Source organism: Heterodontus francisci, chromosome 20 (assembly GCF_036365525.1).
Source record: "Heterodontus francisci isolate sHetFra1 chromosome 20, sHetFra1.hap1, whole genome shotgun sequence".
NCBI classification, from domain to species: Eukaryota; Metazoa; Chordata; class Chondrichthyes; order Heterodontiformes; family Heterodontidae; genus Heterodontus; species Heterodontus francisci.
Window position 1 is genome coordinate 83817018 of NC_090390.1, and position 144179 is coordinate 83961196.

The 144179-nt window shown below is 46.3% G+C and overlaps 3 protein-coding genes across 6 annotated transcripts in view; 2 read left to right on the forward strand and 1 right to left on the reverse strand.

The window, feature by feature from the left end:
- Positions 1-8433: 8433 nt before the first annotated feature.
- On the reverse strand, positions 8434-58349 carry LOC137380792 (phosphatidylinositol 4-kinase type 2-alpha-like). Its single transcript, XM_068053148.1, has 9 exons — positions 57874-58349; positions 40384-40584; positions 38871-39002; positions 35342-35495; positions 32437-32498; positions 29706-29805; positions 28814-28947; positions 25969-26028; positions 8434-20878 (listed from the first exon to the last, which is right to left on the reverse strand). The coding sequence occupies exons 1-9, from the start codon at positions 58261-58263 to the stop codon at positions 20720-20722; spliced, it is 1392 nt and encodes a 463-aa protein (XP_067909249.1). The 5' UTR covers positions 58264-58349; the 3' UTR covers positions 8434-20719.
- Positions 57936-102523, forward strand: cdc25d (cell division cycle 25 homolog d). Of its 4 annotated transcripts, none has more exons than XM_068053149.1 (13): positions 57936-58363; positions 77360-77542; positions 79796-79890; positions 81675-81726; positions 83197-83230; positions 84850-84915; positions 85860-86012; positions 90432-90527; positions 96935-96997; positions 98213-98311; positions 99310-99443; positions 100866-100977; positions 101874-102523. In XM_068053149.1, exons 2-13 carry the CDS (start codon positions 77445-77447, stop codon positions 102012-102014), a joined length of 1143 nt encoding a protein of 380 aa, XP_067909250.1. In that variant the 5' UTR covers positions 57936-58363; positions 77360-77444; the 3' UTR covers positions 102015-102523. The 4 variants fall into 4 exon arrangements, with proteins under 4 accessions (XP_067909250.1, XP_067909251.1, XP_067909253.1 ...); XM_068053150.1 differs by lacking the exon at positions 57936-58363 and adding an exon at positions 76590-76635; XM_068053152.1 differs by lacking the exons at positions 57936-58363; positions 85860-86012; positions 90432-90527 and having other exon boundaries at positions 77226-77542.
- Positions 102524-144134: 41611 nt separating this feature from the next.
- The window catches only part of LOC137380977 (phosphoglycerate mutase 1), a 9853-nt gene continuing 9808 nt past the window's right edge, over positions 144135-144179 (forward strand). The window contains exon 1 of the mRNA XM_068053392.1: positions 144135-144179. This exon is cut by the window's right edge and continues 624 nt beyond it. The gene's annotated coding sequence lies outside the window, so the exon portion shown is untranslated.

The following is a 144179-nucleotide window of genomic DNA, read 5'->3' on the forward strand; positions in this document are numbered from 1 at the left end:
GCAGAGTTGACCCCTTCCACCCCCATACCCAGAGTGCAGAGTTCACCCCTTCCACCCCCATACCCAGAGTGCAGAGTTCACCCCTTCCACTCCCATACCCAACAGAGTGCAGAGATCACCCCTTCCCCGCCATACCCATAGAGTGCAGAGTTCACCCCTTCCACCCCCAGACCCAGAGTGCAGAGTTAACCCCTTCCAGCCCCATACCCAGAGTGCAGAGTTCACCAATTCCACCCCCATACCCAGAGTGCAGAGTTCACCCCTTCCCCGCCATACCCATCAGAGTGCAGAGTTCACCCCTTCCACTCCCATACCCAACAGAGTGCAGAGATCACCCCTTCCACCCCCAGACCCATCAGAGTGCAGAGTTCACCCCTTCCACCCCCAGACCCATCAGAGTGCAGAGTTCACCCCTTCCACCCCCAGACCCATCAGAGTGCAGAGTTGACCCCTTCCACCCCCATACTCATCAGAGTGCAGAGTTGACCCCTTCCACCCCCATACCCATCAGAGTGCAGAGTTTACCCCTTCCACCCCCATTCCCAGAGTGCAGAGTTCACCCCTTCCACCCCCATACCCAGAGTGTAGAGTTCACCCCTTCCACCCCCATACCCAGAGTGCAGAGTTCACCCCTTCCACCCCCATACCCAGAGTGCAGAGTTCACCCCTTCCACCCCCATACACAACTAAGTGCAGAATTAACCCCTTCCACCCCCATACCCAGAGTGCAGAGTTAACCCTTTCCACCCCCATACCCGGAGTGCAGAATTCACCCCTTCTACCCCCATACCCATCAGAGTGCAGAGTTCACCCCTTCCACCCCCAGACCCATCAGAGTGCAGAGTTCACCCCTTCCACCCCCATACCAATCAGAGTGCAGAGTTGACCCCTTACACCCCCATACCCATCAGAGTGCAGAGTTCAACCCTTCCACCCCCATACCCATAGAGTGCAGAGTTCACCCCTTCCACCCCCAGACCCAGAGTGCAGAGTTAACCCCTTCCAGCCCCATACCCAGAGTGCAGAGTTCACCAATTCCACCCCCATACCCAGAGTGCAGAGTTGACCCCTTCCACCCCCTTACTCATCAGAGTGCAGAGTTGACCCCTTCCACCCCCATACCCATCAGAGTGCAGAGTTTACCCCTTCCACCCGCATACCCAGAGTGCAGAGTTCACCCCTTCCACCCCCATACCCAGAGTGCAGAGTTCACCCCTTCCACCCCCATACACAACTAAGTGCAGAATTAACCCCTTCCACCCCCATACCCAGAGTGCAGAGTTAACCCCTTCCACCCCCATACCCAGAGTGCAGAGTTCACCCCTTCTACCCCCATACCCATCAGAGTGCAGAGTTCACCCCTTCCACCCCCAGACCCATCAGAGTGCAGAGTTCACCCCTTCCACCCCCATACCAATCAGAGTGCAGAGTTGACCCCTTACACCCCCATACCCATCAGAGTGCAGAGTTCAACCCTTCCACCCCCATACCCAGAGTGCAGAGTTCACCCCTTCCATCCCCATACCCAGAGTGCAGAGTTCACCCCTTCCACCCCCAACCCATCAGAGTGCAGAGTTCATCCCTTCCAACCCCATACCCATCAGAGTGCAGAGTTCACCCCTTCCACCCCCATACCCAGAGTGCAGAGTTCACCCCTTCCACCCCCATACCCAACTAAGTGCAGAATTAACCCCTTCCACCCCATACCCAGAGTGCAGAATTAACCCCTTCCACCCCATTCCCAGAGTGCAGAGTTCACCCCTTCCACCCCCATACACAACTAAGTGCAGAATTAACCCCTTCCACCCCCATACCCAGAGTGCAGAGTTAACCCCTTCCACCCCCATACCCAGAGTGCAGAGTTCACCCCTTCTACCCCCATACCCATCAGAGTGCAGAGTTCACCCCTTCCACCCCCAGACCCATCAGAGTGCAGAGTTCACCCCTTCCACCCCCATACCAATCAGAGTGCAGAGTTGACCCCTTACACCCCCATACCCATCAGAGTGCAGAGTTCAACCCTTCCACCCCCATACCCAGAGTGCAGAGTTCACCCCTTCCATCCCCATACCCAGAGTGCAGAGTTCACCCCTTCCACCCCCAACCCATCAGAGTGCAGAGTTCATCCCTTCCAACCCCATACCCATCAGAGTGCAGAGTTCACCCCTTCCACCCCCATACCCATCAGAGTGCAGAGTTCACCCCTTCCACCCCCATACCCAGAGTGCAGAGTTCACCCCTTCCACCCCCATACCCAACTAAGTGCAGAATTAACCCCTTCCACCCCATACCCAGAGTGCAGAATTAACCCCTTCCACCCCATTCCCAGAGTGCAGAATTATCCCCTTACACACCATCCCAGAGTGCAGAGTTCACCCCTTCCACTCCCATACCCAACAGAGTGCAGAGATCACCCCTTCCCCGCCATACCCATAGAGTGCAGAGTTCACCCCTTCCACCCCCAGACCCATCAGAGTGCAGAGTTGACCCCTTCCACCCCCATACCCATCAGAGTGCAGAGTTCACCCCTTCCACCCGCATACCCATCAGAGTGCAGAGTTTACCCCTTCCACCCCCATTCCCAGAGTGGAGTTCACCCCTTCCACCCCCATACCCAACTAAGTGCAGAATTAACCCCTTCCACCCCATACCCAGTGTGCAGAATTAACCCCTTCCACCCCATTCCCAGAGTGCAGAATTAACCCCTTCCACACCATCCCAGAGTGCAGAGTTGACTCCATCCCCACCCCGGTGGCGGCAGTTTTCTCTGGATGGGAAAGTGAAGACACCCGAGTGCCGCACGTGTTGAAGATCGGGAAACTGGAGGCAAGATTGGTGCGGATTACATTTCAATTAATGCAAAGATGTACTTTAAATATGCAAACTTGAATCCCATCTCAGAGTGGTGGAGGGGCTGCCAAGGAGCTTCCCCGCCGACGGGAAGTTCGGGGCCGGAAACCCCAGCATCGGATTTCAGATTTCATGGCAGCTGCTGCTGCTCCGATTCTCCAGTCCCCCACCACCCCACACCCCCTTTGGACTGGGAACAAAATCCAGCCCAAGATAATGTGCAGGAGGACTGATCTGAGATTCTTAGAAATTAAATAGAATAGAGACATACAGTGAGGGAGAGGGGGGAAAACAGAAAGGACAACTGCAACAGAGAGAAAGGTTGATAGAGACAGAGGCAGAAAAAGAGCAGAATCAAAGAAAAAATTGACGAGAGAGAAAAAGAGAGAAACCAAGAGACGAAAAGAAGCTGAGAAGCAGAACAAGTGATAGAGACAAACACAAAACAAAGAGAGAGAGACAGCAAGACAGAGAAAGAAAAACACAGAATGGGAGACTACAACAGAGAGAGAAAGGTGAAAAGAAAGTCAGAACAGAGAACAGAAATTGAGAGGAGAGGGGGACAGAGAGGGAGAGACAGGAAAAGCATGAGGGGGATAGAGATCTCACACACGATAAGCCCCAATCCCACAAATAGCAATGTGATAATGACCAGATAACCTGCAATTTTCTTTTAGCAATGTTGGTTGAGGGATAAATATTTGGCAGGACACCAGGGATAACTCTCCTACTTTTCTGCCATGGATCTTCACGTCTGACTGAGAGGACAGACAGAACTTCAGTCTAATACCCAAAAGATGGCACCTCTGACAGTGCAGCACTCCCTCAGAACTGCTAAGTGGGGGGGGGGGGGGGGGGGGGGGGGGGCGGGGTGTGGTGGATGTCAGCCTGGATTTTGTGCTTGAGCCTCTGGAGTGAGACTACAACCTTCGGACTTAGAAGTAAGCGTGCTAGTTTCTGAGTCATGGTTGGCACAAGGCTTTCAATGGAATTTCTTTCAAACGAGGCCAGCAGTGGAGGCTTGTCAGGCTGCTGGAAGTTAGAGTGTGGGAGCTTTGTGGGTGCGTCCCATACTGGCTCAGCTGCTGCAAGCAGAGTGTGACTAATCCAACGAAAGCTCCAGACCCCAGGTGGAGTAAACAGCAGGGGCAGTAATGCTACAACAACTTACATTTATATAGAGTCCTGAGGGACTGAAGACATATAAGGAACAAAACTCTCGCTGAGCCACTAAGGAGGAAATATTAGAAAGGGTGTCGGAAAATTTTGACAGAGATGGTTTTTAAAGAGATGGTCTAAAAGGAGGATAGTGGGAATTCCCAAGTGGGGCGCAGCTGGCTGGAGGCACAGCCACCAATGGTGGAGTAAAGGGAAGAGGGAGGATGTGCAAGAGGCCTGGGGAAGAGGGAGAGAGAGAGTGCTTGAGGTGGGAAGGTCAGTTATTGTATTGAAGGAGGCTTTCAAGGTAGGGAGAGGGGAAACCATGAAGTAATTTAATCATGAGAATTAGAATTTTAAAATCAAGGTGTTGCCGGACAGGGAGTCAGTGTGGGTCAGTGAGCAAAACCATGAAAGGTCACAGACCTGAAACGTGAACTCTGCTTCTCTCTCCACAGATGGTGCCTGTCCCGCTGAGTATTTCCAGCACTTTGTTTTTCTTTCTGATTTCCAGCATCTGCAGTATTTTGCTTTTATTTTAGGTCAGTGAGCTCAGGGGTGAATGGAGAAAATCAGTCAGGATTTGCTGCAGAGTGACTCCAATGGAAAGTTGCATGCATCAGTCTCCGATATGATCCCTCCCCTACAGCACTGGCACCTACCATCTGGGCTTAAACATCAGGATTGACCACGCAATGGCACCATCACTTTTGGAACATGCCCCAAACCGAGAGGCAGCTTCACTTTATCAAATATAAAAGACCTGTATTTCTATAGCGCCTTTCACTCCAATGTCCCAAAGCGCTTTACAAACAATTGTTTTTACTCTTTCATGGGGTGTTGACGTCACAGGCAAGGCCAGCATTTACTGCCCATCCCTGTGGCCCTTGACAGCTGAGTGTCTTGCTAGGCCATTTCAGAGGGCAGTTAAGAGTCAACCACATTGCTGTGGGTCTGGAGTCACATGTAAGCCAGACCAGGTAAGGACAGCAGATTTCCTTCTCTAAAGGACATCAGTGAACCAGGTGGGTTTTTATGACAATGATACTTTCATAGCACCATTACTGAGACTAGCTTCCAATTCCAAATTTTTATTGATTAATTGAATTTAAACTCCACCAGCTGCCATGGTGCGATTTGAACTCATGAATATTAGCCTGGGCCTCTGGATTACTAATTCAGTGAGATTAGCACAACACCATCTCCCCTGAAATACTTTTAAATGAAGTCACTGTTGTAACGTAGCAGCCAATTTGCGCACAGCAAGCTCCCATAAACATCAATGTGATAATACCCGGGTAATTTTTTTTAAATTCATGGACATTGATCTGGTCAGGTACCTGGTTAATTCTCTTCCCACCTCCCACCACACTCCCTCCAGCCCAGAGTCTGCCAACACTCAATATAGGTTCATAGATAGAAGCTGGGTAAGGTGTTAGCAAGGCTACCACAATCTGCCCATACTCAAGGATCCAACATCATATCACCTACATATACCAAGAGAAAAAGTGGATTCAGCACTGACTCACAAGGTACCCCACGTCCAAACCTTAAGTCTCAGCAATATCTATTTACTATTTGTTTTCTTGACCCCCTCAACCAACTTCCTATCCACACTGCTGTGCTAGCTATGGCTCAGTAGCATTCTCACCTCGAGTCTGTCAGTTGTAGGTTCAAGCCCCACTCCAGCGACTTAAGCACAAAATCTAGGCTGTCACTCCAATACAGTGCTGAGGGAGTGCTGCACTGTCAGAGGTGTCATTTTTCAGATGAGACATTAAACGGAGGATCTCACTAATTTGACTGAGTTTTTTGAGGAAGTGACGAAGATGATCGATAAAGGAAGGGCAGTGGATGTTATCTATATGGACTTCAGTAAAGCCTTTGACAAGGTCCCTCATGGCAGACTGATACAAAAGGTGAAGTCACATAGGATCAGAGGGGAGCTGGCAAGACGGATACAGAACTGGCTCGGTCATAGAAGACAGAGGGTAGCAGTGGAAGGGTGTTTTTCTGAATGGAGGGATGTGACTAGTGGTGTTCCGCCGGGATCAGTGCTGGGACCTTTGCTGTTTGTAGTATATATAAATGATTTGGAGGAAAATGTAGCTGGTCTGATTAGTAAGTTTGCGGATGACACAAAGGTTGGTGGAGTTGCGGACAGTGATGAGGATTGTCAGAGGATACAGCAGGATATAGATCGGTTGGCGACTTGGGTGGAGAAATGGCAGATGGAGTTTAATCCGGACAAATGTGAGGTCATGCATTTTGGAAGGTCTAATGCAGGTGGGAAGTATACAGTAAATGGCAGAACCATTAGGAGTATTGACAGGCAGAGAGATCTGGGCGTACAGGTCCACAGGTCACTGAAAGTGGCAACGCAGGTGGATTAGGTAGTCAAGACGGCATACGGCATGCTTGCCTTCATCGGTCGGGGCATACAGTATAAAAATTGGCAAGTCATGCTGCAGCTGTACAGAACTTTAGTTAGGCCACACTTAGAATATTGCGTGCAATTCTGGTCGCCACACTACCAGAAGGACATGGAGGCTTTGGAGAGGGTACAGAAGAGGTTTACCAGGATGTTGCCTGGTCTGGAGGGCATTAGCTATGAGGAGAGGTTGGATAAACTCGGATTGTTTTCACTAGAACGACGGAGGTGGAGGGGCGACATGATAAAGGTTTACAAAGTTATGAGCGGCATGGACAGAGTGGATAGTCAGAAGCTTTTTCCCAGGGTGGAAGAGTCAGTTACTAGGGGACATAGGTTTAAGGTGAGAGGGGCAAAGTTTAGAGGGGATGTGTGAGGCAAGTTCTTTACACAGAGGGTGGTGAGTGCCTGGAACTTGCTGCCGGGGGAGGTGGTGGAAGCAGGTACCATAGAGACGTTTAAGAGGCATCTTGACAAATACATGAATAGGATGGGAATAGAGGGATATGGACCCCGGAAGTGGAGAAGGTTTTAGTTTAGGCAGGCATCAAGATCGGCGCAGGCTTGGAGGGCCGAATGGCCTGTTCCTGGGCTGTACTGTTCTTTGTCTGTTTGCCCTCTCAGGTGGCACTATTTCTAAGATCAGGTGAGTTTGCCCCTGTTCTGGGTCCATCTGTACACCCAACCAATATCACCTAAAAAGAAATCTGAAAAATATATGTTTTAGGATATCCTGAGACTGAGAAGTGCTATAGAAATGAAAGACTTTTTGTACTTTACACTTCCTTCTGTACCATGCTCGTGAATGTTTCGAACAAGCTATGTGAGACATTTTATTGAATGCCTTCTGAAGACCCCTATGCACTGTATCTACTGCATTCTCTTCATCTATCCAATCTGTCACTCCTTCCATTAAAGCACGTGTTTAACAAATGCATGTTGCTGTCCTCTCCAGCAAGTGCATTTCTAAATGCTCTCTAATTTTATCTCAAGCTCGATTCCACCTCACCTCATCTGCTGTTGAAACCCTCATGTATGCCTTTGTTGCCTCTAGACACAATTATAGTAGCACTCTCTCGGCTGGTCTCCCATTTTCCACCGTCCATAAACTTGACCTCATTCTAACATCTGCTGCCTGTGTCCTAACTTACACAAGGACCTGTTTATCTATCACCCCTGTGCTCGCTGGTCTACATTGGCTCCTGGTTAAGCAACGTCTTGTTTTCAAATCTCTCTATGGCCTCGCCCCTCCCTATCCCCCAATCTGCTCCAGACCCACAACCCTCCGAGATATCTGCACTCTAATTTTGGCCTTTTCAGCATCCCTGATTTTAATCACTCCACCATTGGTGGCTGTGCCTTCAACTGCCTGGGCCCCAAGCTGTGGCGTTCTCCCCCTACACCACTCAACCTCTGTCTTACTTTCCCCCTTTACGACACTTCCGCAAATCTCTGGCCAAGCTTTTGGTCATCTGCCCTAAGTGGTTCCGTGTCAAATTTCATTTTATAATGCTCCTGTGAAGCACCTTGGGACCATAAAGGTGCTATATAAATACAAGTTGTTCTTGTTGATCCGAAGGGCCCAATTCTAACTCACCCAAAACCCATTCATTGAGTTAAAATTGGGCCCTAACAAATGATAACTGAATTATAGTTACCCAATTCATCCTTTTTCTTGCAAAGTTCTTGCATTGGCTACTCTTCAGCCATACCCACAACGCAACGGAGGAATGAAAAACAGAGGACTTCCACTATCTATAGGCCCTATAGTTCTAGTAGAGAGCCATCACTACCACTATCAATGTTGGGATAGCTCCTCCTCCATAGCTATCAATAGCTTTCTCTTATTATTGATAGAAGGCTCAGTTTTGATGGGGCCTATGGAGTGACATTGGGCCAGCCATACAAAGAGCACAGCAGGATGGAGAAAACTTGTAAATCCCTTAGGCTAAGACAACTGAAGGAAGGAAGAGAAATAAAGACAAAGACAGATAGAAAAAACTTGCCTTTATAAAAAGACTGCCTTTACACACACAGGGCTTCCCAAACTGTTTCACAGCCAATAAATTACTTTCAAATTGTCAGTTTCTGGGAAATTATGGCAGCCAATTTGCATATAGCAAGGTTCAATAAACAGCAATGCAATAAATGACCGGTTAATCTGTTTTCATGCAGTTGGTTGAGGGAGGATTGTTGGGGAGGACACCAGAACTAACCTGCTCTTCAAGTAGTGTCACAGGACCTTTCATATCCAGCCAAGAAAGCTGATAGGGCCTCCGATTAACATCTCATCTGAAATACAGCACCGCTAACAACAGAGTGCACCTTCAGTACAGCATGAAGTATATAATCTAAAATGATGCTTCTGTCAGAGTGGGACTTGAACCCACAGTATTCTGACTGAGCCAATGACAGGAGAAAAACCGGAGTAATGAATATAATAATGTCCTTGTGGCTCATGCCAGACTAGGTGGACACCCAATGCAAGTGGAAACCAAAATGTATGTGGCTTGTGTCTGAAACCCTCATCCATGCTTTGGTCATCTCCAGTTGCAAGTACTCCAATATCAGCGTCCCACCTTCCACCTCCAGAAACATGAGCTCATCCAAAATTCTGCTGTCCATATGCACTAAAATGTCACTTATCCATTGCCCCTTCAGTCACTGACCCACATTAGCTCCCAGGCCAACTTCCTCCAAGAACTCTGTATTGTCCCAATTCTGGCCTCTGGCACATCCCCCATTTCCTTTGTCCCTTGGTGGCTATGCCTTCAGCCAACCAGGCCTTCAGCTCTGGAATTCACTTTCTGAACCTCTCCAACTCTCTCCCCACATCAAGACACTCCTTAAAATCTACCTCTTCCTATCATATCATCATCTGCCCTAGTTTAGTGGCAATTCTCGCCTGATTAAATTCCTGTGAAGTGCCTTGGGGTACTTTCCTGTGTTAACGGTGCTATACAAAAATGCAAGTTGTTGTTGAAAACATCAAGCTTAGGAGCCATTTGATAGTGACAGCATTTATGATGGAATACAGATATTCCATTTGTACAACTTCTAAAATTAAACCATACAAACTGAGTATCCTCAGTGAAGGGTCAAAGCCCATGGTGAATACAAACAAGGTACAAAGGGAAGATGATAAAGTGAACCAAGAGCAAGCAGCTGTTGACTCCAAACTGGTGTTGCAAAAGCCTTTCAATTGCAAGAAGGAAGTGAAGGCTGAGGTGAAAAGTTCCACAGTTTGGAGATCCCAGAGGAGGAGTTAAGAGTAGGACAGTTTAAGCAGGATTATAAAGACAGGGCTACTCAAAACAGGAAAAAGCTGCACGCCCTATCAGCAGTTACCAAACAGTAGAAATTTCAAAAGTCAGCAGCTGAAAAGAGCGTGTACGTGGACCCAATTTTTTTTTATAACAGAAAGAGGATCTTCAGTTTATTTCAACACACAATTGCTTCAGGTAGCTTTCACTTCCTTCTTGTGCAAGAAGTAACTGCATTGATTTAGCCCTACTTCAGCAACATCCCAAAAGACTTCATATATACATGGCACACTTATGTGGGTAAAGGGGGGCAGCCATTTTGCACCCAGCAAGATCCCACAAACAACAGCAATGAATAACCAGTTAGAACAGTTTCTGGTGATGTTGGTTGAGGGCAAGACTATTGGCTATTCATCGCATTAAGCCTGCTCCACCACTTTTGTTAAACAGGTCAGCTCTATCTTGTTAATCACAATTGTCCACACCCTTCAAAGCTCACTTATCAGGCATCCAAGTTGCCCTTAAATGCCTCCATTGGCTTTACACCTGTGTATGTCCCACCTCCCCACTATACTTCATATCAAGAGGTTTGCCTGGATGCATCACTCAAATTACAAGATTGCATTCCTCGAGAACGTCATGCTCTATAAACAGCACTGAGAAATCCTTTATAAACCACCTGACCAGGAAGGTGGGGCCTTGGCTCAACACCTCATCTAAAAGACAGCACCTCCAACAATGCAGCTGCTCTTAGTGCTGCATGACAGCGACGGCTGAGATTAGGCACTCAACACTCATTGTGATATCAGCATCTTTAAAGAAGTTGGATATCATATAAAATAGAAATATTTATGTAAACTATACAAATTCAGTGCTGTTGAATCATATTGGTTTCTCTCCTATCCTGAAGGTATGGCCTGTTGCCTGAATTTTTTTGAATAACTATCCAACCTCTGGTACTCCACTGTATGGTCCCCTCAGAGCATATCTTCATGCATTTTATTCGCTACCTCCCACATACACTGCTACCCCTTCCTCGCCACCCTTATTAGTTTCATAGCCCCCCCTCTGTTCTTTGCCCAGATTAGCAATATTTGTCCTATTGTTGTGGGTCCCAGAAACAACATCCATTCTGAATACAACAGCAAAATACTGCAGATGCCGGAAACCAAAAATAAAAACATGCTGGAAATATTCAGTAGGTCTGGCAGCATCTGTGGAGAGAGAAATAGTAACGTTTCAGGTTGATGACCTTACATCAGAACTGGAGAAAGTTAGAGAGGTAACAAGTTTTAACAAGCAGAAGAGCAGGGAAGGGACTGCCAGGGGGTGAAGAGTGGGGTGCGTATGGGGATGGGCAGAGGGAAGGTGGTGGTGGTGGTGAACAAAAGGTAATGTTTGAGAAAGGGTGGAAGGCAGGAGATATTAACAAACAAAAGGGATGATGGTGCAAAGCAAAAGAAGGTGGTAATGGGACAAGAAACAAGAGTCTAAAGGAAGTGTAAATGGAAATAGCAGACTAAACAGCTGTCATTCAAAAAAAATGGGGGCAGTGGTTATGATCTGAAAGTGTTTAACTCAAAGTGGAGCCTGGAAGGCTGTAAATTGCCTAAGTGAAAGATGAGGTCTGTTCCCCAAGCTTACGTTAAGCTTCATAGCCCTCAGGCACCTACTCTGTTGCAGAGAGGTCATGGTGGGAGTGGAATGGTGAATTAAAATGAAAGGAGACAGGAAGCTCAGGGTCACACTTGCAGACTGAACAGAAGTGCTCAGCAATGTGGTCACCGAATCTACATTTGATCTCCCCATTGTAGAGCAGATTGGTTCATGAGCAACATACTAAATTGAAAGTAGTAAATCATTTCACATGGAAGGAGTGCTTGGGAGCCCTGAACTGGGAGAAAGGAGGAGGGTAAAAGGTGTTGCATCTCCTACGCTTACATGGAAAGGTGCTGTGGGAAGGGGGTGATCGGAGTAGTGGACCAGTGTATTGCAGAGAATGGTCCTTTCATCCTAATGTTTGGGCCAACACAATCAAGTCTGTCATCACGCTATTATCTACAAAACCAAGCAGGGAGTTACTTGTGTCACTTATTGCACCTTCATGCCACAGAGACCAGTAATTGGAACCTGAGACTATCTAGCCTCTATCTGGCTAATATCACGATTCCTTTCAGGTTAGCTGCAACTTGCTCTAATAGGAACTGGACTATCTTAATATGTTCTGCAACTTTCAAGCTGCATTGTTTGAGTTCCCCAGAACCAGACCTTCCTCAACCAGTTAAATCAGTTTCTGGCAATGTTGGTTGAGGGGAAGAATGTTGGCTACACATCCCATCGAGCCTGTTCCACCATCTTTGTTAGGCAGGTCAGCTCTATTTTATTGATCACAATTTACCCACATCCCTAAAGACTCACTTACCAACTACCCATCTCCCCTTTAAACACCTCCATTGAATTTACACAAGTGTATGTGCCCCACATTCCCACCAACCTTCAGGTGAACATGTTTTCCTGGATTCACTTTTAATCGGTACAGCTCAAATTAAAGGTTACATTCAAGAACTCACTGCTCTTCCAAAAGCTCAATGCATTTACAAACATCACCATTGGCTGATCTGTGGCTACCAGAGGAAACCTTCCAGATGATAAAGGGTGCACTTGAACGACAGGATTACATCTTCCCTCAACCAGGTGCAACATAATATACCATCACTCAACAGACGCTTTATCTTCATAGCTTTGAATCAGCACTCTGCACTGGAATCCAAATACTCATTTTTAACGACATCCCCACCATCAAACCCCTCGTCCACTTAAAGTGAGAAATAATGTAAACAGAGGGCTGAAACAGGCCACGTTAGAAAATTTATCGAATGCTAAACAGTAGTTTGGTAGGTTTATATTTGCAGAAATAGCAATCATTTGATTTTTATATATATATATATATATAAATACATTCCAGAGTATACAGTGTTTTATCGGAACAGTACATTACAGATTCAGTGTCCAAGCAAAAAAAGTTTAAATTGGCAGAAACATTAACTGTTAACAGTTCCTCTGATGAGTTATGTAGATGGTCCAATAAAGCCTAGTAGTGTTACACTGAGGGCCCATGTTTGGCATATCCCTGCAGAATGTTTGTTAGTATGTACTTTTAAAGAATGCAGCAATATTGGGCTTAAATGAAAGTTTGTCCTTCCAGTCCCCTGGTACCAATAACAGGTTTTTAAATTGCTATGATGTAAGTCACAAGCAAGTCAGGTTCCTGGCCAGGAAACAAGAGGTTGATTGGAAGGAGGAGCCAACAGATGTAAGCATGATGGACTTGAACCAGTGAGGGATGGGGGAGGGAGGAGGAATTTGGGAGGTAGAACACCAATCAAGAATGTTGAGGACTCAATTAAGCTGAGAGCTTGTTTCCTGGACTCAGGACTTCCCAAGTAGTCGAGAAGAAATCATACACGCTCCATTGGATGGGTTGACCAAGGAGTAGGACTGATCTAGAGTTTCCTTGCACATCAGGCCATCCTTGAAGAGGAGACACCAGTACCTTATATTTTTTACTTTGCAGCTTAAATGGGAAAACACTGTCAGTCAAAGAAATCAATTCCACACACCAGGGCAAAACCAACACTATGACAGTAACCTATACCATGATTCCCCATATTGAGTAATTAACCTATCTAACACTGATGCTCAGTTACTTGCATGACTTGACTTTTGACCATTGTACAGCCACCACAAAGCTCTCGAATCCATTGACAATTGGAAATTGAATTGAGAGTTTACTGCAAGGACACTCTCTCACTACCCATTCCTTCGACAGAAAATAAAAATCAGAGCATGGGCACCTTCAAGCAGCTATCCTTACACTGGCCAACACATCTGAATGGGGGTTTCCACAACCGTCACTTTCCCAGTTAGCCAAGATAGAAAATCTCAATCCTACCAGGAGTAAATGCACGATCGAGAGTTTACAGAGAAGGCGCAATAACCGGGCATATTATAAAATGTTAGACTCCCCCGATGACAGACAAAGCCATGCTGTCCCAGGGCCCCACGTTAAAAAGGCACAAGAACCGATTTCAGCTGCTCCATGGTAGGAGAAAAGATGTCTGAATTTCCACTAAAGGGCTTGTACTGGAAAGGACACGTGTGGACATTGGGTGAGTATAGGATCAGGGTCACACTCAGCTAGGATTTCTTCTTTCTAGTCTGCCAATACTCACCATCAGGACCGACTATTGAGTCGGCCATTCTGGGGTGGGGGATAGTAGGGAAGAGAATTTTAGGATAGGATAAAAAGTTAGCACAAAAAACCTGAGAGCACAATACAGCTAGAACATACCCCTCAACAAGCAGCTTGTTTTGTTGGCATTAGGGCTATTAATTGAGGAGAACTAGCTTTGCATATGGATGAGATTTCTATGAGGACAAGAGTCCATTACAGGATTCCACATCTACTCCCTTCACCCCATGATGAGGTTTGAAGCTGCAACACACATCAGGGACGAGAACATAATGCCAGAAGTAATTACGACAAAACCTGTGGCAGAAAGGAAGCCGGAAATTTGAGACTTGCAACTCCCCACATGCAGAGGTGAGAATGGGATAGAAATAGCAAAGAGTGGGTCTCAAAACAATGTGGGTGCAGCTTTTATCAATCACACACCAAATCATACCCATGGGATAAAAACAATATGCTGACAGTACACAGTAGCTCCCTCAAGAGCTTCAAGTTTTAAGAAAAACTGGTTAATATTTTGGGATGAGCTCTTGGCAATGAGTTGGGTCTCCACCCGAAACTATTCTTTCCCCTCCATCCCCAAAATGCTGACAGACCTGTTATTGTACTTGTATTTAAAAAATAATTAGATGGTACTTTGCAACTTCCATCTTAGGAAGCTTGAGGCTCTTGCTGGGGGGAGCTGGGGGAAGAGAGTTCTGTAGAAGGCAAGAGGCAGAGGAAAAAAAAGACGGGAGTTAATAAAGGACTGATGGTGATAGGGATTTGAATTTTAATTAAAAGCATAAATCAAGTGATTTACCTAATGATGTTTTCACCTGCATCCAGAGTAAACCAAAATTTCACTGGGTCCCAGACATAATGTTATCTATTGCAAACAAAATCCTCTACCAGCAGCTCATGTTCCAGTGAATTGTCTTTTTAAAAGATAGCTCGAATATATTGCTCTGCAAACTCTTCTTGTAAATAGGTCACAGAATGGAAACAAAGCAACTGGACGCAATGCTTTATTGCTATGCATTTGTCAGTGTGTTGACGGTTAGTTAGGAGTGTGCAAAGTACAATACACCTCAAAGGGGATGACAAATCAAATAGGGAAAATGATTTAAAGCGATCCCAGCCTTCCGCATATCTCTAGAATCTTTGCACGCAGAAGAACTGTTCCACTCAGGCAGCAAGTCACTACTTGCGCAAATGCAAAGTGCATGGGATCTTTACAGGATGTCGCCCTTGTCAAAATTATCCCAGTGGAAATGGGGCCTGAGCAGAGAAAGATCCTAATCTATCCGATCTTTCAAAGTGAAATCCCCAATGCGTTCCAGCCTTGCACACAGACCTGCGACTTTAAACAAAAGTTGTCACTTTCTCTACCACTTCATCATAACCGTTTAGTCTTGCTGCATGCTATTCAGTTTGGAGATAGAGGGAGAAAGACAAGTCTGCAAAGGGACGCAGACAGGAATAGAGGTTTCTACTAAAAAATGACGCAAATTCAGACATAGGCTAGATGGGTATAATCTTTAAACAAACTGAAGGGGGGAAAAAGGAAGAGTACCTCCCTACCTATTAAGTTGCGATGGGCCAGATAATTCACATGCGATGCTCACAAGTGAGTTACACTCAGATCTGCAGGCAGAGATTTAAGACTATTATACTGAGAACAATCAGTATGCCACTTGTAAAATTTGCCACTTTAACATTTTTTCTGGTTGAGAAGCCGATGTGAACCGCTTGTTGTTCAAACAGCTGCTTTTAATTTTTTTTTTACACATTCGGTTGGGGGAGGTGAGGAGTGCTTAGGAAAGTAGCAGAAAACCCACGCGACAATGGCAGGACAATAGGCACGATCACTCAACACACTGAACCAGAAGGTGACATTGTTTCCAGCGAGGTTTGGTCGGGCAGACTCCTTGGACTACAGTTCACTGTGCTCCAATGCTAACAATAAAGGGTGGAGTGGTGGCAAAGAGACCACTGCAAGGAAAATCACACAAAAAAAGGGCAATATTGATGCGACTTCAGCAGAACCCACAGTTTTAATTATTGCCTTTACTCACTCTCCCCAGAAGGTACAGTTCATTGGTACTGCCCTCAAGTACCTTATCCAAGTGGCTATGTTGCATCTACAAGCACTGAGTGTTGGCAGGCTATTTGACCATAGAGGGCTTGACACACAATCTCAATGTCCATACACATACTTTCCAACAAGGGTTGCTGGACAGTGATTGGGAGCAGGAATTCACAGATTTTGTGCTAACACAAATCGGTTTTAAGCGCACCCTCCCCATTACCCCACCCTCAATTGTATGAAAACTATGTAAATGCTGCATTACAAAATTTTAAAAAAAATCACACAACTCATTTAAATTTTTCCTAACTTTATTGTTTCTACCCACCCAACCCAAAATGATTAAATAACGCTGTGACTTCAGCTATTACAAGAAAAAAAACCCATGGGGTAATCATTTTAAAATCAGTCCTAACTGGACCAAAATGCAGAATAGTTCAAGATATTTTACTGTATGCAGTCATCCCCAACACAACAGAGCAGCTTTTGACAAGCCTGCCTGGAACCAGAACCCCTTTTCTACACAAGTAGCAGCTACTTCAGGGGTGGGTGGGGGAGGGATTGATTTCCTGACATGTCCACAACAGCATGGTTGCATGTGCTAATCCTGGGCATCAAATGCAACGACTCATTCAGGATGCTTAGCCTTCCTGAGCTGCACACACACCAGAGGGAGGAGGACATCGGACAAAAAAATTCTATTTTATATTTTCTCTACTGTTCTCCTACAGAGAGATTAGTTGAAGTACAATTTACAAAAGAAAAAATAATTAGTGTGCTGACAGACTTTACGTTCAAACATCCAACCATGCTGCTCTATTAAAACCTTCTGTCCATTACTGCAGATGTGGCTAGAGATTCAAAATAGAATTTAAAATAGGGCACTTAGTTGCATGATGATTTAGTCCATACAAATGTCAAAAATCTTCCACCAGGAATAAACTGAGGGATTTGCACTGTGCATTCAACCTTTCCTTTCTTGTTGTCGTCCAATTCTTGTGGCCTACTTGACAAATAACCCTTTGCAGAATTTGGGTGGATGAAATCTACAATTGTACCTCTGGGCACTTGGCACACATCAGTGAGAGCAGGGCAAAGATTTTAGAGTCCTAGCATCTAGTGAGGTCTTGGTGACAACCACACCGTAGTTCAAAACACCATCACCTGGTGATTGAACGGGCGATGCAGAGGTCAGTGCACACGTCAGCTGGCCAGAAGCCCAAGCCAAGCAAGTCAGATTCATCTGCAAGATATTCTCTGCTTTTAAAACATATTAAAAAAAGGCAGAGAATGGACCTCTTGACATTCAAGGGAACACCATCACCCAGGTCACTTGACTAAATTGCCTCCCGACTGATACCCAGTTATCGGTAACCATGCAAGATTAAACAAGTTTGTCTCTCCTCACCCCCAGTAAACTAAGTTTCATAGGGAGTCCTACAATATATAGGGGCGTACCTGGACACTTACTAGTAGGAGGCACTATTTTTTCTCTCATTGCAGTTGTCCCAGCTTTTCTGCACAGCCTCCTGTGCTGAGAGCAGGCACCTCCCAAAATAGTGCCAACATTCCCCTTTGCAGGCAGCAACCCAGACAACATTCACCCCAACTCTCACTAAAAAGTGTCCCTATCTGGGCAGCTGGTAACTGGCTGCAACAAAAAGAAACCCAGACAAGTCACATTTATCACCGCTACATTTTTTTCTTTCTTAAAGTGACCACGTGCTCAAAGTGGAAGCTGATCACCTCTGGTTAAAACAGGTTCACTTTCCATTCACACATCCGCAAGTGAATAGTTTTCCTTATGCACACGGGCTGTTTGTGTTAAAAGTGCACCCACTTAATTAGTTTTAGGCTGAGCAAAGAGCAATACCCTACCCCCTGCTCCGTGACTGGGCGACACCCTACCCCCTGCTCCGTGACTGGGCGACACCCTACCCCCTGCTCCGTGACTGGGCGACACCCTACCCCCTGCTCCGTGACTGGGCGACACCCTACCCCCTGCTCCGTGACTGGGCGACACCCTACCCCCTGCTCCGTGACTGGGCGACACCCTACCCCCTGCTCCGTGACTGGGCGACACCCTACCCCCTGCTCCGTGACTGGGCGACACCCTACCCCCTGCTCCGTGACTGGGCGACACCCTACCCCCTGCTCCGTGACTGGGCGACACCCTACCCCCTGCTCCGTGACTGGGGGCTAAGCAGGGATTTGAACATACTCTGCTGCTACTGCACAGCACTGTAAATCACTGCAGCCCCACTGTGCTTTAAATTTTAAAGAGCCAGTGACAGACTTGGGATAACCTCAATTCAGTAGAATACTCCGTCAAACATGGCTCACAATTGCCACTTAAAAATTAATAGAGGTTCTGTCCTAACTTTCCAGCATTGGTCACCTACCTTCAGCCAGCAACCCGAATGAACCCTGAAGCAGGTTCACAAGACCACCCAGCCCCACCCATAAAATAATTAGGAAGCAGGTTCCATAAAGATGCAGGGTGACTGAAAAGGTGCAGTAATGTAAGAACCACCAGGTTTTATGGGAGGGTTTGCAAACCAGTCCAGGGTACAACACATGTACTGAAACAATCAAGTTTAGTGCAGGGATCATTTTAATACTCCAGGGCCTCAGTCTTGAACAGTGACTTGCAAGGGCATTTCATAGACACCATTTTTAATCCACTCTCCACATCCTCAAAATCACAGTTCTAGCCAAGAACTGAGAGGCTAGAGCCCACAGTATCTTGCAGGAAGGTTGGGTTCACACCCCTTCTGGTTCACTAAGTGCCATGCTTATAGTAGGGAGGGAGGGGCTGAGAGTAGGCACAATAACTTTGGCTACTATTCCAATTTCTTTTTCTCTCAAATGCAGTTTAGCCACATTTGTCAATCTAGCCAGGAATGAAATTGGTCAAAGATTCAATCTTGCTCTTTAAACAACACACTAAGGCAGGTTAGCTCTTACATTAACTACAGGTTTAAAAAAACTTAGAAGTTTTCATCTTCCCTCATGGCACATTGGTCACTGAAGGGGTTATAATTCCTTTGTGCACTATTTTAAACAGCGCAATTTTACACAAAGGCTTTGAACTAAATTAAACCCCGCACTGGGGGATAGGCAGACAGACAGCTGCCCATTTAAGAGGGGGCATAGGACCTAGGAGGGTTATGGTTGGGTTTTGAATGCTCAGTACAGTGGGACACAAGTTGCTCTTCCTCTTCCCCCACCCAGTTTCCCAGATGTCAGGCCTTCCCACAGCAGCCCGTTTCAAAGCAGCAAGGGCAGGGAAACCGAAGCAAAGTTACCGATCTGCAGAGTCTGGCGCTTGGGGACCAAAAAAGTGGACAGCTTTAAAAAATGAACCAGCTCCTCTCCCATTAAAATCCCACTCCCTTGCTTCTCCATCAGAAGCACAACTGGATGGGATTGGAAAAGTAAAACGAAAATCGTTGGGCCGAGGAGCAGGAACGTGCTAGCAGCCAGAATCTGAATCTACTGAGCAGACCCATGGGTCTCAGCGAAGTGCCATGGTTAATGCCAGGCAAATAGTGCCCTGGGTACTGGCAGCTACCGAGACCCTTGTACAAAGTTTTTTGCATTAACTATTATTTTGGCTTTTTTTAAAAACATGCTGTATTGGCTTCTGACAGTTACAGATTATTTCCTGTCTACAATTAGCTGGGCTATGTAGTTTGTACAGTCATTTCACATGCAGACCCTTTCCCCTAACCCCTGCCCCCTCTAAAACATGTGCAATGTAGAAAAGTGGAAGGTTGAGGAAGGGGGAAGAAGTGCTTCAGCACTAGTCACGACTGCGCTTTATATATATAATATACACAACTGTAAATTCATGCCGCAGATTCAAGGCAAAAGGCTCAACTCAGTAATTTGAGAAACATTTTGGTCCAGCTAGAGTTCACATTGTAACACTGACTGTGCTGAGGCGGGGTATATTTATCTTATTCATCTTCCTCTTCTCCATCCCCCACTTCCACAGCTGAAACTTGAGTCTAGTGATATCTTCTTCCAGAGATTTTTCTCAAATACAGCATAATCACTTTTGTAGTTGCATTTCTCTATTGTATATATTTTTCCTTTTAAAAACACACTGCAAAGCGGACTTGAAAGGACCATGATTGGATCAGATTATTCCAGGACCAGCATAACCATAGTTCACTGATGTGCATCTAGCTGCAATTTGAACTAAAACCATTTTAGTGCAAAGAAAAAACCTCATTCCAGTTTCAGGAGATGGGAGGTTAGGGCAGGGTTAAGACAGATGGAGGCAGCCTTTGCTGTACGTCAGCTCAGCCACAGCAGCCGTTACCAAGTCCAGTCGAAGAAGGGCAGCCAAGCATCTGTCTGTTGGAGCGAGTGCATGAAGATAGCTGTTGCAGGGAATTGAGGAAAGAAAAATAAAAATGTGGGATGAAGCGGAGGGAGTGCAAGAATTAAGTGCAAATCATCCAGAAGAATCCCCCTCGCACACTGTTTCTTACTGATGTAGTGACGTCTCGTGCAGTAATCAAACACACGGGATAAAACACGAAGCAGGCTTTTCTCTCTCTCCAGCTAAGACACTAGCCCAATGAATTCTCATCACTGAGAGGTAAAGAAGGCCCAGGATTATCAGGCTAGTCAACCAGCAAGCTGTTCATGGGGATGGTTTTCTTTTTCTCTCGCTGCATCCATTTATGCTACCACCATGTAAAAAATGGCTTTCTGCTCTGGAAGCTCTGCGTATACAAGTCGCTGCTGCGATGGTGGCTTCGAGTTGTTTCCACAATGACGGGTGGGATATGAATGAGCAACAGAGGCGACTTCCCATCCTTCAGAGCCTGTGTGAGATTTAGGATCTTGGGATTGAGGAGAGTGGTGGGGGGGTTGTGAGGAGGAAAGAGATGAGGAACAAAGGAAAAAACAAACATATTTTAACGATATCAGATTGGACACAAGACGAGAGATTAATTACATGGCTGGTTCAGTGTCTGGTACCTCCACACTCAGCTTAGGGAATGGGCGGGAGGCATGGCCTTTTCTCTGCTGTTCCACCTAAGAGCCTAACTTTTGCTGGGGTAGAGCTCCCAGGGTATCAGCAGCCCTTCAGTACCTTACCCATGTGGCTATTCTTCCTGTGCCAGGCCAGGCAGGTGAGCAGTGGAAGGCTATTCAGCTGCTCAAAGGGAGCAGGCATCAAAGCCAAACTAGATCCAGTTCCCACATGAAGCAAAACTATGCACAGCAAGTCAAGATAGTTCTTCTTGTGCTATTTCACTACGAAGTGCATCAGCCAAGCCTGACCCACCCCTCTCCCTACGATCTTCACCTCGTGTGTGTATTCCCACCAGAATCAGTGGCACCAAATTAGGAATGCTGAATGATTTTTATACTCCCTGGTTCAGAGGCACTTAAACCAAGTGTATATCCTCAATCCCCTACTCCAACTCCAGCATGGATAGTTCACTGTGCAGACCAGGAACACACCTGGCTGCTTGCTGATTGGTCTGTGTGGCAATGGCAACATTCTGAATCCAAAAATAATTTCAATTTCATCACAGAGGCCACAAGTTTAATCAGTTAGTAGCAAACATTTGATTCATCTTCCTACAAACACTGCTGGAAGAGTGTTATTCAGCAACTGAAGGGCTAATTCTTATTCGCTGTAAAGGGGAAGTCAAGGTTACATTAAAAAAGGATTGGGTACACAAAGTTGATGGTGGTGGGGGGGGGGGGGGGGGGAGGGTGCACGGTGGGCAGGAGAGAATCTCCAGTGAGCGCAAACACAGCTTAGTGTTGTGATCAGGGATGTCTCAGGTTTGACCCTTGTTCCAGGCAGAGAAAGCTGATCTCAGTTTATGTAATACTGCAGTTCAGCATCCCTGCATTAGATAGAGGGAAAAAAAAACGTTCTTGCTTCTGACTCACTGTTCATTGATGACTGTGTGGTAAAAAAAAAATCACTCTCAGGATGTTGGCATTGCTGACAAGGCCCACAGTTATTGCCCATTCCTAGTCCCCTAGAGAAGGTGGCTTGATGCAACTGAGGAGCTTGCTAGGCCACTTCAGAGGGCAGTTAAGGGTCAACATATCGGTGTGGGCCTGGAATCTCTCATAGGCTTAGACAAGGCAAGGATGAGAGGCTTCCTTCCCTAAAGAGCATGAGTGAACCAGTTGTGTCTTTCACGACAATCTGAATTTCATGGCCATTTTACTGATAACCACCTTTCACAGGATCACAGAAATTTATGGCAGACAGACAGGCCATTGAGCTATCATGTTCGTCACGACCCAAAGGGAGTTATTCAGCCCAATCCCACATTCCAACTCTCTGTCTTTAGCTTTGTTGGTTATGGCACTTCAAGTTGATGCTTTTTAAATGCGATGAAGGGTTTCTGCCTCTGCTACCATTTCAGGCAGTGGGTCTCAGACCCCCAACACCCTCAGTGGAAAAAATTTCTTCCCAACTCCCTTGACAAATTACTGTAAATCTATGCCCCCTGGTTACTGATGATCTCTCACGGGCAATAGGTCCTTCCAAAGCAATATTTAGGCCCCTCAATTTTATACACCTCAATTAAATCTCTCCTCATTCTCCTCTCCTCCAAAGAAAACCCCAGCCTATCCAATCTTTCGTCATAGCTAAAATTCTAGATTTCTGGCAACATCCTTGTAAATTTCCTCTGTACCTTCTCCAGTGTGATGGCATCCTTACTGCAATGCAGTGACTAGAACTGCACACACTACTCCAGCTGTGGCCTAACTAGTGTTATACACCATTCTAGCGCAACCTCCCTGCTTATATTCCATGCCTTGGTTAATAAAGGAAAGCAACCTTAATGCCTTAACCACCTTACCTACCTGTTCTGCTGCCTTCAGGGATCTGTGGACTTTTTTTTTAATTCGTTTGTGGGATGTGGGAGTTGCTGGCAAGGCCAGCGTTTATTGCCCATCCCCAATTGCCCTTGAGAAGGCGGTGGTGGGCTGCCTTCTTGAACCACTGCAGTCCTTGGGGTGTAGGCATACCAACAGTGCTGTTAGGTAGTGTGTTCCAGGATTTTGACCCAGCGACAATGAAGGAACTGCAATATAGTTCCAAGTCAGGATGGTGTGGGGCTTGGAGGGGAACTTGCAGGTGGTGGTATCCCCATGCATCTGCTGCTCTTATCCTTCTAGGTGGTAGAGATCATGGGTTTGAAAGGTGCTGTTGAAGAAGCCTTGCTGAGTTGTTGCAGTGCATCTTGTAGATGGTATACACTGCGGCCACTGTGTGTCAGTGGTGGAGGGAGTGGATGTTTGTGGATGGGATGCCAATCAAGCAGGCTGCTTTGTCCTGGATGGTGTCGAGCTTCTTGAGTGTTGTTGGAGCCTCACCCATTCAGGCAAGTGGAGAGTATTCCATCACACTCCTGACTTGTGCTTTGTAGATGGACAGGCTTTGGGGAGACAGGTGGTGACTTACTCATCGCAGAATTCCCAGCCTCTGACCTGTTCTTGTAGCCACAGCATTTATGTGGCTGGTCCAGTTCAGTTTCTAGTCAATGGTGACCCCCAGGAGGTTGATAGTGGGGAATTCAGTGATGGTAATGCCACTGAATGTCAACGGGAGATGGTTAGATTCTCTCTTGATTGAGATGGTCATTGCCCGGCACTTGTGTGGCATGAATTTTTTTTTTTTTTTAATTCGTTCATGGGATGTGGGTGTCGCTGGCTGAGCCAGCATATATTGCCCATCCCTAATTGCCCTCAAGAAGGTGGTGGTGAGCTGCCTTCTTAAACCACTGCAGTCCAATGAATGTTACTTGCCACTTATCAGCCTAAGCCTGGATGTTGTTTGGGTTTTGCTGCATTTCGACTGGGCTGCTTCAGTATCTGAGGAATCATGAATGGTGCTGAACATTATGCAATCAGCGAACATCTCCACTTCTGACCTTATGATGGAGGGAAGGTCATTGATGAAGCAGCTGAAGATCAGTTGGGCCAAGTACACTACCCTGAGGAACTCCCGCAGTGATGTCCTGGAACTGAGATGATTGACCTCCAACAACCACAACCATCTTCCTTTGCGTTAGGTATGACTCCAACCAGTGGAGAGTTTTCCCCGATTCCCATTGACTCCAGTTTTGCGAGGGCTCCTTGAAGCCATACTCGATCAAATGCTGCCTTGATGTCAAGGGCAGTCACTGTCACCTCAACTCGAGTTCAGCTCTTTTGTCCATGTTTGAACCAAAGCTGTAATAAGGGCAAGAGCTGAGTAGCCCTGGCGAAACCCAAACTGAGTGTCACTGAGCGGGTTATTGCTGAGCAAGTGCCGCTTGATAGCACTGTCAATGACACCTTCCATCACTTTACTGATCGGGAGTAGATTGATAGGGTGGTAATTGGCTGGGTTGGATTTGTCCTGCTTTTTGTACACAGGACATATCTGGGCAATTTTCCACATTGCCGGGTAGATGCCAATGTTGTAGCTGTACTGGAACAGCTAGGGGCTTGGCTAGTTCTGGAGCACAGGTCTTCAGTACTATTGCTGGAATATTCTCAGGGCCCATAGTGTTTGCAGATCCAGTGCCTTCAGCTATTTCTTGATATCACGTGGAGTGAATTGGACTGGTTGAAGACTGGCATCTGTGATGCTGGGGACTTCGGGAGGAGGCCGAGATGGATCATCAACTCGGCACTTCTGGCTGAAGATGGATGCAAATGCTTCAGCTTATCTTTCGCACTGATGTGCTGCGCTTCCCCATCATTGAGGATGGGGATATTTGTGGAGAATCCTTCGCCTGTTAGTTGTTTAATTGTCCACCACCATTCATGAGTGGATGCCACAAGACTGAAGAGCTTAGGTCTGATCTGTTGGTTGTGGGATTGCTTAGCCCTATCTATTGCATGCTGCTTCCGCCGTTTGGCACACAAGTAGTCCTGGGTTGTAGCTTCACCAGGCTGACACTTCATTTTTAGGTATGCTTGGTGCTGCTCCTGGCATACCCTCCTGCATTCTTCATTGAACCAGGGTTGGATCCCCCGGCTGGGTAGTAACGGTAGAGTGCGGTATATGCTGGGCCATGAGGTTGCAGGTTGTGGTTGAATACAATTCTGCTGCTGCTGATGGCCCACGACGTCCCTTGGAAGTCCAGTTTTGAGTTGTTTTAGATCGGTTTGAAATCTATCCCATTTTGCACAGTGGGAGCGCCACACAACACAATGGTGGGTACCCTCAGTGTGAAGACGGGACTTCGCCTCCACAATTGGTCACTCCTACCAATACTGTCATGGACAGATGCATCTGCGACAGGCGGACTGGTGAGGACGAGGTCAAGTAGGTTTTTTTCCTTGTTGGGTCCCTCACCACCTGCCGCAGACCCAGTCTAGCAACTATGTTCTTTAGGACTTGGCTAGCTTGGTCAGTAGTGGTGCTACCGAACCTCTCGGTGATGGACATTGAAGTCCTCCACCCAAAGTATATTTTGTGCCCGTGCCACCCTCAGTGCTTCTTCCAATTGATGTTCAACATGGGGGCGGTTGGTGGTAATCAGCAGGAGGTTTCCTTGCCCACGTTTGACATGATAATTTTTTTTTTTTATTTAGTGATACAGCACTGAAACAGGCCCTTCAGCCCACCGAGTCTGTGCCGACCAAGAACCACCCATTTATACTAACCCTACAGTAATCCCATATTCCCTACCACCTAACTACACTAGGGGCAATTTACAATGGCCAATTTGTAGGGAGGGCTTAAAAAAAAGTCAAATCCACACATGGCCCCAAACTCAAACTGGACTGACAAGAAGTGATCAGAATAGGAAAAGGCAGTTCAACCCCAACCTTTGCCTTCGCACCATTCTCCCCAACCTCCCTCTCTCCTGAAACACTGGCTTTTTATGGCTAGTCTGTCATGGTAGACAATCTTCACAAATAGCCTAAAGGATACAAGCAACTCCCAGTCGCTCACCTGTCCTCTCATGACGGAAATCTGCTTGTAAAACTGTCCCCGGTCAAATCCTGGATCTTTCTGCAAAGTAAATAAATAACATTTTAACGAAGAACAAAACCCTGATACCCTGAGCACAAGTGCTAGTTCAACAAAAATTCACTGCCAAAGACATTCCCCAGTTCTCCATTTGAAGTCTACAGTCAATTCACTGAACAGCAGCAATTAAAACTATCCAATGCACATGTAGACCAGATACAGGTAGAATTGGACTCTGCTATGAAGCCTCCACAGTTTATCAGCTGTCAAGACACTATGTAGGAAAAGGCTGTAGAGAGGAACCTGCATCCAGGGAACTGCACTACAGCAAAGGGTATGGGGTGGAAAACAAGTTAATACAGCACAGACTAGATGGGGAATAAAGCTCAGCCACTCCAGCTAATATCTTTCATGTTTTGAGACTACAGGCAAAAGGCAGGCAGGGAGCAGTTAATGCAGACCCTCTCCTTCGATGCTGCTGTGATGAGATTCTATTCCAGTGACGTAGTGAATAGGGGGCAGTAGTTTGTGGCCAACTCTACTCACTGAAGCTACTCTTCAAGTGAAGTTATGTCAATGGGGACAGTGAAGGAATATCTTTGCTACTCAAAATGTGTGCCACCAGTCTGCCTCAGGATACAAGGGGCAAACATTCCAAACTTGGGATGATCTTCACCTGTGCGTTTAGGCAATGCAGTACCCTCTCTTCTCTTTCTCCAACCTTTAAGCCAAGATAAGAGTTGCCAAAGACTTGCAGGTTGATAGGTAAATTGGCCATCGTAAATTGCCCCGATGTGGTAGGAGAATTGTGGGGATGTGGTAGGAGAATTGTGGGGATGTGGTAGGAGAATTGTGGGGATGTGGTAGGAGAATTGTGGGGATGTGGTAGGAGAATTGTGGGGATGTGGTAGGAGAATTGTGGGGATGTGGTAGGAGAATTGTGGGGATGTGGTAGGAGAATTGTGGGGATGTGGTAGGAGAATTGTGGGGATGTGGTAGGAGAATTGTGGGGATGTGGTAGGAGAATTGTGGGGATGTGGTAGGAGAATTGTGGGGATGTGGTAGGAGAATTGTGGGGATGTGGTAGGAGAATTGTGGGGATGTGGTAGGAGAATTGTGGGGATGTGGTAGGAGAATTGTGGGGATGTGGTAGGAGAATTGTGGGGATGTGGTAGGAGAATTGTGGGGATGTGGTAGGAGAATTGTGGGGATGTGGTAGGAGAATTGTGGGGATGTGGTAGGAGAATTGTGGGGATGTGGTAGGAGAATTGTGGGGATGTGGTAGGAGAATTGTGGGGATGTGGTAGGAGAATTGTGGGGATGTGGTAGGAGAATTGTGGGGATGTGGTAGGAGAATTGTGGGGATGTGGTAGGAGAATTGTGGGGATGTGGTAGGAGAATTGTGGGGATGTGGTAGGAGAATTGTGGGGATGTGGTAGGAGAATTGTGGGGATGTGGTAGGAGAATTGTGGGGATGTGGTAGGAGAATTGTGGGGATGTGGTAGGAGAATTGTGGGGATGTGGTAGGAGAATTGTGGGGATGTGGTAGGAGAATTGTGGGGATGTGGTAGGAGAATTGTGGGGATGTGGTAGGAGAATTGTGGGGATGTGGTAGGAGAATTGTGGGGATGTGGTAGGAGAATTGTGGGGATGTGGTAGGAGAATTGTGGGGATGTGGTAGGAGAATTGTGGGGATGTGGTAGGAGAATTGTGGGGATGTGGTAGGAGAATTGTGGGGATGTGGTAGGAGAATTGTGGGGATGTGGTAGGAGAATTGTGGGGATGTGGTAGGAGAATTGTGGGGATGTGGTAGGAGAATTGTGGGGATGTGGTAGGAGAATTGTGGGGATGTGGTAGGAGAATTGTGGGGATGTGGTAGGAGAATTGTGGGGATGTGGTAGGAGAATTGTGGGGATGTGGTAGGAGAATTGTGGGGATGTGGTAGGAGAATTGTGGGGATGTGGTAGGAGAATTGTGGGGATGTGGTAGGAGAATTGTGGGGATGTGGTAGGAGAATTGTGGGGATGTGGTAGGAGAATTGTGGGGATGTGGTAGGAGAATTGTGGGGATGTGGTAGGAGAATATGGGATTAATGTAGGATTAGTATAAATGGGTGGTTGATGGTCAGCACAGCCTCGGTGGGCTGAAGGGCCTGTTTCAGTGCTGTATCTCTCTATGACTCTATACCCAAAGAAATGTGATACTACTGCAGGTGGCAGACAAGGCTACACTGTAAGGGTTGTCAATATAGTGCCAAAACACTGGGAGGCTAGGGAAGGAGAAGACATGCAAACCAATACAAATTGTGCAACACTTCATTCATCACCATAAACCTCTCAATGCCAAGTGACAGATCTACCACCATACCTCACTCTGGTATTATGCAACTCAAAATGCACTCTTCACTAATCTCACTTTGGCACAGCAGAATCGATTATATTGCAAGATTTCTTCTATCTCAGTTCAAATGGGCACTGAAAATTTCATTTTCACACTTTACATTGAATTTTAAAAAATGACTACGATTTCATTCATGGGACATGGGTGTCGCAGGCTAGGCCAGCATTTACTGCCCATCCCTAATTGCCCGTTAGGTAGTGGTGAGCCACTGCAGTCAGGTGTAGGTACATCCACAGCATTCAGGTAGGCACTGTTCCCCTCTTTCTCTGCACCTTCCCCAGAGTGAGCAGGTGTTGCTGAGCTCCTGCACCTTGACTACTCAGCCACATACACAATATCGGGATGCTCCTTAACAACCAGTGCCCACCCCCACCCCAATCACAGTTACTATAAATAACAAAACACAGGTCACTAGCTGCTGACTGACCTTGAAGAGCTCGTAAAGATCCTCTTCTAAATCTTTCACGAAGTTTGGGTCAGAAATCTTCGGAAGAACAAGATCCTTAATTTCCTGGGAAAATGGTATTTTTGCTTGAGGCAGCCAGGCCCAGTAAAAAGGATCTGTGAAAAATAAAAACGTTGCATGTAAGAACTGCCCCTGCCCCATTAAATACAAGCAAAAGCTTGCAAACAATGAGCAGGAGGTCATTTGACAATGGGAGTGCATCACTCACCAGAGTCCCATTCTCAGCAGATATCCACTAGTTAGCATTAAGCACAGAAACTGTAGCCACCTGTTGTCCCTGCCCCAACCTAGGAGCACTGGGGCCAACATCTTTGGAGATTCTGGTTACTACTTCGGCTATTTTCTTACCTCCCCTCAGTATTTTGGAACACGCACGATCTGGACCTACTTTTAGTCCCATTAACTCACCCTCTCAATTCTCCTTCAAGACTCTCCTTAAAACCTACCAAATCTTTGGTCACACCTGCCCAAGTGCCTCCTCCTTTAGTTTGGAGTTAATTTTAATCTAATTACACTCCTTTGGGACAGCTATATAATTTTTTTTTTAATTCATTCAATGGAGCGTCATTGATAAGACCAGCATTTATTGTTCATCCCTAATTGCCCTTCAGGAGGTGGTGGTGAACTGCCTTCTTGAACACAACTGAGCGGTTTCACTGCAAATTGATCCAATATCGCGACTGATGTCCCAAAGCCACATCTTTCACTTTCCAACCTCCCATGTGTCTGATCAGTTTTTATGTGTCATGTTCAGACTTGAAGCGAAATCACAAATCAAATACAAATCTCCCAACGATTTTAAGAGCTCCAGAAAATTCTGTTTCATTTTATGTCTGAATTTTGAGTTACTCACACGCCCGCCACGAGTCTGGGTGTTTCAGAGGGAACGCCAATCCATTGTCTATCGCCGCGATCTTTATAACAGGCTCTTTTACTACAACCCAGTCAGCATCCTACAAGGAAACACAACCGAGGCTTGTAAACTCCAAATGGCTGCTCATCTCCAGTGGCCCCTTTTAAGTGTGTTACATGATTATAGGTGCAGTATTTTAAATATAAAAACTGGTTAAACCTATTCTGATTAGCGTTCCAAGGAGTCAACCACAATAAGCCACGAGTATTTGCAATACACAGAGCAGCAAGAGGTTCCAGGTTGGACTTCTAGTGTATGTTGAGCTGACTGATCTCAGGCAAAGCAATGGTAGAGCAGTACAACATGCACCAGCCCCCTAGTTATGGAGGACAAAAAGAAGTCTGCTTGGTTTCCCACTCCTGATGGCTATCCAGTGACCACCTCCCACCACACTGAATGCACAACCATTAGGACATTAGGCAGACGGGATCAGTCCCTTGCAATGCCCCCAACTAAATGGCCCGCTGACACTCACCACCTAAGCCCGCACAAGTATGGCCACTTTTGCATGGCAGTGGCGGGCAGGAAATCTGTAAGGCTTTAACTGTCGCCATATAAAACAGCCTTGGACAGTGGTAATCGTCTCATGGATTCATCTATATTTTTATTCTTTTCTGCACATGTAAACAGATAAAGCTGTTTTTGGTACGTCCGGAGATTGTGCTGTGGGGCCTTTGCGAGTCTTCGGTATGTTGAGCTAATGATACCTAACGTAAAACCAAAAGCTAAAGTCATGGAGGTGGTGATGCAAATGCCTGTTAGCTAAGCTTAAAAGTGAGGTTTGAAGAAATCAGAAGGAGGGAGAGAGACAGTTGAGATCAACTAACTGCAAGCTGGCATTCTTCTATGGCAGCATCTTACGTCCCAGTGTTAGCTGAGTGTTAAGGCTGCATTTGCTGACAACGCAACCACCAGGTGGCACAGTACTTGCACATGCGCAAACGCAGCCTCTTCAACTGGAATGTCAGTGTCTACAACGTTCAGGTAGCTGCCAGGATTAAAGATGGCGCTGCTCAATATATCACAGGAAATGCTTATGGCTAGATCGTTCTAGCAAAGTTGGATGGAAGCCCAGGAATATGCTATAGGATACTAACTGTAATCCTCAGATCCATTTAATATCCCAGTAATCCTATTAAATACAAAAGGAATTTTACGACTGAATTTCCATTGGAAGATAGTGAATTGGCACCCGAACAATGGAAAAGGAAATCAGGCAGAGTATAAAATGTCTTGCCAATCGTTATTGTGATTCGTTTATATAACTAACCAGGACTGACTTCACCTGAACGCAGCTACTAGCTCCCACCCCACTGGTTGCTCTTCCCCGCCTCCCTACCGTCTGCTCCCCCCACCACCCCCCCAACCTGTTCGCTCCAGACCTTGCTGCTCCCCTCCGACTTCCCTGGCCGATTGTTCCACGCTCACGCCACCCCACTCTCCGGTCACTCGCTCCCCGACCACACCCCACCCCCCCCCCACCCACCCCCAACAATCCAACAGCTAGCTCTGGGCCGCGCCACTTCCTTCTTCTCAGCCACTCCTCCCACGTTTCATCAGTCGCCATGCACTGCCCGAAGAAGCAAGGGGGGCTGCAAGGGGTGACAGGGCGACAGGGCGACGTAGGAGCGATTGGCTGAGAGGAGGGAAACTGCGCCAGCTAGAGCCGGGGTGGCGTGAAGCGGGGAACAATCAGCTGGCGGAGCAGCGAGGTCTGGAGCGAGTGGCTGAGGAGAGGAAGCATCGAGGCCTGGAGCAAGTTGCCCAGGAGGGAGAACTCCAACCTCAAAGTCTCCCGTTCAGCCGCTTCCTCCAGTCGAGTAGGGGGCTGGATACCCGATGACGCTTTATTGGACACGCACAAAGAAGGACCTAGTGCAGATACTCGATGAGCCACTAAGTCCTGGCAAGATGTAGCTGCGCATGTGCACAGCTTGGTGCACTCTGATGATGTCAGCAGGCCGGTGAGTTGTCAGGAATCACTTTGGAGTATTTAACCCTTACTAAACCTTCAGGTGTTTGATTCATGTTTCAAGCTTCTTATTGATACTTTTACACAGGACTACAGGCTTCTCTCTATAATACAAAAGCACATTCCCAACAATGCCAGTCAGAAGGAGACCTCTTCACCGGCCTACAATATCTTTACGTATTATAATGAATAAGGAAGAAGCTCAAGAGAGAGTAAGAAAGAATAAGAATAATGCATTTAAAGCTCTAGGGAAGAGACTGAGGCAGGTATCTCCCAAGGAAGGCAGCTGAAGGTCCCCATCTACTGTACAAAAATCTCCCTCAAGGGTAGGACAGATTCCCATCTTGTAGCTTTTAGCCAGACAATCTTTGCTGATGGCACGTTTATTTATTTTTTTAAATAAGCCACAGTATTTCTCCATTACCTCCCCATGCATCTATTTTCCCTTATACACTATATTGCCTGGTTTGTCCTAACTCACGAGATGCAAGTTTCCCTTAGTGCTGTTGCCTTATTCGTGGATAATTCCTAAGACAAGACACCAAAATCTATTGGCAACAATTGAGATAGCCACTTATTAAAGGAAATGTGGATTTAAAGGTGCATGTTCTGCACAGTTCCATTGTATGCAGCTGCATTGCCCACAAAAGACAAAAAAACTGGTTCTAAATCTTTTAGACTAAAAGCAGCTCTACTCACCCTTGAACTGGCACTATCCATAGGACAGTCGTATTTGATCAACCAATTATCATTACCTCGATCTATGGAAAGAATGAATTTGTGATGAAACATTTGTTTATTAGCCCCTCCATCCCCCAAAATTTCCCCTTTGCTCTCTTCTGCTGCTGAAAGGTACCGACTCAAACTGGAAATGCTGTACATAGGCACCGAGGTCAACTGAACCAACTCACTCCAAATGGAGATCAATTAGCTCAGCATAAAAAACTTGCACAGTTTGACTAGCTTGGTACCATGCTGGGCTCTGAAATTTACCCACTGAGCTATCTGGGAGAAGATCTTTGCTTTTTAGGGATGGTTGGGGAGATGGGGGGAAAAAGAGGGGTGGTTGGGGGCGTGTTGGAGGCTGGCAGTGTGGAGAAAGCTTCTAAATACTTTCTTCATCGTCGATATCATGCTTTTTCATTCTCGAGTCCAACACATTTACATAAAGGGTCTCAGTGCTGATCCTTGAGACTGATACTACTACCCATAGTCCTACAATCTGACAAGCATCAATTTACTCTGTGACCCTTCTGTTTCCAAACCATCTCTCTATCCATCAAAGTACATTCTTCAACGCCATCTGCCTCAGTCTTTACCAAGGAGGAGTCAGGTAACATATTTGATCTGTAAAGAGAACTAGAGGATGTTGCAGAGTAAGGTATAGCACTGTTCACATTAGTGCCAGCACAGCTGTACAGCCTTAAGGTGAATAAATCTCAGGGGTCGGATAAGATGCATCTAAGAATTCTTAAGGAGACAAGGGAGGAAGTTGCATGACCTCTGACACAAATCACTGAATACTGAAGAGGTGCCTGGGAATTGAAGACAATGCTACTCATAATTTTTTTTTTTTTTTTAAAGTACCAAAAGGGCCCACGAAATTACCGACCAGCGAATTAAATGTCCATTGTTGGTAATGTTATGGAAAGCCTTATTAAAGAAAAGATCATGGCAGTTTGCTGGGCCACATCTTATGCCTGAACAGAGTAGGTCCGATGTCTGCAGAGGATCCCAATTTCTCAGAAGAATCCTAGAACAGGTATTAGGCCCTTCACTGCAAGGAGTAATGGTTGTATTAAGCAGCCATCATGGATGTCCTGAGGTCAGCATGGAAGATGTTTTAAAGGCATCCGTGGGGCACAGGGAACAGCTCTCTCGAAATGACCAATCCCGCTCCCCAACAATTAGAACACACGAATTAGGAGTAGGCCGCTCAGCCCCTGGAGCCTGCTCCGCCATTCAACAAGATCATGGCTGATCTGATTGTACCTCAACTCCACATTCCCACCTCCCCTCAATAACCTATCACGCCCTTGTTGATCAAGAATCTATCTAACTCTGCCCTAAAAATATTCAATGACTCTCTTCCTCAAAAGGCAGTGGAAGCAGAGTTCCAAAGATACTCACTTGATGAACACCAATGAATTTCACGTGTGATTGCTAGTGCAGGACACATGGCTATAAACACAGATTACATATTCGGTCTCATCATCTGAAGATGATTTAAAGTGGCAAACTCCAAGAATGACTTGTTACTGTAATCCCTGTAAAACCATTAAGTGCAACTTACATTTCTAATCTAACTTCTCATTTCTATCTTAAATGGGCGACCCCTTATTTTTAAAACAGTGACCCCTAGTTCTAGATTCTCCCACAAGAGGAAACATCCTTTCCACATCCACCCCGTCAAGACCCCTCAGGATGTTTCAATCAAGTCGCCTCCTACTCTTTTAAACTCCAACGGATACAAGTCTAGCCTGTCCAACCTTTCCTCATAAGACAACCTACCCATTCCAGATATGAGTCTAGTAACCTACTGAACTGCTTCCAACACATTTACATCCTTCCTTAAATAAGGAAACCAGTACTGTACCCAGGCTCACCAATCCCCCGTATAACTGAAGCATAACCTCCCTACTTTTGTATTCAATTCCCCTCGCAATAAATGATAACATTCTATTAGCTTTCCTAATTACATGTTGTACCTGCAAATTTTTTTGCAATTCATGCACTAGGACACCCAGATCCCGCTGCATCTCAGAGCTCTGCAATCTCTCACCATTTAGATAATGTGCATCTTTTTAATTCTTCCTGCCAAAATGGATAATTACATATTTTCCCACATTATACTCCATTTGCCAGATCTCTGCCCACTCACTTAACCTATCTATATCCCTTTGTAGCCTCATGTCCTTGTCACAACTTACTTTCCAACCCATCTTTGTGTCATCAGCAAATTTAGCAACCATACCTTCGATCCCTTCATCAAAGTCAATTATATAAATTGTAAAATGTTGAGATCCCAGCACAGATCCCTGTGGCACACCACCTCGTTACAGCTTGCCAACCAGAAAATTATGCCTCCTCTCTGTTTCCTGTTAGCTAGCCAATCTTCTATCCATGTCAAAATGTTACTCCCAGCTTTCCATCTGGAAAACATTAATCTATCTCTTGCAGATGCTGGCCAACCTGTGAGCATTTCCAGCTTTCTGTTTCAAGCTGAAACTTTCTTCCATCAATCCCACTAATCCTCCTGTCTGATCTACAAGACCTATTAAAATTTCAGGATGGGTTGCATGTGGGGATGTGGACCAAAATGTCTAGGATCAGTGTGTCCAATCCAGCCCAGACCAGCAGATGAAAGTTCCCTCTGTCTATAGCTGCAAAGGAGGGGAAGCCTCAAAGTTCCTAATGGGCAAGGAAAGAACAAAACTACCAATCATACTCAGAGGGTGCAGATACTGCCTAGGTGCACACAAAGAATGGCATTTGACAAGGTACTAGAAGCGAGGCAGTCAGTGCCCTTGTTGGTTTATCCCCAGCAAGGAGCAAACACCTTCAGAAGAGGACAGGAAATTGGCAAAAGGTGCACAATACTGACCTGTGTTCCTGATGATGTAATCCAGGACCACAAGCCGCTCGAATTGGAGTTGCAGCTGCCGATTGGTCTTATCAGGTAAAGGCTCTGCCTCAAACCTCCGCAACCAATAATCTGCATCTTTATATCCTTCTACAAACAACTGGAAGGAACCAACCTGGAATGGAGTGGGAAAACAAAATTTTATCCCATTTATAAGCTGGGCAATTTCTTTCAGTGATCACACCAGCAGCCTGCTGTGGTTATCCATTAGAAACTACACGTTCTACACAGGCTCTGGGGAAGATGAAAAAAGATTTACTAGAATGATAACGGAAATGAGAGGTCATACCCATCAGGAAAGATTGAACAACATCGAGGTCTTATCTCTCGAAAACCGAAGGCTGACCTGTTAAGTGTCTAAGATTATGAAAGGGTTTGATAAGACAGATGTAGAAATGTTTCCACTTGTGTACAAGATCAGAACTGGAGGCTGTAAATATATAATAAATACTATAGGGAATGCAGGAGAAACTTCTTTACCCAGAGAGTGGTGAGAATGTGGAATTTGCTACCACAAGGAGTTGAGGAGATTTAAGGGGAATCTAGATAAACGGATGAGGGAGAAAGAAATACCATATGTTGACAGGGTAAGATGAAGAAGGGTGGGAGGAGGTTGTCGGGAGCATAAATTGTGGCAGTGATCTGTTGGACTGAAGGGCCTGCTACTATGCTGTTAATACTAAGTATCATGAGTAGATGCTCATCTTCATTAGGGGGTGACATTGAATCACCCAGTAACATCCAACAAGAATCAGCACAAGTGCCCCTTTAAGTTAATATAAGTGAGTAGTATGTTTAAACTAATGCACTTAAAATAAAGCAATAAAAGACCAAGAGTAATCATTCACCATTAAATTAGATTGTGTCTTATGAACACTAGTAATGGCAATGTCCTGCAGTGCCCAGTCACAGAATGCCCTGAGCATACTGCTGGACACTGCCTGCTCTCCCTTCAAGGCTACCCCAGGGCACTGAGAAGACCGCAGAAAAGAGGCAGGCAGCCAGTGACCCTCTGCAGATGGACTGTGGGCCCTATTGATGTTGCGGAATTCCTGCACCAACTGGTTGCCTCCCCCCACCATCCCACCCCCAAGTGGTTTCTAAGTCGCTGTGGAGGACAGAGGTATCGAAAGATGTCACATTCGCACAGGCAAGAATAGATATTTAGAATTTTAGCGATGTGTAACAATTTAGTACAATGCAGAATTCCCTTTTATAGAACTCAACAGGAGCAGGAGCATCCCTCTATCATGCAGAGTCGCAGTGATTAGCTGAGCATATATAAACCAGGAAAGCCCCAGTTTCCACCCCTGGCCTATGTTATATGTCTATGTATATATTAATGATTTGGGCTTAAATGTGGGAGGCATGATTGGGAAATTTGCTGATGACATGAAAATTGGCCATGTGGTTGATAGTGAAGAAGATAGCTGTAGACCCCAGAAAGAGATCAATGGTTTGGTTGAGTGGGCAGAAAAATGGAAGGAGTGAGGTAATGCATTTGGAAAGGGCAAATAAAGCAAGGAAATACACAATAAATAGGAGCATATTGAGAGGGGTAGAAGTGAGAGACCTTGGAGTGCATGTCCACAGATCCCTGAAGATGGCAGGACAGGTAGATAGAGTGAAGAAGGCATATGGAATGCTTTCCTTTATTGGCCGAGGTATAGAATACAATAGCAGGGGTGTAATGCTGGACTGTATAAAATGCTGGTTAGGCCACAGCTGCAGTATTGCACACAAGTTCTGGTCACCTCATTACAGGAAGGACATAATTGCTCCGGAGAGAGTATAGAGGAGATTTACAAGAATGCTGCCGGGGCTCGAAAGTTGCAGCTATGAGGAAAGATTGGATAGGCTAGGGCTGTTTTCCTTAGAACAGAGGAGGCTGAGGGGTGACTTAATTGAGGTGTACAAAATTATGAGAGGCCTAGATAGAGTAGAAGGACCCGTTTCCCCTAGCAGAGAGGTCAATTACCAGAAGGCACAGATTTAAGGTGATTTAAGGTAAAAGGATCAGAAGGACATGAGGAAAAACTTTTTCACCCAGAGGTGAGTGTCTGGAATTCACTGCCAGGAACAGTGGTGGAGGCAGAAACATTCAATTCTTTTAAAAGGTACCTGGACATGCACCTGAAGTGCTGTAACTGTCAAGGCTATGGACCAGGTGCTGGAAGGTGGGATTAGATTGGGCAGCTAGTTTTTTTGGCTGGCATGGACACGACGGGCTGAATGGCCTCCTTCTGTGCCATAATTTTTCTGTGGTTCTATGTTAAGTTATGGCAGCTGGGGCAGCCATAGAGCTGTTACTGCGCCCCTCCATTAGGGAATTTTGAATAAATGAATGGATGTGGAGGGAGATGGAAGAGAGTAAAGCCAGATTTCCAATTTATGGTTGCAACCCTCGACCCCTGCTGAAATCTACATATACAATCAGGTGAGGACAGAGATGAGCTGGAAGGTCATGCTCCACACAATGGGATGGCCTGTGAAAAGTCACTAGACTCACATGAACAACTATTTGGGCAATACACCAATCAACTTGTATTTATATAGCACCTTTAATGCAGTAAATCATCCCAAGCCACTTAACATGAGCCATTAAACAAAATTTGGCACTAAGCCATATAAGGAGATATTAGGGCAGTTGGTCAAAAGCATGGACTAAGACCTAGGTTTTAAGGAGTGTCTTAGAGGAGAGAGGTGTCGAGAGGTGGAGATTTTTAGGGAAGGAATTCCAGAGCTTAAGGCTAAGGCAGCTGACGACAAAACAACTTGCGAAGTGTCACAGACCTGAAACGTCAACTCTGTTTTGCTCTACACAGATGCTGCCAGACCTGCTGAGTATTTCTGGCACTTTCTGTTCTTATTGCATTTATATTGTACCTTTAACGTAGCAAAATGTTTCAAAGGGCTTAACAAGCGCATCATCAATAAAAACACTGACACTGAGCCACAGGAGGAGACATCAGGACAGGAGACTAAAAACTTGGTTAAAGTGGGAGGCTTTAAGCGGCATCTTAAAGGAGGAGAGAAAGGCACTGAGAGGGGGAGAGGTTTAGGGAGGGAATTTCAGAGCTTGGGGCCCAGGCAACAGCCACCAATGGTGGAGGGATTAAAATCGGAGACGCTCAAGACGTCAGAATTGGCGGAGCGCAGATAGCTTGGAAGTTTGTAGGGCTGGAGGAGATTAGAGATAGGGAGGGGGCGAGGCCATAGAGGGATTTGAAAACAAGCAAGCGAATTTTAAAAATTGAGGCATTGCCAGACCGGGAGCCAATGTAGGTCAGCGAGCACACTGGCGATGGGTGAACGAGGCAGTGTACTGAGGACATCTAGCACCATTCCAACTGCCCTCCCAGCAGAAGCCATGCTTTCAGGAGAGATGGGGAGAAAAATGTACTAAAAAAAAACACACCCTCACTTAGTGCAGGAAAAAAAATTATCTAAACGTCAGGACACAAAAAAAATATGAAGCAGAACTTGGTACCTTAGGAGGTAGACCTATCCGGTTAAACCGCTGTCCAACTTTTGGCACTTTCTCAAGAGCCAGTTTCTTCCCCCGGGATTTCACTCGATCGATTGCACTGTAATTAAAAGTTTCGCTTGCTAAATACACCACCTGGAGAAAGGAAGAATCACAGAGTTAAGATAGAGGACAGCCTGGACTCGTGCAGTACAGCTCAAATGGTTTTAGCACAGTTCTCAGTTTAGTTTTGGGAATGCTCTACCATGAACACAAACTCTGTGTTTGGAATATGCTGATGCCAATTTGCTGAGTAGCAAGTCGCATACTACCTGTGACAAGTACAAAAAGTTGCACATTTGGAAAGTTTCAGAGGTGGTGGGGGGAGGGGTTGAAGGAAAAGTAACTGGTGATGGTACTGTATACAAGCAATAGCATATTATTTGTGTTCCTGAGCAAACTTGCTGCTTCATATCCCCCTGGGCCTTTACCTGCAACCTGCCCAGCCATCACACTCACCAGGTTGGGATTCTACATTAATCAACCTCCTTTCCTTCCTCTTAAGTAAAAACAAAAGGGCAAGGGACAATATCTGGAACCAAAATTGCCATGCAATCACAACTTTATAGTAGAAAATGACCCAACGCACGTACACCAAGCCAAAGGAAGAGAATCAAAAGTACTGATTAAGAGATGGGATTTAACAGTGACCTTGAAGCAGGGAAGGAAGGGCAAGGGAATTTGGGGAATCAATTGCAGAGAATGGAACCTATGTGACTGAAGTGGTGAGGTAAATGGAGAGAAGAACATCCACAAGGCCAGAATCAGAGGAAGAGAGTTTGAGCAGGTTACATTGTTGGTCAGGGTTAAAGCCACTTAGGATCAAGTTAAGGCACCCTATTAAAACACAAGTATCTGCGCAATAGTTTCTCTTCCTGTCAGAAAGGTTGAGGCTGTATTTGGCAATAGTGGCAGGATTGCAACTAGCTCATCACGTGGGACTGATGGGCACATACTCACATTGCTAATAGTCGGTGCTGCAGCACTGTGATCATGGTCATTTACCAAGACACTAGTTAGAATTAGGCCTTTTGACAAATTCTCAATAATACGCGGTGAAAGGACAACCAACTTCAGCCCCAGGTACTTGTCCTCTACAAAGTAGCACTCAGCCCACCTGCTTGATCTACTCGGTAGCTCTTCCTGATGGCTCAGCGGATAAAAACCCCATCAAGTGTGGTGTCCAGCCACAGAGACCAGCAATGCTCAAGATTTCATAACTGTGTTGCTCTCAAACAGCTCAGCAGTGGGAAGGGGGGTGGGGGAGGAGAAGGGGAAAGGAGAAAGTGAAGTCCATTAAGAGTGACCATCTTGATTCTGCCCTATCTATGCAGTCAAACAGCCTGCAGACACACCGCCACCAGAGCGCTGCCATCACTATGCTTCAGGCACAGGTCTATGGTTTAGAAAGCAAAGAAAAAGAAAAAAGGGAGAGAGAGAGAGAGAGAGAGAAAAAGCACAGAGTCCAGTGCCCTACCTTAGTCCTTGGTACTATGTTAAGCCCCAGTTTCTGGTCCACCAGGCTGGCCCCAGCCTCCGAGAGATAACCCTGATTGAGAACGAGACAGTCTCGGCCAAAGCAGCAAGGACAACATAGCTTCTGCAGCCACTTGGTCCATTTAGGGTTCAGGTGACCGTATGGTTCCTCATTTTTAGGTTTAAAAACACCTATAATTTTCTGGGAAGGTGAAGAGAAAGAATTAGTCCTGTTAAGTCTCATCAATATTCGAACAGCTTTACACAGGGCAAAAAAGCAAATCTTTAGATCAAAATGGTTTTGAAGGAGTTGATGTTGATATACCCAAGTTAAATATAGCAAGGGCAGCAGCAGACTAAAACTCGCTCTACATTGCCCCAACATGCTCTGGTCCCATCAGCAGCGCACCCTCTACATCTCCTGTGAGAAAACATTCTGAACTAGTCATCCTTCGGCCTCAAGACTGCCAATTTAGCACCAGGTTCGCAGTGGACCCACTCCTATATGGAAAGGAGACCCTTACAGTCACAAGATTAAGCGAGCGTGAGGCTTTGATTCCAGTCAGGGCTAGATTTATACATTGAAGTAAGGGCCTCGTCCACTGCACCACCCATTTCCCCCCATATGTGGCTTTGCAAAAAGCACCACATTCTGGAATCCAATGACGCAGACAAAAGTGCTCCATCACCAATGTGCTGAAGACAAGTCTCAGTCCAGCAATCTAGTGTAAAACCAAACCCAGTTTTCATCCATTAAACCAAATATGTAAATATCACAAGATATACAGACAAGGCAGCCCATTCCAAGCTCATCCATTCAAATGAACTCAGCCATTTCTTAAATGATCCCAGAGGATTTATTTTCCTCCAGTACCCTATCTTAATTTCAGGTGTGGATCACCAATATCAGTACTAAGTCCACCACGGGCAGTTTGAACCTATGCTCCTTGTCCAGTCATGGTTCCACTAGAAGTGGCACACTGGTTATAATTTAGTACACCATTAAAGTGCTTTCTCAGTTGGATTCAAGGCCAAAGTAGCAACCTCTACTCTCCCATCTTGGGGAAAAATGGGGAAAGAGAAAAGTTTTGCATGAATCTACTCTTTTCACATTCACTCTGGTCCATTCATCACTGCATCTTCTTATTGCATCTATACCTACTCCTGTTTGTTAAAGCCGATATATATAAACTGATATGTCCTACGGTTTGGTTACAGCGAATATATTACTGAACTAATTCAGTGCATTGATAACAATACAATTCAGGACAATCAGACAAGTCGATAGCCTTTAATGTCACACGATACGCTCCTTGTGGGTCAGCCTTTAATTCAACACCTTGGACTGCTCAAACCACAGCCATCCGGTTGCTGAATGTCTGCCCAAGTTCCAAACTATACTTGCTGGGCCATGATTCCCTACTGACCAATGTCCACCTATGAGCTTGGAGTACAGCAAATATTTGAGCTATTTGAGTGTGCGGGGAATCACACCGAAACCCAATCCTATCCACAACCAATGCCAGGAATTTTTGGATAGCTGACTGCCTCAGTACCCCGGAGTAAAGGAGGAGAAAAGTCAATCTCCAGCAACTGTGCAAAGACAGACTTAGATTTCTATAATGTCTTTCATAACCTCAGGATGCCCCAAAGCTCTTCGGAGGCAGTTAAGTCGTTCTTGAGGCGCAGTCATTGTTGCAACGTAGGAAACATGGCAGCTAATTTGCACACAGCTAGATCCTGCAAACAGCAACAAGATATTGACCAGATAATGTGTTTTAATGCTGTCGGTTGAGGGATAAATATCGGCCAGGGCACCAGGGAGAACTCCCCTGCTCTTATTCAAATGTTTACATCTACCGGAGAGGGCAGGTTTAACGTCTCATCCAAAAGATGGCACCTTCAGTAATTCAGTGTTCCCTCAGTACTGGACTGGAGTGTCAGCCTGGATTATGTGAAGTCTGAAGAGTGAGACCTGATCCCACGATCTTCTGATCTCGAGATAAGAGCACTACCCAGAGCAAAGTCAGGGATCAAATCACAAGATCTTCCTGGACTATATAATTAAGCTATGCAAACTCATTGCATGGACATACAAAAAACATTAAGCTAATTTGCATCTGAGGACAGGATCAGGCTTGGCTTTGATGTCTCAGTTGGCCAAATAGCCTGCTGAGTACTTACTTTCTCATCTCGTCCAGTGAGGGGAGGTACCAGAAGGAAGAAAGTGTGCATTCATATCATCTAAAAGGAGACTTTCACAATCAGTGGCTAGTTACATTTTGTTAAACGGAAGCTCAAAATAATTCATTTGCTCATCCTCGCTGTAAATATTCTCACAAGCATGCAAGGTCATTCGACAGCAGCTTTGTACACAGGCTGAGCACATGCAAAGCAACTTCTCGAAAATAGGGCACCTCAGACAAGTCTCAGCAACTTCCCAGGTAATGAAGCTGAAACCCTGCTACTGTTGACCAGGACATTCAGACTGAACCCGTTAAATCAACTTTCTTTTCTGTCACAATGTCTTCAAGAGCAACCCTTGCTGGGCTATGGCTCCACATACAGTCTTTCAGATGAGACATTAAAGCAAAGCCCTGCCTGCCCTCTTGGACATAAAAGATAGCACGGCCATTATTGTGAAGGACAGAGGAATTTTTCCCAGTGTCCAAGCCAATATTTATTGCTCAACCAACATTACTGAAACAGATGAGCTGGCCATCACATTGCTGTTTGTGGGAGCATGCTGTGCACAAATTGGCTGCTACGTTTCCTACAGTAAAACAGTAACAAATACTTTTTTTAAAAAAAGTACTTCATTGGTTGTAAAGTGCGTGGATCATCCTGAAGTAGTGAAAAGTTCCATACACGTGCAAGCGTTTTTATCCTTGGTGCACAAAAATGGCCACGTAAAAACTTCCCCAACCGCAATAGAAACCATAGAACCATTGAAAAGTTACGGCACAGAAAGAGGCCATTCAGCCCATCGTGGCCGCTAGCTGAAAAAAAACTAGATGCCTAATCTAATCCCACCTTCCAGCACCTGGTCCGTAGCCTTGCAGGTTATAGCACTTCAAACCATCGCACATTAGGAAGAGGAAGCTTCCCACAGCACCAGGAGCCTCCAGCCTTGGTGAAACACTTCTGCCAGTGGCTCTGCTACTTCAAACCAAACTGGTCTTTTGTTATCAGAACAAGTGGTGAAAGGCCACAGTCCTAAGTGCACAGGGGACAGCTGCACAAGAGGCCAGAGTTAGAATTCTGGCATGGGGGGGTAAAAGGAGGTAACAGATATGGAGTGGCAATACCATAAGAGATTTAAACACAAGGACAAGAATTTGAAATGCTGAGTGATCAGGAGCCCATGAAGGCCAGCACTGACAAGGACGTGCAGGATATGGTGTGCAATCAGATAAGTGCCTCTCAAGAAGTGCTGCAGTCAAATGTATTGGCCCAATTCCTGTCGCAGTTGACAGCAGCCAACTGGACAATACATTTACCAACTGATGCATCAGATGAACACTTAAATTCCTTTAGTACAAATTTAATTTCCATGTGATTTTTATTTTGGGAGCTGGAAAAGTCCATTAGGGACAAGACCATTGAGAGACTTTAATCCCACCATACCATCTTAGGCAGTTCCTTGGATTCAAACAACCTATTTCAGAGCCCTCCACTGGTGCTTTATTCCACCGTTCCATTACTCTGGATCTGTCTGATTTTACACCTTGTTCTTAATTTGCCTCCCCTGGTCTTTGCTTATAGCCAGCTCTTGCAAAGTTCAAGCACGTTGCATAAACTGAACTCACTGAGAAGCACTGGTTTAGAGAAAACAAATCATGCGCACAGGGGCCGAGACCTTGAGTTTATTTCCAGTAAAACACCAATCACCATTTTCTGATTTAGGCATTTCACTTTACAACTTCCTGTTGGGAAGTGAGGTGTTAAATTAGAATTCTGCTTCTCTCCAAAAATCGCTTAGCAACTGAGCGAGGGATTACTGGGCACAATGGGTCAGCTACAACAAGATAATTCTACTACATTACACAGCAGCCTGATGTTCCAAGAGGACAGAGAATTTAAACACTTCATGGTCTGATGACCCCAGATTCCAATCCCAGAGCTGCCAGCCACTAGTTTATTAGAGAACAGACTATAAGGCACTGTCAGGCTACAAAGGGATTCAGGGTTTCTACCAAAGATTCCTTTGGCAGTATCACATGTTCATAAGTATGTGATTGTTGCCTTGGAAGGACATTGGAGGGATACAATAACTTGTATTTACATAGCATCTTTAACATTATGAATCATTCCAATGCACTTCGCAGGAATGTTATCGAACAATATTTGACACCGAGTCACATAAGGATACATTAGGACAGGTGACCAAAAGCTTGGTCAGAGAGGGAGGTTTTAAGGAGCACCTTAAAGAGAGACACAAAGAGAGTGGAGAAGTTTAGGGATGGAATTCCAGGGCTTAGGGCCTTGGCAGCTGAAGGTACATCCACCAATGATAGAGCAATTATAATCAGGGATGTGCCAGAGGTCAAAATTGGAACAGCACAGATATCTTGGAGAGGTGTATCGCTGGAGGACATTATAAAAGATAAGAGTGGCAAGGCCATGGAGGAATTTGTAAACAAGGATCAGTATTTCAAAATCAAAGCGCTAACTGGGAGCCAATGTAGGTCAGTGCGCGCATAGGGGTCATGGGTGAATAGGATTTGGTACAAGTTAGGACAAAAGGCAGCAAAGTTTTAAGTACAAATTTAGAGGGTGGAACCTGGGCGGTCAGCCAGGACAATGTTGGCATAGTCAAGTCTTGAAGTAACAAATGCAGGGATAAGGGTTTCAGCAGCAGATAAGCTGAAACAAGGCAATGTAACAGAGGTGAAAATAGGTGTTTAGTGATGTGTGGTCAGAAATACATCTCAGGGTCAAATATGACACCAAGGTTACGAACATTCCAGTTCAGCCTCAGCACATGGTCAGGAAAAGGGGTGGAGTAGGTGGCTAGGGAATGGAGTTTACATTGGGGGAAATTTCTGCTCATCCAGTACTGAAGAGACAGTGGAGGGGATGAGAGGTGGTGGTGAAGTAGAGCTGGGTGTCAGTGTATATGTGGAAAATGTCACTGTTTTCGGATAATGCCTCCGAGGGGCAGCATGCAGATGAGAAATAGGTGGGGGGCAAGGATAGATCTTTGGGTGACACCAGAGGTAATGGCATGGGAGCAGGAAGAGAAGCCATTGCAGGGAATTGCCTGGCTGCAACTGGATATATAGGAATGGAACCAAGCAAGTGCAGTCCCACCCAGTGGAGGCGTTCGGAAAAGATGATGTGGTCAACTATGACAAAGGCTGCAGACAGTGTTACGGCCTAAAGCCTGCCTCTGGTATAAAATTAAAACCCAACCACTGCCAATCTAAACCCGACCCGAGCCCTTTAATTTTTTTTCACACCCGACCTGAATATCCTTCATCCGTTCCAGCAGCAGGCTATTCCTGCAGCTGGAGTTGTGGGAAATCATGAGTAAGCCTGATCCCGTGACTTCCCGGAAGCAGCACCGTCCAGCCCGACCCGACTCCAAATGCTGGGACTTGGATTTCGACTTGACCTGAACCCGACATGCAGTCGGGTCTAGTCCGGTTCGGGTAGCCAGGTTTTATTATGGCCAAGGTGCAAGGAGTGCGCTGTCTTTTCTAATTCCACTTCTCCACAGGTCACAACACATTTAAATGTTTACCCGGTTACTGATACAGCCAATCATATACTCTGCTTTTTAATCCCAGAATAAAATACACCAACCAGGTTTCTTTAATAAACAACAAAGTTATCAGTTTATTATAAAAAGATGTAACCAGTAACAAAGCAAAGCATTAACACAGATTGAAATATGAAAGTTCCCTTTTTAAAATTCCCCAATTACACTCACACTGGGAAAACAAAACAGAAGTTCTCTCTACAGAGGTCTGCTACAAAAAAGACAAAAAAAGAATACTTTGGCCAAAAACTTGCTAATTCTTGACAAAAGAGAGAAGATATGGAAGGAGGTCAGTTGTCCTTTTTTTCTCGTCTGGCATTTGGACATACGGAGACGGGTCACTGGGATCGTTTCAGAAGCAATCCATTCTAGAGATGTCGAGAATTATTCTAGTAGGCTTTCCAGGAAAAATGTGGCATCAGGGTTTTTCCACCAGCACATACTTGAATCTCAGGAATTTTTTCAGCTTCTCAGGAGCTATGCAGCACCAGGGATTTTAGCTCTCCCACACTGGATCTTTGCAGGATTTCTTCAAAGAGGTACAGAAGGAGGTCATAGAGTCATACAGCACAGAAACAGGCCCTTCAGCCCATCGTGTCTGCGCCGGCCATCAAGCACCTAACTTTTCTAATCCCATTTTCCAGCACTTCACCTGTAGCCTTGTATGCTATGGCGTTTCAAATGCTCATCTAAATACTTCTTATATGTTGTGTGAGTTCCTGCCTCTACCAACTCTTCAGGCAGTGCGTTCCAGATTCCAACCACCCTCTGGGTGAAAACATTTTTCCTCAAATCCCCTCTAAACCTCCTGCCTTAAATCTATACCCCCTAGTTATTGACCCCTTTGCTAAGGGTAAAAGTTTCTTCCTATCTAGCCTATCAATGCCCCTCATAATTTTGTATACCTCAATCAGGTCCCCCCTCAGTCGTCTTTGCTCTAAGGAAAACAACCCTAGCCTTTTCAGTCTCTCTTCATAGCTGAAATGCTCCAGCCCAGGCAACATCCTGGTGAATCTCCTCTGCAACCTCTCCAGTGCAATCACATCCTTCCTATAATGTGGTGCCCAGAACTGTACACAGTACTCCAGCTATGGCCTAACTAGCATTTTATACAGCTCCATCATAAACTCCCTGCTCTTATATTCTATGCCTCGCTGATAAAGGCAAGTATCCCATATGCCTTCCGAACCACCTTATCTACCTGTGCTGCTGCCTTCAGTGATCTATGGACAAGTACACCAAGGTCCCTCTGTACTTCCTAGGGTCCTACCATCCATTGTATATTCCCTTGCATTGCTAGTCCTCCCAAAATGCATGACCTCACTCTTCTCAGGATTAAATTCCATTTGCCACTGCTCTGCCCATCTTACCAGCCCATCTATAGCTTCCTGTAATCTAAGGTTTTCCTCCTCACTATTTAAGACACCACCAATTTTCGTGTCATTTGCTAACTTACTTATCATACCTTCTATATTCACGTCTAAATCATTAATGTACACTACAAACAGCAAGGGTCCCAGCACCGATCCCTGTGGTATACCACTGGCCACAGGTTTCCACTCGCAAAAACAACCCTCGACCATTACCCTCTGCCTCCTGCCACTAAGCCAATTTTGGATCCAATTTGCCAAATTGCCCTGGATCCCATGGGCTCTTACCTTCTTAACCAATGTCCAATGCAGGACTTTGTCCAAGGCCTTACTGAAGTCCATGTAGACTACATCAACTGCTTTATCCTCATTTACACATCTAGTCACCACCTCAATAAATTCAATCAAGTTAGTTAAACACAATTTCCCCCGACAAAGCCATGCTGACTATCCCTGATTAATTCCTGCATCTCCAAAGGGAGATTAATCCTGTCACTCAGAATTTTTTCCAATAGTTTCCCAACCACTGATGTTAGATTCACCGGCCTAAGACTTGCAGGTTGATAGGTTAATTGGCCATTATAAATTGCCCCTAGTATAGGTAGGTGGTAGGGAAATATAGGGACAGGTGGGGATGTGGTAGGAATATGGAATTAGTGTAGGATTAGTATAAATGGGTGGTTGATGGTCGGCACAGACACGGTGGGCCGAAGGGCCTGTTTCAGTGCAGTATCTCTAAACTAAACTAAACTATAATTACCTGGTTTATCCCTGCTACCTTTCTTGAATAATGGTGCCACATTCGCTGTCCTCCAATCCTCTGGTACCTCTCCTGTGGCCAGAGGGGATTTGAAAATTTGTGTCAGAGCCCCTGCCACCTCCTCCCTTGCCTCACATAACAGCCTGGGATACATCTCATCTGGGCCTGGGGATTTATCCACTTTTAAGCCCGCTAAAACAGCTAATACTTCCTCTCTTTCAAAGCTAATATGTTCAAATATATCACAATCCCCCTCTCTGATCTCTACACCTACATCGTCCTTCCCCATGGAGAACACAGATGAAAAGTAATCATTTAAAACCTCACCTATGTCCTCCGGCTCCACACACAAATTTGTCACTTTGGTCCCTAAAGGGCCCCACTCTTTCCCTGGTTATCCTCTTGCCCTTAATATACTTATAAAACACCTTGGGCAAGATAAAGGAAAATCCTGCCTGCCAGTGTTTTTTCATGTCCGTTCTTTGCTCTCCTAATTACTTTTTTTTTTATAAGTACCGCCCCCCCCCCCCCCTCACACTTTCTATACTCCTCTAGTGCCTCCGCTGTTTTCAGCTCTCCGAATCTGCCACAAGCCTCCTTTTTTTCCCCTGATCCAATCCTCGATATCCCATGACATCCAGGGTTCCTTAGACTTGTTGATCCTACCCAGCACCTTAACGGGTACATGTTGGCTCTGAACCCTCACTATTTCCTCTTTGAATGACTCCCACTGGTCTGATGTAGACTTTCTTACAAGTAGCTGCTCCCAATCCACTTTGGCCAGATCCTGTATTATATTTAAACCAGCCTTCCCCCAATTCAATACCTTTACTTCCGGCCCGTCTCTGTCTTTTTCCATAACTACCTTAAACCTTACAGAGTTATGGTCACTATCCCCGAAATGCTCCACCACTAACACTTCTACCACTTGTCCAGCTTCATTCCCTACGATTAGGTCCCCTTCTCTTGTAGGACTTTCTACGTACTGGCTCCAAAAGCTCAAAATGCATTGAGAATTCCGCCCCCTTTAAGCTTTTTACACTAAGAATATCCCAGTTGATATTAGGTAAGTTGAAATCCCCTATTACCCTATTATTTTTACACCTCTGAGATTTGTCTACATATCTGCTCCTCTATCGCTCCCTAACTGTTTGGAGGCCTATAGTATACTCCCAGCCAAGTGACTCCCCCCTTTTCGTTTTTAAGTTCTACCCATATGGCCTCAATTGAAGAACCTTCTGAGATATTATCCCTCCTTACTGCAATAATTGACTCCTTGATCAACAGTGCAATGCCACCTTCTATTTTATCTCCTCCCCTGTCACACCTAAAGATTCTACACCCTGGAATATTGAGTTGCCAGTCCTGCCCCTCCCTCAACCATGTCTCTGTGATAGCAACAATATCATAATCCCACATGCTAATCAACGCCCTCAATTCAACTGTCTTACTAGCAAGACTCCTTGCATTAAAATAGATGCAATCCAGCATTGCATTTTTCACTTGTGCCTTAAGAGGTCTATATTTGCTCTGCCTTCCAGACTGACTCAGTTTCTCTTCTATATTTGACTGTGCATCACCCCTACTGTACCTCCACTCAGTAACCCATTCCCCTGCCAAGTTAGTTTAAACCCCCCCTCAACAGCACTAGCAAAACTCCCAGGTGAGGTGAGCTGGGTGTTTTTTTTTTCTCCCCGACAGGAAAACATCAAGTGTCTTCAAACAGGGGAGGCGGTGGTGTAGTGGCATTATCACTGGACTAGTAACCCAGAGACCCAGGGTATTGATCTGGGGACATGGGTTCAAATCCCACCACAGCAGAAGGTGGAATTTGAATTTAATTAATAAATCTAGAATTAAAAGCTAGTCTAATGATGGCCATGAAACCATTGTCTATTGTAAAAACCCATCTGGTTCACTAATGTCCTTTAGGGAAGGAAATCTGCTGTCCTTACCTGGTCTGGCCTACATGTGACTCCAGACCCACAGCAATGTGGTTAACTCTTACATGCCCTCTGAAATGGCCTAGCAAGCCACTCAGTTGTACCTAACCGCTACGAAGTCAATAAAAAGGAATGAAACCGGACGGACCACCCGGCATTGACTTAGGCACCGGAAACGACAATGGCAAACCCAGCCCTGTCGACCCTGCAAAGTCCTCCTTACTAACATCTGGGGGCTTGTGCCAAAGTTGGGAGAGCTGTCCCACAGACTAGTCAAGCAACAGCCTGACATAGTCATACTCATGGAATCATACCTTACAGACAATGTCCCAGACACTGCAATCACTGCCGGTGGGACAGGACATACCCAGCAGAGGTGATGCAGTGGTCTACAGTAGGGAGGGAGTTGCCCTGGGAGTCCTCAACATCGACTCCAGACCCCATGTAGTTTTCAAACATCTGAAGTGTCCTTTCGATGAACTTTGTAAAAAAAAACATACATGGAATATTTTCAGTTTTAACACAAGTCCTCAAAAAATTTTTTTTTAAATGGAAGCACTTTCGTAACAACAGGTTGATGATGAGGAGGGAAAGTTTACTTTTTTCACAGTCACATAGGATATCTTTATGACTTTGATAAGGGCCATTTAGGTATTGTTGACAGGGGGCAGAAACCTGATTGGAGGGATTCATACATGGAGTTCCAGGAAGATGGGCACGAATTTGGGAGGTGACAACACGCTCAAGGACTTGAGAGGAAAGGATGGTTGAATGTGGGACAGTAGTTTGCAAGGAGAGAGGGGGCAAAGGTTGTTTTTTGAGGAGTGAGTGATGACGGCAGATTTAAAGGAAAGCGTGGCAGTACTCGAGGAGAGAAAATAGTTAACAGCTAACACGGGAGCCAGAAAGGAAGTTGGTCGGTAGTTTAATGGGGAACAGTGTCAAGGGAGCAGGTGGTAGGTCTGACAAGATGAGCTCAGCGAGGACATGAGGGGAGACAGAAAACTAGAGAAAGATGCAAGTTTGGGTTAGGGCAAGGAAGAACCTCAGAGAAAGTTAGGCCCTGTGGGCTAGTGGGAGGGAGGGAGGGGGCAGCTGATCAGATGGTCTCAATCTTAGTGACAAAGAAGTCCATGAGCTCCTCGCATTAGTTGTTGGAAGCAAGAATGAAGTATACAGGGCAGAGGGGTTTAAGACGGTTTGCAGTGGAGAGAAGCTGCCGGGTGTTATCTTTGCATTTCCGAATGATCCAGGAATAGCGAGCAGTTTTGACAATGAGAGCAGGACCGATTGTGTTTTATGTGGTCTGGCAGTGAATAAAAAAGGTCTCTATCAACCCAGTTCATAAGGCAACACTACTCTACAATGCCCAGGGATCTGGAAGAGAGGCCCAAATCCCGGTAGGAGTAAAATAAAACTCAGAAGAATTAACCACAGGGGAAAAAGTAATTCAGTGCCATGAAATGCGCAGAAAAACATTCAGGCTGAAAGGAACACCAGTTACTGGAACCTGGGACATTTCTGGACTTGTCCTCTGCCTTTTATACCAGTCAGCAATACCATTCGCTAATGATCAATGGTGTCTGAGTTGATCAATAAACTTGTTACAAACACAAACCTTTAGCACTGTGGATCATCCAGAGAGTCAATACTGATCACACAAGAATCGCTCAGATACAACACACAAAAAGCCAACAGGGAACACTTTAAACCAGATACCAAGACTACAATCTCAATTAGCTGCAGAACAAGATGACAAACTACCTGCGCTCCCTCTTCAACACAGAAGGAAGTCATTTGTCCTATCATACTTCTACTGGAACTAGCTGCATATTCGAGCTCTTTGATCTAATCCCATTTCCTTCTCTTCTCCATATCCTTTAATAATTTTCTTCCGCGTTTTCCTAATTCTCTAAAACGTGGAGATCAACATCACTTCAACGCTCACTTGTGGCAAACAGTGTCTATTCTAAAAATGTTTTTGCATGAAAACATTTCTCTACCCATTGGATATGTCTAAAACCAACTTTAAAAGCCAAATGAGAAGGTGCTATGGTTCAATGCTGTATTAGCTGATTTCAGTGCAATTATGCTAAGAGGAGAGTGAGGGAGATAATGAGCCAGTGTTCACACTATCACGGTCCTATTAACCCTGCTTACACGACAGTTTAAGATTATCTATGCCACGATACCCACTGTTTCTTGGTCGACATATCGGAAAAAAAGTCAGTACCATTGTAAAATAATTTCATAAAAATTATGATCATGTAAAGATCAACATTGTACAGCCATAGTTTATATAATAACTGTGACTGATTTCATCCATTCCAAAGCCTAAAATAGATACTGGATCAGTTTCATTTAATGAGACATGAGATACTCATTAAAAAACTGCATCTCTCGTGTACTGTACAGTGCAATGCTGAGCCACAGGGAAAAGTTTCTTCCCATCTTCAATACTTGCTGTGTGCTAGATAACAGATTTCAACAGCATGGTTAATCCAATCAACTGAGCCAAGAAAGTAGGGGTGGGGGAGGATTGAGATAGAAAGCAGGTTGCTACAGCGAACCTGCTCTAACTTTGCTTCTATGGCCATCAGGCAAGTGCAGGATCTGGATCAGCTGTGATGCCTTCCACTGTCCAAGAGTCTCAATTCACACGAAGAATGGAAGGTATCTTTGAGCTTCTACCACCTGTGGAAAGCAGTCCCTTCCTTGCAACCAGAAAATTGACAAAAATACACGAGGGAGACATTTACAGTGCTGCTCTTTAGCAAGAGCTCAACTGTGCTTTGGGCTGCTCAATCACCCCCAGTGTGTATCAACACTACAAGTCCTGATAAACAATGATCAAGTAGTGATAACAGGACTGCAATCTAATCCACAGGCTCCTGAAATCAAAGTACAAAAGCAAAACTTGAAGAGTTTGCCAACAAAACTGCTGTTTTTGGGAGCTTTCATGTGCAAATTGCCAAGTTCCTACATTATAACAGTGACTTCACTTCAAAAAAAGTACTTAGACATCATGGGGTCATGGAAGGTGCTGTAAAAATGCAAGTCGTTCTTTCTTTAGCTCAGCTCCTTACCAAAGCCTCACCCAAAGTCCACATATGCACATTTCTAGCCCAAGTTTGCTGAATAGCAACTCAGAGCAGGAACCCAAGCCTATTTTCCTAACTCAAGCATTAATGCCATCTGCAATATCCCTATCCCTGCTGAGCTCAGCTGACAACAGCTCAGGAACAAACCTGGACCCTCCCTAGTCTGTGGGCCTCAGCTACTCAGTGGCTACACTTGCTCAGTCATCAAGGAGCATCTACAGTTCTGGGAAGAGATTATTACAGAATGAGATTCATCACAAAACAGTCACTCCTCAGCCCTCATCATCGCAGTCAAGCTTAGATACATGTTTAACCAATGCTTTCTCCCACTTTCAATGCAAGCAATGCCGAGCTTTTGGATTGAGTCACCATAAATGGGGAAGCTTGCTATGGTTACCGCATCCAGCAACTCATTTAAAATGGCTTTTGTTTCAACAGGAACAAGGACGAGACTGTTAACTGCTCGAGCTCGTCCGCCACTCAATTAGGTCATGGTTGATCTGTACCTCAAATCTATTTACCCACCTTCGGTCATATCCCTTGATACCCTTATTAAAAATCTTTCAATCTCAGTCTTGAAAATTTCAAATCACCTCCAACATCCAAAGCCTTTTTGGAGGGAATTCCATTACTCTTTGTGTGAAGAAGTGCTTCCTGATTGCACTCAACAGCATAGTTTTAATTTTAAGATATTCCCCCTTTTTCTGCATTTCCCCAGAGGAATTAGTGTTTTGAAAGGGTAGATAAGAGAACTATTTAAACTAACTCAAATCATATCAGCCCTCAACCTTCTAACCTTGAGGGAATACAAGCCACGTTTATGCCCTCAATTTAACCCTGTAAGCCCCAGTGTTGTTCTGGTAAATCTGTGCTGTACAACACCCACCCCTCCCTCAACCAGGACAATATATCCTTCCTGATAAAGCCTGGCTCAGGTATAAAATTAAAACCCTACCTGACCACAGCCGACCCGAACCCGACCCTTTTAATTTTTTCTCGTGCCCGCCTCGACTCTCCTTCATCTGTTCCGGCAGCAGGCTATTCCTGCAGCTGGAGTTGTGGGGAATCATGGGTAAGCCTGATCCCGTGACTTCCCAGAAGCAGCACCGTCCAGGCTGACCCGAGCAAGAATGCTGGACTCGGAATTTCGAACCGACCTGAACCGGACACATGTTGCCAGGCTTTACTTCCTGAGGTGCAGTGTCCAGAACTGAACAGTTACTCCAGATGGGGTTTGACTAAAGCTCTGTACAACTGAAGCATAACTCCATGTTCTTTATATTCCAACCCTCTTGAGATAAAGGCCAACATTCCATTAGCCTTTTTGATTACATTTTGTACACGTGCACCAGCTTTTAGTTGCGTGTCCATGGACACCCAAATTCCTTTGGCTCCTCCACAGCTCCTACTCTCTCACCATTAAGTTATTCCAATTTGTTTGTCTTGGGTCACAGTTCCCCACAATGACAGTTTTGCCCACTCAGTCTGTCTAAGCCCATTTGTCTGTTTCCTAATCCCAGCTTTGACATGCTTTTTAAAAAAAAGACTCCCTTTTCTGCACCTCTTATTAATTTCTTTGTATTTTTTTTATAGCACTCCCAGTGACCCTGAACATAGTTGCTTAACCGCACTAGAGAAGCTTTTGCCATTTAGGGTAATGTACAGGTTTTGCAATGAATCAAATACTTTGAATACTTCCCACTGTTCATCTGTGGGTTACAACAGTGACGATATTGCAAAAGTACTTAACTGGCTATAAAGTGCTTGGGATGACCGGAGGACATGCAAGGATCTATATCGATGCAATTTTGTTCATTTGTTCACCCATCAATAGCTGAACCCAGTTTACTGCAGGCAATTTATTTTTAACCCCTTTGACATCTTTGTGTCTTTAATGCATCGGTGTAGACTCGAAGGGCCAAAGGGCCTCTTATGCACTGTATTATTCTGTGATTCTGATTGTGACATTTGGGTAACGGATTAAAAATCTTGGTTTGTGACTATTTTTGCCCTCAAGGGCAGGGTGCATAAACTTGGTTCATATTCTCTCAAGGTTGGAAGGTTGAGGTCTGATCTGATTAAGGTATATAAAATGATAGTGTTTCATAAGGGTAAATAAACAACTTCCTCTGGGGGGAAATGCAGAACATTAAAATCAATCGTATTATGGTTACTATCAGCAATATGCTCCCTCAGATTGTTAACTAATTCTTTGTTACTCATTATCAAGTCTAGCACGGTCACAATCCTGGTTTCTGCTACATGTTTCCCCGATACATATATTTATACACCCACACCCCCCCCAATGACATCACTCCTGCTAGAGGTCTGTAGACATCCCCCAGCTTAGTTCTACCCAGTGTCCAGTGTTTCCATTGCCTGGTCACCCCCACTGAAATCCTCTCCTGCTGCCACTGATGTAAACCTTAATCGATAGTGCTACTCATTTTAATTTGTTATATTTCCAATGCTATGTGCAGTTGCGTACAACATACCTTGCGCAACCGACTGAAATGTGCTAGTTGGATACAGAGGAGTACACACGAGCACACACAGCGCTAAATCCCACTGCCCAGGGTTCTGTGCTAGACATAGTCATGCATCTAACCAACTCTGCCCAGAAACACATCTATCTTGAACCCACCTGCACCATCTGCTTCTACCCCTTCCCTAGTAATTTTTCCCCACCTAATTAGTCTCAATTTGCAGTCCATGGAAATACACAGAAACACAGGACAGGTACTCACCCCGTGGGGTAAATAAAGAAGAAAGAGGCAATGACAGAATTACCAAACAGCTCAGAGCAGTTTAATCCCAATGTTGACAGATAAGCTGTGCTCCATCCAGGGGAACTCAGGTACAGTCATATGTGTCCCCTGCATACTGCTTTCTCCCTCTGAACCCCAAGTTACTCTCTTTCCCTAAATCCCCTGTCCCAAAGTTATGTAGTAACACTACCAGGGCATAGTCTCTTCATTAATCCTGGGTCCAGTATTAATATTTAGCATTGGGGATAGATTCTCTTTTGGGTTCATATTCTCTAAGATTCAGTCTCTTATGTCTGTCCCTTCTCCCGCATCATAAACCCCTTTCTTTCACTGCTCCTCCCCGTATTCCCTGATCCAATATGCCTCATCCCACACAACACGACCTCGTGCAATTTAAGTCTTCACCATCTATTTCTGCTCTCCAATACTGCCTGCCCATTCCCCCTTAATACCCTCCTACCTTGTATACTACCCCCACTCCTGATACTCCCTCCCATCATACCTCCTCTAAGGGAGTTCCTCTCCCTCTTAAACACCCGAGATACTCCCGCAAACTTCCCTTCTTGTACACCCCCCCCCCCCCCAGGAACTCCCACCTCCCCTCTTGTACACCCCCCCCGGTCCTCCCCCATTGTACAGCCCACGAGGTACTCCCTCCTCCCCTCTCGTACAGCCCCCGGCACTCCCTCCTCACCTCTCGTACACCCCCCGTCCTACCTCCTCACCTCTCGTACAGCACCCGGCGCTCCCTCACCTCTCGTACAGCACCCGGCGCTCCCTCCTCCCCTCTCGTACAGCACCCGGCGCTCCCTCCTCCCCTCTCGTACAGCCCCCGAGGCGCTCCCTCCTCCCCTCTCGTACAGCCCCCGAGGCGCTCCCTCCTCCCCTCTCGTACAGCCCCCGAGGCGCTCCCTCCTCCCCTCTCGTACAGCCCCCGAGGCGCTCCCTCCTCCCCTCTCGTACAGCCCCCGAGGCGCTCCCTCCTCCCCTCTCGTACAGCCCCCGAGGCGCTCCCTCCTCCCCTCTCGTACAGCCCCCGAGGCGCTCCCTCCTCCCCTCTCGTACAGCCCCCGAGGCGCTCCCTCCTCCCCTCTCGTACAGCCCCCGAGGCGCTCCCTCCTCCCCTCTCGTACAGCCCCCGAGGCGCTCCCTCCTCCCCTCTCGTACACCCCCGGTGCTCCCTCCTCCCCTCTCGTACACCCCCGGTGCTCCCTCCTCCTCTCTCGTACACCCCCGGTGCTCCCTCCTCCCCTCTCGTACACCCCCGGTACTCCCTCCTCCCCTCTCGTACACCCCCGGTGCTCCCTCCTCCCCTCTCGTACACCCCCGGTGCTCCCTCCTCCCCTCTCGTACACCCCCGGTGCTCCCTCCTCCCCTCTTGTACACCCCCGGTGCTCCCTCCTCACCTTTTCTATAGCCCCTGAGGTACTCCCTCCTCCCCTCTCGTACATCCCCGGTATTCCCTCCTCCCCTCTTGTACACCCCCAGTGCTCCCTCCTCCCCTCTCGTACACCCCCAGTACTCCCTCCTCCCCTATTCTATAGCCCCTGAGGTACTCCCTCCTCACCTCTCGTACACCCCCGGTACTCCCTCCTCCCCTCTTGTACACCCCCGGTGCTCCCTCCTCCCCTCTTGTACACCCCCGGTGCTCCCTCCTCCCCTATTCTATAGCCCCTGAGGTACTCCCTCCTCCCCTCTCGCACACCCCCAATACTCCCTCCTCCCCTCTTGTTCACCTCCCAAGGTATCCCCATCGCCTCCTGTCCTCTCCGCCCCGGTACTCACCCCCGCCGGGTCCGGGATGAAGTAGCTGCCGCTGGAGCCTTGGCTGATGCGCTGCGGGTGGATGCCCAGCTCCTGCGCATGCTCTGCCCGCCGCATCACCTCGGCGAACTCGGGCTCATCCGGGAAGTCGTTGAGGGCGCGCGGGCCCAGGAGCGGCTGCCGCTCGCGCTCGCGGCCGGGGGAGCCGGGGGGAGAGGCCGAGGCTGCGGCTGAGGCAGGGCCCAGCACCCGCACCCCCGCTCCCGGACTTGGGCCGGCCGCGCATCGAGCCCCAAACCCCGCGCCCGAGACTGAAGCAGCGGCCGGGCATGTCGGCAGCACGGCGGCCGTGGCGAAGTAAGTGTCGGGGGGCGGCTGCAGCGGCGAGCGGAGTGGGCTGGTCTCGTCCATAGTGCCTCCGGGGCTGAGGTAGGCCCAGCGGCTGTCCGCGGCTCCAGGCGACGGCCGAACTAACAGGAAGCAGCGCGCGCAACTGCCAGCCTGCGCTCAGGTGATCTCCAACTTCCGGTTCTACTGGAAACTTCCGGTTCCCCCTCTTCTCTCCATAAAGCACTGCCTACTTCCGGCAACAACAGCCTCCATTTCTGGTATTGGTCTGCTGTAGTTGTCAGAAAGATCAGCCAAATGTTACCTGAGCTCCAATGTTTATCTCAACCATCAGTGAAAAAAAATCTGCTCATATATCACATTGCTATTGATGGGATCTTCCTATTCTTTTTATTACCAATTAGGATGGCATTGTCATTAGTTGAAATCAAGTAAACAAAAGTGCCCCTTTTTAGGGTTGCAAACAGTAAACTCCAAATAAAACAAAAGGAAAAAAAATTCACAATATTATTCCCTCTGTGAACGACACATGCCAGTCCTTGTGGGATCTTTCTGTGCACAAATTAGCTGCCACATTTCCTGAAATTACGAGTGACTGCACTTCTAAAAGGACTTCTTTGGTTGTAAAGCACTTCTCAGTGTACTGAGGTCATCAGAGGTGCTATATAATTACAAGTTATTTTTCTTTCTTGCTGCTATTGGACTTGACAATGTGGTTTTAAAATGAGCATCTCTAAGTTTAAACCAGCTTCCCAAAAAACAAATGTTTTTGTTAAATGAATAAGGTTCGCTATCTCAGGCCAATGAGCCATCCATTTATTTGGTTGCTGAAAACAATAAGATAAAGCAACAAGGCCCACAGTGTGACACATTATTGAGGCTGAGTGACTTAAAATAGGCAGAAAAGATGAGGCGCCACCAAGCTTGGATTATAGAGGACAGGAAGACATTGAGGTCTGTAGCACCACAGATTTGAGATGTGGGAAATTAATTGTTTCAGTTTCAACACATGGAGCATACAGGGACGGAGAAGAGTGTGCAGAAATTTGAAAGGGGTACTGACCCAGGTTTTATACATATCAATGAAATAAAGACAGACAGGAAAAGCTATGAATTGGAGGTTAGACTGGAAAGAAGATTTGCCTATGGGTAGAACAAGCCTTTAATTATTGTCAGGCAAGCCCCCCCACCTGCCAAGAATGAGGAAAATTAATTTCACCACATGAACATTGATTTTAAACTGTTGTTGGTGAAGAAAGAACTTGCTTGAAAAAACAATTGGAGACTTTGGCTGGAGAGAGACATTAGCATATGAACTGACAGTACTTCAAAGGACAAAGGGGCTATTCCCTGCTCCAATTTAATCCACAATGGGCTTTTGTTTACCAGACGTTGAAGCATTTCAGGTTAACTACTAAGATTGCCGAATACACAAACAGACGTGGTCAGACCAGTTTAGTCACATGACTGGCTAACTGTTGGAGTTTTTTAAATTTGAACTGGCCACAGGGTTAAAACTCTCCTGGACTGGAAAAGGCCTCTCTCCTGTCTGCTGTCATCTCGTTCTCACCAGCTTTGAAAACCACTGAAGTGACGTAAACTCAAAGAGATAAAAGTCTCCTACGTGAACAAGGTTTAAGAAGAATACTGGGCCCCAACGAAAAGTAAGAGCTATCGACAATCAAAGAATCTACGGCGAGCAGGAAACACAGAAATAGTAACAAGAAACTCCCTTCAGAGACTGCCTCAAACCTCTCGAATTTATTTTTCTTCTGCTGTATTCTGTCCCTATTTGCCTGTGTGTATCGCGTGTGCATGCTAGTGTGGGCGTTAACCGAATTAGAGTTTAAGTTTTAATAAATTTCACTTTTCTTCTTTAAACCTAAGAAAACCTGGTGTGCTCATTTCTTTGCCTTATAATTGGAACGTGGTGAACAAGGATTCACCAAGGGGGAGCTCAAAACACAGTGTGTTTTAAATTAAACCCTGTTACAATAAGACCAAGTGAAGACAGTAAAAGACCCTTACACACCTTTCTCACCTGGCCGTAACATTATTTTCTGTCCAGGAGTATAAGAGAGGTGTTAGAAGCATTCCCAGCTTTTATAAGAAGGACAGAGTGTTCTTATGTTAATAGGATTAATTAATGACCTCATAGTTAAGGCGCCCCTAGGTAACAGTGATCATAATATGATTGAATTTTACATTCAGTTTAAAGGAGTGGAGAGCGGGTCCAAGACCAGTATTTTAAACTTAAATATGGGTAATTATAAGGCCATGAAAGCAGAGCTAGTTAACGTAAACTGGCAAATTAGGTTAAGGGATAGATCAGTGGAGTTGCAGTGGCAGACATTTAAGAGGATATTTCAGAATACACAGAATAGATGCATTCCAATGAGAAAGAAAAATTCCAAGGGGGGGACCTGCCATCCGCGGTTAAGTAAAACAGTCAAAGATAGTATCAAACTTAAAGGAAAAGCCTATAATTATGCAAAGATGGGAGGCAGGTCAGAAGATTGGACAGAATATAAAAAACAGCAAATATTGATAAGGAAGGTAAAATTAGATGACGAGAGAAAGTTAGCTAGAAATATAAAGACAGATAGTAAGAGTTTCTATAAATATTTTAAAAAGAAAAGTTAACAAAATAAAGACTGATCCTATAGAAAGTGCATCTGGGGAATTAATAATGGATAATAAGGAGATGGCAGATGAATTAAACAGGTATCTTGCATCGGTCTTCACTATAGAGGATACAAGTAACATCCCAGAATAGCTGTAAGTCCGGAAATGGATGGGATGGAGGAACTCAAGATAGTTACAATCACCAGGGAAGTGGTACTGAACAAATTGTTGGAGCTGCGGGTTGACAAGTCGCCAGGTCCTGATGGACTTCATCCTAGGGTGTTAAAAGAAGTGACTAGTGAGATAGTTGGTGCGTTTGCTTTAATTTTCCAAAATTCTCTAGATTCAGGGAAGGTTCTGCTGGACTGGAAAATAGCGAATGTAATTCCTTTATTCAAAAAGGGAGGGAGACAGAAAGCAGGAAACTGCAGGCCAGTTAGCTTAACATCCGTCCTAGGGAAAATGTTAGAAGCTATTATTAAAGACATTATAGCAGGGCACTTAGAAAAATTCAAGGTTATCAGGCAGAGTCAACATGGTTTTGTGAAAGGAAAATCACGTTTAACCAATTTATTGGAGTTCTTTGAGGCAAGATGTAATGAGTAGTGTGCTGGGGCCTCAACATTTTACAATTTATATAAATGACTTAGATGAAGGGACCGAAGGTATGGTTGCTAAACTTGCTGATGACACAAAGATAGGTAGGAAGGTGAGTTGTGAAGAGGACATAAGGAGGCCACAAAGAGATATAGATAGGTTAAGTAAGTGGGCAAAAATCTGGCAGATGGAGTATAATGTGGGAAAATGGGATGTTGTCCATTTTGGCAGGAAGAATAACAAAGAATCGAAATGGTGAGAGATTGCAGAGCTCTGAGATGCAGAGGGTTCTGGGTGTCCTAGTGCATGAATCGCAAAAGGTTAGTATGCAGGTACAGCACGTAATTAGGAAAGCTAATAGAATGTTATCATTTATCGCGAGGGGAATTGAATACAAAAGTAGCGAGGTTATGCTTCAGCTATACAGGGCATTGGTGAGAACACATCTGGAGTATTGTGTACAGTACTGGTCTCCTTATTTAAGGAAGGATGTAAATGCATTGGAAGCAGTTCAAAGAAGGTTTACTAGACTGATACCTGGATTGGTCGGGCTATCTTATGAGGAAAGATTGGACAGGCTAGGCTTGTATCCACTGGAATTTAGAAGAGTAAGAGGCGACTTGATTGAAACATATAAGATCCTGAGGGATCTTGATAGGGTGGATGTGGAAAAGATATTTCCCCTTGTGGGAGAATGTAGAACCGGGGTCACTGTTTAAAAATAAGGGGTTGCCCATTTAAGACAGAGGTGAGGAGAACTTTTTTCTCTCAGAGGGTCGTGAGTCTTTGGAACTCTTTTCCTCAGAAGGCGGTGGAAGCAGAGTCTTTGAATATGCTTAATGCAGAGGTAGATAGATTCTTGATAAGTGTTACAACCGACCGCTCCAATCAAAGCCCCCAATCAAAATATACAATTCTGATCGTAGTGGGAGAAATGCACTGATAATTCAATCCCATCATTCCACAGATCGCCTAACATATCATTTAAAATTTTTCCAAATTAAAGAGAGACCCAGCCAAATTGTACCATCTATTAACCCCCTGAATGTGGCTAACCAAACCAGGTGTCTTTAAATCAACAAATTAACTCTTTAATTGGAAGAACTAAATTGTTAAACACTATGAAGATATAAACAACATTTAAAATAGAAAACATTAGTGTCCTTACAAAGTTACAGTCCAGTGTTGCTTGAAGTCCTCACAGAATGTTGCTTGATGTCCTCATAGAATATTGCTTGAAGTCCTCACAGAATGTTCCTTTCCTTCTCCAGCGAATTTCAACAATTAACGGCTTGTGAACACTTTCAACAGAATCAATCTGACTTTAGAGTTTTTGAGGGATAAAAGATTGTCACAGTCTAACTTCCCTTTCTTCAATTTAAATTACCAGAGATCTCTGTTTTGGCTTGACTTTCTTTAGAATTTTGAGAGGTAATAATTAAACAGACTAAAATCCTATTCCTTCAGTTTAAATGGTTGAGAGCTCTTTTTCAGGTGTGTTAACACCGCAGCTGTGTCCTCTGACTGTGTGTTCGGTTAGAACAAACTGTCTTCAAATAAAAGCCAGTTCAAAAACTGAATTGTAACAAATGTATCGCATGAGACTCACTCCCAGTGGCTGTTTCCACGGTATCAAGAATGCATCCTTTGAATGGTAGTCTCCAAATGGCTGTTTCTAAGGCAACGAAAATGCACCTTCCTATAATTCCTGAGGCTTGCTGGTTCTTAAAGCAATACTGATCCTTTGCAAGCCTTAAAGGCAAAATGCATATTCCCGGGGAAAAAAAACTACAGGTTATCGGGGGTAGGTGGTAATGTGGAGAAATCAGATCAGCCATGAATTTATTGAATGGCGGAGCAGGCTCGAGGGGCCAAGTGGCCTACTCCTGCTCCTAATTCATATGTTCATATGTTCTAACCATGTCCAGGCCAATATTACTCCCTCAATAAACAACAGTTAAAAAAAAAATCCAATCATTCATCTCCGTTTGTGTTCAATTGCTATGAACAAAAAATTATCAGGGCTGACACTCCAGTGGAGTACTGAAGGAGTGCTGCTCTGTCGGAGGTGCGGTCATTTGGATGAGATATTAAACCGAGGCCCCATCTACTTGCTCAGGTGGATGTAAAAGATCCCATGGCACTACTTTGAAGAAAAGCAGGGGAGTTCACCCTGGCCAATATTTATCTCTCAATCAACATCACTAAAACAGATTATCTGGTCATTATCACATTGCTGTATGTGGGAATTTGCATATTGACTGCCATGTTTCCTACATTACAACAGCGAGTACACTTCAAAAAAAGTACTTTATTGGTTGTAAAGTGTTTTGAGACATCTGGTGTTCACGAAAGGCACTATATAAATGCAAGTCTTTATTTTCTTTCTCACAATGACTGCAAGTAATTGCACTTTATTCATTGAATATAATGTACTTTCAGATACCCTGAGATTGTGAAATTCAAGTTCATTCTTCCTGTGTTTCATCTATCCCATTGTTGTTAGCGGTATTTCAAGTATACATAATGGTCACCATGTTTGCCAAGTAATTACACTGTAAAGTAATTGGTCATATATTAAGCACGATAAGATGTTTCTACAAGATGTAATGAGACACTAGATAAATGCAAGCCCTTCATCTTTCCTCCAACCCAGCCTTTCTTTTCTGTGTCTTTCCAAGCTAACATAGAACTTGCATTCATGCATTTGTGCAAGAACTATATAGTCATGATCTTGGTGGACTTTAATTACCTGAATATGGATCGGGATAATTTTAGAGTAAAGGAAAAGGAGGGGGAGGAATTTCTGGATTGTGTTCAGGTGAACTTCCTTGATCAGTGTGTTCTTGGCCCAGTTAGAAAGGAGGCATTGCTGGATCTGGTGCTGAGCCAAGTATAGACCAAGTGTCTGTGTGGAGCACTTGGGTAAGAGTGATCATTCTATCATAAGGTTTAAACTCATAATGCAGAAAAGCAAGGAACGATAATAAGGTAAAATTTCTAGATTGGAAGAGGGCTAATATCAATGCAATAAGAATTGGGTCTAGCCAGAATAAAATGGAACCAAAGACTGACAGAAAACTTTAAAGGAACAACGGGTTATCTTTTGAGATATTTTAGGTACAGGTAGGTACATTCCAACAAGGGCAAAAGGCAGGGAAACCAAAAACAAGGCTCCTTGGATGACAAGGGAGATAGACATTGTGAGCTAGATTTTGTGTAGGAGGTAGGGCTCCTGGTACTGGGCTGAAAAGCCTCAGACTTTTTCTGCCCTCTCGGAGCAAGCCTATAGTCTTTTTACATCAAAATTTCACAAGCCTGATCTCCGTTCCTTTCAAGACTGGAATCCTGCCTCCATGAGCTGCCAGCCAATCACAGGACTGGCAGCTCAGCGGTATTGGTAGTGCCATCGGGAGTGGTGGCCACAGTTGGTACTGCAGAGGCCTTGGACCCAGGCCCAGCGCTGAAACCCTGGACCAGAGGTAGGTGAGGCGGGGTCACTGGGGCCAATCTGGAAAGTCCCATCGAGGGGAAAGGGCAAGGGAGTGATTGTCCGGGGGAGGGGGATCCCAGGGTGGGGCGGGTGAAGTGCTTCCCTGTGGGGGTCCTCCGTGAGCTACACATTGCATTGTTTTACAAGGTGCCCTACTGCATGGCGGAGGTACCTCCCACTGCTGGTAAGATCCCAGCGGCGGCAGGAAAAGGTCCTTGATCAGCCTTTAATAGGCCACTTAAAGGCCTCAATTGGTCTTTCGGCAGGAAGGCCTTCGTTGGCCTATCCCACCCCCGTAAGACAGCTTGGAAACGGCAGGCGACAGGCTCTCACCCGCCACCCGTTGTGATTCTCGTGCTTCCGCATTTGTGGGGGAGGGGGGGGGATGCCCATATAATCCAGCCCTATGATGAAACAAAAAAGCGGGCGTATGATGCATGTCAGTTGAATTCTTCAAGTGAAAACTAGGCCAAATACAATAAGTTGAGAGGGGAGGTAAAGAGGAAAATAAGACTGACAAAGAGAAAATATGAGAACAGAATGGCAGCCAACGTAAGAGGAAATCCAAAAATCTTCTACCGGCATGTACGCAGCAAGTGGGCAGTAAGAGGTGGAGGGGGCCCTGTTTGGGACAAAGAGGGTAACATGTGCATAGAGGCACATGGCAAGGCTAGAATACTTAATGAGTACTATATATCGGTGTTTACTAAGGAAGAGGAATCTGACAAAATATCAGTAGAAGTGGGGAGAGTAGAGGCAATGGATAGGGTAAAAATTGTGAGGGAGAGGTGCTGAAAAGGCTGGCTATGCTTAAGGTAGATAAGTCACCTGGTCCCAGGTTGCTAAAGGAAGTGGCAATGGAGATAGCAGAAGGGCTTGCCATAATCTTCCCTAGATAAGGGGGAGGTGCCAGAGGATTGGAAATGTGACACCCTTATTCAAGAAAGAGTGTAAGTACAGTCCAAGCAACTACAGGCCAGTTAGTATAGTGGGTCAGGTTTCAAAAACAATAATCAGGGGAAAAAATCAACAGGCACTTGGAGAGGTTTGAGTTAATTAAGGAGAGCCAGCATGGATTTGTAAAATGGCAGATCATGCTTGACTAATCTAATAGAACTCTTTGATGAAGTAACAGGGAAGGTTGATGAAGGGAATGTGGTGGATGTTGTCTATATGGATTTTAAGAAAACATTTGATAAAGTACCACATAAAAGGCTGGTTAACAAAATTGAGGCTCATGGAATAGGAGGGTCAGCGTTCAATTGGCTGAAACAAATTGGCTTAAAGACGGAAAACAGCAAGTCATAGTAAATGGTTGTTTTCCACACTGGAGGATGATAGACAGTGTGGTGTTTCCACAAGTGTCAGTGCTAGGACCACTGCTTTTTTTGCTATATATAAATGACTTGGATCTTGGAATACAAAGTGAATTTCAAAATTTGCTGATGATACCAAGCTTAGAGGTTTATCTATTTAGAGATACAGCACTGAAACAGGCCCTTCGGCCCACCGAGTCTGTGCCAACCAACAACCACCCATTTATACTAATCCTACATTAACCCCATATTCTCCATCACATCCCCACCATTCTCCTACCTACACTAGGGCCAATTTACCTATCAACCTGCAAGTCTTTGGCTGTGGGAGGAAACCAGAGCACCCAGCGAAAACCCACGCAGACACAGGGAGAACTTGCAAACTCCACACAGGCAGTATCCAGAACTGAACCCGGGTCGCTGGAGCTGTGAGGCTGCAGTGCTAACCACAGCGCCACTGTGCCGCTGTGTGGCACACAGTGATGATTATACAAACTGCCTGCAACAGGACATAGGTAGGCTAGCAGAATGGGCAGACAAGTGAGAGGTGGAATTTAATACAGAGAAGTGTGAGGTGATATATTTTGGCAGAAGGGATAGGGTGAGGCAATATTGACTTAATGGCATAGTTCTAAAGAATGTGCAGGCAGACCTGTGAGTGCGTGTGCATCAATCTTGGAAGATAGCAGGAAATATTGAAAGTGTGGTTAGCAAAGTATGTGGAATCTTGGGTTTCATAAATAGAGGCATTGAGTACTGTTATGATCCTGTAGGTCTTTTTTTGGGAAGAATGCAGTGTGCCTTTAAGGCTGGAAAAGGAGCCGTACTGCTTTAAGGCAGCAAGCTCTAAAGACTGAGTCAAAAACTGCATTCTCGTTGCCCCGGGATGCAGCCATTCAGGACCAGAGATTGAGAGATACATTTGTTACAATTTAATTTTGAACTGGCTTATAGAGAAAAACAGACAGACAGCTGTGTGTTAGCACCTGAAAGGAGTGCTGTCAGACCATTTAAACTGAAGGAAGAGAACTTAGTCTGTTTATTCATTATTCTCTCTCAAAATTCTAAAAACGTCAAGCCAAAATAGAGATCTCTGATAATTTAAACTGAAGGAAGGGAAGTTAGACTGTGACAATCTTTTATTCCTCAAAAATTCTAAAGCCAAATTGATTCATTAAAAATAGTGTTTGCAAGTTGTTAATTGTTGAAATTCATCGCGGGAGAAGGAGCAACAATTTCGACTTCTGAATTAGACTACGGACTGCTCTACTGTTGAAGAACCTTTTCTCCCCCCATTGGACAGCTGTGAGGACTTCAAGCAACCTTGGACTGTTACACATCCGGCAGGAGAGTAAATCTGCAAGGACACTAATTTTTTCTACTTTAAATGTTGTTTATATCTTAGTAGTGTTTAAGAATTTAGTTTTTCGAATTAAATAGTTAATTTGTTGATTTAAATACACCTGGTTTGGTTAGCCTCATTCGGGGGTTAATAGATGGCAAAATTTGGCTGGGTCTTTCTTTAATTTGCAAAGTTTAAAATGATACGTTAAGCGATCTGTGGAGGGACAGGATTGAATTAACAGTGTGTTTCTCCCACCACAATCAGAATCGTATATTTTGATTGGGGGCTTTGGCAGGAGCGGCCGGTTGTAACATACTAGTTGGGTTTCTCATCCGGGATTTGAATCATATCTTAATTGGGGGCTCGCTTGAGGTTGAATCACATTTAATTCAGTGGCTCGTGTCTGGGATCAGAATCAGACTAATTTGGAGGGCTCGCATTTGGAATCATATTAATTACTCTTTTCTGGGATAACATTTAAATTGGGGTCTTGCGTTTGGCATCATATTTAATTGCTCTCAAGTCTGGGATTATATCAATTGGAAACTCAATTGTTGGGATCTAAATCTAATGCCAATTACAAAGAAATAAAAGAACCAGGTCTCTTGTATAATAAGGTACAGTCTATACCATTGTAATGGCATTAGCGGTTGTAGCAGAGTTTTTGGGATAGCAGAATGTTTCCCTGAGTGACTTACTAATTTAAATAGGAACAAATTAAAAGAATTGGCAGCGAAATTGGGGTTAGAATTGAAATCAGGTGCCAAAAAAGCAAAGATAATTGACATAACAACCGAACATCTGGAATTAGTAGAAGATGATGATGATGATGAAGCTGAAGGGGAATACGAGGAATAAGAAAGGGAATATGAGAGACAAGAAGGTAGTAGGTCCGAGAGTGATGCAGTGGCATTGGCTAGGATTCAGTTAGAAACGAAAAAACTTGAATTGGAGGAAAGGGAAAAAGTAATAGAATTAAGAAAACTTGAACTTGAACTTCAAAGAGAAAGTGATAGAGAAGAAAGGGAATTTAGGCTAAAAGTGATGGAACTAAGACAAAAGGGGCAGGAAGAATCTGATGTAGATCAGGACCCACCAAGAAGTTGTTTAAATTCATACAGGCTCTTTCTAAGTTCGAGGAAAGGGACGTGGAGGCATTTTTCATATCTTTTGAAAAAATAGTCAAACAGATGGAATGGCCAAAAGAAAGCTGGACATTGCTAATGCAGGGCAGGCAGGTAGGCAGAGCTCATGAAGCTTATGCCATGCTTCCTGAAGAGGCTTCTGCAGATTATGAGATGGCAAAAAAGGCTATTCTTTCTGCGGATGAGGTAGTCCCAGAAGCTTATCATCAGAAGTTTAGTAACTTACGACAATTGAATGGGAAGACATATTTAGAATTTGAGAGGATGATGCAAATGAATTTTGACTGTTGGATACGGGCATTAATGATAGAAACCACATACGAGAACCTTCGAGAACTGATTCTCTTAGAAGAGTTTAAAAACTCCATTCCTTAAGTAGTGAGAACTCATATAGATAAACTGAAAGTTCTGAAAGCTAGGCAAGCAGTGGAAATTGCTGATGATTTTGAGCTTGTGAATAAGCCAATCTATTTTGTCCATCACCCCCATATTTTAAATAAAATAAAAATAAATAAACCCGAGAAGGATAGAAAGTGGGAGAGTGAAAGGAAGGCAAGTAAACGGGGACAAGACGGAACAGTTGGGAATGCCCCAGGATCACCTCCTCAGGTCAGAAGCAAGTAACATTTGCACCACACAAGTGCCAGGCAATGACCATTTGCAACAAGAGAGAATCTAACCACCTCCCCTTGATACTCAATGGCATTACCATCGCTGAATCCCCCACTATCAACATCCTAGGGGCTACCATTGACCAGAAACTGAACTGGAGTAGTCATATAAATACCGTGGCTACAAGAGCAGGTCAGAGGCTAGGAATCCTGAGGCGAGTAACTCACCTCCTGACTCCCCAAAGCCTGTCCACCATCTACAAGGCACAAGTCAGGAGAGTGATGGAATACTCTCCACTTGCCTGGATGGGTGCAGCTCCAACAACACTCAAGAAGCTCGACACCATCCAGAACAAAGCAGCCCGCTTGATTGGCACCCCATCCACAAACATTCACTCCCTCCACCACTGACACACAGTGGCAGCAGTGTGTACCATCTACAAGATGCACTGCAGCAATGCACCAAGGCTCCTTAGACAGCACCTTCCAAATCCACGACCTCTACCACCTCGAAGGACAAGGGCAGCAAATGCATGGGAACACCACCACCTGCAAGTTCCCCTCCAAGCCACACACCATCCTGACTTGGAACTACATCGCCATTCCTTCACTGTCGCTGGGTCAAAATCCTGGAACCCCCCTCCCTAACAGCACTGTGGGTGTACCTACCCCACATGGATTGCAGCAGTTCAAGAAGGCAGCTCACCATCACCTTCTCAAGAGCAATTAGGGATGGGCAATAAATGCTGGCCTGGCCAGTGTCGCCCACATCCCATGAATGTATAAAACAAAATCAATGATTTCAAGAGGATGTTGGATGGGCATTTGAAGGAGATAAACATGGGGATCGAGTGGGGGAGTAAGAGTGACTGGATTGCTCTGTGAAGAGCTGGCATAGATTCAATGGACCGAATGGCTTCCTTCTATGCTGTAAATGACTCTATGAATCTATGTAGCACCTTTCAAATCATTAGGAAGTCCCAAAGCATTGCACAGCCAGTTTGTAACATAGTTGCTATTGCCTTTTGGATAAACACACAACCAATTTGTGCACATGGTCCCAAAAATAACAGATCAGCTAAATGACTTGATAATCTGTTCTGTTTGTGTTAGATAAAGGATAAATATTGGCCAGGGCACCAAGGAAAACTCCGCAGTTCTTCTTCGAATAGTGCCATGGGAAATTTATGTCCACCTGAAAGCTTAGACGAGGCCTCAGTTTAATGTCTCATCCAAAAGCCAGTGTCTCTGACAATGAAGCACTCCCTTAGTACTGCATTCAAGTGTCAGCTTTGATTATATGCCTGGAGTGGGACTTTAACTCATGATCTTGTAACTCAGAGGTGAGCGTGCTACCAACTGAGCCAAGTTGAAAAAGAATAGGGATTGAGGTTGATTTGGTCCTGAGTGGGTTGTGTGGAAATTTTTACAGGTCTTACCTTGCAAAGTTTTTGACTTGGGAGAGCAGCCATCGTCTGTCACTCTCCCTATCTTGTCGGTGTCAGCAAATACATGTCTTTCTTTGTAAATATTGGGTTAGGTTCTGGATGCTAGGTTTTGTGTAGTGCAGCTCGGTTGATTGCACTATTGCTTCTTGGTTAGAAGCTTTGTTGGTTCATGTCCCACTCCAGAGACTTCAACACATGATCAATGTTGACACTCTCAGTGCAGTACTGAGGGACCAATGAATTGTCAGAGGTGCTGTCATTTAGACATTCATGCCTTTGTTACTTCTGGACTTCAATATTCCAACGCATTCCTGGCTGGTCTCCCACATTCTACCTTCCGTAAACCTGAGGTCATCCAAAACTCCGCGGCCTGTGTCCTAACTTGTATCAAGTCCCGTTCCCTTATTGCGCCTGTGCTCGCTGGCCTACACTGGCTCCCGGTCAAGCAACACCTTGATTTTAAAATTTGCATCCTTGTTTGCAAATCCCTCCCTAGTCCCGCCCCTCTGTAATCTCCTCCAGCCCGACAACCCTCTAAGATATCTGTGCTCCTCCAATTCTGCCCTCTTGTGCATCCCTGATTTTAATTGCTCCATCATTGGTGGCCACACCTTCAGTTGCCTAGGCCCCAGGTTCTGGAATATCCTCCCTAAACCTCCCTGCCTCTCCACCTCACTTTCCTCCTTAAAACCTGCCTCTTTGACCAAGCTTTTTGTCATCTGACCTAATATCTCCTTATTTGTCTCAGTGTTTGATAATGCTCTTGTGAAGAGCCTTGGGATGTTTTATTACATTAAAGGTGCTATATAAATGCAAGTTGTTATTGAGAAGTTAAGTTAAGGCCCCTGTCTGTCTTCTCAGATTGATGTAAAAGATCCCGCAGCACTCCACTGTGTCCTGAGTCAATACTTATTCCTCAAGCAACATCACGAAAACAGATTATCGGCCAATTATCACACTGCTGTTTGTGGGAGCTTCCTGTGCACAATTTGGCTGCTCTGTTTCCTCACTACAGCAGTGACTACACTTCAAAAATCTGTTAAGTGTTTTGCGACATCCTGAAGTTGCGAAATGCGCTACAGAAATACATATCTTTCTCTGTGAATATTGAGTTAGGTTCTAGATGCCAGGTTTTGTGTGGTGCAGGTGACCGACCTCAGTTGCTCAACTTCCTATATTTCCTGAACAGTGGGGTTTTAATGCAATAGACACGTGCAGAATCGAACAGTTGGGGCTCTGCAATACCATGGGTGCTTTGCAATACCGTGGGGGCTCTGCAATACCATGGGGGCTCTGCAATACCATGGGTGCTTTGCAGATTGGATTAAAGGCCGGCTCGGGTCTGCAAATGAAATCCGACCTGAGCCCAACAGAACCACTTCCGACCCGGCCCGAGTCCTTTCATTTTCTCCCCCGCCCGACCCGACCCAACCATCAGTTTTTCACTTTGTTACTTATCTGCACAAGCTTAAATTAACTGTAACAAAACCACCTTTCAAGTCCAAAAAGTACATTAACATTGGAGCCACTTACCGGAGGTGATTAATAGAGTGTGTCCGACCTGGCCCAATCCAATCCGACCCGAATGCCAGACCCAGAAGTGCGACCCGACCCGACCCGACCCAAACCCAACTCATGCCGTCGGGTCCCATCGTGTTTGGGTCGGGTAGCCATGCTCTAGATTGGATCAATGGTGTTTAGAGTTATTACAGCACAGAAGGAGGCCATTTAGTCCATTGAACCCATGCCGGCTCTCTGTTAGTCCCATCCCCCGCTCTATCTCTGCAGATTATGGGGAGGCGGTGGCCTAGTGGTATTATCACTGGACTAGTAAGCCAGAGACCCAGGGTATTGATCTGGGGACATGGGTTCGAATCCCACCACAGCAGAAGTTGGCATTTGAATTTAATTAATAAATCTGGAATTAAAAGCTAGTCTAATGATGGCCATGAAACCATTGTCGATTGTTGTAAAAACCCATCTGGTTCACTAATGTCTTTTAGCGAAGGAAATCTGCTGTCCTTACCTGGTCTGGCCTACATGTGACTCCAGACCCACAGCAATGTGGTTAACTCTTACATGCCCTCTGAAATGGCCTGGCAAGCCACTCAGTTGTATCTAACCGCTACAAAGTCAATAAAAAGGAATGAAACCGGACGGACCACCCAGCATTGACCTCGGCACCAGAAACGACAATGGCAAACCCAATCCTGTTGACCCTGCAAAGTACTCCTTACTAACATTTGGGGGCGTGTGCCAAAGTTGGGAGAGCTGTCCCAAAGACTAGTCAAGCAACAGCCTGACATAGTCATACTCACGGAATCATACCTTACAGACAATGTCCAAGACACTGCAATCACTATTGCTGGGTATGTCCTGTCCCACCGGCAGGACAGACCCAGCAGAGGTGGCGGGACAGCAGTCTACAGTAGGGAGGGAGTTACCCTGGGAGTCCTCAACATTGACTCTGGACCCCATGAAGTCTCATGACATCAGGTCAAATATGGGCAAGGTAACCTCCTACTGATTACCACCTACCGCCCTCCCTCAGCTGATGACTCAGTACTCCTCCATGTTGAACGCCACTTGGAGGAAGTACTGAGGGTGGCAAGGGCACAAAATGTACTCTGAGTGGGGGACTTCAATGTCCACCAAGAGTGGCTCGGTGGCACCACTACTGACCGAGCTGGCCGAGTCCTAAAGGACATAGCTGCTAGACTGGGTCTGCGGCAGGTGGTGGGGGAACCAACACAAGGGGAAAACATACTTGACCTTGTCCTCACCAATCTGCCTGCCGCAGATGCATCTGTCCATGACTGTATTGATAGGAGCGACCACCGCACAGTCCTTGTGGAGACGAAGTCCCGCTTTCACATTGAGGATACCGTCCATCGTGTTGTGTGGCACTATCACCGTGCTAAATGGGATAGATTTCGAACAGATCTAGCAATGCAAAATTGGGCATCCATGAGGCGCTGTGGGTCATCAGCAACAGCAGAATTGTACTCAACCACAATCTGTAACCTCATGGCCTGGAATATCCCCCACTCTACCATTACCATCAAGCCAGGAGACCAACCCTGGTTCAATGAAGAGTGCAGGAGGGCATGCCAGGAGCAGCACCAGGCTTACCTCAAAATCAGGTGTCAACTTGGTGAAGCTACAACCCAGGACTACTTGCATGCTAAACTGCATAAGCAGCATGCAATAGACAGAGCTAAGCGATCCCATAACCAACGGATCAGATCTAAGCTCTGCAGTCCTGCCACATCAAGTTGCGAATGGTGGTGGACAATTAAACAACTAACTGGAGGAGGTGGCTCCATAAATATCCCCATCCTCAATGTTGGGGGAGCCCAGCACATCAGTGCGAAAGATAAGGCAGAAGCATTTGCAACAATCTTCAGCCAGAAGTGCCAAGTATATGATCCATCTCAGCCTCCTCCTGAAGTCCCCAGCATCACAAATGCCAGTCTTCAGCCAATTAGATTCACTCCGCGTGATATCAAGAAACGACTGAAGGCACTGGATACTGCAAAGGCTATGGGTCCTGACAATATTCCGGCAACAGTACTGAAGACCTGTGCTCCAGAACTTGCTGCACCCCTAGCCAAGCTGTTCCAGTGCAGCTACAACACTGGCATCTACCCGGCAATGTGGAAAATTGCCCAGGTCTGTCCTGTACACAAAAAGCAGGACAAGTCCAAACCGGCCAATTACCGCCCCATTAGTCTACTCCCAATCATCAGCAAAATGATGGAAGGTGTCATCAACAGTGCCATCAAGCAGCACTTGCTTAGCAATAACCTGCTCAGTGATACCCAGTTTGGATTCCGACAGCACCTTGGTTCAAACATGGTCAAAAGAGCTGAACTCAAGAGGTGAGGTGACAGTGACTGCCCTTGACATCAAAGCAGCATTTGATCCGAGTATGGCATCAAGGAGCCCTAGCAAAACTGGAGTCAATGGGAATCGGGGGAAAACTTTCCGCTGGTTGGAGTCATACCTAGCGCAAAGGAACATGGCTGTGGTTGTTGGGTTGTTGGAGGTCAATCATCTGAGCTCCAGGACATCACTGGAGGAGTTCCTCAGGGTAGTGTTCAGCTGCTTCATCAATGACCTTCCTTCAATCATAAGGTCAGAGGTGGGGATGTTCGCTGATGATTGCACAATGTTCAGCACCATTCATGACTCCTCAGATACTGAAGCAGTCCATGTAGAAATGCAGCAAGACCTGGACAATATCCAGGCTTGGGCTGATAAGTGGCAAGTAACATTCGCGCCACACAAGTGCCAGGCAATGACCATCTCCAACAAGAGAGAATCTAACCATCTCCCCTTGACATTCAATGGCATTACCATCGCTGAATCCCCCACTGTCAACATCCTAGGGGCTACCATTGACCAGAAACTGAACTGGAGTAGCCATATAAATACCATGGCTACAAGAGGTCAGAGGCTAGGAATCCTGCGGCGAGTAACTCACCTCCTGACTCCCCAATGCCTGTCCACCATCTACAAGGCACAAGTCAGGAGTGTGATGGAATACTCTCCACTTGCCTGGATGGGTGCAGCTCCAACAACACTCAGGAAGCTCGACACCATCCAGGACAAAGCAGCCCGCTTGATTGGCGCCCCATCTACAAACATTCACTCCCTCCACCACTGATGCACAGTGGCAGCAGTGTGTACCATATACAAGATGCACTGCAGCAACGCACCAAGGCTCCTTAGACAGCACCTTCCAAACCCGCGACCTCTACCACCTCGAAGGACAAGAGCAGCAGATGCATGGGAACATCACCACCTGCAAGTTCCCATCCAAGTCACACACCATCCTGACTTGGAACTATATCGCCATTCCTTCACTGTCGCTGGGTCAAAATCCTCGAACTCCCTTCCTAACAGCACTGTGGGTGCACCTACCTCACATGGACTGCAACAGTTCAAGAAGGCAGCTCACCACCACCTTCTCAAGGGCAATTAGGGATGGGCAATAAATGCTGGCCTAGCCAGTGACGCCCACATCCCATGAATGAATAAAATAAAAATCTGCAAGTTTATTTCCCTCAAGCGCCAATCCAAATTCGTTTTGAAATCACTGATTGTCTCCGCTTCCACTTGTACGCAGTTAGTTCCAGGTCATTAGCACAGTGCAGTCAACGGAGGGAGGAATATGTATCTGCAACCAGGCAGCTCCTTAACATGTGAACACACAAAGCATTTGCTTTTGAAACACAAGTCGGTTTATCTCACATGTGGAGTATGTGCAAGTATAAAGGCTTTCAGTCAATGTTTAGAGCAACAACGGAAGCATCAGAACTCAAAGCATGATCACACTTCCTGTCCCGCCCTCTACCCTAATCCTGTTGTGTTCTGGATTTAGAAAAAAGGGGGCAGCACTAGTCAACCATTGAGAGTCCTGATTGTAGACATCTCATCTTCCTCCCAATGCCTCAGTCAGTGCTCCCCAGTGTGGTGTTGAGTCACACAGGCCAGCAATGAGTTCAATGGCTATGTTTGTGATTATAGAATCATACAACACAGAAGGAGACCATTCAGCCCTGTGCTGGCTCTTTGAAAGGGTTATCCCAGTGATATCCCATCCAGTCCAGTACTGAGCAGGAAGGGCAAAGAAAGAAGCTGCATTTGCCTTTCACACCCTCAGGTCCTCCTAAAGGTCTTCACAGCCAATGAAGTACTTGAAGTGTAGACACTGTTGTAACTTGGGAAACGCAGCTGCCAATTGGGCACAGCAACATCCCACAAACAGCAGAGGGATAAATGACTCTGTTTTAGGTGCTGGCTGTGGGATAAATACCGGACCAGGACACCAGGCAAAGGGTTATTGCACAGTTAGTTTGTGTTTATACTTTTGTCTTCTTCACAACATTTGCCCTGTTTTGTGTTGTCTGGATGATATTTGCCCCGTATCCATTGCAGTTCGATGGTTTTGTGCCGCGCAGACGATATTGGGGGTTATTACACTTTTCGCATCGTGTCATTTTTTTCATTGCTCATAATAGTTCAATGTTTTTGCACCGTGCGCGGTAACCTGGCCGTTTTAAACGACAGGTTGACTTAAATGTTTTTGCAGCATCGGTCTGTGTTTGGCTGGTATTTACACTGCAGGCGGAATTGGCACAAGTGATATTTGCACCACTTTGGCACATTGCCCTCAGATATTTGCACAGATATTTCACTTGGAGCGTTGGCGTTCCTTACTTGCCTGATAATTGCACCCCCATGCCCCACAGTCAGGCTGCATTCGCCGGCTTAGACTGCATTTGCCCGGCCAAGCGTGCAGCATCCCCGCCCGGATACCCGGGAGAGTTTGGACCAAACCCGCGTCCTGGGCAACGGCCCGTCCCAGCAACAGGATAATATTAAAACAACGAGTGATGCTGCAGAAATTTCAAAGCAGCTCAGAACCACACAGAGCGTTGCAACGACTTTCCAACAGAGCACAGCACACAAGCTTGAAAGTCATAACTGATCACGCCACAGTTGTAATAATTGAAAAAAAATACTTTGCATTATTTAATAGTTTAATTGCATTTTTTTTTATTGAACCGGCAGATTGAACGAGTTTTTAAAGTTCTACATTGTGCAAACTCAAGACTCAAGAGTGAAGCGAGAAGCTGAAGAGGGGCGAACAGAGTCGATGGCTTTCTCTCCAGATCCTCCTTTCTACCCAGACCTGCCCTTCTCCCCTGTTTCCAGCCTGTCCTTCAATCTCAACAGTCTATCCTGCCAGGAGAGGTAAACCAAATAAGATACTAGTGCACAATCAATCAGCATTTATGCCAATTGATAATCAATCAAGATCATTTTTGTAAAAGTATATATTGATTTTAAATGTTTCATTGATTGGAAGACTGTTCATATTTAGTAAACGTTATCGTTCATTGCCCATCCCTAATTGCCCTTGAGAAGGTGGTGGTGAGCTGCCTTCTTGAACCGCTGCAGTCCATGTGGGGTAGGTACACCCACAGTGCTGTTAGGAAGGGAGTTCCAGGATTTTGACCCAGCGACAGTGAAGGAACGGCGATATAGTTCCAAGTCAGGATGGTGTGTGACTTGGATGGGAACTTGCAGGTGGTGGTGTTCCCATGCATTTGCTGCCCTTGTCCTTCTAGTTGGTAGAGGTCACGTGTTTGGAAGGTGCTGTCGAAGGAGCCTTGGTGAATTGCTGCAGTGCATCTTATAGATGGTACACACTGCTGCCACTGTGCATCAGTGATGAAGGGAGTGAATGTTTGTTGAAGGTGGTGGATGGGGTGCCGATCAAGTGGGCTGCTTTGTCCTGGATTCTTATTAAATGAAAAATTGATGTGTAGAATTTTGGGAACATTGCATCCAGTGAGTTGTGTTTGATATATAAAGGGATATATTCCATTGACAAAATCTCATTCTAGATGTTTGTGCATTATATGTCCATAGAATTTTACAGTACAGAAGGAGGCCATTTGGCCCATCGTGTTTGTGCTGGCTCTTCGAAAGAGCTATCCAGTTAGTCCCACTGCCTTGCTTTTTCCCATAGCCCTGAAAACTTTTCCTTTTCAAGTATTTATCCATAGCCCTTTTGAAAGTTACTGTTGAATCTGATTCCACCGCCCCTTCAGGCAGTGCATTCCAGATCACAACAACTCACTGTGTTAAAAAAAAACTCCTCATCTCCCACTCTGGTTCATTTCCCTTTTGAATACATAGTGTTACATGGAATTTACAGCACAGAAACAGGCCATTCGGCCCACTAGGTTGGTGCTGGTGTTTATGCTCCGCACAGGCCTAGACATAGAGAGGATGTTTCCTCTGGTGGGTCAATCTAGAACGAGGGGTCATAGTTCTAGGATAAGGGGTAGCAGATTGAAAACAGAGATGAGCAGAAATTACTTCTCTCAAAGGGTCGTGAGTCTGTGGAATTCACTACCCCAGAGTGCGGTGGATGCCGGGACATTGGGTGAATTTAAGGAGGAGATAGACAGATTTTTAATTAGTAATGGGTTGAAGGGTTATGGAGAACGGGCAGGAAAGTGGAGTTGAGGCCGAGATGAGATCAGCCATGATTGTATTGAATGGCGGAGCAGACTCGAGGGGCTGAATTGCCTACTCCTGCTCCTAGTTCTTATGTTCCCATCTTGAGCTTCATCTCACCCTATCAACATACTCTTTTAGATGTAAACACTGTCATGGTTTGTCTCAGTTAGGAGTCACTCTCACCTCTGAGTCAGAAGGCGTGGATTCAAGCCCAACTCCAGCACATCAACCAGGCAGACACTACAAGTGCCAGTATTGAGGGAGTGCTGCACTGTTCGAGATGCAATTTTTTCAATGCGACGTTAAACTGAGGCTCCATCGGCTCTCTCAAGTGAATGTAAAAGATTCCCTTGCATTAGTTCTTCATGGTGTCCTGGCCAATATTTATCCCTCAATCAACATCATTAAAATAGATTATCTAGCCATTATCTCATTGCTGTTTGTGGAATCTTGCTGTGTGTAAGTTGGCTGCCATGTTTCCTGCATTCATTGCAACAGTGTCTACACTTAGAAAATACTTAATTTGGCATTTTGGGTTATCCTGATGGTGTTATAGAAATGCAGCGTCTCATCTGAAGGACTGAACCTGCAACAGTGTAGCACTCCAACAGTAATGTAGTTGGAGTATCAGCCTGCATTTTGTACTTAAGCCTCTGGAGTGAGACCTGAACCTCCTGATTCAGAGGTGACAGTGCTAACTGAACCAAGGATGGACAGTTAAAAGAATAACACAGGAATTCTTAAAAGAAATATATCTGCTTTTTAGGGACAGACAGGGCACAGAGAAATGTAACTTACTTGCACACTGTCCTGCGAAAATGTTTTAAATGCAGATGAGGTAGGTTCAGGCGGGAGATTTAAAATAAGGCCCCTACTTGACTACGGTAAAATGAAGCAGTTAAAATATTTGGCTTCTTTCATAATCTCTCTGCTGTGTCCAGCTTGTTAATGTTTGCTGTTGTTCCCTTAACTCAGTGACACCCCCAAGCGCAGACTCAAGCTTTCTCCTGAGAGCGGAAACCCAAGCCCCGAGGCCTTGCCGGTTGCCACGGAAACCGAAACTCCTGCAGGTCTGTACAGGTTGTGCTCAGCTGGTAAATCGGGTCTGTCACCATGGTTTCAACATTCTGTCAGGGACAAAGGGGGAAACAGAATATTTTAGACAAGAAGATTATCGAAGGAGAGCAGCCCAGGCATTCTGTTTTGTGTGTTTATTGTTTCTATGAGAGTCTGCAGGCCCAAAGTGTAGTCCAAACAAGCCTCAAAATATATCTTCTCGTCCAGTGGGCAGATTTGCAGATCTCCTCTAAGAGCTGAGTCTGTATTCATGTGTGAGACTGACCATTTGAGGCGTCTGTCACTATGTCCTTCTTACATAGTATTTACAGCACAAAAACAGGCCATTCGGCCCAAAGGCTCCAAGCTGGAGTTTATGCTCCACATAAGCCACCTTCTGTCCTTCCTCAGCTAACTCAACATATTCTTCCATTCTTTTCTCCCTCATGTGCTTATCTAGCTTTCCCTTAAATATATCTATTCTATTCACCTCAGCTACTCCTTGTGGTAGCAAGTTCCACATTCTAACTCTCTGGGTAATGAAATTTCTCCTGAGGTCCCTATTGGATTTATTAGTAACTATCACATTTATATATAAAATACATATAATATATAATATATGACCCATAGTTTTGGTCTTCCCCTAAGTGGAAATCATCTCTACATCTAGCCTATCAAACCCTTTATAATCTTAAAGACCACTCTCAGATCACCCCTCTTTTTCCCAGCCTGTTCAGTCTTCTCTGACAGGAATAATGGATCTGATTTTAATTCTGTCTAAATGGATGGATTTTGTTCTGGTATCATCCGAGGAAATTTTTTTTTGTACCTCCTCTATATTTTTAATATATGTGGACCTGAAGTGTGCACAGTGCTGCAAGTGTGGTCTAACCAAGGTTCTATGCAAGCTTATCATAACTTCTCCGCTTTTCAAATCTATCCCTCTAGACATGTAGCCCGGTGCTGTGTTTGCTCTTTTGTGGCCTTTCTTAAAATATTTTTAGTCTTCCTCTTATGCTCTCCCTCCTTTTAAATGATTGTGAATCCACTATCTGACACGGAAGTCTGTTGCACACGCTGATCACCGTTCTGTGCTGGGAAACATACATACATACAGAATCAGGCTTGCCTGTAATTACTGCTCCCCCAGTTGGCTGAAATGCCTGTTGGTGTTCACCGTCCGGGCTCACAGTGACAAGTGCCCTCTCTGCAGGTGAGGTACTGTAGAATATTCATCGGAAATGATGTGAAATCAAATCAGTACAAATGAATTGAATTATATAATAAAAGCAAAATATATAATGCCTTATAACATCACTTAGTAATTCCTATGCAATAAATAATGTTAAAGCATGGTGATAATTGTGACATGTAGCCAAGTGCAAAGCAAGATCCCACAAACAGCGATAAGCCAAATGACCAGTTACTCTGTTTTTGGATTAAGGGAGAATGTTGGCCAGAAAAACTCTGTGCTGTTGTTCAAATATGCAATATTTTACTCCAAACGGGGCCTGGATTAATATCATCGAAAGGACAGCACATCACCCCGTCAGTACTGCACAGGGGGTGTCAGCCTAGATTACGTGTACAAGTCTCTGGCGTGGGGTTTGAACCCATAACTATCTGAACTAGAGGCAAGAGTGCACCCCACTGAGCAATGGCTGACACGTACAGAGCCCCAAGGAATTCCTTGGAGCTGTGGTAATGATAAGAGAGAACTTCATGATGAAAAGGTAGGTTGGGGACCAGGGACTCTGCATAATTTAGTTAATTGTATGTTTTGCATTACTTATTACAGGTCACTCCCCCAGCTTACCATGTAGACTGGAGACAAAGAGAAGGAGCAAAAGGTACGTCTGTAGCAATGAGTCACAGGGCATCTCATCCTGGCATCTGTTTATCGTATAATGAGCCTTTTTATATTGTCTGTGTGTGAGTGTCTGGAGGAGTGGTTTTTACTTTTCTTTAATTCATTCCCTGTGTGTGTCACTGTCAAAGCTGGCATTTATTGCCCAGAGATGATGCTAGTTGGCCTTCTTCTAGTGAACATTGCAGAGGACAGCAAACAGTCAGTCACATTATTGTGGGACTGGAGTTACATATCGGCCCAGACCAGGTACGGTTTCCCTCACTGAAGGACATTCGTGAATCAGTTGGGTTTTTATGACATCCCAACAGTTTCACTGCGACCAGATTTATCTTTTCAAAATTAAATTCAAAATCGTCAAACAGCCACAGTGGGATTTAAATTCACTTTATTATTGCTCCAGTAATGTCACCATGACACTACAATACAGAATTAGGTCACAGCTGTTGAGCGTGTCTACATTGGGAGGCTATTAATTGAGGTGCCAGGGCTCCTGCAATGGTCAGTGTATTTACTCTGTGACGAGCTGAATCTCACAGAGCAGAAAGCTTCATCAGCTGCTCTCAGTTGAAGTCAAAGTAAGGGCTGATACCAATGAGCTTGCTGCACCTGGATTGGGAAACTGATAAAGAAGGCAAGAGTTTCCCTTGGGCCGAGTGGCCTCCTTCTATGCTGTAAATGACTCCATGACTCCTCATCACTAACTGACCACCCCTCCTGGAAAATGAGTGTGCGTGCAATCACCAACAGGGGATGTCAGTGCTTTCAGTTACGGACACTGCTTCACGGTTGAATAGCTCACTGACACTCATCATCTACAATCATGTGTGCAGCTGTGGCTCAGTGGGTAGCACTTTCACCTTTGAATCAGAAGGTTCTGGGCTGAATGCCCACTCCAGAGATTTCAGCACATCATCAAAGCTGATGCTCCAGTACCAGTAGTGAGGGAGTGCTGCACTGTTGGAGGTGCTTCAGAAAAGCTGTTAAACTGAGAAGCTGCCTGCCCTCCCAGGTGGATGTAAAATATCCCATGGCACTGTTTTAAAGAAGAGCAGGGGAGTTCTCCCTGGTGTCTTGAAGCTAATATTTATCCCTCTATCAACATCACAAAAAAAAGGGATGTTCTGGCCATTACTATTTGTGGGATCTTGCTGTGTGCAAATTAGCTGCAGCATTTCCTATATTACAACAGTGACTACACTTCAAAAAAGTACTTCATTGGCTGTAAAGCACTTTGGGATATCCTGAGGTCGTGAAAGGCGCTATGTAAATGCAAGTTTTTTCTTTGAAGTGTAGCCAGATGAAGCTCTGGTGAGCAGCGAGTGTACATGGAGCTGTGCACCAGCACGAGTCAGTGTCTTCAGAGGCTGCAAGAAGGGGGACTCTTTAAAAAAAGTAAAGGAATTGGTCACATTGGAGATGTGTCTGTGATAACATTGCTCTCTCCTTGCAGCCAGACTCCAGCAAGGCACACAGTCCCCAGGCCGGTAAGTTAGGAAAATACTTCAGTTTATTTAATACAACACTAGTAAATGACCTGAGTCACTGCCCCTGTCAGTTAAGGATCATCGGTTTTTGTTTATTGTGACAAGGCTCAAGAGAGAGCCTTCAGAAACTCACTCCAAAGAGCCACCTAGTGGCCAGAGCCTGCAGCTACATTGTTACAGGCAGCTGTTTACATGCCAGATTTCCATTCCAAATACTTAACTTAAAAGTGTGACAACAGGATGTTGGAAAGAAAATATCTGCGAGCAGAAGATGCACACGCTTCATAAAACTCACCTGAATATCATTCCAGATCATCACCCAGGTACTGAAGGAAAAAGTCCTAAGGCCTGGGGAATCAAAGCCAGATACAGTTTTCTGGTGTGGTTGAGTTAGAAGCTCGGGAATAATTGGACCAGGGCACACATGCTAAATCAGTTCCCAGTAAATAGTTGAGGTCTTGACACAGATCCATGTGGGACATCACGAGTCACTTCCTGCCTATTAGAATACCTGCCCATTATCCCAGCTCTCTGTCTCCTGCTTCTCAGCCAATTTCCCAACCAGCTCAATAATTTACTTTTGATTCTATGAGCTGCAACTTTAGCTAACGTCTCCGATGAGGGAATTTATCAATTGCCTTCTGGAATTCCATATAAATAACATCTATAGACATTCCCCTGTCCACTACTTTAGTTACCTCTTCAAAAAAATTCAATTGGATTCATCAGGCATGACCTACCCTTTATAAATCCATGCTGGCGCTCTCTGATCAGCGGAAAAATCTCAACACACCCTATCCTTAATTATAGACGCTAGCAATTTCTCAACAACAGATGTTAGGCGAACTGATCTATACTTTTTTGGTTTCCTTCTCTTACCTTTTTGAGGTAGGTTTTAAGGTTCATATTAAAGGAGGAGCGAGGGGCTGAGAGACGGAGAGCTATTCAACCGACGGAGAGCTGGGAGGGAAATCCAGAGCCTCAGCAGGTGAAGGCGTGGCCTCCAATGGTGGAGCGATTAAAATCAGCAATGGTCAAGAGGCCAGAATTGGAGGAGCGCAGAAATCTCAAAGGGTCGTAGGGCTGGAGGAGGTTACAGAGATAGGGGTGGGTGAGGCAATGGAGTGATTAGGAAAAGAGGATGATAATTTAAAATATCAAGATGTTGCTCAACCTGGAGCCAATGTAGGTCAGCGAGCATAGAGGTGATGGGTGAATGGGACTTGACAATTCAGTTGATCAATGTAATAACATTATTAACAAAATGTGCAATTTTGTATAAATCCTTTGAAATTTCAGTTAGTGAGAAAACTGGCTGTTAAAAATAGTCGCACAAAATATTTTCAGAGGGTTGTGGGAACTGGCTTGCCAGATTTTGCAATCGGCGTGCAGAGTTGACATAGACAAAACCCATAATAACTGTGTGGACATAATAACTCATAATGGATAAATTTGACATAAACATGTGACAAAAAGGCGATGACAGAAAGTCAAGTGGCAAAAACAGGAAGTGCCTGCAGACCTGAGAATTTTTAAAAAGAGTATAGATGTTTAGTTATGTAGTTTTCAATCACCCCCAGTTAAAAATATTCTACAATTTCTCTGGTTTAATTGCATAGATCAGGCTCCTGGACAAAATGAAAATGAAGGCAGAGGGAAATTTGCCTGAACTGGACAAGGAATACGTGAGATTGAACACTCCATCTTTGTAGCTTTCTTTAGCGTGCGGTTATTTTAACTCTCCTGGTCTGTTCAACACCAGATGCCAGTGGGCTCCAGTTCTATATTTGCTGGGCATCACTGGTACCTCTCACACAGCCTTCATGCTGAGCTTTGGTTGTTCAACTGTTGATATCAGAGAATTGTTAGAACCTCTCTACAACCAAGGTACACACTCCCGCTTTCCAGCATAGCCCACTTGGTAATGATCAGGAGCAGGAATCCTGGCTCGTCGATCTTCCTCTCTCTATTCCAGAAACACAGAGGTCAATTTAGCACTCCTACAACCCATTCCATCACAGATCACTGAACTCAACAGAGACCATGGATGGAACCTAGGATCTTCATTCTCTAGATGGGTCAGTCCCACACTGGGTAGTTTATCTCACTGAACCATTGGAGATCCCCATGCAAGTGTTTGATGGGACAGTGTAGAGGGAGCTTTACTCTGTATCTAACCCGTGCTGTACCTGCCCTGGGAGTGTTTGATGGGACAGTGTAGAGGGAGCTTTACTCTGTATCTAACCCCGTTTTTTTTTTCTTTTTTTTTGTAGAGGGAGCTTTACTCTGTATTTAACCCCGTGCTGTACCTGTCCTGGGAGTGTTTGATGGGGACAGTGTAGAGGGAGCTTTACTCTGTATCTAACCCCGTGCTGTACCTGTCCTGGGAGTGTTTGATGGGGACAGTGTAGAGGGAGCTTTACTCTGTATCTAACCTCGTGCTGTACCTGTCCTGGGAGTGTGACTGAATAAGCAGAATAGTGTATTCCTTGCCTGTCAAATCTCACTTCTTGCTGAGAACATTGCCACCACAAATTTTAAGTAAGACTCTTTATCTAAATCAGTCCCACATTGCAAAGTTCTTCTGATGTGAGCAGTTTGCTGTTTTACTTCTTTCTGCTTGGAACAGGAAAGTGGTCACGTGCAATCGGGGGCTGTTGATTCCTCCCCTCTGAACCAGTTCAGCGGCAAACACCCCGAACAGGCAGACAGACATCAAACACCAGCTCAGAAAAAAAGGAAAAGCAGTTTCCATGAGAACTGGGAAACTGAGCGGAGACGGGTAAAAGTTGTAATTCCTGGGGAAGCTGTTGCCGCTGCCTTGATTCTTTCTTGGCACACTGCACCGAAGTGACACTGGCTCACTGTCGTCAAAAATCACATTCTGTGTCTGTGATTCCATCACACAGTGATGGGACGTGGGTCTGCGTCTGTGTCTCGGGTTCCCTCACATGGTGATGGGATGCAGGTCTGTGCTCTTAGGGTATGGTCGGAGGTCAATATTCACACTCAGAGTCCATGGGTAGGCTAATAACACAAAATCAGCCCAGCTTCCTGCATCAGGCCATTATCCAGCATACCCTGGTGAAAAGTGTAAAAACCTGCTCGTGTGAGGAAAGCATCAGGTACAATTGCAATGCCCTCACAGTGGAATAGCCTGCCAAGATTCACTGTCTGGACTCACATACAGCCACCTCTAAGATTCTCTAGATAAGAGTGATTGTAACATGATAGAATTTCACATTCAGTTTGAGGGCGAGAAGTTTGGGTCTGAAACTAGTGTCTTAAACTCAAATAAAGGCAATTACAGGGTATGAAGACAGAATTGGCTAAAGTGTACAGGGAAAATAAGTTAAATGGTAGGACAATAGAGAAGTAGTGGCAGCCATTGAAGGAGATATTTCATAATTCTCAACAAAGGTATATTCCATTGAGAAAGAAAGACTCTTTGAAAAGGATGTACGATCCATGGCTAACTAAGGAAGTTAAGGATGGTATCAAATTGAAAGAAAAGGCGTATAATGCTGCAAAGATTAGTGGTAGGACAGATGATTAGGAACATTTTAGAAACCAGCGAAGAATGACAAAAAAAAAGAGGGAGAAATTAGAGTATGAGAGGAAACTAGCAAGAAATATAAAAACAGACAGTAAAAGCTTCTACAAATATATAAAAAGGAAGAGAGTAGCTAAAGTAGATGTTAGTCCATTAGAGGATGAGACTGGGGAATTAATAACGGGAAACAGGAAATGACGGAGAGTTTGAACAAGTATTTTGTTTCTGTCTTCACAGTAGAAGACACAAAAAGCATCCCAAGAATAGTAGAAAATCAGGAGGCAAAAGGGAGGGAGGAGCTTAAAACAATCACTAACACTAGAGAAAAAGCACTAGGAAACCTAATGGAACTAAAGGCTGACAAGTCCCCTGGACCTGATGACCTGCATCCTAGGGTCTTAAAAGAAGTGGCTGCAGAGATAGTGGATGCACTGGTTGTAATCTTTCAAAATTCCCTAGATTCTGAAAAGGTCCCAGCAGATTGGAAAACCACAAATGTAAAACCTCTATTCAAGAAAGTTGGGGGGGGCGACAGAAAGCAGGAAACTATAGGACAGTTAGTCCAAAATCCATCATTTGGAAAATGCTAGAATTCATTATTAAGGAAGTAGTAGCTGGATATTTAGAAAATCATGATGCAATCAAGCAGAGTCAAAGGGAAATTGTGTTTGACAAATTTGTTACAGTTCTTTGAGGATGTAACAAGCAGGGTGGATAAAGGGGAACCAGTAAATGTTGTGTATTTCAATTTCCAAAAGGCATTCGATAAGGTGCCACTTAAAAGGTAACTACACAAGAAAAGAGCTCATGGTGTTATCCCACTAACTAACGGGAAACAGAGTTGGGATAAATGGGACATTTTCAGGTTGGCAACTGTAACTAGTGGAGTGTCACAGGGATCAGTGCTGGGGCCTGAACTACTTACGGTCTATATTAATGACTTGGATGAAGGGACCGAGTGTATTGTAGCTAAATTTGTGGACAATATAAAGATAGGCAGGAAAGCAAGTTTTGAGGAGGACATGAAGTGTCTGCAAAGAGATACAGATATGTTAAGTGAGTGGGCAAAAATTGGCAGATGGCATATAATGTAGGAAAATGTGAGGTTGCCCACTTTGGCAGGAAGAATAGAAAAGCAGAATATTGTTTAAATGCCGAGAGAGTGCAGAATGCTGTGGTACAGAGGGATCTGGGTGTCCTTGAAAATACATGGTGCTAACTGGTTTTCCATTTTGGATACTGGTGAGGGCAAGGGTTCCTCAGATGAGTGCAGCAAGAGCCAAGTCAATGGCACCATGGGTGACTCAGCTGCACAGGATGGGAGGAAGAAGAATGGAAGGGCAATAGTGATAGGGGATTTGTAAGAGGAACAGGCGTTTCTGCAGCCGCAGATGTGACACCAGGATGGTGTGTTGCCTCCCCCATGCCAGGGTCAAGGATGTCACAGAGCGGCTGCAGGACATTCTTCTGGGGGACGGTGAACAACCAGAGGTTGTGGTCCACATTGGTACCAACAACGTAGGTAAGAAGAGGGATGAGGTCCTGAAAGCAGAGTTTAAGGAGTTAGGAAAGAAATTAAAAAGCAGGACCTCGAAAGTAGTAATCTCAGGATTACTCCCAGTGCCACGTGCTAGTAAGCATAGGAATAGGAGGATTAAGCGATTTAACATGTGGCTGGAGAATTGGTGCAGGAGGGAGGGCATCAAATTTCTGAGACATTGGTTCGGGTTCTGTGGTAGGTGGGACCTGTACAAGATGGACAGGTTGCACCTTAGCAGGACTGGGACAAATATCCTCGCAGGGAGATTTGCTAGTGCTGTTGGGGAGGGTTTAAACTAAATTGTCAGGGGGTTGGGAACCTGAGAGGGAGCTCAGATTGGAGGGAAGCAAAACTGGTAACAGCAAGTAGAGAAGTAGTAAGTAGTAAGCAAAATTGGAAGGCAGACGAGGTGCAGGCAAACATCAAATAGGATCGGAATGAGGAATAATGTTAAGACAAAATTAAGGACACTCTATCTGAATGCATGCAGCATTCGCAACAAGATAAATGATTTGAAAGCACAAATAGAGGTAAATGGGTATGATTTAATTGCCATTATGATGACCAGGACTGGGAATTGAATATTCAGGGATATCTGTCATTTAAGAGGGATAGGTCGAGGGGAAAAGGAGGTGGGGTAGCGCTGTTAATAAGGGACAAGATCAGTACATTAGTGAGAGAGGATCTTAGATCGAAGGAGCAAGATGTAGAATCAGTTTGGGTGGAGCTAAGAAACAGCAAGGGACAGCAAACATTGGCGGGAGTTGTTTATCGGCCACCAAACTGTAGTGGTATTGTTGGGCACGGTATAAATCAGGAAATTAGAGCAGCATATAGCATGGGCAATCCAGTAATAATGGGCGACTTCAATTTACATGTGGAGTGGGTAAATCTAATTAGCACTAATGCTGTGGAGGATGACCACACCTTAAGACCATGTGAATTAGGAGCAGAAGCAGGCCATTCAGCCCGTTGAGCCTACTCCGCCATTTAATAAGATCATGGCTGATCTGTTTCTGTCTCGAATTCCCCACTCCCATCTTCCCCCGATAATTTTGATTCCCTTGCCTAACAAGAATCTATCTACCTCCGCCTTAAAAATATTCAATGACCCAGCCTCCACCACCTTCTGAGGCAGAGAATTCCGAAGTCCTTGAATTCCTGGAGTGTGTACAAAATGGGTTTCTGGAGCAGTATGTTGAAGAACCAACTAGGGATCGGGCTATTTTAGATTTAGTATTATGCAATGAGAAAGGACTCATTAATAACCTTGCTGTAAAGGAGCCAAAAGGAAATAGTGACCACAATATGATAGAATTCTACATTAAGTTTGAAAGAGATATAGTTCATTCTGAAACTAGGATCTTAAATCTGAACAAAGGAAACTATGAAGGTATGAGGAGGTAGATTGGGAAAATACATTGAAAGATTTGACGGTAGACAGGCAATGGCTAGTATTTTAAGAAGTGTTGCATGGTTTTCAACAAATATACATTCCTCTGAGACACACAACAGGAAAGGTGATTAAACCATGGCTAACAAAAGAAGTTAAGGATTGCATTAGGTCAAAGGAACTGACTTATAAGTTCGCCAGAAAAAGTGGTAAGCCCGAGGGTTGCGAGCAATTTAGAATCCAGCAAAGGAGGACCAAGAAACTGATAAAGAAAGGGAAAAGAGATTATGAATGCAAGCTAGCTAGAAACATAAGACTGAGATGAGGAGGAACTTGTTATTCACAGGGTGGTGAATCTGTGGAATTCTCGACTGCAGAGGGCTGTGGAAGCTCAATCATTGAGCATGTTCAAGACAGAAATCAATAGATTTCTGAATACTAACATCATCAAGGGATATGAGGATAGTGGGGAAAAGTGACGTAGAGGTAGATGATCAGCCATGATCTGTTTGAATGATGGAGCAGGCTTGATGGGCCGAATGGCCTACTCCTGCTCCTATTTCTTATGTTCTTGCCTGAGGGTGGGACTGGAGGGTGACCGGTACCTGTTGAAGCCAGCGATGAGTCAGCATCTTGAGGGGAATATGGGAGAGGATTGCAGGCAGTCCCACTACACAGTTCACCTTCTGATCCCGGTCTCTGATTCTTTTTCCAGGTTTATAATCTCCGTCGATTGTCCTGTTTTCAGGAAATCGATGTTAAACAAATCCCAGACTCAGAGGAGAAAGGTCTCATCGGAGATTTCTCTAAAGTAAGAACCATCTTAGGCCCCATTCTTGATCCCGCTCTCTCTCTCTGTTCCTCAATCCCCATCTCCCTCCCTCTCCTATTCCCTGTTACACCCTCCCTGCCCTCCCCTCTCCTGCTCCCTGTTACTCAAATCCTGGTCCCTTCCTCTCCCATTCCCTGTTCTCCCCTTCCCAGCTCTCCTCTTTCCTGCTCCCTGTTATTCAAATCCCATTCCCTGCGTCTCCCATTCTCTGTTACTCACTTCACATCTCCATTCCTCTCCTACTCCCCATTACACCCACCCCACCTCCTTCCTGCACACTGTGTAGAGGGAGCTTTGCTCTGTATCTAACTTTTTTTTATAAGGTTGCCTTTAAACCCCAGGCCTCTTTTATATATTTTTTGTCGAGGGGGCCTTTATTCCTCAGGCCCCCTTTATATACATATTTTAAAAATAACTTTATTAAAAACAGATAAATAAACCAAAAAAAACCCTCAAATTAAAATGCCGTTCTCGGCGTCGACAATGCATTCCAGTCCCTGCGGTGCCCACCGGACGTGGAAGGCCTCAAGCGCACCGGCGGACACCGCATGCTCCTTCTCCAGGGACACCCGGGCGCGAACGTAACCGCGGAAGAGGGGCAGGCAATCAGGGAGGAGGGAACCCCCGATGGCCCGCAGCCTGGACCTGTGAATTGACACCTTGGCCAGGCCCAGGAGCAGACTGACGAGGAGATCCTCCTCCCGGCCCACCCCCCTCCGTACCGGGTGCCCGAAGATCAGGAGCATGGGACTGAAGTGCAACCAAAACCTGAGAAGCAGCCCCTTCAGATACTCAAAGAGGGGCTGCAACCTCGCACACTCCGTATATACATGGAACACGGACTCGTCCAGGCCGCAGAAAGTACAGGCTATTTCATGGGACTGCCCTGTGCAACACCCTCCACCCCAGGTCCCCGATGTAAAGGGGGAGGACTCCCGCATAGAGAGACCTCCATCGGGGTTTCCCCTCGCCGCCAGATGGCAACACGGATCGCCAGGGCGGTCGGCGGGGGTGCGCCCTGACTGGAGGCGACCATGTTCCAGACTTTGAATAGATCCCGGTAAAAGACAGGCAACTCCCTCAGAGAGGCGTGGCTAACGGACTCTGCTGGGAGCTGCCTGTCGTCTTGAAGGCAGTGACACGGGCAGAAAAAATACGTCGCCAGTGCACACCATCTGGGAGGACGCTCGACGTACAGGTATCTCTGCAGGGTCCGAAATTGGAGTGTCGCAGCCTGGGTTCGGACGCACACCAGCGACTGGCCGCCCTCCTCGATCGGGAGACTCAGGACCGCAGCAGGGACCCAGTGTTTCATCTTGCCCCAGTAGAAATCGCCGAGCTTCTTCTGGATCTTGGTGGTGAATGCAGGGGGCGGGGCCAAAGTGACCAACCGGTGCCACAGTATCGAGGCCACCAGTTGGTTTATGACTAGCGCTCGGCCCCTGTAGGAAAGCACTCGGAGCAGTCCTGTTCAACGCCCCAGCCAAGTGATGACTTTCGCCTCCAACACCTGCCAGTTTGCCGGCCAGGCTTCCTCAGCGGGACTAAGGTGGACTCCCAGATAGAGGAGGTGCGTGGTGCTCCACGCAAAAGGTGTCAACTCCTCCGGCAGGGAGTCCACCTGCCATTGACCCACCAGGAGCCCAGAACATTTCTCCCAATTGATCCTTGCGGAGGACACGGCAGAAAAGGTCTGCTGGCAGTCAGGCATCCTCCACAAGTCAACGGGATCTGTGATTGCGAGGAGCACGTCGTCGGTATAAGTCAAGAGGACGACCCGCATGGCCGGCTCGCGCAGAGCCAATACCGTCAACCTCCTGCGAAGCAGGCACAGGAAGGGCTCCAAGCAGAAGGTGTACAATTGGCCGGACATGGGGCATCCCTGACGCACTCCTCTCCCAAAGTGAAGGGGCACCATCAAGGACCCATTAACTTTGACTAGACACTCTGCGGTGGCGTATAAAAGTCGGACCCGGGCCACGAAATGCGGCCCGAGTCCGAAAGCGCGCAGAGTCCTGAAAAGATATTTATGATCCACCCTGTCGAATGCCTTCTCCTGATCGAGGGAGAGAAAGGCGACCGACTGACCAGTCCTCTGGGAAAGATGGATCAGGTCCCGGACCAGGTGGATGTTGTCCTGGATGGACCGGCCCAAGACCGTGTAGGACTGGTCGGGGTTGGATCATGTGGGCCAGCACGGAGCCCAGGCGGGTAGACGTAGCTCGTGCAAAGATCTTGTAATCCGTGCTGAGGAGGGAGACTGGACGCCAGTTTTTAAGCAGGCGGAGATCACCCCTCTTCGACAGCAGGACAATGACTGCCCTGCGCCACGAAAGGGGCATCTCCCCGGTCGCCAGGCTTTCCACCAGGACACGTGCGTAAACGTCCCCTAGGATGTCCCAGAACGCCCTGAGGAACTCCACGGTCAACCCATCCAGCCCCGGGGATTTGCCCTTCGACGCCCTCCGGGCTGACCTGCAGCAGTTCCTCCCACAAACTCTGCACGCGTCCTCGTTGGGTGGATCTGGAGAGAACAACACACTGTAATAAGTACCGACCAGGAGGCCCATTCCCTCTGGATCCGTGATGGAGGATCCGTCATCGGCCAGCAGCTCAATGAGCTATTTACGGACCCCCCGCCATTTTTCCAGCGAGTAGAAGAAGGGTGAGGCGCGGTCCAAATCTTCCAGGATCTGGATCTGCGACCTCACATTTGCACCACCGGATCCCATGAGCTGCAGGTCCCTCAGCACGCCCTTCTTCTCTTTGTACGCCTGCCACAGGGCCGGGACCGCGACGGCATGACCGAGGCGGGTCTCCAAGTCAAGCACCTCCCTCTCTAGGCGCCCGATCTCGGCTTCCCGCCTCTTGGTCGACCCCTTCGCGTACTCCTGACAGAAGACGCGGATGTGAGTCTTGCCCACATCCCACCATAGCCTCAAGGAGGGGAAGCCCCCCCTGCTTCCTTCTCCAGTCGGCCCAGAATCGACGGAACGAGTCCCGGAATCGCTCGTTCTCCAGCAGCCGGTTGTTAAAGTGACAGTACGCGGACCCCGCCCGCGTGCGCAGCGGAGTGAACTCCACCTACACCAGGCGGTGGTCTGAGCACGGCGCCAGCCGCATGGAGGCCGCCGAGACGCGGGAGACGAACGCCTGCGAAAAGTAAAGGTGGTCAATTCGGGACCCTCCTCCTCCAGACCTCCACGTGAAGGCGCTGGAGTCAGGATGGAGATTCCACCAGACATCCACCAAGTTGAGGGAGCTGATCAGTCTCCTCAACTTCGCCACAAACGCTTGGCCACGCTGGGGACCGGAGCGATCTCCCACCTCGAGAGTGCAGTTAAAATCCTCACCGAGGATGATGCACTCACCACTATCGATGGCACTCAAGAGAGCGGACACTTCTTCAAAGAAGCACGCCTGCAACGCGCCGGGCCTGGGCACGTACATGTTCACAAGGTGGAGCGGCACGCTACCCAGGCGAATGGCAAGGTGGAGCAAACGGCCCAGCACTAGCTCCTTGACCCCCAAGATCTCCAGCTGAAAAGTTGGGGCCAACAAGATAGCCACCCCACTAGAAATAGGGGTGAGGTGACTCATGTAGACCCCACCCTGCCACTCCAGGAGCCAGGTGGCTTTGTCTCCCGGAACGGTGTGGGTTTTCTGCAGAAAGCTCACCGCATATCTCCCTTCCCTGAGGACTGAGAGATTGTGAAATCTGCGGTGAGACCCCCTGCTGATGTTGATGTTGAGGCTGGCTATGGTTATCTTTATGTCAAAGGTACTTAAAAACCGTCACCAACACCTCACTGTGAGGAGGGAGCGGAAGTGCACCGGACGTCCCGGCCGCGCCAGCTGGTCCCGCCTCCATCACGATCCCACCCCCAGGATCAATGGCGGAGGAGTTCTCTCTGGGTTCTAGAATGGAACTGGAGCCTGTGGGTACCAGCGGTTTAGGACCCCTCTCCACCTCCGTCCTCAGGCCAATGAGCAATCCAGGGGAGATGGAAATTCCCGACTCCGGAATTCCAGCCGGAGCCGAGACCGGAGGTGGAGGGAGGAGGCCATCTCCTGCTCCGCCAGCGCCCACAGGTCCAGCAGATGGGGCAGCATTTTCAGTTATAACCGGGTCGGGTGTCTTTTGGTTTAGAGTGGATTCTGGCTGGGAGGGACGACCCTTTAGGGCCTCGTCCTCCCCTCCACTCAGGGCACCCGACCCAGTGGCAGAATGGGACGCTTCTCCAGGAGCGTCCCCAGACTCCCCCACCACAAGTAGGGCTCCACTTGCTCCCACAGGAGGGGCTGCATGTACAGGGGCCTCCCCCTCCCCTCCATCCTGAGGAATAGAGAGCTCCTGCCCAGACTTTGCAGCCTTGATGCTGGTAGTGGCAGGGGGAACCTGGGGACCTGAACCAGGAGACAGCTCCCCTCCAACATATGGGCCCTGCATCTCAGGGCCCTGAGTTACCTCCATGGAGGGGTGCCTTCTCTTTCTCCTGGGCGCAGAGGCTCAGAGACCTCCATGTCTTCAGAGGTCTCCGCCTCCGCACCCTCCTTTTTTTTAGTTACTCTGGGCCTGAGCCCAGCCCTGGGACAGGTGGATTCCCTGGGAGCCGGCCTTGGGCTAAGCTTAGGCTCGGGTTGTGTCACGGAGTCGAGGGGACGAGCCTCTCGGTGTTTACTTTTCCTCCGTGTCTTCCTTCCACTCAGATGGGCACTCCCCTCCCCACCGGAGGCTGTGAAAACCACAGCCTCCAGAACCGACTGAGCGGTGTCTGTTGGATATGTGGAAGGAGTGGGAAGAGGTGCATTGGCGACACCCTGGGCCGCCGAGGTGGAGTTGGCAGCCGGGAGGTTGGAGCAGTTCTTATGAACATGCCCCACCCCCTTGCAGACATGGCACCGCACCCTGTCTGAGGTCCAGAAGACGCGGTAGGCCGTCCCCTGGAACTCTACATTGAAATGGCCCTCTGTGACTTCCTCACGCGCCAGCTGCATAAATAGCTGGTGGCGGAAGGAGTAGACATGTCGGAGGCTGTGCTCCCGAAGACTGAGCGGGATTGGGGTGATCCCCGACCTCACCTCCCCCAGATGGTGCAGGTGGGGGAGGAGGAGCTCACTGGGAATGAAGGGTGGGATATTTGATAACATTATCCGCTGTGCAGTGGCCCCCAGAGGGTCCACTGGCAGGAAAGTCCCACCCACAGTGAGCCCTTTATTCAGGGCCAGGGACAGGGCCCGCTCAGTCTTCAGGAAGAACACAGCCTTCCCATACATTTTTGAGGCTGCCAATATGGCTGAGGGGCCGACAACCTTGGCCACTGCCTTAACGCAAGCCTCTATAGACATATTGGGGTGGGTGTAAGTCTTCACCCCATGCTTTGATGTCAATATTTTAAATGGTGACGGGGCCACAGGAACAGCTGCTGCAGCTGCTGCAGCATAGGAAGGCCCCGCCACCGGACAGGACTGTGAAGCCATGGGGTAGAAGAGTCACACCCACCATTGAGAGAAAAAATAAAAATAAAAATAGAAATCGAGAGAAAGGAATAACAAATAACAGCAACAAATTATCCCAAAAAGCACAGACTGGAGGGTATGGCTAGAGAGAGAGGCTGAACGAGAGGAAGGTCAGGAGGAATCAGTCTCTTTGCCGGTGTTAAATCAGGCAGTGCTTTTGCTGGTCTTCCAGTTGGTGGTCGGAGGGGGTATGATATCTTCACCTGGGACAGCTGTAACTGCCCAGGCACACTCTGCTTCTGATATGGTTTAAAACAGTTAAGAGAAAGTCTCTTCGCCTGGGCAGCTCCAGCTATCCCAGGCTAGCTCGTTGGGGTGGGGAGGGAGTTCCTATTCAATGCTGTTAAACACAGGAGCTCCCTGTTCAAACAAACAACCCCACACAAGGTCTTCCTGTCTCTTCCTTTCCCTCTCCTCACAACAATCAATGAAAGGGCTTCAAAACCCAAACACACAAGAGCTGTCAGTTCTTCAAGCCTCCTGATTTCTTCTTTCAGAATAAAGACAGATGGAAAACCTTTCTTTCAATCTCAGTCTCTCCCTCTTGCAGCAGTCACACAGCTTCCAGTCTCCAGCCTCTGCCCAGAGCTACAATCAGCTGAACCTCCTTAACCACTCAGCACCTCCAATTCGGCAGCAGCCAACCCCAGTGTAGTACCTGTCCTGGGAGTGTTTGATGGGGACAGTGTAGAGGGAGCTTTACTCTGTATCTAACCGTGTGCTGTACCTGCCATGGGGGTGGAACACTGAGTACCTGTAATTGGAAAGTGCTGCATTCCCAGTTGTGCCATACCTGACATTGTTGAACAGAAAACTCAGGGATTGAGAGAGATGATGATGATGTTGTGTCCTATTCCTTGCTTTAGGCCTGTATTCTACCAGTGGAAGAGGGGAAACATCAGGATCTGACATACATTTCTGCTCGCACAGTGAGTATTGCTTGGGCATTGGGAACAATTAACAGCTCACTGCCCCCCTGACTGATCAATCAGCAAAGAGTGTGTGAGGAACACCCCAGGAAACTCCCAGGTTCAATTCTTGGCCTAGATCTGAATGAACTGATCTGAGCCTGAGTGCCTTTAGGAGTAGTTCCTTTTGGCCTACTGCAGTGGTTCTTAGGAGGGAAATCCAGCCAGAGATGACGTTGAAGTCAGTTGAGGGCAGGATCCAAAGGAACAGGAGGAGGCCATTCAGCCCCTCGCACCTATTCCACCATTCAATGAGATCGTGGGTGATCTGTATGTTAAATGCTTCTACCCGCCTTGTTCCCGTAGCCATTAATGTCTTACGTAACACAAATCTATCATTCTCAGTTTTGACCCACACCCTTAACCTCTTTTTGGGGAGAGAATTCCAGATTTTCACTTCTTTTTATGTGAAGAAGTGCTTCCTGACATCAGCCCTGAATGGCCTGGTTCTAATTTTAAAGTTCTTTACATTGCTCTGGACACCCCCGCCCCCGACGAACCCAGCCCCCACTGCCGCCACGACCCCCCCCCACCCCCAGCGCCCACCGACCCCCCCCAACCGCCCACTGACCCCACCCCCACCGATGAACCCCCCCACCGTCCCCATGACCCCCCCACCCCCACTGCCCCCCTCCCCCCCACTTACCCCGCCCCCACCCACCGACGCTCCACCACCCACTGACCCTCCCCCACCACCGACCCCCCCTCACCGCCCACTAACCCCCCCCACCACCGACCCCCCCCACCGCCTACTGACCCTCCCCCACCACCGACCCCCCCCCCCACCGCCCACTGATCCCCCCCACCACCGACCCCCCCACCGCACACCGACCGCCCCCCCCCCCCTCACCGCGACACCCCCCCCCCCCACCCCGACAGCCTCTATTGGAAGAAGAGCAAGAGAGTCTAGGCCAATATTTATCCCTCAACCAACATCACTAAAAACAGAATATCTGGTCATTATCACATTGTGTGTGGGATCTTGCTGTGTGTAAATTGGATGCCATATTTCCTACATCACAACAGTGACTACACTTCAAAAAAATTACTTCATTGACTGTAAAGCACTTTGGGATATCCCGAGGGGGGTGAAAGGTGCTATAGAAATGCAAATTCTTTTTTTTCTCTCTGTATTCCAAAGCAATGATCTCACTAATATTCTGGGATATTTTGCAGGTAGCAGCTCTGCTGGACGGGGAGTTTGAACGTCTTATCGATGAGTATGTGATAGTAGATTGTCGCTACCCATACGAATATAATGGAGGGCACATTAAGGTTTGTTTCTTATTCATTGTAATGACGCGCGGTGTTGCGGGTGTGTTTTTCCACGCTCTCCACATTTCAGATTCTACATGGTAGTCCCTATCCCTCCACCTTATGCCACCCAAGCTGGTGGACGGAGGGTTGGTGGGGGAGGTGGAGGGTTGCTCTTTCCCTCCAGATTGTTTTATTCTCTCCATTCGACTCCCTATTCCTCACTGAGACTGAGAAACCCACGTCATAGAAACTGGACCTGCCACTCTGTGGTTGAGTTCTCATTCCCATTCCTGATCCAGCAGTCCTAGAGGACAGGATTGGGTTTGTCTATGAGTGATGCCTAGTGTGGTTGAATGACCTGCCAGTTTCTCACCATCTAGGCACGCTTGACCACATCGACAAATCGATCGAAAGGTGGGCCTGCACCAACGAAACTATTTCATTTTCCCCGATGTGATTCAGCTTCTTGTCTTGTCAGCTGTGGTTCAGTGGCTCACACTCCTGCCTCTGAGTCTGGAGGTTGTGGGGCTCAAATCCCACTCCAGAGCTAGAGCGCAAAAATCTAAGCGGATGCTCCAGTGCCAGTACTGAGTGAGTCCTGCACTGTCAGAGGTACCATCCTTCAGATGAGATGTTAAACTGACATCCCAGCTGGCCTCTAAGGTGGATGTGAAGAGATAACACAGTGTTTTATTGATGGAAGAGCAGGGGAGCTCTCCCCGGTGTCCTGGGTCTATATTTATCCCTCAATCAACATCACTAAAATGGATTGCCTGATCCTGACATTGCTCTTTGTGGGAGCTTGCTGTGCACTAATTGTCTGTCACATTTCCTACATTACAACACTTTGAAAAAAATGCCATTGGCTGTAAAGTGCTTCGGTACATCCTCAGGTTGTGAAAGGCGCTGTAGAAATGCAATCCTTTCCTTTCTGCTTTATCACAGAGAGGGAAATGGAAAATCTTCCATTCCGGGCATCAGTTCACTCTGAAGACTTTTCCCCATGTGTTTTTCAGGGAGCCCTGAACCTGTACACAGAGGAGCAACTCATCAACACATTCTTTCCACGTCACGCCTCACCTTGCCTCGGGAAGAAGTGCAGGGTCATCATCTTTCACTGCGAGTTTTCCTCTGAGCGAGGTCCCAAGTTGTAAGTGTCACTAAAACCCTGCTACTTTTGTTCGCTCCCTAGCTCTGACCACTCCTTTCTAGCTGCAGTCAGTCCCACACTTCAGAGTACCTTGTTCCAAAGGCCCAGTCTCCCTGTGTGAACCTAAGAGGTGAGCATTGCAAAGTTACTGACAATGGGAGACATCCAAACTGACCCCAAATCTGATTTCACCTTTATGCAACCTATATGGGGGTGGTGGGGGGGGTGGGGGGGTGTGGGGGAGGGGTGCGGGGAAGGGGTGCGGTGGGAGTGGTGCAGTGGGAAGGGGGTGTTGTGTGCTGTGTCTCAGTCGGTCACTCTCTCACCTCTGAGTCAGAAGGTTGTGTGTTAATGTCCCACTCCTGAGACTTGAGCACAAAATGCAGGCTGACGCTCCCAGTGCAGTACTAGCTGCTACATTTCCTACAGTACAACAGTGACTTCAAAAAGTACTTTATTGTGATAAATTAAGCGCTTTGGAACATCCTGAGGATTGTAAAAAGGAGCTATATAAATGCAAGTTCTTCCCTTCTTCCATTTTCTTGTCTCTTCCAACTTCACTCTAGTTGCACACATTACCTACCTGAGTAGGGAGTCGGTGGCGTAGTGGTAATATTACTGGACTAGTAATCCAGAGTGCCAGACCATTGTCGTGATTACACAGTGCTTTATTGATGGAAGAGCTGTGGGGGACACAGGTTCAAATCCCATCACAGCAACTGGTGGAACTTAAATTCAATTAATTAATTTTTAAAAATCTGGAATTGAAAGCTAGTCTAAGTAATGGTGTCATGAAACTATCGCGATTGTCATTAAAAACACATCTAATTCACTCATGTTCTTTCGGGAAGGAAATCAGCCACCCTTACCCAGTCTGGCCTACATGTGACTCCAGACCCACAGCAATGTGGTTGACTCTTAACTGCCCTCTGAAATGGCCGAGCAAGCCACTCAGTTGTCAAAGGCAATTAGGGATGGGCAACAAATGCTGGCTTTGCCAGCGATGCCCACATCCCATAAAAGAATTAAAAAATGGACAGTTAACTCAGTCCCAGGCCTGTGCCAATGATATTCAGGAGCCAGGCACACGAGAGGGTCTTGACTTCCGCGTGTACTTTTTGTTTCGATTCTCCAGCCGTGGGCTGAGTGTCTGCTTTACACCTGAGATCAGAGTCGAGTTTGGGGAAATCCCGGGTGTTGTATCCCACAACACACAACACAACCAAATCATGTGACATTAACATCAGCAGCTTGGAATCACATGGCATGTGTTGTGTGATTGGATTTTAAGTCACAAATGGCTGAAAAATGATGAACTAAACATCAGAAGGCTCGTACAAGGATTAAACCAGCGATCTTGGCGTTATTAACATCCATTCGAACCAACTGACACAAAGTTTATTCTCTTTTTCTTCTCCTCAGTTGTCGGAATCTCAGGAGAATGGACCGGAATGCAAATGTGTATCCCAGGCTCTGTTTTCCAGAATTGTACATATTAAAGGACGGATACAGGGAATTCTTCCAGGAGTTCGAGGTAACTCAACTGGGATTGGTACCAGTTAACAGGGTCAATGGAGAAAGTTCAGGAGCATCTGTTGGGATATTTAAACAGACAGAAACAGAAGAAGAATGTGAGAGATAGTTAGGGAGAGTGACCGAAACGGAGTGTGTGAGAGAGAGAGACAGAGATTAGGAGCGAGAGAGAGGGAGATAGAGAGGGTAAGACAGAGAAGAGAGAGAGGAAAAGACGATATGATAAATGGAGAGGGAAAGCAAGGAACAGAGAGAGACAGAGAGAGAGCGATAGAGTGCGAGACAGAGAATGAGAGCGAGAGCCACCAGGAACTTCCTTGGAGTTTCTCATGACCGGCCATGGTAATGTCGGTGAAAGATTGGCGGAAATCCCGATTATCCAGTGCATCTGGAGTTTACACCGATCTTCCGCCAAGTTGCATGGGCCAGTCAGGAGAAATGCCTGAGGAAATTGCTGGTGAGAGAGACGGAAAGAGAGAATGAGAGATAGAGAGGGAGAGAAAGAGACTGAGTGAGTGAGACAGAGAGAGTGAAAGATAGAGGGGTAGTAAAACAGAGATAGAGAGAGATACACTGAAGTACATACAGAATGAGTGAGAGATAGAAAAAGACACAAAGGGCCTTGGCAGAGATACAGGTACTGAGAGCGAGAGAGAGAGAGAAAGAGGAAGGCAAATAGACAGTTAAAGAGAGAAACCATAATTGAGAAGTGAAGGAATCAAGCAATGAGGGAATGTTGTAGTGAGAGAAATCAACAGACCAAGATGATGGCAAGAAAGAGAGAGATGGGCCAAAGAGGGAGATAGTTTGCACCAAGGCAGGTGATGAGCGATGGAGGTAGTTGTGTGCTTTCACTTGAATGCTGCCACATTTTAACCCCGTTTCTCTGTCGTGTAGACATTCTGTGAACCCCAGGGATACATCCAAATGCACCACAAGGACTACAGAGAGGAACTTCGCACAATCCGCAGGAAGGCGCATTCGGTGACCAGATATCGCAGGCGAAAGGAACTATTCAAAGTGGCAAATGGACGCTGAGAGGAGAGCAGGGGTCTCGGCTTCACAACTGACCTTTATGTTAATACCTTTTCTGGACTAAAGTCTCAAGGGACTGGTCACAATTAGTGTAGTCCTGCACGGGCAGGAGACCCCTGTCAGACCATTGAGAGTCTTTGCTTGGAGGTTAAACATATTCCATATTCAAAAAACAAAAATTGGACTGACTGTTTGCCCTCCAGTTGAAGCTGGAAGAATCTTACCACTGTATCTACTGTCCCATCAAACACTCCCAGGGCAGGTAGAGCACTGGGGTTAGATACAGAGTAAAGCTCCCTCTACACTGTCCCCATCAAACTCTCCCAGGCCAGGTACAGCACGGGGTTAGATACAGAGTAAAGCTCCCTCTACACTGTCCCCATCAAACTCTCCCAGGCCAGGTACAGCACGGGGTTAGATACAGAGTAAAGCTCCCTCTACACTGTCCCCATCAAACTCTCCCAGGCCAGGTACAGCAGGGGGTTAGATACAGAGTAATGGCCCTCCTATACTTTGCCAATAAACAAATTAAAAATGAAAATGTCATGCTGCAGTTTGTTTCTTGATCATTTTCAGTTTCTTTTTGGGTCAGATTTGGGAATGAGTGCAGTTGCACTGTTCTGTTTTAAAACACAGTGAATTTGCATCAGATTTTTCAGAGAAGGTCATACTTCATGAATTGAAGATGTTGCACTAAAGCTACATGAGCGAGTTTGTGGCAAGTCACAGCTCACTGTCGATTTGAACCCTTGCAGTCTCTGTAGTGAAGGTGCTCCAATGATGCTGTTCCACTAGGCAAGGAGTTCCAGGATTCCAGGAACAGTGAAGGAACGGTGTACCCATGTGCCTGCTGCTGTTGTCCTTCTAGGTGGTAGAGGTTGCAGGTTTGGAAGGTGCTGTCAAAGGAGGCTTGGTGAGTTGCTGCAGTGCAGCTTGTATATAGTACACACTGCTGCCACTGGGCGCTGGTGGTAGAGGGAGTGAATGTTTATGGTGGTGTCAGATTTAGAATCTTACTTATAATTTGTTCTTGGAGCAGACAATAAGAACTCAGACAAGGAGACACCTAATACAGTGATATCAGGATGATTTATTGCGGCCAAAAGCAATACTTAACAAATTGAAGGCAGTCGATATCCTAGTCCAGATGGCCTTTACTCTCCACTGGCTCTAATCGTACAGATGGCTCGTGACTCCTCTTGTCTCTTCCTTTGTCATCTTCAAATCTATGCACTGGACCTCTCCAGGTCTGTTCCTTTATTCTTTGTAGCCAGTGGCTCCTGCTATGCACTGATTGGTTGGTTCATGCATATCACTGTTTCAATTGGTCCTGCCATTTCGTTTGTCAGTAGTTCCGTCTGTACATTAATCATGATCACATGCAAAATAATGTGTACAAACAATCCATTATAACCTTGAGGTCCCTTAGATCATACATTTCCGGTGAGATTCATCCTGCTTTTCTGTTGCACTTTGATCATAACTTGTTACATAGTTTTCAATATCTGTTTGTTATTGGTCTGTATCACAAAGTACTTCTGATTGACTCAAACTGTACAGGCAGCATTTTTTCCAGTTAAGATACACAGCTAAAGTTAACTCTTCATTTACCAAAAGCCTATAGAATCATAGAAAGTTTACAACACAGAGGCCACTTGGCCCATCGTGTCTGTGCTGGCCGAAAAACAAGCGACCCAGTCTAATCCCACTTTCCAGCATTTGGGCCGTAGCCCTGCAGATTACGGCACTTGAGGTGCATTTCCAGACACCTTTTGAATGAGTTGAGGGTTTCTGCCTCAACTACCCTTTCAGGCAGTGAGTTCCAGATCCCCACCACCCTCTGGGTGAAAAAGTTTTCTCCCATCTCTCCTCTCATCTTACTACTTTTTAAGTCTATGCCCCCTCGTCACTGACCTCTCTGCTAAGGTGAATAGACCCTTCACCTCCACTCAATCCAGGCCCTTCAAAATTTTGTACATTTCAATCAGATCTCCCTTCAGCCTTCTCTGTTCCAAGGATAACAACCCCAGCCTATCCAATCTTTCCTCATAGCTGCATTTTTCCAGTCATGGCAACATCCTCGTAAATCTCCTCTGTACCCTCTCTAGTGCAATTACATCCTTTCTGTAATGAGGTGACCAGAACTGCACACAGTACTCAAGTTGTGGCCTAACCAATGAGTTATACAGTTCCAGCATAACCTCCCTGCTCTTATATTCTATACCTCGGTTAATAAAGGAAAGGATTCCATATGCCTTCTTAACCACCTTATCGACCTCTCCTGCTACCTTCAGGGATCTGTGGACATTTACTGCTGGGTCCCTCACTTCCTCTACACTTCTCAGTATTTTCCCATGAATCATGTATTCCTTTGCCTTGTTTGACCTCCCCAAATTCATCGCCTCACACTTCTCTGGGTTGAATTCCATTTGCCACTTTTCTGCCCATCTGACCAGACCATCAATATCTTCCTGCAGCCTACAGCTATCCCCTCACTATCTCCCACACATTCAATCTTTGTGTTGTCATCCAAATCATTAATATATACCACAAAAAGCAGGGGACCGAGTACTGAGACCTGTGGAACGTCACTGGAAACAGCCCTCCAGTCGCAAAAACACCCGTTAACAATTACCCTGTTTCCTGCCACTGAGCCGATTTTTGTATCCACCTTGCTGCATTTCCCTGAATCATGGGCTTTTATTTTTTTAACTAGTCTGCCATGTGGGACCTTGTCAAAAGCCTTGCAAAAATCCATGTAGACCACATCAACTGCACTACCTTCATCTATCTTCCTTTTTACTTCAAACAGTTCGATCAAGTTGGTCAGATAAGGTCTTCCCTTAACAATTCCATGCTGACTATCCTTGATTAACCTGTGCCCTTCTAAGTGACAGTTTATCCAGTCTCTCAGAATTGATTCCAATAATGTGCTCACTATTGCGGTTAGACTGACTGGTCTGTAATTATTCGGTCTTTCCTTCGCTCCCTTTTTAATCAGAGGTACAACGATCGCAGTCCTCCAATCCTCTGGCATCACACCTGTATCCAGTGAGGACTGGAAAATGATGGTCAGACCTTCCGCTATTTCCTCTCTTGCTTTTTTAACAGCCTGGGGTACATTTCATCCGACCCTGGTGTCATATCAACTTTCAAGGAAGCTAATCGCATTAATACTTCCTCTCACCCTCTGTTTATCACATCCAATACTTCATACCCCTCTTCCTTAACTACAATATCTACATTGTCCTCCTCTTTTGTGAAGACAGATGCAAAGTATTCAGTAAGAACAATACCAATATCTTCCGCCTCTACACATAGGTTACCTTTACACACAAACATACGAATTAGGAGCAGGATTAGGCCACTCGGTCCCTCAAGCCTGCTCCGCCATTCAATAAGTTCATGCTGAACTGATTACTCCACGTTTCCACCTACCCCCGATAACCTTTCACTCCCTTGCTTATCAAGAATCTATCTACCTCTGCCTTAAAAATATTCAAAGACTCTGCTTCCACCGCCTTTTGAGGAAGAGAATTCCAAAGACTCACAACCCTCTGAGAGAAAAAAATTCTCCTCATCTCTGTCTTAAATGGGCAACCCCTTATTTTTAAACAGTGACCCCTGGTTCTAGATTCTCCCACAAGGGGAAACATCCTTTCCACATCCACCCTGTCAAGATGCCTCAGGATCTTATATGTTTCAATCAAGTCGCCTCTTACTCTTCTAAATTCCAGCAGATACAAGCCTAGCCTGTCCAATCTTTCCTCATAAGACAGCCCACCCATTCCAGGTATTAGTCTAGTAAACTTTCTCTGTACTGCCTCCAACGCATTTACATCCTTCCTTAAATAAGGAGACCAGGACTGTACACAGTACTCTAGATGTGGTCTCACCAATGCCCTGTATAGCTGAAGCATAACCTCCCTACTTTTGTATTCAATTCCCCTCACGATAAATGATAGCATTCTATTAGCTTTCCTAATTACGTGCTGTACCTGCATACTAACCTTTTATGATTCATGCACTAGGACACCCAGATCCCTCTGCCTCTCAGAGCTCTGCAAACTCTCACCATTTAGATAATATGCTTTTTTTCATTCTTCCTGCCAAAGTGGACAATTTCCCACTTTCCCACATTATACTCCATCTGCCAGGTCTTTGCCCACTCACTTAACCTATCTATATCCCTTTGTAGCCTCCTTATGTCCTCTTCACGAGTTTCTTTCCTACCTACCTTTGTGTCATCAGCAAATTTAGCAACCATACCTTCAGTCTCTTCATCAAAGTCTTTTATATAAATTGTAAAAAGTTGAGGCCCCAGCACTGATCCCTGTGACACACCACTCTTTACATCTTGCCAACTAGAAAATTACCCACTTATGCCTACTCTCTGTTTCCTGTTAGCTAGCCAATCTTCTATCTAGGCCAATATGTTACCCCCTACACCATGAGCTTTTATTTTCCGCAATAACCTTTGATGTGGCACCTTATCAAATGGCTTCTGGAAATCTAAGTACAATACATCTACCTTTATCCACAGCACATGTAACTCCCTTAAAGAACTCTAATTCCCTTTCATAAAACCATGTTGACTCTGCCTGATCACCTTGAGTTTTTCTAAATGCCCTGCTATAATGTCTTTAATAATAGCTTCTAACATTTTCCCTAGTCTTTTATGGGCCCTACTCTCTCCTTAGTTATCCTCTTACTCTTAATCTATTGATAAAACATTTTTGGGTTCGCCTTGATTTTGCTTGCCAATATTCTTTCATGCCCTCTCTTTGCTTTCCTAATTTCCTTTTTGATTTCACCCCTCCACTTTCTATACTCCTCTCAGCTTTCTGTAGTATTGAGTTCTCTGTGTTGGACATAAGCTTTCCTTTTCTGCCTTACCTTACTCTGTAAGCTCCTTGACATCCATGGGGCTCTAGATTTGGCCGTCTCACCCTTTTTCATTGTGGGAACATGTTTACTCTGAGCCCCTTGAATCTCCCCTTTGAATACCTCCCACTGTTCTGACACTGATTTACCTTCAAGTAGCTGTTTCCAGTCCACTTTCACTAAATCACTCCTCAGTTTAGTAAAATTGGCCTTGCCCCAATTGAGAACTCTAACTCCTGTTCAATCTCTGTGCTTTTCCATAATTATGTTAAAACTGACTGAATTATGATCACTACCACCAAAATGCTCTCCCACTGCCACACCTTCCACCTGCCCATCTTCATTTCCTAAAACTAAATCTAAAACTGCGCCCTCTCTTGTTGGATTTGCTACATACTGGGCAAAATAGTTCTCCTGAATGCACCTCAAGAATTCTGCTCCCTCAATTCCTTTCACACTAAAACTATCCCAGTTAATGTTGGGGTAATTAAAATCCCCCAGTATTACTGCCCTATTGTTCTTGCACTTCTTAAGAGATTTGCCTACATATCTGCTCTGCTATCTCCCTCAGACTGTTTGGGGGTCTATAATACACTCCCAGCAGTGTGATTGTCCCTTTTTTGTTCCTTAGCTCAATCCATATGTCCTCATTTGATGAATCTTCCAACATATCATCCCTCCTCACAGCTGTAATAGTTTCTTTGACCAAATTTGCCACTCCCCTCCTTTCTTATCCCCCTCCCTATCGCGTCTGAGAACCCTGTAACTAGGAACGTTGAGCTGCCATTCCTGTCCCTCCTTAAGCCATGTTTCTGTAATAGCCATGATATTATACTGCCATGTGTCTATCTGTGCCCTCAGCTCATCTGCTTTATTTGCTATACTCCTTGCATTGAAATAAATACCTTCGAGTACTGCCAAACTCTTTTTTTATTTTTTAACCTTTGTTTACTCTGTCTTCCAGACTCGTCCATTAATTTTCTGCCTTCCATTTTCATTTCTGATTTTGTCCCAACTGAGGCTACCCTCAAGTCTCCATCCCCCTGCCAAACTAGTTTAAACCCTCCCCAACAGCACCAGCAAAATGTCCCGCAAGGAACTCAGTCCCTGCTCTGTTCAGGTGCAACTCGTCCAGCCTGTACAGGTCCCATCTCCCCCAAAGCCGGTCCCAGTGTCTCGGGAATCTAAAGCATTCCCTCCTGCACCATCTTTCCAGTCACGTATTCATCTGTCTTATCCTGCTATTTCTATACTCACGCGTGTGGCACTGGGAGTAATCCGGAGATTACTACTTTTCTGCTTGATAATTTCTTACCTAGCTCCCTAAATTCTAACGGGAGGACCACATCCCTCTTTCTACCTATGTTGTTGGTTCTGGTGTGGACCACAACTGCTGGCTGTTCACCCTCCCCAGTCAGGATGCTTTGCAGCTGCTTAGTGACATCCTTGACCAGGGAGGCAACGAGGCAACACATGATGCTGGATTCACATTTGCGGCCACAGAAATGCCTGTCTGTTCCCCTGACTATTGAATCACTTGTCACTATGGCTCTTCCAGTCTTCCCTGTACCCCCCTGTGCAGCTGAGCAACCCGTGTGCCAGGGACATGGCTCTGGCTACACTCCCCGGATGAAGCATCACTCATCAATCAGTATTCAGAACTGAATATTGATTGGAGAGTGAGATGCACCCAGGGCTCTCCTGCACTACCTGTTGGTTACTTTTTGACTGCTTGGTGGTCACCCATTCCTTCTCTCCCTGTATACTCTTAAGCTGTGGGGTGACCACATCTATAAATGTGCTATCCAAAAAGGTCTCTTCCTCACGAATGCACCGCAGCGTTGCCAACTGTTGCTCAAGTTCCAGAACCCGCAGCTCAAACTTCAGCAATTGACGACACTTCCTACACAAATGGTTATCCAGGATATGGGAGGAATCCTGGAGATCCCATATAGCAAAGGAGGTTGAAGCAACCCTGTCATTCCTTTATTTATTAGTTGACCCTTTGTTACTGCTAAAAAAAGAAACTTTACCAATACTAAAACACCTTAGAACTATTAATAAAACCTTACTAGTACTGATAAATCCTACTACTAATCAATACACCAAGGATATCCCCAAAGACACATTGTACAGCGAGCTAGTCACTGGTATCAGACCCACCGGCCGTCCTTGTCTCCGCTTTAAAGACGTCTGCAAATGCGACATGAAGTCCTGTGACATTGACCACAAGTCGTGGGAGTCAGTTGCCAGCGATCGCCAGAGCTGGCGGGCAGCCATAAAGGCAGGGCTAAAGTGTGGTGAATCGAAGAGACTTAGCAGTTGGCAGGAAAAAAGACAGAAGCACAAGGGGAGAGCCAACTGTGTAACAGCCCCGACAACCAATTTTATCTGCAGCACCTGTGGAAGAGTCTGTCACTATAGTATTGGCCTGTATAGCCACTGCTCCACAAACCACAGACCACCTCCACCCATTGTCTCCCGAGATAAGGAGGCCAAAGAAGAAGAAGAAGAATCAATACAGTTCACTAGTTAAAATAAACCTTACTTAAAAAAATAAGATAATACATACCAGCGAGTCACATAATAATAAAAGCAAAATACTGCTGATGCTGGAAATCTGAAATAAAAACAAGAAATGCTGGAACCACTCAGCAGGTCTGGCAGCACCTGTGAAAAGAGAAGCAGAGTTAACGTTAACAGCGACTCACATGTTCCTTATTATTATGACTTAATTTTTTTCTCACTTTTAGACAGCCAGATGTTGAGACACAGTCCCTAAGTTGCAATACACAACCAGCCAATCACCTGCCTGCTTCCCTGTGATGTCACACCTTTTTTCTTTTTTTCGAATGTGCGCTCCGACAGGTTACAAGTGACAATGAGGAACGCTGGTCTCTCTGATTCACACTGTTTACAGTCCCGCTGGTCTCTCTGATTCACACTGTTAATAATCCCGCTGGTCTCTCTGATTCGCACTGTTGACAGTCCCGCTGGTCTCTCTGATTCACAATGTTTATAATCCCGCTGGTCTCTCTGATTCACACTGTTTACAGTCCCGCTGGTCTCTCTGATTCACAATGTTTATAATCCCGCTGGTCTCTCTGATTCACACTGTTTACGGTCCCGCTGGTCTCTCTGATTCACACTGTTTACAGTCCCGCTGGTCTCTCTGATTTACAATGTTTATAATCCCGCTGGTCTCTCTGATTCACACTGTTTACAGTCCCGCTGGTCTCTCTGATTCACACTGTTTATAATCCCGCTGGTCTCTCTGATTCACACTGTTTACAGTCCCGCTGGTCTCTCTGATTCACACTGTTTATAATCCCGCTGGTCTCTCTGATTCACACTGTTTACGGTCCCGCTGGTCTCTCTGATTCACACTGTTTCCGGTCCCGCTGGTCTCTCTGATTCACACTGTTTATAATCCCGCTGGTCTCTCTGATTCACACTGTTTACAGTCCCGCTGGTCTCTTTGATTCACACTGTTTACAGTCCCGCTGGTCTCTCTGATTCACACTGTTTACAATCCCGCTGGTCTCTCTGATTCACACTGTTTACAGTCCCGCTGGTCTCTCTGATTCACACTGTTTATATTCCCACTGGTCTCTCTGATTCACACTGTTTATAGTCCCGCTGGTCTCTCTGATTCACACTGTTTATAGTCCCGCTGGTCTCTCTGATTCACACTGTTTACAGTCCCGCTGGTCTCTCTGATTCACACTGTTTATAATCCCGCTGGTCTCTCTGATTCACACTGTTTACAGTCCCGCTGGTCTCTCTGATTCACACTGTTTACTGTCCCGCTGGTCTCTCTGATTCACACTGTTTACAGTCCCGCTGGTCTCTCTGATTCACACTGTTTACAGTCCCGCTGGTCTCTCTGATTCACACTGTTTATAGTCCCGCTGGTCTCTCTGATTCACACTGTTTACAGTCCCACTGGTCTCTCTGATTCACACTGTTTACAGTCCCGCAGGTCTCTCTGATTCACACTGTTTACAGTCCCGCTGGTCTCTCTGATTCACACTGTTTACAGTCCCGCTGGTCTCTCTGATTCACACTGTTTACAGTCCCGCTGGTCTCTCTGATTCACACTGTTTATAATCCCGCTGGTCTCTCTGATTCACACTGTTTACAGTCCCGCTGCTCTCTCCGATTCACACTGTTTACAGTCCCGCTGCTCTCTCTGATTCACACTGTTTACGGTCCCGCTGGTCTCTCTGATTCACACTGTTTACAGTCCCGCTGCTCTCTCTGATTCACACTGTTTATAATCCCGCTGGTCTCTCTGATTCACACTGTTTACAGTCCCGCTGCACTCTCTGATTCACACTGTTTACGGTCCCGCTGGTCTCTCTGATTCACACTGTTTACAGTCCCGCTGGTCTCTCTGATTCACACTGTTTACGGTCCCGCTGGTCTCTCTGATTCACACTGTTTACAGTCCCGCTGGTCTCTCTGATTCACACTGTTTACAGTCCCGCTGGTCTCTCTGATTCACACTGTTTACAGTCCCGCTGGTTTCGCTGATTCACACTGTTTATAATCCCGCTGGTCTCACAGATTCACACTGTTTATAATCCCGCTGGTCTCTCTGATTCACACTGTTTATAATCCCGCTGGTCTCTCTGCTTCACACTGTTTATAATCCCGCTGGTCTCTCTGATTCACACTGTTTACAGTCCCACTGGTCTCTCTGATTCACACTGTTTACAGTCCCGCTGGTCTCTCTGATTCACACTGTTTACAGTCCCGCTGGTCTCTCTGATTCACACTGTTTACAGTCCCGCTGATCTCTCTGATTCACACTGTTTACAATCCCGCTGGTCTCTCTGATTCACACTGTTTACAGTCCCGCTGGTCTCTCTGATTCACACTGTTTATAATCCCGCTGGTCTCTCTGATTCACACTGTTTACAGTCCCGCTGGTCTCTCTGATTCACACTGTTTACAGTCCCGCTGATCTCTCTGATTCACACTGTTTACAATCCCGCTGGTCTCTCTGATTCACACTGTTTACAGTCCCGCTGGTCTCTCTGATTCACACTGTTTACAGTCCCGCTGGTCTCTCTGATTCACAATGTTTACAGTCCCGCTGGTCTCTCTGATTCACACTGTTTATATTCCCGCTGGTCTCTCCGATTCACACTGTTTATAATTCCGCTGGTCTCTCTGATTCACACTGTTTACAATCCCGCTGGTCTCTCTGATTCACACTGTTTACAGTCCCGCTGGTCTCTCTGATTCACACTGTTTACAGTCCCGCTGGTCTCTCTGATTCACACTGTTTACAGCCCCGCTGGTCTCTCTGATTCACACTGTTTATACTCCCGCTGGTCTCTCTGATTCACACTGTTTACAATCCCGCTGGTCTCTCTGATTCACACTGTTTACAGTCCCGCTGGTCTCTCTGATTCACACTGTTTATAGTCCCGCTGGTCTCTCTGATTCACACTGTTTACAGTCCCGCTGGTCTCTCTGATTCACACTGTTTACAGTCCCGCTGGTCTCTCTGATTCACACTGTTTACAGTCCCGCTGGTCTCTCTGATTCACACTGTTTATACTCCCGCTGGTCTTTCTGATTCACACTGTTTACGGTCCCGCTGGTCTCTCTGATTCACACTGTTTACAATCCCGCTGGTCTCTCTGATTCACACTGTTTACAGTCCCGCTGGTCTCTCTGATTCACACTGTTTATAGTCCCGCTGGTCTCTCTGATTCACACTGTTTACAGTCCCGCTGGTCTCTCTGATTCACACTGTTGAGAATCCCGCTGGTCTCACTGATTCACACTGTTTACAGTCCCGCTGGTCTCTCTGATTCACACTGTTGAGAATCCCGCTGGTCTCTCTGATTCACACTGTTTACAGTCCCGCTGGTCTCTCTGATTCACACTGTTTACAATCCCGCAGGTCTCTCTGATTCACACTGTTTACAGTCCCGCTGGTCTCTCTGATTCACACTGTTTACAGACCCGCTGCTCTCTCTGATTCACACTGTTTACAGTCCCGCTGCTCTCTCTGATTCACACTGTTTACAGTCCTGCTGGTCTCTCTGATTCACACTGTTTATAATCCCGCTGGTCTCTCTGATTCACACTGTTTACAGTCCCGCTGGTCTCTCTGATTCACACTGTTAATAGTCCCGCTGGTCTCTCTGATTCACACTGTTTATAGTCCCGCTGGTCTCGCTGATTCACATTGTTTATAATCCCGCTGGTCTCTCTGATTCACACTGTTAATAGTCCCGCTGGTCTCTCTGATTCACACTGTTAATAGTCCCACTGGTGTCTCTGATTCACACTGTTTACAATCCCGCTGGTCTCTCTGATTCACACTGTTTACAGTCCCGCTGGTCTCTCTGATTCACACTGTTTACAGTCCCGCTGGTCTCTCTGATTCACAATGTTTACAGTCCCGCTGGTCTCTCTGATTCACACTGTTTACAGTCCCGCTGGTCTCTCTGATTCACACTGTTTATAATCCCGCTGGTCTCGCTGATTCACACTGTTTACAGTCCCGCTGGTCTCTCTGATTCACATTGTTTATAATCCCGCTGGTCTCTCTGATTCACACTGTTTATAATCCTGCTGGTCTCTCTGATTCACACTGTTTATAATCCCGCTGGTCTCGCTGATTCACACTGTTTACAGTCCCGCTGGTCTCTCTGATTCACATTGTTTATAATCCCGCTGGTCACGCTGATTCACACTGTTTACAGTCCCGCTGGTCTCTCTGATTCACATTGTTTATAATCCCGCTGGTCACGCTGATTCACACTGTTTACAGTCCCGCTGCTCTCTTTGTTTCACACTGTTTATAGTCCCGCAGGTCTCACTGATTCACACTGTTTATAGTCCCGCTGGTCTCTCTGATTCACATTGTTTATAATCTCGTTGGTCTCACTGATTCACACAGTTTATCGTTCCGCTGGTCTCACTGATTCACACTGTTTATAGTCCCGCTGGTCTCTCTGATTCACACTGTTTACAGTCCCGCTGGTCTCTCTGATTCACACTGTTTACAGTCCCGCTGGTCTCTCTGATTCACACTGTTTACAGTCCCGCTGATCTCTCTGATTCACACTGTTTACAATCCCGCTGGTCTCTCTGATTCACACTGTTTACAGTCCCGCTGGTCTCTCTGATTCACACTGTTTACAGTCCCGCTGGTCTCTCTGATTCACAATGTTTACAGTCCCGCTGGTCTCTCTGATTCACACTGTTTATATTCCCGCTGGTCTCTCCGATTCACACTGTTTATAATTCCGCTGGTCTCTCTGATTCACACTGTTTACGGTCCCGCTGGTCTCTCTGATTCACACTGTTTACAGTCCCGCTGGTCTCCCTGATTCACACTGTTTACAGTCCCGCTGGTCTCTCTGATTCACACTGTTTACAGTCCCGCTGGTCTCTCTGATTCACACTGTTTACAGTCCCGCTGGTCTCTCTGATTCACACTGTTTACAATCCCGCTGGTCTCTCTGATTCACACTGTTTACAGTCCCGCTGGTCTCTCTGATTCACACTGTTTATAGTCCCGCTGGTCTCTCTGATTCACACTGTTTACAGTCCCGCTGGTCTCTCTGATTCACACTGTTTACAGTCCCGCTGGTCTCTCTGATTCACACTGTTTATAGTCCCGCTGGTCTCTCTGATTCACACTGTTTACAGTCCCGCTGGTCTCTCTGATTCACACTGTTTACAGTCCCGCTGGTCTCTCTGATTCACACTGTTTACAGTCCCGCTGGTCTCTCTGATTCACACTGTTTATACTCCCGCTGGTCTCTCTGATTCACACTGTTTACGGTCCCGCTGGTCTCTCTGATTCACACTGTTTACAATCCCGCTGGTCTCTCTGATTCACACTGTTTACAGTCCCGCTGGTCTCTCTGATTCACACTGTTTATAGTCCCGCTGGTCTCTCTGATTCACACTGTTTACAGTCCCGCTGGTCTCTCTGATTCACACTGTTGAGAATCCCGCTGGTCTCACTGATTCACACTGTTTACAGTCCCGCTGGTCTCTCTGATTCACACTGTTGAGAATCCCGCTGGTCTCTCTGATTCACACTGTTTACAGTCCCGCTGGTCTCTCTGATTCACACTGTTTACAATCCCGCAGGTCTCTCTGATTCACACTGTTTACAGTCCCGCTGGTCTCTCTGATTCACACTGTTTACAGACCCGCTGCTCTCTCTGATTCACACTGTTTACAGTCCCGCTGCTCTCTCTGATTCACACTGTTTACAGTCCTGCTGGTCTCTCTGATTCACACTGTTTATAATCCCGCTGGTCTCTCTGATTCACACTGTTTACAGTCCCGCTGGTCTCTCTGATTCACACTGTTAATAGTCCCGCTGGTCTCTCTGATTCACACTGTTTATAGTCCCGCTGGTCTCGCTGATTCACATTGTTTATAATCCCGCTGGTCTCTCTGATTCACACTGTTAATAGTCCCGCTGGTCTCTCTGATTCACACTGTTAATAGTCCCACTGGTGTCTCTGATTCACACTGTTTACAATCCCGCTGGTCTCTCTGATTCACACTGTTTATAATCCCGCTGGTCTCTCTGATTCACACTGTTAATAGTCCCACTGGTGTCTCTGATTCACACTGTTTACAATCCCGCTGGTCTCTCTGATTCACACTGTTTACAATCCCGCTGGTCTCTCTGATTCACATTGTTTATAATCCCGCTGGTCTCTCTGATTCACACTGTTAATAGTCCCGCTGGTCTCTCTGATTCACACTGTTTATAGTCCCGCTGGTCTCGCTGATTCACATTGTTTATAATCCCGCTGGTCTCTCTGATTCACACTGTTAATAGTCCCGCTGGTCTCTCTGATTCACACTGTTAATAGTCCCACTGGTGTCTCTGATTCACACTGTTTACAATCCCGCTGGTCTCTCTGATTCACACTGTTTATAATCCCGCTGGTCTCTCTGATTCACACTGTTAATAGTCCCACTGGTGTCTCTGATTCACACTGTTTACAATCCCGCTGGTCTCTCTGATTCACATTGTTTATAATCCCGCTGGTCTCTCTGATTCACACTGTTAATAGTCCCACTGGTGTCTCTGATTCACACTGTTAATAGTCCCACTGGTGTCTCTGATTCACACTGTTTACAATCCCGCTGGTCTCTCTGATTCACACTGTTTACAATCCCGCTGGTCTCTCTGATTCACACTGTTTACAGTCCCGCTGGTCTCTCTGATTCACAATGTTTACAGTCCCGCTGGTCTCTCTGATTCACACTGTTTACAGTCCCGCAGGTCTCTCTGATTCACACTGTTTATAATCCCGCTGGTCTCTCTGATTCACAATGTTTATAATCCCGCTGGTCTCTCTGATTCACACTGTTTACAATCCCGCTGGTCTCTCTGATTCACACTGTTAATAGTCCCGCTGGTCTCTCTGATTCACACTGTTAATAGTCCCACTGGTGTCTCTGATTCACACTGTTTACAATCCCGCTGGTCTCTCTGATTCACACTGTTTATAATCCCGCTGGTCTCTCTGATTCACACTGTTAATAGTCCCACTGGTGTCTCTGATTCACACTGTTTACAATCCCGCTGGTCTCTCTGATTCACATTGTTTATAATCCCGCTGGTCTCTCTGATTCACACTGTTAATAGTCCCACTGGTGTCTCTGATTCACACTGTTAATAGTCCCACTGGTGTCTCTGATTCACACTGTTTACAATCCCGCTGGTCTCTCTGATTCACACTGTTTACAATCCCGCTGGTCTCTCTGATTCACACTGTTTACAGTCCCGCTGGTCTCTCTGATTCACAATGTTTACAGTCCCGCTGGTCTCTCTGATTCACACTGTTTACAGTCCCGCAGGTCTCTCTGATTCACACTGTTTATAATCCCGCTGGTCTCGCTGATTCACACTGTTTACAGTCCCGCTGGTCTCTCTGATTCACATTGTTTATAATCCCGCTGGTCTCTCTGATTCACACTGTTTATAATCCTGCTGGTCTCTCTGATTCACACTGTTTATAATCCCGCTGGTCTCGCTGATTCACACTGTTTACAGTCCCGCTGGTCTCTCTGATTCACATTGTTTATAATCCCGCTGGTCACGCTGATTCACACTGTTTACAGTCCCGCTGGTCTCTCTGATTCACATTGTTTATAATCCCGCTGGTCACGCTGATTCACACTGTTTACAGTCCCGCTGCTCTCTTTGTTTCACACTGTTTATAGTCCCGCAGGTCTCACTGATTCACACTGTTTATAGTCCCGCTGGTCTCTCTGATTCACATTGTTTATAATCTCGTTGGTCTCACTGATTCACACAGTTTATCGTTCCGCTGGTCTCACTGATTCACACTGTTTATAGTCCCGCTGGTCTCTCTGATTCACACTGTTTACAGTCCCGCTGGTCTCTCTGATTCACACTGTTTACAGTCCCGCTGGTCTCTCTGATTCACACTGTTTACAGTCCCGCTGATCTCTCTGATTCACACTGTTTACAATCCCGCTGGTCTCTCTGATTCACACTGTTTACAGTCCCGCTGGTCTCTCTGATTCACACTGTTTACAGTCCCGCTGGTCTCTCTGATTCACAATGTTTACAGTCCCGCTGGTCTCTCTGATTCACACTGTTTATATTCCCGCTGGTCTCTCCGATTCACACTGTTTATAATTCCGCTGGTCTCTCTGATTCACACTGTTTACGGTCCCGCTGGTCTCTCTGATTCACACTGTTTACAGTCCCGCTGGTCTCCCTGATTCACACTGTTTACAGTCCCGCTGGTCTCTCTGATTCACACTGTTTACAGTCCCGCTGGTCTCTCTGATTCACACTGTTTACAGTCCCGCTGGTCTCTCTGATTCACACTGTTTACAGTCCCGCTGGTCTCTCTGATTCACACTGTTGAGAATCCCGCTGGTCTCTCTGATTCACACTGTTTACAATCCCGCAGGTCTCTCTGATTCACACTGTTTACAGTCCCGCTGGTCTCTCTGATTCACACTGTTTATAGTCTCGCTGGTCTCTCTGATTCACACTGTTTACAGACCCGCTGCTCTCTCTGATTCACACTGTTTACAGTCCCGCTGCTCTCTCTGATTCACACTGTTTACAGTCCTGCTGGTCTCTCTGATTCACACTGTTTATAATCCCGCTGGTCTCTCTGATTCACACTCTTTACAGTCCCGCTGGTCTCTCTGATTCACACTGTTAATAGTCCCGCTGGTCTCTCTGATTCACACTGTTTATAGTCCCGCTGGTCTCGCTGATTCACATTGTTTATAATCCCGCTGGTCTCTCTGATTCACACTGTGTACAGTCCCGCTGGTCTCCCTGATTCACACTGTTAATAGTCCCACTGGTGTCTCTGATTCACACTGTTTATAATCCCGCTGGTCTCTCTGATTCACATTGTTTATAATCCCGCTGGTCTCTCTGATTCACACTGTTTATAATCCTGCTGGTCTCTCTGATTCACACTGTTTATAATCCCGCTGGTCTCGCTGATTCACACTGTTTACAGTCCCGCTGGTCTCTCTGATTCACATTGTTTATAATCCCGCTGGTCACGCTGATTCACACTGTTTACAGGCCCGCTGCTCTCTTTGTTTCACACTGTTTATAGTCCCGCAGGTCTCACTGATTCACATTGTTTATAATCTCGTTGGTCTCACTGATTCACACAGTTTATCGTCCCGCTGGTCTCACTGATTCACACTGTTTATAGTCCCGCTGGTCTCTCTGATTCACACTGCTTACAGTCCTGCTGGTCTCTCTGATTCACACTGTTTACAGTCCCGCTGGTCTCTCTGATTCACACTGTTTACAGTCCCGCTGGTCTCTCTGATTCACACTGCTTACAGTCCCGCTGGTCTCTCTGATTCACACTGTTTACAGTCCCGCTGGTCTCTCTGATTCACACTGTTTACAGTCCCGCTGGTCTCTCTGATTCACACTGCTTACAGTCCCGCTGGTCTCTCTGATTCACACAGTTTATCGTTCCGCTGGTCTCACTGATTCACACTGTTTATAGTCCCGCTGGTCTCTCTGATTCACACTGTTTACAGTCCCGCTGGTCTCTCTGATTCACACTGCTTACAGTCCCGCTGGTCTCTCTGATTCACACTGTTTACAGTCCCGCTGGTCTCTCTGATTCACACTGTTTACAGTCCCGCTGGTCTCTCTGATTCACACTGTTTACAATCCCGCTGGTCTCTCTGATTCACACTGTTTACAATCCCGCTGGTCTCTCTGATTCACACTGCTTACAGTCCCGCTGGTCTCTCTGATTCACACTGCTTACAGTCCCGCTGATCTCTCTGATTCACACTGTTTACAGTCCCGCTGGTCTCTCTGATTCACACTGTTTACAGTCCCGCTGGTCTCTCTGATTCACACTGCTTACAGTCCCGCTGGTCTCTCTGATTCACACAGTTTATCGTTCCGCTGGTCTCACTGATTCACACTGTTTATAGTCCCGCTGGTCTCTCTGATTCACACTGTTTACAGTCCCGCTGGTCTCTCTGATTCACACTGCTTACAGTCCCGCTGGTCTCTCTGATTCACACTGTTTACAGTCCCGCTGGTCTCTCTGATTCACACTGTATACAGTCCCGCTGGTCTCTCTGATTCACACTGTTTACAATCCCGCTGGTCTCTCTGATTCACACTGTTTACAATCCCGCTGGTCTCTCTGATTCACACTGCTTACAGTCCCGCTGGTCTCTCTGATTCACACTGCTTACAGTCCCGCTGATCTCTCTGATTCACACTGTTTACAGTCCCGCTGGTCTCTCTGATTCACACTGTTGAGAATCCCGCTGGTCTCTCTGATTCACACTGTTTACAGTCCCGCTGGTCTCTCTGATTCACACTGTTTACAATCCCGCAGGTCTCTCTGATTCACACTGTTTACAGTCCCGCTGGTCTCTCTGATTCACACTGTTTACAGACCCGCTGCTCTCTCTGATTCACACTGTTTACAGTCCCGCTGCTCTCTCTGATTCACACTGTTTACAGTCCTGCTGGTCTCTCTGATTCACACTGTTTATAATCCCGCTGGTCTCTCTGATTCACACTGTTTACAGTCCCGCTGGTCTCTCTGATTCACACTGTTAATAGTCCCGCTGGTCTCTCTGATTCACACTGTTTATAGTCCCGCTGGTCTCGCTGATTCACATTGTTTATAATCCCGCTGGTCTCTCTGATTCACACTGTTAATAGTCCCACTGGTGTCTCTGATTCACACTGTTTACAATCCCGCTGGTCTCTCTGATTCACACTGTTTACAGTCCCGCTGGTCTCTCTGATTCACACTGTTTACAGTCCCGCTGGTCTCTCTGATTCACAATGTTTACAGTCCCGCTGGTCTCTCTGATTCACACTGTTTACAGTCCCGCTGGTCTCTCTGATTCACACTGTTTATAATCCCGCTGGTCTCGCTGATTCACACTGTTTACAGTCCCGCTGGTCTCTCTGATTCACATTGTTTATAATCCCGCTGGTCTCTCTGATTCACACTGTTTATAATCCTGCTGGTCTCTCTGATTCACACTGTTTATAATCCCGCTGGTCTCGCTGATTCACACTGTTTACAGTCCCGCTGGTCTCTCTGATTCACATTGTTTATAATCCCGCTGGTCACGCTGATTCACACTGTTTACAGTCCCGCTGGTCTCTCTGATTCACATTGTTTATAATCCCGCTGGTCACGCTGATTCACACTGTTTACAGTCCCGCTGCTCTCTTTGTTTCACACTGTTTATAGTCCCGCAGGTCTCACTGATTCACACTGTTTATAGTCCCGCTGGTCTCTCTGATTCACATTGTTTATAATCTCGTTGGTCTCACTGATTCACACAGTTTATCGTTCCGCTGGTCTCACTGATTCACACTGTTTATAGTCCCGCTGGTCTCTCTGATTCACACTGTTTACAGTCCCGCTGGTCTCTCTGATTCACACTGTTTACAGTCCCGCTGGTCTCTCTGATTCACACTGTTTACAGTCCCGCTGATCTCTCTGATTCACACTGTTTACAATCCCGCTGGTCTCTCTGATTCACACTGTTTACAGTCCCGCTGGTCTCTCTGATTCACACTGTTTACAGTCCCGCTGGTCTCTCTGATTCACAATGTTTACAGTCCCGCTGGTCTCTCTGATTCACACTGTTTATATTCCCGCTGGTCTCTCCGATTCACACTGTTTATAATTCCGCTGGTCTCTCTGATTCACACTGTTTACGGTCCCGCTGGTCTCTCTGATTCACACTGTTTACAGTCCCGCTGGTCTCCCTGATTCACACTGTTTACAGTCCCGCTGGTCTCTCTGATTCACACTGTTTACAGTCCCGCTGGTCTCTCTGATTCACACTGTTTACAGTCCCGCTGGTCTCTCTGATTCACACTGTTTACAGTCCCGCTGGTCTCTCTGATTCACACTGTTGAGAATCCCGCTGGTCTCTCTGATTCACACTGTTTACAATCCCGCAGGTCTCTCTGATTCACACTGTTTACAGTCCCGCTGGTCTCTCTGATTCACACTGTTTATAGTCTCGCTGGTCTCTCTGATTCACACTGTTTACAGACCCGCTGCTCTCTCTGATTCACACTGTTTACAGTCCCGCTGCTCTCTCTGATTCACACTGTTTACAGTCCTGCTGGTCTCTCTGATTCACACTGTTTACAGTCCCGCTGGTCTCTCTGATTCACACTGTTTACAGTCCCGCTGGTCTCTCTGATTCACACTGTTGAGAATCCCGCTGGTCTCTCTGATTCACACTGTTTACAATCCCGCAGGTCTCTCTGATTCACACTGTTTATAGTCTCGCTGGTCTCTCTGATTCACACTGTTTACAGACCCGCTGCTCTCTCTGATTCACACTGTTTACAGTCCCGCTGCTCTCTCTGATTCACACTGTTTACAGTCCTGCTGGTCTCTCTGATTCACACTGTTTATAATCCCGCTGGTCTCTCAGATTCACACTCTTTACAGTCCCGCTGGTCTCTCTGATTCACACTGTTTACAGTCCCGCTGGTCTCGCTGATTCACATTGTTTATAATCCCGCTGGTCTCTCTGATTCACACTGTTTACAGTCCCGCTGGTCTCCCTGATTCACACTGTTAATAGTCCCACTGGTGTCTCTGATTCACACTGTTTATAATCCCGCTGGTCTCTCTGATTCACATTGTTTATAATCCCGCTGGTCTCTCTGATTCACACTGTTTATAATCCTGCTGGTCTCTCTGATTCACACTGTTTATAATCCCGCTGGTCTCGCTGATTCACACTGTTTACAGTCCCGCTGGTCTCTCTGATTCACATTGTTTATAATCCCGCTGGTCACGCTGATTCACACTGTTTACAGGCCCGCTGCTCTCTTTGTTTCACACTGTTTATAGTCCCGCAGGTCTCACTGATTCACATTGTTTATAATCTCGTTGGTCTCACTGATTCACACAGTTTATCGTCCCGCTGGTCTCACTGATTCACACTGTTTATAGTCCCGCTGGTCTCTCTGATTCACACTGCTTACAGTCCTGCTGGTCTCTCTGATTCACACTGTTTACAGTCCCGCTGGTCTCTCTGATTCACACTGTTTACAGTCCCGCTGGTCTCTCTGATTCACACTGCTTACAGTCCCGCTGGTCTCTCTGATTCACACTGTTTACAGTCCCGCTGGTCTCTCTGATTCACACTGTTTACAGTCCCGCTGGTCTCTCTGATTCACACTGCTTACAGTCCCGCTGGTCTCTCTGATTCACACAGTTTATAGCCCCGCTGGTCTCTCTGATTCACACTGTTTACAGTCCCGCTGGTCTCTCTGATTCACACTGCTTACAGTCCCGCTGGTCTCTCTGATTCACACTGTTTACAGTCCCGCTGGTCTCTCTGATTCACACTGTTTACAGTCCCGCTGGTCTCTCTGATTCACACTGTTTACAATCCCGCTGGTCTCTCTGATTCACACTGTTTACAATCCCGCTGGTCTCTCTGATTCACACTGCTTACAGTCCCGCTGGTCTCTCTGATTCACACTGCTTACAGTCCCGCTGATCTCTCTGATTCACACTGTTTACAGTCCCGCTGGTCTCTCTGATTCACACTGTTTACAGTCCCGCTGGTCTCTCTGATTCACACTGCTTACAGTCCCGCTGGTCTCTCTGATTCACACAGTTTATCGTTCCGCTGGTCTCTCTGATTCACACTGTTTACAGTCCCGCTGGTCTCTCTGATTCACACTGCTTACAGTCCCGCTGGTCTCTCTGATTCACACTGTTTACAGTCCCGCTGGTCTCTCTGATTCACACTGTTTACAGTCCCGCTGGTCTCTCTGATTCACACTGTTTACAATCCCGCTGGTCTCTCTGATTCACACTGTTTACAATCCCGCTGGTCTCTCTGATTCACACTGCTTACAGTCCCGCTGGTCTCTCTGATTCACACTGCTTACAGTCCCGCTGATCTCTCTGATTCACACTGTTTACAGTCCCGCTGGTCTCTCTGATTCACACTGTTTACAGTCCCGCTGGTCTCTCTGATTCACAATGTTTACAGTCCCGCTGGTCTCTCTGATTCACACTGTTTATATTCCCGCTGGTCTCTCCGATTCACACTGTTTATAATTCCGCTGGTCTCTCTGATTCACACAGTTTATCGTTCCGCTGGTCTCTCTGATTCACACTGCTTACAGTCCCGCTGGTCTCTCTGATTCACACTGTTTACAGTCCCGCTGGTCTCTCTGATTCACACTGTTTACAGTCCCGCTGGTCTCTCTGATTCACACTGTTTACAGTCCCGCTGGTCTCTCTGATTCACACTGTTTACAATCCCGCTGGTCTCTCTGATTCACACTGTTTACAGTCCCGCTGGTCTCTCTGATTCACACTGTTTACAGTCCCGCTGATCTCTCTGATTCACACTGTTTACAATCCCGCTGGTCTCTCTGATTCACACTGTTTACAGTCCCGCTGGTCTCTCTGATTCACACTGTTTACAGTCCCGCTGGTCTCTCTGATTCACACTGTTTACAGTCCCGCTGGTCTCTCTGATTCACACTGTTTATACTCCCGCTGGTCTCTCTGATTCACACTGTTTACGGTCCCGCTGGTCTCTCTGATTCACACTGTTTACAGTCCCGCTGGTCTCCCTGATTCACACTGTTTACAGTCCCGCTGGTCTCTCTGATTCACACTGTTTACAGTCCCGCTGGTCTCTCTGATTCACACTGTTTATACTCCCGCTGGTCTCTCTGATTCACACTGTTTACGGTCCCGCTGGTCTCTCTGATTCACACTGTTTACAGTCCCGCTGGTCTCCCTGATTCACACTGTTTACAGTCCCGCTGGTCTCTCTGATTCACACTGTTTACAGTCCCGCTGGTCTCTCTGATTCACACTGTTTACAGTCCCGCTGGTCTCTCTGATTCACACTGTTTACAGTCCCGCTGGTCTCTCTGATTCACACTGTTTATACTCCCGCTGGTCTCTCTGATTCACACTGTTTACGGTCCCGCTGGTCTCTCTGATTCACACTGTTTACGGTCCCGCTGGTCTCCCTGATTCACACTGTTTACAGTCCCGCTGGTCTCTCTGATTCACACTGTTTACAGTCCCGCTGGTCTCTCTGATTCACACTGTTTATACTCCCGCTGGTCTCTCTGATTCACACTGTTTACGGTCCCGCTGGTCTCTCTGATTCACACTGTTTACAGTCCCGCTGGTCTCCCTGATTCACACTGTTTACAGTCCCGCTGGTCTCTCTGATTCACACTGTTTACAGTCCCGCTGGTCTCTCTGATTCACACTGTTTACAGTCCCGCTGGTCTCTCTGATTCACACTGTTTACAGTCCCGCTGGTCTCTCTGATTCACACTGTTGAGAATCCCGCTGGTCTCTCTGATTCACACTGTTTACAATCCCGCAGGTCTCTCTGATTCACACTGTTTACAATCCCGCAGGTCTCTCTGATTCACACTGTTTACAGTCCCGCTGGTCTCTCTGATTCACACTGTTTACAGTCCCGCTGGTCTCTCTGATTCACACTGTTTACAGTCCCGCTGGTCTCTCTGATTCACACTGTTTACAGTCCCGCTGGTCTCTCTGATTCACACTGTTGAGAATCCCGCTGGTCTCTCTGATTCACACTGTTTACAGTCCCGCTGGTCTCTCTGATTCACACTGTTTATAGTCTCGCTGGTCTCTCTGATTCACACTGTTTACAGACCCGCTGCTCTCTCTGATTCACACTGTTTACAGTCCCGCTGCTCTCTCTGATTCACACTGTTTACAGTCCTGCTGGTCTCTCTGATTCACACTGTTTATAATCCCGCTGGTCTCTCTGATTCACACTGTTTACAGTCCCGCTGGTCTCTCTGATTCACACTGTTAATAGTCCCGCTGGTCTCTCTGATTCACACTGTTTATAGTCCCGCTGGTCTCGCTGATTCACATTGTTTATAATCCCGCTGGTCTCTCTGATTCACACTGTTTACAGTCCCGCTGGTCTCTCTGATTCACACTGTTAATAGTCCCGCTGGTCTCTCTGATTCACACTGTTTATAGTCCCGCTGGTCTCGCTGATTCACATTGTTTATAATCCCGCTGGTCTCTCTGATTCACACTGTTTACAGTCCCGCTGGTCTCGCTGATTCACATTGTTTATAATCCCGCTGGTCTCTCTGATTCACACTGTTTATAGTCCCGCTGGTCTCTCTGATTCACACTGTTTATAGTCCCGCTGGTCTCGCTGATTCACATTGTTTATAATCCCGCTGGTCTCTCTGATTCACACTGTTTACAGTCCCGCTGGTCTCTCTGATTCACACTGTTAATAGTCCCGCTGGTCTCTCTGATTCACACTGTTTATAGTCCCGCTGGTCTCGCTGATTCACACTGTTAATAGTCCCGCTGGTCTCTCTGATTCACACTGTTTATAGTCCCGCTGGTCTCGCTGATTCACACTGTTAATAGTCCCGCTGGTCTCGCTGATTCACACTGTTGAGAATCCCGCTGGTCTCTCTGATTCACACTGTTTACAATCCCGCAGGTCTCTCTGATTCACACTGTTTACAGTCCCGCTGGTCTCTCTGATTCACACTGTTTATAGTCTCGCTGGTCTCTCTGATTCACACTGTTTACAGACCCGCTGCTCTCTCTGATTCACACTGTTTACAGTCCCGCTGCTCTCTCTGATTCACACTGTTTACAGTCCTGCTGGTCTCTCTGATTCACACTGTTTATAATCCCGCTGGTCTCTCTGATTCACACTGTTTATAATCCCGCTGCTCTCTCTGATTCACACTGTTTACAGTCCCGCTGCTCTCTCTGATTCACACTGTTTACAGTCGTGCTGGTCTCTCTGATTCACACTGTTTATAATCCCGCTGGTCTCTCTGATTCACACTGTTTATAATCCCGCTGGTCTCTCTGATTCACACTCTTTACAGTCCCGCTGGTCTCTCTGATTCACACTGTTAATAGTCCCGCTGGTCTCTCTGATTCACACTGTTTATAGTCCCGCTGGTCTCGCTGATTCACATTGTTTATAATCCCGCTGGTCTCTCTGATTCACACTGTTTACAGTCCCGCTGGTCTCTCTGATTCACACTGTTTATAATCCCGCTGGTCTCGCTGATTCACACTGTTTACAGTCCCGCTGGTCTCTCTGATTCACATTGTTTATAATCCCGCTGGTCACGCTGATTCACACTGTTTACAGGCCCGCTGCTCTCTTTGTTTCACACTGTTTATAGTCCCGCAGGTCTCACTGATTCACATTGTTTATAATCTCGTTGGTCTCACTGATTCACACAGTTTATCGTCCCGCTGGTCTCACTGATTCACACTGTTTATAGTCCCGCTGGTCTCTCTGATTCACACTGCTTACAGTCCTGCTGGTCTCTCTGATTCACACTGTTTACAGTCCCGCTGGTCTCTCTGATTCACACTGTTTACAGTCCCGCTGGTCTCTCTGATTCACACTGCTTACAGTCCCGCTGGTCTCTCTGATTCACACTGTTTACAGTCCCGCTGGTCTCTCTGATTCACACTGTTTACAGTCCCGCTGGTCTCTCTGATTCACACTGCTTACAGTCCCGCTGGTCTCTCTGATTCACACAGTTTATCGTTCCGCTGGTCTCACTGATTCACACTGTTTATAATCCCGCTGGTCTCTCTGATTCACACTGTTTACAGTCCCGCTGGTCTCTCTGATTCACACTGTTTACAGTCCCGCTGGTCTCTCTGATTCACACTGCTTACAGTCCCGTTGGTCTCTCTGATTCACACTGTTTACAGTCCCGCTGGTCTCTCTGATTCACACTGTTTACAGTCCCGCTGGTCTCTCTGATTCACACTGTTTACAATCCCGCTGGTCTCTCTGATTCACACTGTTTACAATCCCGCTGGTCTCTCTGATTCACACTGCTTACAGTCCCGCTGGTCTCTCTGATTCACACTGCTTACAGTCCCGCTGATCTCTCTGATTCACACTGTTTACAGTCCCGCTGGTCTCTCTGATTCACACTGTTTACAGTCCCGCTGGTCTCTCTGATTCACACTGCTTACAGTCCCGCTGGTCTCTCTGATTCACACAGTTTATCGTTCCGCTGGTCTCTCTGATTCACACTGTTTACAGTCCCGCTGGTCTCTCTGATTCACACTGCTTACAGTCCCGCTGGTCTCTCTGATTCACACTGTTTACAGTCCCGCTGGTCTCTCTGATTCACACTGTTTACAGTCCCGCTGGTCTCTCTGATTCACACTGTTTACAATCCCGCTGGTCTCTCTGATTCACACTGTTTACAATCCCGCTGGTCTCTCTGATTCACACTGCTTGCAGTCCCGCTGGTCTCTCTGATTCACACTGCTTACAGTCCCGCTGATCTCTCTGATTCACACTGTTTACAGTCCCGCTGGTCTCTCTGATTCACACTGTTTACAGTCCCGCTGGTCTCTCTGATTCACAATGTTTACAGTCCCGCTGGTCTCTCTGATTCACACTGTTTATATTCCCGCTGGTCTCTCCGATTCACACTGTTTATAATTCCGCTGGTCTCTCTGATTCACACAGTTTATCGTTCCGCTGGTCTCTCTGATTCACACTGCTTACAGTCCCGCTGGTCTCTCTGATTCACACTGTTTACAGTCCCGCTGGTCTCTCTGATTCACACTGTTTACAGTCCCGCTGGTCTCTCTGATTCACACTGTTTACAGTCCCGCTGGTCTCTCTGATTCACACTGTTTACAATCCCGCTGGTCTCTCTGATTCACACTGTTTACAGTCCCGCTGGTCTCTCTGATTCACACTGTTTACAGTCCCGCTGATCTCTCTGATTCACACTGTTTACAATCCCGCTGGTCTCTCTGATTCACACTGTTTACAGTCCCGCTGGTCTCTCTGATTCACACTGTTTACAGTCCCGCTGGTCTCTCTGATTCACACTGTTTACAGTCCCGCTGGTCTCTCTGATTCACACTGTTTATACTCCCGCTGGTCTCTCTGATTCACACTGTTTACGGTCCCGCTGGTCTCTCTGATTCACACTGTTTACAGTCCCGCTGGTCTCCCTGATTCACACTGTTTACAGTCCCGCTGGTCTCTCTGATTCACACTGTTTACAGTCCCGCTGGTCTCTCTGATTCACACTGTTTATACTCCCGCTGGTCTCTCTGATTCACACTGTTTACGGTCCCGCTGGTCTCTCTGATTCACACTGTTTACAGTCCCGCTGGTCTCCCTGATTCACACTGTTTACAGTCCCGCTGGTCTCTCTGATTCACACTGTTTACAGTCCCGCTGGTCTCTCTGATTCACACTGTTTACAGTCCCGCTGGTCTCTCTGATTCACACTGTTTACAGTCCCGCTGGTCTCTCTGATTCACACTGTTTATACTCCCGCTGGTCTCTCTGATTCACACTGTTTACGGTCCCGCTGGTCTCTCTGATTCACACTGTTTACGGTCCCGCTGGTCTCCCTGATTCACACTGTTTACAGTCCCGCTGGTCTCTCTGATTCACACTGTTTACAGTCCCGCTGGTCTCTCTGATTCACACTGTTTATACTCCCGCTGGTCTCTCTGATTCACACTGTTTACGGTCCCGCTGGTCTCTCTGATTCACACTGTTTACAGTCCCGCTGGTCTCCCTGATTCACACTGTTTACAGTCCCGCTGGTCTCTCTGATTCACACTGTTTACAGTCCCGCTGGTCTCTCTGATTCACACTGTTTACAGTCCCGCTGGTCTCTCTGATTCACACTGTTTACAGTCCCGCTGGTCTCTCTGATTCACACTGTTGAGAATCCCGCTGGTCTCTCTGATTCACACTGTTTACAATCCCGCAGGTCTCTCTGATTCACACTGTTTACAATCCCGCAGGTCTCTCTGATTCACACTGTTTACAGTCCCGCTGGTCTCTCTGATTCACACTGTTTACAGTCCCGCTGGTCTCTCTGATTCACACTGTTTACAGTCCCGCTGGTCTCTCTGATTCACACTGTTTACAGTCCCGCTGGTCTCTCTGATTCACACTGTTGAGAATCCCGCTGGTCTCTCTGATTCACACTGTTTACAGTCCCGCTGGTCTCTCTGATTCACACTGTTTATAGTCTCGCTGGTCTCTCTGATTCACACTGTTTACAGACCCGCTGCTCTCTCTGATTCACACTGTTTACAGTCCCGCTGCTCTCTCTGATTCACACTGTTTACAGTCCTGCTGGTCTCTCTGATTCACACTGTTTATAATCCCGCTGGTCTCTCTGATTCACACTGTTTACAGTCCCGCTGGTCTCTCTGATTCACACTGTTAATAGTCCCGCTGGTCTCTCTGATTCACACTGTTTATAGTCCCGCTGGTCTCGCTGATTCACATTGTTTATAATCCCGCTGGTCTCTCTGATTCACACTGTTTACAGTCCCGCTGGTCTCTCTGATTCACACTGTTAATAGTCCCGCTGGTCTCTCTGATTCACACTGTTTATAGTCCCGCTGGTCTCGCTGATTCACATTGTTTATAATCCCGCTGGTCTCTCTGATTCACACTGTTAATAGTCCCGCTGGTCTCTCTGATTCACACTGTTTACAGTCCCGCTGGTCTCGCTGATTCACATTGTTTATAATCCCGCTGGTCTCTCTGATTCACACTGTTAATAGTCCCGCTGGTCTCTCTGATTCACACTGTTTATAGTCCCGCTGGTCTCGCTGATTCACACTGTTAATAGTCCCGCTGGTCTCTCTGATTCACACTGTTTATAGTCCCGCTGGTCTCGCTGATTCACATTGTTTATAATCCCGCTGGTCTCTCTGATTCACACTGTTTACAGTCCCGCTGGTCTCTCTGATTCACACTGTTAATAGTCCCGCTGGTCTCTCTGATTCACACTGTTTATAGTCCCGCTGGTCTCTCTGATTCACACTGTTTACAGTCCCGCTGGTCTCTCTGATTCACACTGTTGAGAATCCCGCTGGTCTCTCTGATTCACACTGTTTATAATCCCGCTGGTCTCTCTGATTCACACTGTTTATAATCCCGCTGGTCTCTCTGATTCACACTGTTTACAGTCCCGCTGGTCTCTCTGATTCACACTGTTGAGAATCCCGCTGGTCTCTCTGATTCACACTGTTTATAATCCCGCTGGTCTCTCTGATTCACACTGTTTACAGTCCCGCTGGTCTCTCTGATTCACACTGTTGAGAATCCCGCTGGTCTCTCTGATTCACACTGTTTACAGTCCCGCTGGTCTCTCTGATTCACACTGTTTATAATCCCGCTGGTCTCTCTGATTCACACTGTTTACAGTCCCGCTGGTCTCTCTGATTCACACTGTTTATAATCCTGCTGGTCTCTCTGATTCACACTGTTTATAATCCCGCTGGTCTCGCTGATTCACACTGTTTACAGTCCCGCTGGTCTCTCTGATTCACATTGTTTATAATCCCGCTGGTCTCTCTGATTCACACTGTTTATAATCCCGCTGGTCTCGCTGATTCACACTGTTTACAGTCCCGCTGGTCTCTCTGATTCACATTGTTTAGAATCCCGCTGGTCACGCTGATTCACACTGTTTACAGGCCCGCTGCTCTCTTTGTTTCACACTGTTTATAGTCCCGCAGGTCTCACTGATTCACACTGTTTATAGTCCCGCTGGTCTCTCTGATTCACACTGTTTATAATCCCGCTGGTCTCGCTGATTCACACTGTTTACAGTCCCGCTGGTCTCTCTGATTCACATTGTTTAGAATCCCGCTGGTCTCTCTGATTCACACTGTTTATAATCCCGCTGGTCTCGCTGATTCACATTGTTTAGAATCCCGCTGGTCACGCTGATTCACACTGTTTACAGGCCCGCTGCTCTCTTTGTTTCACACTGTTTATAGTCCCGCAGGTCTCACTGATTCACACTGTTTATAATCTCGTTGGTCTCACTGATTCACACAGTTTATCGTCCCGCTGGTCTCTCTGATTCACAATGTTTATAGTCCCGCTGGTCTCTCTGATTCACACTGTTTACAGTCCCGCTGGTCTCTCTGATTCACACTGTTTACAGTCCCGCTGGTCTCTCTGATTCACACTGTTTACAGTCCCGCTGGTCTCTCTGATTCACACTGTTTACGGTCCCGCTGGTCTCTCTGATTCACACTGTTTACAGTCCCGCTGCTCTCTCTGATTCACACTGTTTACAGTCCCGCTGGTCTCTCTGATTCACACTGTTTACAGTCCAGCAGGTCTCTCTGATTCACACTGTTTACAGTCCCGCTGGTCTCTCTGATTCACACTGTTTATAGTCTCGCTGGTCTCTCTGATTCACACTGTTTACAGTCCCGCTGGTCTCTCTGATTCACACTGTTTACAGTCCCGCTGATCTCTCTGATTCACACTGTTTACAATCCCGCTGGTCTCTCTGATTCACACTGTTTACAGTCCCGCTGGTCTCTCTGATTCACACTGTTTATAATCCCGCTGGTCTCTCTGATTCACACTGTTTACAGTCCCGCTGGTCTCTCTGATTCACACTGTTTATAATCCCGCTGGTCTCTCTGATTCACACTGTTTACAGTCCCGCTGGTCTCTCTGATTCACACTGTTTATAATCCCGCTGGTCTCTCTGATTCACACTGTTTACAGTCCCGCTGGTCTCTCTGATTCACACTGTTTACAGTCCCGCTGATCTCTCTGATTCACACTGTTTACAATCCCGCTGGTCTCTCTGATTCACACTGTTTACAGTCCCGCTGGTCTCTCTGATTCACACTGTTTACAGTCCCGCTGGTCTCTCTGATTCACAATGTTTACAGTCCCGCTGGTCTCTCTGATTCACACTGTTTATATTCCCGCTGGTCTCTCCGATTCACACTGTTTATAATTCCGCTGGTCTCTCTGATTCACACTGTTTACAATCCCGCTGGTCTCTCTGATTCACACTGTTTACAGTCCCGCTGGTCTCTCTGATTCACACTGTTTACAGTCCCGCTGGTCTCTCTGATTCACACTGTTTACGGTCCCGCTGGTCTCTCTGATTCACACTGTTTACAGTCCCGCTGGTCTCCCTGATTCACACTGTTTACAGTCCCGCTGGTCTCTCTGATTCACACTGTTTACAGTCCCGCTGGTCTCTCTGATTCACACTGTTTACAATCCCGCTGGTCTCTCTGATTCACACTGTTTACAGTCCCGCTGGTCTCTCTGATTCACACTGTTTACAGTCCCGCTGGTCTCTCTGATTCACACTGTTTACAGTCCCGCTGGTCTCTCTGATTCACACTGTTTACAGTCCCGCTGGTCTCTCTGATTCACATTGTTTATAGTCTCGCTGGTCTCGCTGATTCACACTGTTTATAATCCCGCTGGTCTCACTGATTCACACTGTTTACAGTCCCGCTGGTCTCTCTGATTCACATTGTTTATAGTCTCGCTGGTCTCGCTGATTCACACTGTTTATAATCCCGCTGGTCTCACTGATTCACACTGTTTACAATCCCGCAGGTCTCTCTGATTCACACTGTTTACAGTCCCGCTGGTCTCTCTGATTCACATTGTTTATAGTCCCGCTGGTCTCGCTGATTCACACTGTTTATAATCCCGCTGGTCTCACTGATTCACACTGTTTACAGTCCCGCTGGTCTCACTGATTCACACTGTTTACGGTCCCGCTGGTCTCTCTGATTCACACTGTTTACAGTCCCACTGGTCTCTCTGATTCACACTGTTTACAGTCCCGCTGGTCTCTCTGATTCACACTGTTTATAATCCCGCTGGTCTCTCTGATTCACACTGTTTATAATCCCGCTGGTCTCGCTGATTCACACTGTTTATAATCCCGCTGGTCTCACTGATTCACACTGTTTACAGTCCCGCTGGTCTCTCTGATTCACACTGTTTATAATCCCGCTGGTCTCGCTGATTCACACTGTTTATAATCCCGCTGGTCTCACAGATTCACACTGTTTACAGTCCCGCTGGTCTCTCTGATTCACACTGTTAATAATCCCGCTGGTCTCTCTGATTCACACTGTTTACAGTCCCGCTGGTCTCTCTGATTCACACTGTTTACAGTCCCGCTGGTCTCTCTGATTCACACTGTTTACAGTCCCGCTGGTCTCTCTGATTCAGACTGTTAAAAGTCCCGCTGGTCTCTCTGATTCACACAGTTTATCGTCCCGCTGGTCTCTCTGATTCACACTGTTTATAGTCCCGCTGGTCTCTTTGATTCACACTCTTTATTGTCCCGCTGGTCTCTCTGATTCACACTGTTTACAGTCCCGCTGGTCTCTCTGATTCAGACTGTTAAAAGTCCCGCTGGTCTCTCTGATTCACACTGTTTACAGTCCCACTGGTCTCTCTGATTCACACTGTTTACAGTCCCTGTGGTCTCTCTGATTCACACTGTTTATAATCCCGCTGGTCTCGCTGATTCACACTGTTTATAATCCCGCTGGTCTCACAGATTCACACTGTTTACAGTCCCGCTGGTCTCTCTGATTCACACTGTTAATAATCCCGCTGTTCTCTCTGATTCACACTGTTTACAGTCCCGCTGGTCTCTCTGATTCACACTGTTTACAGTCCCGCTGGTCTCTCTGATTCACACTGTTTACAGTCCCGCTGGTCTCTCTGATTCACACTGTTTACAGTCCCGCTGGTCTCTCTGATTCACACTGTTTACAGTCCCGCTGGTCTCTCTGATTCACACTGTTTACAGTCCCGCTGGTCTCTCTGATTCACACTGTTTATAATCCCGCTGGTCTCTCTGATTCAGACTGTTAAAAGTCCCGCTGGTCTCTCTGATTCACACTGTTTACAGTCCCGCTGGTCTCTCTGATTCACACTGTTTATAATCCCGCTGGTCTCACAGATTCACACTGTTTACAGTCCCGCTGGTCTCTCTGATTCACACTGTTAATAATCCCGCTGGTCTCTCTGATTCACACTGTTTACAGTCCCGCTGGTCTCTCTGATTCACACTGTTTACAGTCCCGCTGGTCTCTCTGATTCAGACTGTTAAAAGTCCCGCTGGTCTCTCTGATTCACACTGTTTATAGTCCCGCTGGTCTCTCTGATTCACATTGTTTATAATCCCGCTGGTCTCTTTGATTCACACTCTTTATTGTCCCGCTGGTCTCTCTGATTCACACTGTTTACAGTCCCTGTGGTCTCTCTGATTCACACTGTTTATAGTCCCGCTGGTCTCTCTGATTCACACTGTTTGTAGTCCCACTGTTCTCTCTGATTCACACTGTTAATAGTCCTTCTGGCCTCGATGATTCTCACTGCTCCGACTGAACAAAACAATTCAGGCAAGTGTAGTGTATTCCACCACACTCCTAACTTGTGCCCTGTACATGGTGGACAGGCTTTGGGGAGTCAGGAGGTGAGTTACTCACTGCAGAATTCCCAGCCTCTGACCTGCTCTTCTAGCCACTGTATTTTTGTGGCTGATCCAGTTCAGTTTCTGGTCAATGGTAACCCCAGGATATTGATCGCGAGGGATTCAGCAATTGTAATGCCATTGAATGTAAAAGGGAGATGTTTAAATTCTCTCTTGTTTGATATAGTCATTGCCTGGCACTTGCCACTGATCAGCCCAAGCCTGGATATTGTCCAGGTCTTGTTGCGTATGGATATGGACTGCTTCAGTATCTGAGGAGTCGTGAATGGAAAATAGAAACATGCAAACATAGAAAAATTGGAGCAGAAGTAGGCCATTTGGCCCTTCGAGCCTGCTCCACCATTCAATACGATCATGGCTGATCATCCAAACTCAGTAATCTGTTCCTGCTTTCTCCCCATATCCCTTGATCGCTTTTGCCCTAAGAACTATATCTAACTCTTTCTTGCATATATTTAGTGATTTGGCCTGAACTGCTTTCCGTGGTAGAGAATTCCACAGGTTCACCACTCTCTGGGTGAAGAAATCTCTCCTCATCTCAGTCCTAAATGGCTTACTCCTTATCCTTAGACTGTGACCCCTGGTCCTGGACTCACCCGCCATCGGGAACATCCTTCCTGCATCTAGTCTGTCCAGTCCTGTTAGAATTTTGTAGGTTTCTATGAGATCCCCTCTCATTCTTCTAAACTCTAGCGAATACAAGCCTAATCGACCCAATCTCTCTTCATACGTCAGTCCTGCCATCCCAGGAATCAGTCTGGTGAACCTTCGCTGCACTCCCTCCATAGCAAGAATATCCTTCCACAGATAAGTGGCACAGTGGCGCAGTGGTTAGCACCGCAGTCTCACAGCGCCAGCGACCCGGCTTCAATTCTGGGCACTGCCTGTGCGCAGTTTGCAAGTTCTCCCTGTGACCACGTGGGTTTTCGCCGGGTGCTCCAGTTTCCTCCCACCACCAAAGACTTGCAGGTGATAGGTAAATTGGCCATTGTAAATTGCCCCTAGTGTAGGTAGGTGGTAGGGAATATGAGATTACTGTAGTGTTAGTATAAATGGGTGGTTCTTGGTCGGCACAGACTCGGTGGGCTGAAGAGCCTGTTTCAGTGCTGTATCTCTTAAAATATTAAATAAGGAGACCAAAACTGTACACAATACTCCAGATATCGTTTCACCAAGGCCCTGTATAATTGCAGCAAGACATCCCTGCTCCTGTTCTTGAATCCTCTCGCTATGAAGGCCAACATACCATTTGCCTTCTAAACTGCCTGCTGCACCTGCATGCTTACTTTCAGCAACTGGGACACAAGGACACCCAGGTCTCGCTGCACCTCCCCCTTTCCCAATATATCGCCATTCAGATAATAATCTGCCTTTCTGTTTTTGCTACCAAAGTGGATAACCTCACATTTATCCACATTATACTGCATCTGCCATGTATTTGCCCTCTCACTCAACCTGCCCAAATCACACTGGAGCTTCTCTGCATCCTCCTCACAGCTCACACTCCCATCCAACTTTGTGTCATCTGCAAACTTGGATATATTACATTTAATTCCCTCATCTATATCATTAATATATATTGTGAATAGCTGGGGTCCTAGCACTGATCCCTGCGGTACCCCACTAGTCACTGCCTGCCACTCAGAAAAAGACCCTTTTATTCCTACTCTTTGTTTCCTGTCTGCCAACCAATTCTCTATCCATGTCAGTACCTTACCCCCAATCCCATGTGCTTTAATTTTGCACACTAATCTCTCATGTGGGACCTTATCAAAAGACTTCTGAAAGTCCAAATACACCACACCCACTGGTTCTCCCTTATCTATTCTACTAGTTACATCCTCAAAAAATTCCAGTAGATTTGTCAAGCATGATTTCCCTTTCGTAAATCCATGTTGACCTGTCTGATCCTGTCTCTGCTACTGCATCTTTTACAATGGACTCTAGCATTTTCTCCACTACTGATGTTAGGCTGAGTGGTCTATAATTCCCTGTTTCCTCTTTACCTCCTTTTTTAAATAGTAGGGTTACATTAGCTACCCTCCAATCCGTTGGAACTGTTCCAGAATAGAATTTTGAAACATACTATTTCTAGGGCCACTTCCTTTGGTACTCTGGGATGTAGATTATCAGGCCCTGGGGATTTATCAGCCTTCAATCCCATCAATTTCCCTAACACGATTTCCCTACTAATACAGATTTCATACAATTCTTCCTTCTCACTCGACCTTCCCCAACATTTCTGGGAGGTAATTTGTGTCCTCCTTTGTGAAGACAGAACCAAAGTATGTATTGAATTGGTCTGCCATTTCTTTGTTCCTCATTATAAATTCCTTCGTTTCTGACTGTAAGGGACCCACATTTGTCTTCACTAATCTTTTTTTCTTCACATATCTATAGAAGCTTTTACAGTCAGTTTTTATGCTCTCTGCAAGATTACTCTCATACTCTATTTTCCCCTTCTTAATCAATCCTTTTGTCCTCCTTTGCTGAATTCCAAACTGCTCCCAATCCTCAGGTTTGCTGCTTGTTCTGGCCATTTTATATTTCTCCTCCTTGGATCTAATACTATCCCTAATTTCTTTTGTAAGCCACGATTGAGCCACCCTTCCTGTTTTATTTTTGCACCAGACAGGAATGAGCAATTTTTGTAATTCATCCATGCGCTCTTTAAATGCTAGCCATTGCCTATCCACTGTCAACCCTTGAAGTAACGTTCCCCAATCTATCATAGCCAACTCGCGCTTCATAGTTTCCTTTATTTAGATTCAGGACCCTAGTTTCGGAATCAACTCTCTCACTCTCCATCTTAATGAAGAATTCTATCAGGTTATGGTCGCTCTTCCCCAAGGGATCCCGCACAACAAGATTGTTAACTAATCCTTTCTCATTACACAATACCCAGTCTAGGATGGCCTGTTCTCTAGTTGGTTCCTCTATGTATTGGTCCAAAAAACCATCATGTAAGCACTCCAGGAATTCCTCCTCTACAGTATTATTGCTCATTTGGTTTGTTCAATCTATATGTAGATTAAAGTCACCCATAATTGCAGCTGTACCCTTCTTGCATGCATCTCTAATTTCCTGTTGAATGAAATCCTCTACATCACCACTACTGTTTGGGGGTCTATATACAACCCCCACCAATGTTTTCTGCCCCTTGGTGTTTTTAGCTCCACCCCAGATTCCACATCAGGATTCTCTGAGCTAATATCCTTCCTCACTATTGTATTGATTTCCTCTTTTACTAACAATGCTACTCCACCTCCTTTCCCTTTTTGCCTGTCCTTCCTAAATATTGAATACCCCTGGATGTTCTGTTCCCATCCTTGGTCACCCTGCAGCCATGTCTCCGTAATCGCAACTATATCGTATCCATTTACATCTATCTGCGCGGTTAATTCACCTACCTTATTGCGAATACTTCACGCATTGAGACACAATGCCTTTAGGCTTGTCTTTTTAACATTCTTAGTCATCTTAGCATTATTTCGCACTATGGCCCTATTTATTTCTTGCCCTTGATTTCTATGCCTTCCACTTTTGCATATTTATTCCTGTCTTTTGTTTCTATCCTTGTTTCTTCCTCCTCAGTCTCCCCGCTCAGGTTCCCATCCCCCTGCCATTCTAGTTGAAATCCTCCCCAACAGCATGAGCAAATGCCCCCGCGAGGATATCGGTTCCGGTCCTGCCTGAGTGTAACCCACCCCGCTTGTACAGGTCCCACCTTCCCCAGAACCAGTCCCGATGTCCTATAAATCTAAATCCCGCCCTCCTGCACCATTTCTCCAGCCACACATTCATCTGGTCTATTCTCCTGTTTCTATACTCAGTAACAGGTGGCACAGGAAGTAATCCTGAGATTATTACCTTTGAGGTCCTGCTTTTTAATTTAGCTCCTAACTCCTTAAATTCATCTTGCAGGATCTCATCCCCTTTTCACCTATGTCGTTGGTACCGACATGTAGCACGATCACTGGTTGTTCACCCTCCCCCTTCAGAATGTCCTGCAGCCGCTCCGAGACATCCTTGACCTGAGCACCAGGGAGGCAACATACCATCCTGGAGTCACGTTTGCGGCCACAGAAACGCCTGTCTGTTCCCCTTACAATTGAATCTCCTATCACTATGGCTCTCCCAGTCTTTTTCCTCCCTTGCTGTGCAGCAGAGCCATCCATGGTGCCATGAACCTGGCTGTTGCTGCTTTCCCCTGGCAGACCATCCCCCTCAACAGTATCCAAAGCAGTATATCTGTTTGAGAGGGGAATGGCCACAGGGGACACCTGCACTACCTGCCTGATCCTACTACACCTCCTGGTGGTCACCCATCCCTTTTCTGCCTGTGCTGCCATTACTTGCAGTGTGACCACCTCACTAAACGTGCTATCCACGACATCCTCAGCATCGCGGATGCTCCACAGTGAGTTCACCCGCAGCTCCAGTTCAATAATGCAGGTAGTCAGTAGCTGCAGATGGATACACTTCCTGCACATATGGTCGTCAGGGACACTGGAAGCGTCCCTGATTTCCCACATAGCGCAGGAGGAGCACATCATGGGGCTGAGCTCTCCTGCCATGACTTACCTTTAGATTACTTATTTACTCCCTTTAATTAAAAAATACTAATTACGCTAGGGGCCTTGTTCTACTCCAAACACTACCCACTACAATCTAAAGTCCTTAATAAATTACACTAATTTAAAAAAACGCATTTTAGTCGTACCAACCTTATCCCTTATACGGTAGATTTAAAAAAAGAACTTTCCCCTGATTTTTGTTAAGCTATTTCCGTGCACTAACAGCTATTACTCACCAACCAATCACCTTGCAGCTTTCCTGTGATGTCACTGTTGACTTTTATTTTCAAGCTCCGGGCACCTGGACTGCTCTCACACAGGTCCACTCCTCTCCGCTCCGCTCCCGGAAGGTAAGTGATTGGGCCTCGATCCTCGGGCTCAATTTATCCTCTTCTCTCGCTCGACGTTCTCCTCACATGTCCGCTCCTGTCCTCTCCGCTCCGCTCCCAGGAGGTACATGACAGGGCCTTGATCCTCGGGCTCAATTTATCGTCTTCTCTCGCTCGGCATTCTCCCCACAGGTCCGCTCCTCTCCGCTCCACTCCCGGAAGGTAAGTGACTGGGCCTCAATCCTCGGGCACAATTTATCCTCTTCTCTCGCTCGACGTTCTCCCCACAGGTCCACTCCTGTCCGCTCTGCTCCCGGAAGGTAAGTGATTGGGCCTCGATCCTCGGGCTCAATTTATTCTCTTCTCTTGCTCGACATTCTCCTCACAGGTCCGCTCCCCTCCTTTCCGCTCCCGGAAGGTAATGGTGCTGAACATTGTACAATCATCGGAAAACATCCGCTCTTCTGACCTTATGATGGAGGGCAGGTCATTGATGAAGCAGCTGAAGATGGTTGGGCCTCAGACACCACCCTGAACTGGTCCCACGTATTTACGCGCTTGTATCATCCTCCACTTGAGCCTAATTGCACTCTCCTGCTCACTGTCTGTATTCTTTACATTTTTTCTTCAAGCAAAAACCCAAGTCCCTTTTCAAAGAATTTATGGACTTTGTGGCAGAGAATTTCACATTTTAACCACCCTTTAATTCATTTTATGATTATCTTCAGTTTCTGCCCTTTCACCACTGTCTCACTGACCAGTGGAAACAATGTACCACAAATTACCACATCGTAAGCCTTCATGATCTAGAGGACCTCTGTCAGGTGAACCCAATAACCTGCTCAGCCTATGTGTAAAACTCTCTATTTTCTTGGTGTAAAGAAAAGCTTGCATTTTTATAGCAGAATGTCCCAAAGTAATTTGTAAGCAATAAAGTACTTTTGAAGTGTTGTCAGTTTTGTAATTTAGGAAACGTGGCAGCCAATTCATGCACAGCAAGCTCCCACGAACAGCAATGTGATATTGACCAGATCAACTGTTTTAGTGATGTTGATTGGCGGGATAAATATTGGACGGGACACAAGGGAGAACTCCCCTGCTCTTCTGTTGAAATCATACTGTGGGATCTTTTACGTCCAACCGAGAGGGCAGATGGGGCCTCAGTTTAACGTCTCATCTGAAAGACTGCACCTCTGACAGTGCAGCACTCCCTCAGTACTGCACTGGGAGCAACAGCCTGGATTTTGTGCTCAAGTCTCTGGTATGAGACCTGCGATCGAGCTGCCATTTCCCTCTGTTGGAGACTAATTCCTTCACTACCCCACCCCCCCCCCCCCCCCACCCCACCCCCAACCCAGTGGCACTGAGGCAAATTGATGTTCTGCTCTCACCCTCCACCATTTGGCTCAGATTAGCTATCTCAGCACAGTCCCCTGGTATTTGAGCCCTTCAGTACGAACCGAGGTGCCTGCTAGCTTCACAAAGATGAAGTGAAACAGTTTAAATAGCAATGATACAGCTGGAAACAGCGTAATTGATGGAATAAGCTGGTGACTTATAGGTTGTGGACGTATTGTATACATGCAATTACGGTGTCTGTTCACGGTGCTGCGATCAGCTTTAGTAATCTCAGCGTCTGATTGAAATTATTCAGTCTCTGTGTTTGAAAGTTAATTTTACATGAGTGATTATTTGCACTAATGTTGCAAACATGTTAAAATTGTCATTTTTTAAAATCATAGAGTCATTATCTTAAGGCGATGCGGTTTTTGTATTTTGCCAAATTGTTTTGTTTAAAAAAATATAGAAACAAAATAAGGATTTTTGCACAGGCAGTGTAGATGTTATTGTTTGCCTTGCCAGTTTAGTGCTCTCCCTGCACCGTGAGTTGCTCGCTTTGAGCTCGCCTGTAAACGCACAGACATGTCTGACTCGGCGTCTGACTGCAATGCAGAAACAGCCCCTAAACTGTTTACAATCGACCACAAGCGAGAACTCTCAAAAAGATGCCCCCTTTTTTAAAGCCTTAAACTCCAAACACGAAATATTCCAATGCCCGCACGTCCCAAGACAGTGCAGGTACAACGATCGACAGTGAATCTTCAAACAGCAGCGTCTCTCTATATATCTATTAAAAATATATCTACATGAATAATTCTACCTAAAATAATATATACCTTAAATAATATGGAGAATTTATATGATTATGCAGTAAATATATATTAATTCTCTTCATATTAAAGATATACTGTATATTAAATGATGTCTATATATTACATAGAAAACTATGTGCAATTACTATAAATCAAATATCTATTCAGGAAAAGGCTGTATTATCTAGCAATATAGACATGGCTAATATCTATACTTAATTCTCAATTGTTCATCAACCCCTTTTGCAGCTCTTCCGAGCAAAACGAAACTTGATAACAAATATCAGTGTAATCTGATGAAGGATTATTGATTTTATATGTTGTCCATTGGGCATTTATTAAGATACATGAATAGCTGTATCAGCTGTCGCTGGGTGGGTCGCACTCTCTCCTCTGAGTCAAAAGGTTGTGGGTTTGAGTCGCACTCCAGTCATTGAACAAATTACCCAGGCTGACACGCTCAGAGAGAGTCCGAGGTACTGTCTTTCAAATGAGACAGTAATCTGAATACCCTATTATGTTAAACATCCCATGGCACTATTCGAAGAAGGGCAGAGGAGCTGTTCTAGATGTCCTGGCTAATGTTTATCCTTTGGCTGATATCACTAAGACAGATGATATAGTCAATATCTCATTGCTGTGTGCAAATTGGCTGCCACATTTCCTCAGCGCAACACATTTTTTCTTTAGAGATACAGCGCTGAAACAGGCCCTTTGGCCCACTAAGTCTGTGCCAACCAACGACCACCCATTTATACTAGCCCTGTAGTAATCCCATATTCCCTACCACCTACCTACACTAGGAGCAATTATACAACAGCCTATTAACCTGCAAGTCTTTGGCTGTGGGAGGAAACCAGAGCACCCGACGAAAACCCATGTGGTCACAGGGAGAACTTGCAAACTCCACCCAGGCAGTGCCCAGAATTGAACCTGGTTCCCTGGAGCTGTGAGGCTGCAGTGCTAACCACTGCGCCACTGTGTCGCCCATATTAACTACACTTCGAAAAGTACTTCATTGGCTGTGATGTGCTGTTCCTGATGGCCATTCAGGGAATCCTGGTGGAAGATGCATGATGTGTGTGACCATCAGGTCTGGATATTTCCAGGCTGGATATATCATTCTCTGCCCTCACAGTCAGCACTCACTGTCTGTCCCATGTAGGTTGGGCATGTGGGAAAGGTACCGCAGAACACCGGCACTGCAGTTCCACTGGGAGGGATTCTTACTGAAAAAGGAGGCTGATAATACAGCAGGTCTGGATGACATTCAGGCTTGGGCTGATAAACAGCAAGTAACATTCACGCCAATGACCATCTCCCCTTGACATTCAATGGAATTACCACCGCTGAATCCCCCACTATCAACATCCTAGGGGTTACCATTGACCAGAAACTGAACTGGAGTAGCCATATAAATACCGTGGCTACAAGAGCAGGTCAGAGGCTTGGAATCCTGAGGTGAGTAACTCACCTCCTGACTCCCCAAAGCCTGTCCACCATCTACAAGGCAGAAGTCAGGAGTGTGATGGAATACTCTTCACTTGCCTGGATGGGTGCAGCTCCAACAACACTCAAGAAGCTCGATACCATCCAGGACAAAGCAGCCCGCTTGATTGGCACCCAATCCACAAACATTCACTCCCTCCACCACCGACGCACAGTGGCAGCAGTGTGTACCATCTACAAGATGCACTGCAGCAACGCACCAAGGCTCCTTCGACAGCACCTTCCAAACCTGCGACTTCTACCAACTAGAAGGACAAGGGCAGCAAATGCATGGGAACACTAGCAACTGCAAGTTCCCCTCCAAGTCACACAGCATCCTGACTTGGAACTATATCGCCGTTCCTTCACTGTCGCTGGGTCAAAATCCTGGAACTCCCTTCCTTACAGCACTGTGGGTGTACCTACCTCACATGGACTGCAGCGGTTCAAGAAGGCAGCTCACCACCACCTTCTCAAGGGTAATTAGTGTTGGGCAACAAATGCTGGCCTAGCCAGTGATATGAAAGAATTAATAAATTAAAAACAATACAATGCTACAGGAAATCTCCCTTATCCTGTCTGGCCAGTCCATCTCCTGCTCAATACTCTGGGAACCCTTTCCCCCTGCAAGCAGTCAGCATTTTCAGGAGAGGAGTCTATATATATATTTAAAATAAAATATAAATATTTGAAAATAATTCAATTTCTTCCCCAGATTTTACAAATAGGAAATTGTTACTTATATGTTTGAATCCAGCTATAAGCTGGTAAATAGGGTACAGCCTTTTCATTCTGCTGCTGAAGGTCGCTGTGCCCTCATTACGTGCAGGGTTTGTGTCTCTTTTCACTCTAGT

What these genes read in the sequence shown, in the direction of transcription:
- cdc25d (XM_068053149.1), top strand. Translation starts at nt 77,445, where the DNA reads ATGGCTTTCTCTCCAGATCCTCCTTTCTACCCAGACCTGCCCTTCTCC. An exon ending in AGTCTATCCTGCCAGGAGAG is followed by an intron (nt 77,543 to 79,795) that starts GTAAACCAAATA and finishes CCCTTAACTCAG; the next exon opens with TGACACCCCCAAGCGCAGAC. An exon ending in GGGAAACTGAGCGGAGACGG is followed by an intron (nt 86,013 to 90,431) that starts GTAAAAGTTGTA and finishes TTCTTTTTCCAG; the next exon opens with GTTTATAATCTCCGTCGATT.
- LOC137380792 (XM_068053148.1), bottom strand. Translation starts at nt 58,263, where the DNA reads ATGGACGAGACCAGCCCACTCCGCTCGCCGCTGCAGCCGCCCCCCGAC. An exon ending in TCATCCCGGACCCGGCGGGG is followed by an intron (nt 40,585 to 57,873) that starts GTGAGTACCGGG and finishes TCACCTTCCCAG; the next exon opens with AAAATTATAGGTGTTTTTAA. An exon ending in TTTCCGTCATGAGAGGACAG is followed by an intron (nt 20,879 to 25,968) that starts GTGAGCGACTGG and finishes CTCAATCCCAAG; the next exon opens with ATCCTAAATCTCACACAGGC.